Consider the following 144179-nt stretch of genomic DNA (forward strand, 5'->3'; position numbering starts at 1 on the left):
ATTTTTTTTCTTATTTTTAGGGCTACTTAGAATCTTTGTTCTACATCTCCAAAAAACAAAATCATGTTTATTGAATTTGCAAAAGCCCAATGACTTTTTCAATTACTGAACAATTTTTAACTGAGGAAAACAACTGGGTAAACTTATATTCAACGTCAGTGATTCTTTTTTAGAGAAAGAGAACACTTTTATTGTTGAATAAGCATTAAACCAGAATGTGCTGATTATTGTAGGCAATCAACTTCAACTGCAATCCATTATTCACATATCTTTAAGATAAACAAAACTGGTCCACATGTACACCCATGGCTGATTCATATGAATGTATGGCAAAAACCACCACAATATTGTAATTAGCCTCCAATTAAAATAAATTTAAGAAAAAAGAAAAAACTGGTCCTCAAGAGAACTTGACAACACCATTTGTCACACACAATTCATCCTAATTTTACCTGGAAATTGGGGTGGCCATCTATATTATCTGAAGGCCTTTTTTTCAAAGGAAAAACTAACTTCTCACCTCTTTGTGATAAAGAGGTAGTTTTGTAACTTGGAGCAAGATAACCACTGAAATTAGGCTCATGTCTTCTAACAGAAGGTAGGAGATGGGCTGCTAACTCTTTTGATGCTAAAGTGTGTCTCTCAGACTAGAAGCCTCAGCATCAGTACCTCCTGGATTCTTGTTAGAGATGAGCTCTGTATCCAACTCCAGACCAGCTGAATCAGAAACTTGAGTCTGTTTTAACCTACCCACATGCCAGTTGATTCTGATTCACACTGATGTTTGAGATTCATCTCCTTGCTCCACATATGATTTGTGAAATCCCAATCCACTCCTCTCTTCAGGACAGACTTTTACTCTAAGGTATATATATATTAGTAAAGAATTAGTATATATTAGTATATATATATTAGTAAAGAATCAGCCCTGGAAACTGTGTAACCACTGAGAGTGGTAACACAGTTTCTCCCTATGGAGTTACTAAATGCTTAGCAAGTGTAATTGAAGAGACATGAACAATGTTTAATAGCTCTAAAAGACTTCACTGAAGACATTGACTCTAAAATCAAAGGTGTTTAATTGATAGAAAAAATATAGATATGTTTCTTCTTTCCAGTCTGTTAGTCTGACAATTTACAGCCTTACAGATTTATTTTTCAAATGAACGTCCAAGAAGTAAATGTGTTAAACGTTAACATCTGTTCTGAAATGATTCATCAGTGTTGCCATACACAGATGAGGTGAAACTTTCTTAAATGCCTGTTTAAGCCACCCAAGTTTGCATGTCTTAGCAAAAAATACTAAGTATTTTATTTCTAAAATCCCAGCTAATATAGTGGTATATCAGATCTTTATAGTTATTAATAAACAAAGTTATGTAATACCAAAAGGCAATAAAATTGTAGGAGAGGATTAGTTTCTATCTGTACTGAAAGGAGAAATAAATAACATCAAAGTCTCAGCTGGCTGATTGTAGCTTATCTAGGTGGCCTAAATACCACAGTGGCTATTTTTGTCACTTAAAATTTTAAGTAAAAAATAATAGCGCATATAATGTTGCTTAAAATGTTAAATTTTTAAAATTATATGTTGTTGAGTTACAGTGTTTTGTTAGTTTTATTTGTACAGCAAAATGATCCAGTTAGTCAATCCTAAACCAAATCAACCTTGAATATTCATTGGAAGGACTGATACTGAAGCTGAAGCTCCAATACTTTGGTCACCTGATGCGAAGAGCCTGATCATTGGAAAAGATCCTGATGCTGCGAAAGATTGAAGGTGGGAGGAGAACCTCTTCTCCTGAACAGAGAGTGAGATGATTGGATGACATCACCAACTCAACAGATGTGAAGTTGAACAAACTCCAGGAGATAGTAAAGGACAGGGAAGACTGGCATACTACAGTTCATAGGGTCACAAAAATCAGACATGACTTAAGAACTGAATATATATATACATATATATATATGAATATATATATTCATGTATTTGATTCTTTTCCATTATAGTTTATTGTAATGTATTGAATATGCTTCCCTATACTGTTCAGTAGATCTTTGTTGTCTAGCAATTTTATACATAGCAATATCTGTTAATCACATACTCCCAATTTATCCATTCTCCTTTTCTTGAGACAGTTGTTTGTTTGCTATGTTTGAATCTGTTGCCTGTTTTGTAAATAAATTCGTTTGTACTATTTTTTAGATTTTGCATATAAGTGATATGATGTAATATTTGTCTTTCTCTGTTGGACTTACTTAGTATGATAATCTCTATGCCCATCCATGTCACTGCAAATGGTATTATTTCATTATTTTCTATAGCTGAGTAATTTTCCATTGTGTGTATGTGTGTGTGTGTGCATGTGTGAGTGTGTGTGTGTGTATACACATACCACATCTGCTTTAGCCATTCTCCTGTTGCTGGACATTTATATTGTTTACAGTTCCTTGCTATTGAAATAGCAGTGCTATGGACATTGGGGTATAAGTGTCTTTTGTGTCACAGCTTTTGTCTTTTCTGTATGTATGCCAGAAAGTGATTGCTGGATCATATGGTAACTCTATTTTTAGTTTTTAAGGAGCCTTCATACTGTTTTCCATAATGGGCACAAGATGTTGCATTTTTGAGACTTCCCTTATGTAATAATATAATTTGTATTTTTCTTCACTTCAGAAACATTTTTCCCTCTTGTGTCTCATAAAATTTGTCTTAATTCTGGTTCCAGAGTTCTTTCCTTGGAAAATTGAGGGGGGTAGCAATAGTGATTGATAGTTAAAGTCTTAAGTGTTTTAAAAGCTGTGATGAGGTGACAGAATTGTGGACATGTAGAAGTTATCTATACCAAGACTTTAGTGAAGCAAAGAGAACTTGAGTGGAGAGTAGAAATAGTCCACTCTAGGAAGAGTGAGATCCCATGGGTATGGAATTGGAGATGTTCTCTGTGTATGATACAGACAAAGTCCCCATCAGAAGGTATGAATGGTATCCAAGCTCGTTGAGGGAGAACAGTAGAGGCTGTACACTGTGTTTTGCCAAACTAAAGAACAGACTGAAAGGTCAACGTGTGCAAATTTGTGGAAGCAGAGTGTGACTGACATCTGTCAAACATACCTGGTTCTCTTCCTAAGTACAGGGTGGGGTTTTATTTTGCTGCTCTTTGAGATTTAACTATGCCCTTATGACTTGCTTTGACCAACGTTAAATAAAGTAACATGCCACTTTTTGTTAGACACTCTAAAAGTTAAGTAGGGACCCATGATGATTTTTTCTTTCCCTCTCCCATGGTGCACCAAAACCATCTATTTTCTTGGGTCCCAAAATGTTCACAATGCAGAACAGAGGCATCCAGCTGAACAGGAATGAACATGTAACAAGCAAGACACAGATATAAAGAATGGACTTGTAGATGCAATGGGGAGAGGAAGGAGTGGGACAAATGGAGAAAGTAACATGAACATATAAACACTATCTTGCATAAAATAAATAGCTGGTGAGAAGGTACTGTGTGACACAGGGAGAAACTTGACACTCTAATGACCTAGAGGGGTGGGATGCGGGGAGGGGAGGGAGGTTCAAGAGGGAGGGGATATATGTGTAATTGTGGCTAATTCACATTGTTGTGTGGCAGGGTCAGCACAACATTGTAAAGAGCTTCTGCACAACAAAGGAAACTATAAGCAAGGTGAAAAGACAGCCTTCTGAATGGGAGAAAATAATAGCAAATGAAGCAACTGACAAACAACTAATCTCAAAAATATACAAGCAATTTATGCAGCTCAATTCCAGAAAAATAAATGACCCAATCAAAAAATGGGCCAAAGAACTAAATAGACATTTCTCCAAAGAAGACATACAGATGGCTAACAAACACATGAAAAGATGCTCAACATCACTCGTTATTAGAGAAATGCAAATCAAGACCACAATGAGGTACCACTTCACACCAGTCAGAATGGCTGTGATCCAAAAGTCTGCAAGCAATAAATGCTGGAGAGGGTGTGGAGAAAAGGGAACGTTCTTACACTGTTGGTGGGAATGCAAACTAGTACAGCCACTATGGAGAACAGTGTGGCGATTCCTTAAAATACTGGAAACTGAACTGCCTTATGACCCAGCAATCCCACTTCTGGGCATACACACGGAGGAAACCAGAACTGAAAGAGACACATGTGCCCTAATATTCATGGTAGCACTGTTTATAATAGCCAGGATATGGAAACAACCTAGATGTCCATCAGCAGATGAATGGATAAGAAAGCTGTGGTACATATACACAATGGAGTATTACTCAACCATTAAAAAGAATACATTTGAATCTGTTCTAATGAGATGGATAAAGCTGGAGCCGATTATACAAAGTGAAGTAAGCCAGAAAGAAAAACACCAATACAGTATATTAACACATATATACGGAATTTAGAAAGATGGTAATGATAACCCTGTATGCGAGACAGCAAAAGAGACACAGATGTGTAGAGCGGACTTTTGGACTCTGAGGGAGAGGGAGAGGGTGGGATGATTTGGGAGAATGGCACTGAAACATGTATACTATCATGTAAGAAACGAATCGCCAGTCTATGTTTGATACAGGATACAGGATGCTTGGGGCTGGTGCACTGGGATGATCCAGAGAGATGATATGGGGTGGGAGGTGGGAGGGAAGTTCAGGATTGGGAACTCATGTACACCCTTGGCGGATTCATGTCAATGTATGGCAAAACCAATAGAGTATTGTAAAGTAAAATAAAGTAAAAATTAAAAAAAAATATAAATTTAGTAACAGTAATAGAAAAAATTACTTGAAAAGAAAAAACAAACAAAATAAAAGACCCTGGCACTTTCCTCAGATTTTTGGTGACCTATGGGACACTATGAAGGAGAGGAAGCCCCAAAGGTACTTCAGGCTTATATTCTCACATCAAGAGAGGATTTGATGCAGTTTTTGAACTGTGGTGTTGGAGAAGACTCTTGAGAGCCCCTTGGACTGCAAGGAGATCCAACCAGTCCATTCTGAAGGAGATCAGCCCTGGGATTTCTTTGGAAGGAATGATGCTAAAGCTGAAACTCCAGTGCTTTGGCCACCTCATGAGAAGAGTTGACTCATTGGAAAAGACTCTGATGCTGGGAGGGATGGGGGACAGGAGGAGAAGGGGACGACCCAGGATGAGATGGCTGGATGGCATCACTGACTCGAAGGATGTGAATCTGAGTGAACTCTGGGAGTTGGTGATGGACAGGGAGGCCTGGCATGCTGCGATTCATGGGGTCGCAAAGAGTGGGACACAACTGATCGAATGAACTGAACTGAACTGACTATGAAATGTATGTTGGGTTTTGTGCACTAAAATTGCCACCTGCTACATACATTTTGTGAGTGGAAATTTTTGCAATCCAGCGGGTCTAACCTGCTCCATCAGCAGGTAACATTTAACCCTGACTTCGAAGACCAAAACATGAACTAATGCTCCATGCCCCACTTCTCAAGAGAGCAATTAACATTGATTTCACAAGTAAATTTAACATCATTAATAATAATGTCACTCACTTGTTAAAGGCTTAAAATGTGTCAAGCCATCTGTTAAGCAGCTTACATGGAATGTCACATTTTTCCCTTTCAACATATCTATGAAAGAGTTGTTACCCTTATTTACCATCTAAGGAACTAAGAAATTGGAAAGGCTAAAAAACATCCACCAGTCACACAGCTAGGGGGTGGCAGAGCCAGAATAGCAGTTCAGGTCTGCTGGAAGCCAATGCCATTGCCTGTGGAGCTACCATTAATCACCTCTCACCTGGATTATTGGAACAATGGTCTGTCTCTGCTTCTTGTCTGGTTCTCTCCATTACCCCTCTTCCATTCTATGTTCAGTATGAGTAAGTAATGCACATCTGACCTTGGAAATTATTAAAATGGTGCTGACTCCCAATACTTCTTATATAATATATAAAATCTAAACTCCTCATTGTGTCAAAGGAGGGCTTCACAGACAAGATCCCAGGCTAGTTCTTTACATAATTTGCCGCCACTCCTATTTTTCTACTCTTTGATCTTCTAATATTATCATTTCTCTGTTGATTCTGCTAACGGTCATTTTGCCATGTACTGTCTCTTCTACTAGTAATGCCCTGCAGAGGAAGACCCTTGCACTCTTCCAGCTAAATCTCTTAGTTAGTAAGACAGTGTAAGTATAACCTGTTCTGTGGGGACTTTTGAAGTATTCCAGTCTGGATTAGACATTCCTATTCTCCCATAGTACATTGTATAGCCCATTACTGTATAGATAATATGATACTTCAAGGACATCAATCCTGGAGTCAGAAAATCAGGTGTTTGAATATCAACTCTGTCACTCTCTAAATATGCTTTGGCAAGTCATAGAACCCCACAAAATGTCAGCCTCAGAGTTGGAGGAAATAATATAAACATAGAATTTTCTTGGACAGAATTTTTGCCATGGTCTGTTTTAAAATTATGTTAAATAGTGAGTTTAATACCATGCTTGTCTATAGTCAGAGTTCAATACTTGCTAGTATGCTTATTTCCCTTATCACACAGTAGAATGATTATCTAAATAGCAGTTTGTGAACTCCTTAATGTCTCATTTTTTTCTTTAGACCCACTGCCTAATATAGTAGATCCTGAATAAATATTTGCTAACTGAATGAATGGGAGATTAAAAAAAATAGGAGGATGCCATTTAAAATGCTTGAATTCAAAGGGATTAGAATGCATTCAGGGTTCTTCAGGATACCCCAAAAATGGCATCAAAAATACAGTTCTATATTTTGGGCAATCCCATTCCATTATTTTCTGAGACTGTATGGAAGACTGATGAAAAATTTAGGAGGACTGAGAGAACAAAGGGCTCCTTCTGAATTATGTCAAAATGCTCAGTGAAGTAAGAGCTCTGATCTCACTGATATTTAGGAAAAACTGGAAGCCTATGAGCTGAAGAGACTTGAAATATTTCTGAGAGAAATGAGCCAAGCAGTCAATGAGGGAGAAATATCAGGCGTGCTGGGATGTGGTCAGAGCCAGGATGCAGCTGGTGGGTATAAACACTGAGGAGGCCGGGTCTGCTTGGCTGTCGTTCTTCCTCCAGCACGGATAGGATGCAAGCGTAAAGAAAGCGTCCTCATGCTGGATCCCATGGGAGGATCAAGGGCAGCACAAAGGTTCCATAAGCAGAGCACAGAACTCTACTAGAATCTTCTTCAGTGTACCAGTTGGGTCCAAAAGGGTTAGCACATAGGAAAGGAAAACAAAGTGAAGTTGCTCAGTTGTGTCTGACTCTTTGCGACCCCATGGACTGTAGCCTAACCAGGCTCCTTCATCCATGGAATTTTCCAAGCAAGAGTACTGGAGTGGGTTGCCATTTCCTTCTCCAGAGGATCTTCTTGACCCAGGGATCGAACCCAGGTCTCCTGTGTTGCAGGCAGACACTTTACCTTCTGAGCCACCAGGGAAGCTGGTAGCACATATGAAGTTTTTAATAAATATTTATTAAAAACTTTAAAAGATATGAATGACCAGCTATTTCATTTCTGGGGCTTATGTATATGGATAAAGTTCAAAAGAAACAACAGTTTTACTTTCAAAGTATAATACTCCTCCTATAGAGCAGGTATTCTGTGTTTGAGATACAAAATTCTAGATTTCACTTTCCAAAGTATACTCAAAATAAGATGAGCAGAAATAAGTAAATGTTTCTACAAATAATGTCAAAGAGACTTCCTTTGCTTGATGGTTGAGAGGATTAAATTTAGAGGGTAGAGAATAGCTCATGATGAAATGAATCATTGCTTGAATTTTCCTTTAGAATCACAGTAAGCACAAAAGAGATAAACTGAACTCAGTTTGAAGAATGAACCTATATAAATGTAATCAATTTTGATATGATTAAAATGAGAAACTCTACAATAAATTAATGTAGACATAACTTTTTTCTTGACTTCAGTTTTACTTGAATATGCCTTTGGTAGCATGATGGGAAAAAAAGTGACAAGGAGATGATTAAGAAAAGGGATTATTGGAAGCATTATAAGTAAAATTTTGGATTTGGAGCATTAATATTTAGAGATGGAAGGAGAGAATGAACTGTTTCTTTTGGACTGTTTATTTAGAGTCTTCCAAACTCATTAACATCTCTAGAATCACCTTTAGTGATACTGTAGGGCAGTATGACAGATAGACCACGAAATAAATAACAGGGTGAGTAGGTGACCAGTCTTGGGGAATTAGACACCTTTTCAAAAGCATTTAACTCTTCCTCTACTTGAATTTTCACACACAAGAGAAGTAATTTTAATTCCCACATGGCTGCAGAACTTTAAGTGCATTAGAAATTACAGACCTTTTTGGTTTCAATAACATAACTATAAATATGTAGGGAGTTTTGGTGCCCATAAAATACAGCTTGTTTCATATTCCAGCATTTAATACAAAAGTGAGGCCTGATTTTTTCCCACAATAAGAAAAGTTACCAAGGGGAGAACTGCTGCCCTCACAGGGCTCAACCTTGACTCTGCCTCCCCAGTGCACCAAGAAGCAAGTATAACCATTTTTCTAAGCACTATTGTACCTAATACACCAGGGAAGAAGAGCATGAGGAACAGTACAGGGAATCTCAGCATTTTAGGGGAAAAGGACATCTACTTTCCAGAGTAATCAAAGGTAAGGAATCAAATGATTGCATCTAAGTCATTTATTTGTGTCAAGTGAGGGAGAAGTGGATCAAGCTACTTGTAATGGTTCTGGAAGGACCTGCCTCTACACCTTGTCACACCTCTGCAGGCTTTCACCAATCTTTCCATAGCCCCTCCCACCCTGCCCATTTGGCACATTTTTACCATCAAGCTGAGCAGCTGCACTCCACTCCCAATGCAGAATGCATGTGATTCTTTGTGGCTTGCATTTCTGGTAGCTGTGGACTCAGGAAGATTTTAGTAGAGATCTTCCTTTTCCCAGGAAAATAGATTGTGCTCTGGCATAAACAATGTTTTAGAGTTTCTGAAGGCAAAGGAAGAGCTGCACTAAGAGTATCCATGAGACAGACTCATCTATTCTGAGGTGTCAGGGATAATTTACTGAAAACATTTTGTTGAGCTGAGATGTGAGAATAATGCTACAACCACGGCAGATGATGAGGAGAAAGGGATAGTCAGAAGGGAGAAAGTAGGAGCATATTAAATAGTATTTACTTTCCATTCATGGTGCTGTTCAAATATCATATCTCTTTAACTGAGATGTACAGAGGTTTTACAATAGTTATTTGTTGGACATCACTGTATATTGATACAAAAAGAATATTCTGAGAATTTTCATATTATTGCCTTTTAACAAATATTTCATGTCTTGGGAATTTATACTAAAATTTGATTTTGCCTTTCTTCCAGACAAGTATAATTTAGGAATAGTAAATAGGTATTAAAGAAATATGAAATGTTCTAAGATATAACAAAGAAAATATTTTCTTGCATAAACTGAGGAGGAATTAAATAATGATGATAAATAAGTTGGTCTTGAATTATAACATACTTCCCAAAAGGGGTTGAATATTATAGTGGATATAATTATATTTGTATTTGATAATATAGTACTGGTTATATTTGGTTTGGCTGAGAGGGGGTAGCAAGGATATGTACTAAAATCCATGTGCAACATGATAGAATAGAGTAGTGAGGGGCACTCTTCATTGTAACTATTTTAGTCGGGTGAATTGTAGTATAAAGTACCAAAATGGAGGACTCACAGCCCTTTTACCTAAGTATCGGATGCACACATGCACACACACACACACACACACACACACACACACACACACACACGCAAGTTACCCAATAATGCTATGTGATTCTGGGAAGGAATTATCCATGCTTCAGCTGGCTCAAAGGGAAGAAAATTGGAAAGTCCAATCAGGTAGCAAGTCCCTGCTTTGGACTGCTATTGTTCCTGGTTTGGTAACAGAGTATTATTTTGTTTAGTCCTGTGAGCCCTGTTGCAAACTCAGTTTCTGTAACATGGCCTGGATAGCTCAGATCCCTATCCAGACCATTCATGGAAGGGCAGTCCTACTTGTCTTTCTCCTACTATATTCACTCAGCTCTGCATAATATGGTGGACTGTAAAAACAGGGTACTTTCAAACCACCAAAAAATTGCATGTATACTGCAGGAGATGTTTAATATATTATCTACTCCCTTATAATTGGTCAAATACTCTTCATTTCCACCCTGAAAAATAGCTTTCATACGTGACCTATTTTCTGGATGCAGGTCTTATCATACTGCAGGTACTGTCTTCAGGATAATTGCTTCGAAACTTCTTTAGTACTATCATTAAAAGTATAAATGAAATGGCATCTTTTGTTTGAAGGCTACCAGGTAGACTTTTTGAACAGTTAAGGTTTCAACATGTGTCCTCATTGAGAGATTCTACTGGGGCAGATTATGCTGCCAACCTCACTCATGTTGTACTCTGTATTCATTTCCTTGTGGTTGTAGACTGAGGATATCATTTCTTCCTGCCTGTTGGCCAGAGTTGCCCGTCAGCTCCTATAGGCCATGCCCAGCTTTCTGACAGGGAGTATCTACACTATGGCTCCTTACTTCCCCAAAGCTCACAAGGAGTATTTCCAAAGTACATCCAGGAGCAACATTATATACCATAATCAAAGCAGCGACATCTTGTCACCTTTGCCATATTTTATTGTTTAGAGAAAGTTACAAGTCCCACCCAAACCCCAAGGGAAGGAAATGATATAGAGTCATGAAGACTAGAAGTCAGGGATTGTAACGGTTCATGCTTGAATAATCTGTTCACCATGGTGCAAAGTGGATGGTTCTCTAATGACAATAGTGTGCAGATGAACCAACCCTGAAATCATCTACGTCAGTGCTTTCTCTTACATGACAATAACAGCTCTTACACTTCAAATTCACTTTTGATAAGAAGTTGTGCTACTTTCCTCAAAATATCCAAGGAACAAGAAACATTAAGAACTTCTTAGTTTAATCCTCTATTTTCTCTTTGAAGTAGAGGGGATGATGTGTTTGTATGTCTTTATGAATGAAGGTTGAATATGGCACCTATAGTGAGTTGAAAACGAGTTGTCTAGCATCATACATAGGAAACCTGGGCAGTTTTTAGAGACCAGATAAGATCTGGTCCAGATAAGATCAGATAAGACCAGAAAGTCTGAGTTTTTAATCACGAATTATTGCAAACTGTGAGTTTTCCCCCTCTCTGTTCAACAACATAAATATGAGTGGAGAAAGCAGTTAGTTAACTAGCCAGATAAGAGCTGTGAAGAAAGAAGACTTAGGATATGAGATGGCTGACAGGAGAATGAATGAGTAGATGGATCAGGATCAAGCTGGGAAAAAAATAAGATAGTCAAACATAGGCTTTCTCAACATAGTCAAAAAAAAGATATTAGAGTGAGCAACTTCAAAAAATAGAAAATAGAATATCAGACTCCAGAAGCAAAAATGTTATCACAAAAACCCACTTCAGTCTGTGAAAGTTGAGAAATGACTGGTGTGGAAAAGGAAAAAAAAAAAAATTTGAATATTGGAGGCGAAAAAGAAAAAAAAAAGAGAGAGAGAATCAGAATGTTCTAAGATTGCCCATGGAAAGACCAGAATGATGTCAAGGCTTAAGGCACAGGGTAAAACTGTTAACTAAAGACTTGGAGAGGATGGTCCTAGGCATAGGCTACTGACAAGTGGTGGGTAGATGACAGAGGTGAGAAGGCCCCATAAAGCCTGGTGTAAGCATCAAAGCAGAGCCTGCCTATTTATACACGCTTTGGGTTGTAAAGGTTTAGAAACAGCAAGAATGTAGCCTCCACATCCTTCATTATAAAAACCCTAAAACAAATGAAAGTACAACCAACTTCTTAGGAAAGATCTAGTTGCTAGTGAAAGCCAACAAAGAAGACAGTAGCTTGATGAGGGGTTTGTGTACATGAGAGTAGGGCTCCTGGATGGAGACACACAGGTCTTAGTGTGGCTGGAGGATGGGTCTTGTGGAAGAGCACTGACTTGTGGGGATGCAGTATTGAAGATAACGCATTATCTACCACTACTGAGTTATCAGATTTGTTGCTTTTAGCACAATAAGACTTCCAGCAGATGTCAAGACATTTGAAGTCCTACATTATTGCTGTATCTTCCTTCTGTGACAGCTTCACAACTGGTATTTTAGGACTATTTGCAGGGCTGAGAACTTTCATCTTCTTCTACAGCAACATCAGTTATGATCATCTTTCCATTTATTCAAATGTTCTGTCCTGAGATCCAGCCTCAGATTCATGGATTCCCATGAGCTGCACACCTCCTTGGCATAAAGAAATACTCCTCCATATGTATACTCCATCTCTTTTTATTAAGAAAACAATCTAAGCATTCCAGTTCTAGGCTCCTTCCTTAGAAAGTTTCTATAATACATATGAGGTGATATTAGCTGACATACTTAAGTGTCTCTTTCATATTATATATTATGTGTTTTCAGTATTTTTATGTCCATGTATAAGGCCCTTAGTATATCTTTGCCAACAAAGGTTCATCTAGTCAAGGCTATGGTTTTTCCAGTAATCAAGTATGGATGTGACAGTTGGATTATAAAGAAAGCTGAACACTGAAGAATTGATGCTTTTGAACTGTGATGTTGGAGAAGACTCTTGAGAATCTCTTGGACTGCAAGGAGATCCAACCAGTCCATCCCAAAGGAAATCAGTCCTGAATATTCATTGGAAGAACTGATGCTGAAGGTGAAACTCCAATACTCTGGCCACCTGATGTAAAGAACTGACTCATTGGAAAAGACCCTGATGCTGGGAAAGATTGAATACACGAGGAGAAGGGGATGACATAGGATGAGATGTTTGGATGGCATCACCGACTCAATGGACATGACTTTGAGCAAGCTCCGGGTGTTGGTGATGGACAGAGAAGCCAGGGGCGCTGCAGTCCATGGGGTCACAAAGGGTCGGACACGACTGAGCAATTGAACTGAACTAGTATATCTACTGGGTACCTTTTCAGTTACTTTACATGATGCATTGGAATTTAGCTCCTATAACAGTGTTTTCTTTATTTCTCTATTTCTTGTTTTTTAATTGAAATACAGTTTACATATCCACTCTTGCCTTTTACTTTCTATAATATTCCACTTTCAATCATTTTTAAAGAGCAGCAACCATTCAATAAATTTAAGTGACTTTTGTATAGATTGGATTAACTTCTGACAAAATTTATTTGCAGTTGCCCTCTCTTATGCATCCAATAATACTGTTATTAAAGGTGTTTTACTCAAATCCCCTTTAGCATAAACTGGAGTAGAGTTTATATATAATAACAGAGCCAAAAATGACTTTGATCATAGGAACTAGAGTGATGGGTCCTGGGCTCCTAAAAAATCTTCCCACTATGGATGTGGTCCCAAACACCTGGGCCTGCCCCCTGCACATGACAGAGTCAAACCATTGGAGCTAGATTCAAAATGGGCAGTCAGATTTACTCCCAGCCAGAAATGTTGATCATAGACAGAGAGATACAGGCTGGGATCTCAGGAGAGAGGAGGCAACCTGATGGCAATGCTTTGGTTAAAGCATGTTCCTTGTCCCTGAAGCTGTTTTAGTACCTGCCTTTGCAGAGGTTTTGATTCCCTGCTTTTTCATTGCCTTTTGAGCACCATGCAAACTCATAATAAATTTCCTTGTACTTAATTAAGTAGGCCAAGGTCTACTGCTTTCTATTGCATGTGCTCAAAATAGCCTTAACAGATACAGTAAACTTGTTAGTGCTACACTGAGAAATGTTCTATGTCCAAGGACAGTACATTTAAATTTAACCAAATCTTTAAAAATGTGAGCTATGGAGAAAAGTTAAATCTGGAACAAAAAAATATAGGTGAATCAGTGAAAATCTAGTATCTTTTTTTGGAAAATTAAAAGACCATGTATAAATTATTCTAATAGTGGATATAACATAAAAGCATACTTCAGGTATATTATATGTTCATGTTTTGATTATAAAGACTTATGCCTCAATTTTTAAATGTATCATAGGAATGATTTTATTAATATATGACAAATGTTTATCATTTATAAACAAAAATTTTGTATCCTGAATTTCTGTAACAATTCCCTTTTTGTATAATTTCTTAAGAAAAAATAAAGGGAGAATGAAGAAAGATAAGATTAATCCATCCCTTATACGTACTCCAGTTCACTCTGTAAAGTAAAATGAAGGTAGCTGGAGAAGGCAATTATGAGATTTAGGTTTCTCTCTAAGAAGCTCAGAGTACTTACCTGTCATTATTCAATTGATTTTGTAGTATCCCCTAGAGAGTCGTGGGAAACAGCTATTTTATAACCAGAGAAATTAATGCAAAAATGCCACATGCTGTGTTAACTGTAAGAGCAGGATTAAGAATCACAACCTTGGAGTTTATAAAATATTGTTACCCCATTGAATTATGCTGTGTCTGTCTTACTGCTTGTACAGTCCCCTCATCCTAACTGTGCTTTGAATGCAACCATGAGCTAAATGGCTAAACATTTTATGAACCTTCTGGTTTACGGTGAAAGAAATCATTTAGTGTCAATTAACTTCATTCATGGATCGACCCCTGCCTTTACAGTTGTCTATGATGACATCTGCATCACTATTAAAATGTCACATGCATCTTGATTTGTCAAAACCGTTTTAGAAGTCAAAGTCACACTTTCAGTTTTCTATGAGTTATCTGAGCCCATATTCCGTATATTTTCTATCTTATCTTCCAGTGCCGTCTACTTTTGGTTGTCCACACTTACCATCCAACTTACCATCCATGTCTGCCCCCATGACGTGGGCATTGTTCTTTCCTACTTCTTGTCTTTTGTATTCTTATTACATCTTTCAGTAGATATTTCTCCTGAGAAGTCTATATCCTAATTCCTGCTTGTTCCACCTTCGCCATGGAGTTTTACATGGAAATTAAAATTAAGCTATCCTCTCCATTTCAAATTCAGGTCATATTTCTGTCTTTATTGTAAGGATGCTGATATTCTTTACTTCAGTGCTCTCTCCTTTCTTAAACATGTACTTGGTTACTTCCTGAAATTATATCCCTTCTTCACAAAGAGATTAAAATCTTCTAAGGACAGGAATGACAACTTACCCTAACTCAGATGACATCAAGCACATTCTTACACTTATTATTAATAGGTGTTTAACAAATGGAGCACATAGTGCTGATTAATTTGCTAGCATGATTAAGGGAATTTGAAATTAGCTTTGGAAAGCAGAGAAAACGTTTAAATTCTTAATATCTATGTATTAATAATAGAAGGGAGAATTAAATACTCCTATATTCACGAAATAAAGCAGAGTTCACAAAACATAATTTTAGTTTGTAATTTCCTTATGCTGAATAATGGGCCATTCGGTAGCAATTTAGTCTACATATGGTAAGCTAAACAGCACAATCAAGAAACCCCTTTAGGTTAGTATTAATCTTGATTGTTCAATCATCTAAAGTGAAGTATCATTTTTGTTTATTGGGCTTTTCATTCTGTCGTCTATTCAGGCAGTCATTGGCTTCTGCACAAATAGCCAAGGGCTATCCCAAACCTATCTTAAACTATTGTAGTCTTCTTGCATTTTTGACACACCTATCTACAATGGTAATAATCTTTCCCTCTGCATAATTGTGTAGTTGATAGCTGATCAAATTCATATGTTTTAACTTCTGTGTAAAAATACTTACTCTAGAGAACCCTGTACATGCTACGTCACTTCAGCCCTGTCCGATTCTGTGACACTATGAACAGAAGCCTACCAGGATCATCTCTACATGGGATTTTTCAGGCAAGAATACTGGAGTAGGTTGCCATGCCCTCCTCCAGGGGATCATCCCAATCCAGAGATTGAACTTGCATCTCCTGCACTGCAGGCAGATTCTTTACCAGGGAAGCCCACATTGCAGCCGGGTTCTTTACCATAAGAGCCACAAAGGAGGCAATTTCTAAGACGATGAGTATGTATTTTAGCAGAAACTTTGCACACCACAAAGGAATGTCACAATATATTTAAACTGATGGGGGAAAATCTACAACCAAGAATGCACTACCCCGGAAGGCTATTATTCAGATTTGAGAGAGAGAGAGTTCTACAGAAAAGGAAAAGCCCAAAGAATTCAACACCACTAAACTGACTTTGTACTATAAAGAAAGCTGAGCACTGAAGAATTGATGTTTTTGAACTGTGGTGTTGGAGAAGACTTTTGAGAGTCCCTTGGACTGCAAGGAGATCCAACCAGTCCATCCTAAAGGAGACCAGTCCTGGGTGTTCATTGGAAGGACTGATGCTAAAGCTGAAAGTCCAATACTTTGGCCACCTCATGCAAAGAACTGAATGACTCATTGGAAAAGACCCTGATGCTGGGAAAGATTGAAGGCAGGAGGAGAAAAGGACGATAAGATGAGATGGTTGGATGGCATCACCGACTCAATGGACATGAGTTTGGGTATACTCCGGGAGTTGGTGATGGACAGGGAGGCCTGGCGTGCTGCAGTTCATGGGATCCAAAGAGTCGGACACTACTGAGCAACTGAACTGAACTGAACTGAAACTGAGTTTGCAAAAAATAACAAAAAGGCTTAGCTAAGTGGGAAGAAAGAGGTTGTGTCTCTTCCTACCCTAGAAACCTACCCTAGACCACCAAGTTTCTCTGAGCTCCTTCTGCATCTCATCCTATTATTTTCCTCAGAAACCTACACATTCAATTAAATATCTCTTGTATCCATATTAGCAACAAGGTATTGGACTAGCTCTTGCCAATGAATTTCCTGCTGTGTCAAAATATTTAAGAAGTTATGGAATGTTAATTATGTGATCAAGGAATTCGATTCTAGATTTTATCCTCAGGAAGCAATCAGAATTAGGCAACAATGTTCATGTACAAAGATGTTCATTATACCATTAATTGAAATGTCAAAATATTTGAAATCAAAGCAAGGAATATATTAAATTTTCATAAACAGGAAACAACTTATCACAATTAAAGAATATTTGAAAATAATATTTAATGACAAACATAAATACCACATATTGTGATATTATATTATTCATTAAATCACTTATTCATGCATATTTATGATCATATGCAATATGTCACACATAATTCAAGGCTCTGGTTACATAGCTATGAACAAATAAGCAAGCCCATATCCATGTGAAGCTCATATTCTCGTGGTAAAAGTAAATAGCATAAAGATAGGCAAATATGTACATTATAGAGTCAGATAGTGATGAATAGAATAATGGAAAGCATGATTAAAGTATTGCTTTTAAGGACTGTCAAGGAAGATAAAATCAACCAAGTGGATATCTGAGAAAGAGAATTTCATACAAAGCAAATATTAAAGTCTTGTTACTGGAGTGAGTTTAATGTTGAAGGTCATTGTCATTTAAGATGAATAAATGAATGAAAGGAAATGGAAACCCTCGTGCACTTTTCATAGGATATAAATTGGTACAGCCACAGTGAGATAAAGTATAGAAGTTCTTCAAAAAATTAAAACAGAACTACCACATAATCCAACAATTCTACTTTTGGACATTTATATGAAGAAAACAAAATCACAAATTCAAAATGGTATATGCATCCTAGTGTTCATTGCAGCATTACCTACAGTAGCCTAGATGTGGAAGCAACCTAAGTGTCCATTTAATAGATGAATGAACAAAGAAGATGTTATGTGTGTGTGTGTGTGTATATATATATATATATATATATATATATATATATATATAAAACAAAGTTAATCAGCCATTAAAAAGGAATGAAAAAGGCTGAAATCTTGCCATTTGTGACAAAATGTATGAACTTGGAGGGTATTATACTAAATGATGTAACTCAGAGAGGGGCAGACAAATGCCATGTAATTTCCTTTATATGTAAAATCTGAAAGAGAAAATTTAAAACAAAAAAAGAAATAGAAAAAGAACAAATTTGTGGTTACCATCAGCAGGGGTTAGGGACAAGGGAAATTCAAAGAAAGGTAGAAATTTCCATTTATCAGTACTGGGGGTGTAATGCACAGCATGATGACTATAGTTAACACCATATGATATATACAAGTATTGTTAAGAAAATAAATCCTGAGTCCTCATCCCAAAGGGAAAAAAAAAATCTCTTTTTGCTGTTTCTTTGTATTTTATGAAATACTGTATGCTAACTAAACTTATAGCAGTAATAATTTCAAAATATGTATGTCAATCCATTATGCTGTACACCTTAATCAGATATATGTACACACACACACACACACACACACATATATACATATATATACACACACATAGGTATATGTCAACTATATTTCAATGAAACTAAATAAAAGTGAAAGATAAGCTTAAATTTTTTTTTTTTTTTAAATTTAGAAGTAGAAAGCAATTCTTTCTACCTAACTTGTTTTCCAGCTACCCAGGTCCTTTACTTAAAGGCAACCACTGTTACTGAGTTTTTAAATATCTTCCTAATGAAAAGTCCATGTGTGATGCCTCATATATGACTTTTGATTTAAATATGTTAGTTTATTTAATCATCATAAATACTCATGATATGACTATGCATTACTCTCATTTTAGAGCAGAAGAGACAGAAATTCATAATGACTTAACACCTTGTCAGAGTAGTGCCACAATTAGATAAAATCTCAAACAGACTTCAAATATAAACAAACAAGGAACTTCTGATTATTAAAAATGTGTCAACACAGTTTTATCAATTTTATGTCATATTTTTGTATGTCAAATAATTAAAGAAAAAACTCATTATGTACGTTTGATGACACGTATATAGCACAACAGAAATATTCACAGGTCCAAATATTCTCTTAAGTCCATTTTTAATGAATCACATTTCAATTTGTTGACAAATGTATTTAGTATTTTCAGGGGAAAAAAGTACTGCTGTCATCCTTGCAGATAATCAAACTGGAAATAGCTCTCTGAAAGTGAGATCAAAATATAATAATAGCAATTATATTTCCTTCTGTGTTAAATATGCCAGATTTTTGTAAGCACTTTACTTTTTTTAAAAAATTGCATCTTACGTATGCTTCTGTGGTACGAAATATGATTATTCCCATTTAACAGATGAAAATAAAAAGCTGGACAATTAAGCACCACATATAATGAGAGCAAAAGCTGCTTTTTAATACCATGTCTCCACACCAACACTTTTCTTGTCTTTTTGGTAATAAGTATTCAGGGCTGTGTGAGGATACCTCACTGCAGTTTTGATTTTATTTCCCTGATGATTAGTGATTTTGAGCATCTTTACATGTGCCTGGTAGCCATCTGTATGTCTTCTTTGGTAAAATTTCTACTCAGTTTCTCTGCCTATTTTTAAAACAGATTCTTTGTTTATTGATATTGAGATGTATGAATTATTTATATATTTTGGATATAAACCCCTTATAAAATATCATTTGAAAATATTTTCTCCCATTCAGTTCCTTTCCATTTTGTGGATGATTTCCTTTCCTGTGCAAGAGTTCTTTTTTTTTTTTAATTTGATGTGATCCCATAAGTATATGTTTGCTTGTCTTGCCCTTGTACTTGGCGTGATAAATTGATTGAGTTTCATTGAGTCATGTGTAGCTGTCCAGTTTTCCCAACACTGTTTACTGAAGAGATTGTCTTTACCCCATCGCAATATTCTTGCCTCCTTTATCATAGACTGACCATATAAGTGTGGGTTTATTTCTGTTCCCTTGATCTATGTATTTATTTTTGTGCCAATATCATATTGCTGTGATTACTATAATTTTATAGTATAATTGGAATCAGGCCATGTAAAACCTCCAGCTTTATTCTTCTTTCTCAAAATTATTTCAGATATTGAGGGTCTTGTGTTTTCACACAAATTTTAAAGTTGTTTGTTCTAGTTCTGTGTGAAATGACATTATTACTTTGATAGGAATTTCACTGAATCTGTAGATTGCCTTGAGTAGTATGATCATTTAAAAATATCCTTCCAATTCATGAGCACAGTATATTTTTTCCATTTATTTGTATCAATTCAGTGACTTTCATAAATATATACTATTCAGAGCACAGGTGTTTTACCTTCTTGTTTAGCTTTGTGTGTGTGTTAGTCACTCATTTGTGTTTGACTCTTTGTGACCCCATGGACTGCAGCCCAAGAGACTCATCTTTCCAAGGATTATCCAGGCAAGATTACTGGAGTTGATTGCCATTCCCTTTGTTAATTTTATTTGTAGGTATTTTACTCTTTTGATGCAATTTTAAATGAGATTTTTTTCTTAATTATCTTTGTGATAGTTTGTTTTTAGTGTATAGAAACACAACATAATTTTTATATTAATTTTGTATCCTGAAACTTTAATGAGATCATTTGTTACTTCTGATAGCCTTTTAGTGGAATCCTTGGGATATCTATATATAGAATCATGTTATTTGCAAAAAATGATAGTTTTACTTCTTCCTTTCTAATTTAGATTAATTTTGTTTCATATTCTTCTCTGATTGTTGTGGTTAGGTCTTCCAATAACACCTTTAATGAAGGTGGCAAGAAGGAACAACTTTATCTTGTTCTTGATTTTAGAGGAAATATTTTCCTCTTTTCCTTACTAAGTGTGATATTAGCTATGATTTTGTCATATATGACCTTTACTATGTTGAGTTATACTTCTTTTATACCCACTTTGCTGAGGGCTTTTATCATAAACTTATGATGAATTATTTGCAATACCATTCCTTCATCATTAAGATGATCATGTGATTTTTTTTTTTATCCTTTGTTTTGTTATTTTGTTTATGGTATGTCACATTCATTGATTTGCAAATGTTGAACCATCCTTTAATCCCTAGGATAAATCCTACTTGATCATGGTGCAAGATCTTTTAAAGGTACCCTTAGATTCAGTTTGCTAATATTTTCTTGAGGATTCTTACATCTACGTTCATCATGAATATTGGCCTATAAGTTTTATTATTAATTTTGTAGTGGTTTTGTTTGGTTTGGAAGCATTTCTTTCTCTTCAGTTTTTTTAATAGTTTGAGAATAAAAGCTCTATTAACTCTTCTGTAAATATTTGGTAGAATGCACCTGTAGAGCTCTATGGTCTTGGACTTTTGTTTGTTGGGAGATATTTTTAACTACAGATATAACTTCATTACTCTAAATCAGTCTGCTCAAATTTTCTACATCTTGCTGATTCAATCTTAAAAGATTATAAGTTTCTACTAATTTGACCACTTTCTCTAGATTATCTGATTTGTTGATATGTAATTGTTTGTAGTAGTTTATTATGACTGTTTATCTCTAATATCGGTTGTAACTCCTATTCCCTTTGTAATTTTATTTATTTGGGTCCTCTTTTCCTTGATAAGTCTGCTTAATGGTCATCTTTTTTTTTTTTTTTTTTCGTAGAGAACCATCTCAGTATAACTGATAGTCTCAGGTGTTTTTTTTTTTTAATTTTTATTTTTACTTAATTTTACTTTACAATACTGTATTGGTTTTGCCATACATTGACATGAATCCACCACTGGTGTACATGCAATCCAAAACATGAATCCCTCTCCCACCTCCCTCCCCATAACATCTCTCTGGGTCATCACCGTGCACCAGCCCCAAGCATGCTGTATCCTGCGTCAGACATAGACTGGCGATTTGATTCTTACATGATAGTATACATGTTACAATGCCATTCTCCCAAATCATCCCACCCTCTCCCTCTCCCTCTCCCTCTGAGTCCAAAAGTCCGTTATACACATCTGTGTCTTTTTTCCTGTCTTGCATACAGGGTCGTCATTGCCATCTTTCTAAATTCCATATATATGTGTTAGTATACTGTATTGGTGTTTTTCTTTCTGGCTTATCCCACTGCTGGGCATACACACCAAGGAAACCAGAATTGAAAGAGACACATGTACCCCAGTGTTCATCGCAGCACTGTTTATAATAGCTAGGACATGGAAACAACCTAGATGTCCACCAGCAGATGAATGGATAAGAAAGCTGTGGTACATATACACAATGGAGTATTACTCAGCCATTAAAAAGAATACATTTGAATCAGTTCTGATGAGATGGATGAAACTGGAGCCGATTATTCAGGTTTTTTTAATATCTATTCTATTTCTTTATCCTCTGATGTTTATGATTTCTTTCCTTCTACCAAAAGGGCTTGTTTATTTTTTTTTTTCAGTTCTATTTAGATGTAATGTTAAGCTGTTTACTTGAGATTTTTCCTCTTTCTTGAGGTAAGTTTGCATCACTATGAACTTCCCTCTTAAAAATGTTTTTTCTGCATCTCACAGATATTTGGAAAGTTGTGTTTTCATTCTGGTGGCTCAGATAGTAAAGAATTCTTCAATGCAGAAGACCTGGGTTCAATCCTGGGTTGGGAAGATCCCTTGGAGAAGAGAATGGCTACCCACTCCAGTATTCTGCCCTGGAGAATTCCAGGAACAGAGGAGCCTGGCAGTTTACAGTCCATGGGATTGCAAAGAGTCAGAAACAACTGAGCAACTAACATTTTCACTTTCTTTCAACATATTTTTATTCAATTATGTATGACTGTGCTGGGTCTTTGTTGCTGCATGGGCTTTTCTCTAGTTGTGGTAAGCAGGGCGCTATCCTCTAATTGTAGCACATGGACTTATTGTCATGGCTTCTCTTGTTGTGGAGCACAGGCGCTAGAGCACGCAGGCTTCAATAGCTGCAGCCTGTGGGCTTAGTTGGAGTTCCTGGGCTCAAAAGCACAGGCACAGTAATTGTGATGCATAGGCTCAGTTGCCCTGTGGCACGGGGAATCTTTCAGGACCAGGGATATAACCTGTGTCTCATGCATTGGCAGGCAGATTGTTTACCACTGAACCACCAGGAAAGTCCCTCATCTCAACTTTTTTTTTTTCATTTTGTCTAAAGATATTTTTTAAATTTTCTCTCACTGCCCATTTATTGTTAAGCAACATGCTGCTTAATCTCCTCTTGTTCATGTCTTTTTTCATTTTTTTTTCCAGTAATTGATTTCTAGTTTCCTACCACTGTGGTCAGAAAATGTGCTTGATATGACTTCCATCTTCTTAAAATTATTTCACTTGTTTTAAGGGGTAGCATCACAGATGCAACAAACATGAACTTGGGCAAACTCTGAGAGATGACAAGGGATGGGGAGTCCTGGCATGCTGCAGTCCATGGGGTCGCAAAGAGTCAGACATGGCTGGGAGACTAAACAGCAACATCAAGGGATAGCATGTGAACTACCCTGACAAATGTTCCATGTGCACTTGAGAAGAATGTGTATTCTGCTACTAATTGATGGAATTTTCAATATATATCTAATAGGATCCTTGGATAAATTGTCATTTAAGGCAGGGGGCCCTAACCCCTGGGCCACTGATCAGTACTAGTCCGTGGCCTGTTAGGAACCAGGCCACTCAGCAGGAAGTGAGTGGTGAATAAGTGACTGAAGCTTCATCTGTATTTACAACCACTCTCCATTGGTCACATTACTGTTGAGCTCTGCCTCCTGTCAGATCAGCGGCAACATTAGATTCTCAAAGGAATATGAAACCTACTATAAACGGTGCATGTGAGGGATTTAGGTCTCACACTTCTTATGAGAATCTAATGCCTGATGATCTGAGGTGGTGCTGAGGCAATGATGTGAGTGTTGGGGAGTGGCTGCAAATACAGATTATCTTTAGCAGACTGGTTTGACAGCACAGAAACCATAATAAATCAATTGCTTGCAGACTCATATCAAATCACTATCATTGAGTGGCAAGTGAAAATTAAGCTGCATCTGGTGGCAGGCTTTATATAGGCAAGTGAGTTGATGTACTGCAATTGTAGAGTTGCTTCTAATGGCAGGCTTTAAGTCAGAAACCAACACTTATTTTAGTCCATGCATGGCCTACCCATTATTTTATTTACCACTTCTATCCATGCCTCTTTCCCACATGGCACAATCGTCTCAGCCACGGTTTTGGTAAACCCACAACATGACCGTTTTCAAAATGAGTAAATGGCAAAACCAATACAATATTGTAAAGTAAGATAAATAATTAATTAATTAAAAAGATTGCTTGAGAGCTTATTTGAAAAGAGGGAAAGACCCAGTGATGAGACAGCAGAAGACTCTAACATTGCCAAAAAAAAAAAAAAAAAAAAAAAACAGGATGCACTTAAAATACCAGGACTCCTGTTTAAATCACAGGTTCATTTCAACAGATGATTCACATTCTCAAAGCCTCCTTTGTATTTATAATATGAGATAACTGGCTACCCAATTAAGTGGTGAAACCTTAGCAACTGCTTGGCCAAGCGCCCTGCATTAAACGACAAGCCTTTAGAGTTTTCAAAAGGAAAACACTGTGAGCGTGAAGAACAGAAGCAATTATTGAAGGACACCTCTTCATCAAATGTGTCTGTACTGGGTGCACGATTCTTAGTGTGTAACTGCATTGCTGAAGCTAAGAAGCCCTTTACTATTGGTGAAAAGTTGGTCTTGCCTGCTGCTAAGGACATTTACCATGAACTTTTGGGAGAGGCTACAGTTCGAAAGATAGCATGTGCTCCTATGTCAATTAGCACCGTAACAAGAAGAATTGATGAAATAAGAGGATCCTGAGGCACAATTGTTAGAGAGGATTGATGAATCACCATGGTACTCAATCCAGATTGGCAAGTTTACCAATATTGGCAACAGGGCAACAGTGCTTGTTTTGGGGCCATTAATTTTCCAGGAGGATGTGCTTGAGGATATGTTGTATGCACTTTGTTGCCAACCAACACTGCAGCTACAGAAACTGTCGAGTCTTTGAATGATTACATATCAGGAAAACTGAACTGGTCTTTTTGTGTTGGTATATGCACAGATGGAGTGGCTGCATGACTGGATGTCTTTCTGGTTATACTACTCAGGTCAAAGAGATTGCTTCTGAATGTGAGTCTACCTACTATGCCATCCACAGAGACATGCTGACCAGCCAAAAATTGTCACCCGAGCTTACCAAAGTTTTCCAGGACGTAATTAAAATTATCAACTTCATTAAAGTGCATGTCTTTAACTCATGTCTGTTCATGCAGCTCTGTGAGGAGATGATACAGGGCATACATGTCTTCTCTTATACACAGAAGTAAGATGCCCTTCTAAAGGTAGATCACTGGCCAGTTTTTGAGTTAATGAGAGCCACTCCAGAGATCTGTCTTAGAAAAACAATCACCACTGGTAGCAAGTTTCAGTGACACAGAATGGATCACAAACTTGCTTACTTGTGTGATGCATTCAACCTGCTCAATGAACTCAATCTGTAACTTCAAAGGAGAATGATAAATGTGTTCAAGTTGGCAGATAAAGTGGTTATATTCAAAACCAACCTGGAATTATGGGACAATGAGTGAACATGGGTATTTTTGACATGTTTCAAAGATTAGCAGAGATTTTGAAGGAGACTAAGCCAGGCCCTTCTTACTCCCAGCTGACACATGATCACTTATCTCAGCTTTCAAAAGACTGAGCATTACTTCTCAGGCACAAAAAAGTCCTTAAACTGGGAAGGAATGGATCCAAGACCATTTGTGAATAAGCAAGATGAATCAACTTTGTCCATGCTAGAAGAGGATCAACTGCCCAGATCACAAATGATGGTGGTCGTAAAAGCATGTTTGAGACAACTTCAAATTTCCATATGGTCTGGATTAAAGTCAAGCTGGAATATACTGAGATTGCCACAAAAGCAATGCAAAGCCTGCTTCTATTTCCAACATCCTATCTTTGTGAAGGATTTTTATGCAGTGAGAGCAACCAAAATGAGATTACAGAGTAGACTGGACATAAGCAATACACTCCCAATGGGACCCTTTAGTTGCAGGAATACAGACCCAGGGCTCTCACTGATTCTTCATTAAAATATGTTTAAATCATCCCAAAACCATCCACTACTCCTAGTCTGTGGGAAATTGTCTTCCACAAAACTGGTCCCTGGTGCCAAAAATGTTGGGGACTGCAGATTTAAAGCTAATATTTCCTTACTGACTTTCTGTCTTAATGATATATCCATTGATGTGAGGTGTTAATGTCCCCCAATATTATTGATGCTGGGAAAGATTAAAGGCAAAAGAGAAGGGGACAACAGAGGTCGAGATGGTTGGATGGCAGTACCAACTCAATGAACATGAGTTTGAGCAAGCTTTGGGGGATGTTGATGAACAGGCAAGCCTGGTGTGCTGCAGTCCATGGAGCCACGAAGAATTGGACACAACTGAGTGACTGAAGAACAACAACAAATATTACTGTATTTCTGTTATTTTCTCCCTTATGTCTGTTAATATTTGCTCTAGTTAAGTGTAGGGTACACAAATATTTATGAATGTTCTATTTTCTTCTTTGATTAACCATTTGTCATTTGGGGCTGGAGTTGGAGCTGGAGTGGACATGGGCCAGGCCTTTTTTTCCAGTGCACACCAGTGGCAACCATCTTGGCAACAGGGCTGTAGCCAACACTTGGCATGAACTAGACTTTTTCCCAGGGCAAGCCAGTGATTACTTCTTTGGTCAGGGGAGACTTAGCTGGAGCCCAGTGTTGACTGAGGTTTTACCAAGGATGCAACAGGATGCAAAAGCTACATCGTAGGACTGGAGACTGGTACATGCTAGACTTCCCCAAGAAAATGCCAGGGCTGCCACCCTGGTAGACTGTCCTTTTGTTTAGTCCTGTGTGTCCTGTGTGACCCTCAAGAGTCTTCTCTAGCGCCAAAATTGGAAAGAATAAATTCTTTGGTGCTCAGCCTTCTTTATGGCCCAACTCTTATATCCATACAGACCTATTGGAAAAATCATAGCATTGACTATATGCACTTTGTCAGCAAAATAATGTCTCTGCTTTTTAATATACTGTCTAGGTAGTATTGTTTCCTACTTCTTATAGTCTTTTCTTTTTCTCTTAGAGCAGTTCCTTTTACAATTCCTGTAGAAATTCTTTGTTACTGATGTGTCTAGTGTTTGCCTTTCTGAGAATTTTATCTTTCCTTCAACTCTGAATAATAACTTCATTGGGTGGAAAACCTAGGTTGTAGATTTTCCCCTTTAAGCACATTGGATTTATCTTGCTACTCCATTTTGGCCTGCAATGAGCTGATAACCTTATGTTGCTTTTCCTATATGTGACTCTCTTTCATGCTTCTTGACATTAGAATGCTTTCTTTATGTTTAACTTTCAATATCTTAATTATTATATGTCTTGGTGTACATCGCTTTGGGTTCATTTTATTTTGGACTCTTTCTGCTTTCTGATCTGGATATCTATTTCTTTCTTCAGGGTTAGGAAGTTTTCAGTCATAAATTCTTCAAATACATTTTGTCCACTTTCTTTTTCTTAATCCCTATAATGTTAATAATGTTAGTAAGTGTGAAGTTGTGCCAAAGGACTTTTCTTTTGAACTGTTCTCAATTTTAATTTTTTTCTTTATCCTTTTCTGATTGTGTGACTTCTGTTATTTTATCTTCCAGGTCACTTATGTATCCTTCTGTATTACCTAGTATGCTGTTCACTCCTCAAGTGTGTTTTTCATTTCAATTGCATTCTTCATCTCTGAGTCATTCTTTTTTACCTATTCCAATACTTGCTAAATTTAAGTGTTTCTCTGTTCTTCTCCTAGTTTAGTAATCATTCTTGTTTCTATTTCTTTCAACTATTTATCTGGTTAATTTTTTATCTGTTTCTGTAGTTATTTTCAGAGAATTTTCTTTTTTACTTTTCTTTCATTTGAAATAAATTCCTCTCTTTTAATTGTTTTAACTTCCTCTATCTCTATGAAATTAAGTGAAATAGTTACCTATCCTGTCTTTATGTAGGAGTGTCTTTACATAGGAGCATCACTGTGCAGTCTATATGGGTCCAGTAGCATTTGTGGGAGAGCTGGATCTGAAGTGAACATGTATCACGGTTTTCTCCCAGAAGTTGTTGCAAATATCACTTTGGTTGGAGGAGGGGCTGGAGATGGAAGGCCTAGAGCCATTTTAAGAGCTTCTATGCTCAATGGAAATCACCATTTTATTGGGACCAGCTGTGGCCTCCACTGTACTCTAGCAGAAGCCCTGCAATTTGGGTCTGGGCTGGTTTCATGACCTCTAAATGTGTGATGTACTCCATCTCAGAACCAGCACCTTCAGCTCACAGAGGAGCATCACTGAAACAAGAGGTACCAGATTGTTCCTCTGGTGCTGGCTAGGGCATGGGCTAATATGGTCTTTGAATGCCAGTCAGAATTCATAGTTCCCAATCAAACACCTCCGTGAGCACCAGCAGTGGCTGCCCTCACCTTGATCAGATGCAGTGCTGGGTCCAAGCCAGGTCAGTGCCCTCTAAGTGTGCACTCTTCTAGTAAACATCAGCATTTATCCTGGTGGGGAGTTGTGCCAGAGCTAGAAGGGCTAAAGCAAGCACTTGGCATGCATTGGGGCAAATGATTGAATACTTGTGGAAAACCAGACAGAACCCCAGGCAGTTGCAATTGTTTTCCTCTGCCTTGCTCCTAGGAGTAAGCTAGCATATGTACATTCTTCACTAGCAGAGTCCACTTTACATTTCTCCTTTAAGCCTCACTGGTCTCAAATCAGCTAAGGGAACTCATCTCCCTGATTTCAGATCCCAAGACTTGGGTTCTCAATGTGTAGTTTGAGGCTCTCTGATCTAGTAACTTCACCTCCTTCTATGTCCTCTCTAAAGAGCCTGACCTGATTGACCTTTCTACCCAACTCCAAGTGGATCTTTCTTTGCAGAAGTTGCATAAGAGTCTTTCTGACAGGCTTCAGTTCACTTCCAGTGATAATTGCCTTATATACAGATATATTTTTTATGTGTTTGCTGTGGAAGGTTATCCTACTGCACAGGCTTAATCTTTCCCTCACCAATTTTTTTTTTAACTTTTAAATTAGACTTGTAAGTGCATTATACACTACCAATATAACATTACAGAATCTAATTTTGACTGTATATTTGCTATTACCAGTGAGTCTTGGACTACCTTCTTATGTTGTTATGACGTTGATTAGCATCCTTTTATTTCTAATCAAAGAACTCCCTTTAGTATTTATTATAAGAAACGGCAATGAATTCCCTCAATCTTCATCTTTTTTTATTTCTTAAAAGACAGCTTTGCTTTGTATAATATCCTTGATTGATATTTATTCTTTCAATATTTTGAATATGTCATCCCATTTTCTCCTGGCCTGAAAAATTCCTGTTGAGAAATCCATTGATAGTTTTAAGTAGGTTCTTTTCTATATAACTTCTCTTTTCTCTTGCTGCTTCCATAATTCTTTGTCCTTGATTCTGAAAATTTATTCATAGTTTGTCTTGGTGTACCCTACTTGTTCAACTTACTTGGGCACTTTGGGGTTTCTTGGGTCTGAATGTATATTTCTCTCCCAGGTGTGGGAACTTTTCAAACATTATTACTTTAAATGTATTTCCTGTCCTTTTCATTTTCTTTTTCTTTTTTCGTTCTGGAATTCCTATAATGCAATTTTCAAATTTATGTACCATCAGTCCTATAGGCTTTCTTTTTTCTCTTTGCTCCTCTGACTGAATAATTTCAAATGTCCTATAATCTAGTTCACTGATTCTTTCTTCTGCATGTTTGAGTCTGCTTTAGATGCTCTATAATGAATTTTTCTATTTGTTTCTTGTATTTTTCATCTCTCCATTTTCCTTTTGTTTTTATCATTTTTATTTATTTTTTTAACTTTTCATTTTGTTTATGCACTGTTTTTCTAATTTTGTTCTGTTGTTCGTGTAACCTTATAGTTAACTAAACTTCTTTAAGAGAAATATTTTGAATTCTTGTTCTGACTGTTCCTAGAACTTCATTTCTTTTGCCTCAATTATTGTAGCTTTATTAGTTACCTTTGGTTGTGTCATATTTATGTGAATTTTTTTATGACACATCATTCCTTAGACTTCTATCTACACATCTGAGTGAAAAGTCTTCCATACTTTATTACTTTTACAGAGACAGTCCTTCCCCAGTCTACTCAGTTTGGATTTCTATACTTGTCTGCTGGTAACATCTTTGGCAGGATATTCAAGCTCTATGATTTGGGATGAGTGGGTCTGCCTCGGAATGAGAACAATTGGATAGGATTGCTGACTTGATTTCATGCCCAAGTGAGGGGAGAGCAGTGTTCCAACATTGACTGGCCTCCCTGACCAGGCTTACTAGATTGTCAGGACTTTGGACTCTACTTAGCAGTACATGGGCTATAGATTAGCTTCCCTGCCATGACAGAGCAGGAGGACAGGCAAAGGGCCTTCACAGATGATTGTTTGGAGACCTGAATTGGGCAAGAGTGCTTACTGAATAGTCTGGTCAGGAGAGGCCATCAGTTTTGCTCTTCAGTAGGTTACAGCCATGAACTTCGCTCTCTATTCAAGTGTCACTGTAAGCAGGGCTACTGGGTGGGCTAAGAAACTCTGCATGTGTTCTAGTAAAGCTCTGCCAACCCATCTCTTGACTTAAGTGATGCTGGGTTAGAGTTTTCAGGTATTCTCCCAGCCCCTCTCAGATGGGTTCACAAGCCACATTCTGCAGTGAGAATGGTTGCTACTTTGCTCTCCTGGGCAGGACAAGGAAGACCACTTTAAGAAACTCCCAAAAATTCCCAAACAGTCTTTCTGGCCAGAGGAGATCAGGAATCAAGCTTACTCTACAGTGGGTGAAGCTTTGAGTTAGTTTTTCTCCCTGTGTGTAAGCATACCAGGTTCCAGGCCTTTCCTACTCTGCGTTTCTGAGAACCCAAATCAGGTAGACTTGTACCTGCTGAGTATCCTGGTCAGATTTAACCATCAACTTTACTGTGTAGATGAACAAATTTGCTGGTATATGCTACCACTTGGCCTTTGCAAATAGGAACTCAGTCTGTCAAGATTCACATGCTGACTTTTAGAAGACCCTCCTTCCTTCTGTCATAATCAGATTCCTAGTGGGTGAATCCCAAAGGTTCCCCTGTGATTTCTGGCAGTGAAACCAGAATCAGGACTCCCACTGTGACCCACAATTCAAGGTGGGGTTAGATATCACTCAAAGCTCTCTTTTCCCACTGGAGAAATTTTGGGCTCAGGGGAGATCTCTCGGTATGGTGCTTCACCAGCCAGGAGAAATGTAGTTTGATCAGTGTGTAGCCCTTCCTTGACTACTATTTTTAACTTTTTAATTTATTTATTTTAATTGGAAGATAATTACTTAATGTTCTGATGGTTTTTTGCCATACATCTATATGAATCAGCCACAGGTATATGTGTGCCCCCTATCCTGAGCCCCCCACCCACCTTCCTCCCCATCCCATCCCTCTGGGTCACCAAAGAGCACTGGCTTTAGGTGCTCTGCTTCATGCCCTGTAGTATCTATTTTATATATGGTATTGTATATGTTTCAATGCTATTCTGTCAAGTCATCCCACTCTCATGAACTCACATTGAGTCCAAAACTCTGTTCTTTATGTCTGTCTTTTGCTGTCTTTCAGGAAGATCAGTTACCGTCTTTCTAAACTCTATATGCTCACATACATATACAGTATTTGTCTTTTTCGTTCTGACTTACATCACTCTATAAAATAGGCTCCAGTTTCATCCACCTCGTTAGAACTGACTCAAATAAGTCAGTTATTCACATCAGGTGGCCAAAGTAGTGGAGTTTCAGTTTCAGCATCAGTCCTTCCAGTGAACACCTAGGACTGACCTCATTTAGGATGGACTGGTTGGATCTCCTTGCAGTCCAAGGGACTCGCAAGAGTCTTCTCCAACACCGCAGTTCAAAAGCATCAATTCTTCTGTGCTCAGTTTTCCTTATTGTCCAACTCTTACATCCATACATGACCCCTGGAAAAACCATAGCCTTGGCTAGACGCATCTTTGTTGACAAAGTAATGTCTCTACTTTTTAATATGCTATCTAGATTGGTCCTAACTTTCCTTCCAAGGAGTAAGCTTTTAATTTCATGGCTACAATCATTGTCTGCAGTAATTTTGCAGCCCAGAAAAATAAAGCCAGCCACTGTTTCCACTCTTTCCTCATCTATTTCCCATGAAGTGATGGGACCAGATGGCATTATCTTAGTGTTTTGAATGTTGAGCTTTAAGCCAACTTTTTCACTCTCCTCTTTCACTTTCATCAAGAGGCTCTTTAGTTCTTTATTTTCTGCCATAAGGGTGGTGTCATCTGCATATCTGAGGTTATTGATATTTCTCCCAGCAATCTTGATCCCAGCTTGTGCTTCTTCCAGCCCAGCATTTCTCATGACGTACTCTGCATATAAGTTAAATAAGCAGGCTGACAATATACAGCCTTGACGTACTCCTTTTCCTATTTGGAACCAGTCTGTTGTTCCATGTCCAGTTCTAACTGTTGCTTCCTGACCTGCATACAGATTTCTCAAGAGGCAGGTTAGGTGGTCTGGTATTCCTATCTCTTTCAGAATTTTCCACAGTTTACTGTGGTCCACACAGTCAAATGCTTTGGCATAGTCAATAAAGCAGAAATAGATGATTTTTTTCTGGACCTTTCTTGCTTTTTCGATGATCCAGCGGATGTTGGCAATTTGATCTCTGGGTCCTCTGCCTTTTTTAAAACCAGCTTGAACATCTGGAATTTCACAGTTCATGTATTGCTGAAGCCTATCTTGGAGAATTTTTTTCTTTTTTTTTTAATTTAATTTTTTTATTATTAATATTTTACTAGTGTGTGAGATGAGTGCAATTGTGCAGTAGTTTGAGCATTTCTTGGCATTGCCTTTCTTTGGGATTGGAATGAAGACTGATCTTTTCCAGTCCTGTGGCCACTGCTGAGTTTTCCAGATTTGCTGGCATATTGAGTGCAGCACTTTCACAGCATCATCTTTCAGGATTTGAAATAGCTCAACTGGAATTCCATCACCTCCACTAGCTTTGTTCGTAGTGATGCTTTCTAAGGCCCACTTGACTTCACATTCCAGGATGTCTGGCTCTAGGTAAGTGATTGCACCATCGTGGTTATCTGGGTCATGAAGATCTTTTTTGTACAGTTCTGTGTATTTTTGCCACCTCTCCTTAATATCTTCTGCTTCTGTTAGGTCCATACCATTTCTGTCCTTTATTGAGCCCATCTTTGCAAGAAATGTTCCCTTGATATCTCTAATTTTCTTGAAAAGATCTCTATTCTTTCCCATTCTATTGTTTTCCTATATTTCTTTGCATTGGTCATGGAGGGAGGCTTTCTTATCTCTCCTTGCTATTCTTTGGAACTCTGCATTCAAATGGATATATCTTTTCTTTTCTCCTTTGCTTTTTGCTTCTCTTCTTTTCACAGCTATTTGTAAGGCCTCCTCAAACAGCCATTTCTTTTTCTTGGGGATGGTCTTGATTCTTGTCTCCTGCACAATGTCACAAATCTCCATCCATAGTTCATCAGGCACTCTGTCAATTGGATTTAGTCCCTTAAATCTATTCTCACTTCCACTGTGTATTCATAAGGGATTTGATTTAGGTCATATCTGAATGGTCTAGTGGTTTTCTCCACTTTATTCAATTTCATTTTGAATTTGGCAATAAATGTAAGAGGGTTCCCTTTTCTCCACACCTTCTCCAGCATTTTTTGTTTGCAGACTTTTTAACAATAGCCATTCTGACTGGTGTGAGAGGATATCTCATTGTGTTTATCTATATTTCTGTCTTTGTGCCAGTACCATACTGTCTTGATGACTGTAGCTTTGTAGTATAGTCTGAAGTCAGGCAAGTTGATTCCTCCAGTTCCATTCTTCTTTCTCAAAATTGCTTTGGCTATTCGAGGTTTTTTGCATTCCCATACAAACTGTGATAATTTGTCCTAGTTCTGTGAAAAATACTGGTGGTAGATTGATAGGGATTGCATTGCATCTATAGATTGCTTTGGGTAATATACTCATTTTCACTATATTGATCTTCTGATCCATGAACACAGTGTATTTCTCCATCTATTTGTGTCATCTTTTATTTCATGCATCAGTGTTTTATAATATTCTATATATAGGTCTCTTGTTTCTTTAGGTAGATTTATTCCTAAGTATTTTATTCTTTTTATTGTAATGGTGAATGGGATTGTTTCCTTAAGTTATCATTCTTTTTTCTCATTGCTAGTGTATAGAAATGAAAGGGAATTCTGTGTATTAATTTTATATCCTGCAACTCTACTACATTCATTGATTAGCTCTAGTAATTTTCTGGTGGTGTCTTTAGGGTTTTCTATGTAGAGGATCATGTCATCTGAAAACTGAGAATTTTACTTCTTTTCCTATCTGGGTTCCTTTTATTCATTTTCCTTCTCTGATTGTTGTGGCTAAAACTTTCAAAACTATGTTGAATTGTAGTGATGAGAGGGGCACCCTTGTCTTGTGCCTGACTTTGGTGGAAATGCTTTCAATTTTTCACCAATGAGGATAATGTTTGCTGTGGGCTTATCATATATGGCTTTTATTATGTTGATGCATGTTCCTTCTGTGCCTGCTTTCTGAAGGATTTTTATCATAGATGGGTTTTGAATTTTGTCAAAGGCTTTCTCTGTATCTTTTGAGATAATCATATGATTTTTATCTTTAAATTTTTTAATGTGGTGTATCACATTGGTTGATTTGTGAATATTGAAGTATCCTTGGATTCCTGGAATGAAGCCTGGGGAACTGCTCTGGAAGTGACAGGTGCAACTGTTTAAAACCCTGTAGTTAACATTGACTAAGCATTGGAGGGGGCCTATAGATCTTGTGAACAGAAATGGCCAGAAAAAGGAACTATCTGAAACTGAACTGACCCCATGTGTCCACAATAGCCCACAGGGAAATTTCTAGATACATTTTTACTATTATTAATTTTTAATTTTTTTAATTTAAGTTCTTTATTACTCCTTTAATTTTCAATTTTATAACCTACTATTACCTTGAAAAAAAAAGCAAATTTCATATCTGTATTTTTGTGATTGATTTTGTTTTTTTATTTTTAATATTGTATTTTTAAGAGTTTAACCTTTACTCTAGATTTTTAATCTTGCTTTTTAGTATTTGTTATCAGTTTTGTACCTTTAAGAATCTAATTTCAGTATCCATTTTCACTTAGGGGTGTGATTACTGACTTGATTGCTCTCTCCCCTTTTGACTCTCCCTTTTTTCCCCCAGGTCACCTCTATCTCCTCCCTCCCCCTTCTTTTCTCTAATTAACTCTGTGAATCTCTGGGTGTTCCAGGCTGTGAAGAACACTTATGGAATTGACCACTGGCTAGTTTTGTCTCTCCCCTTTAGATTTCCCCCTCTTCTCTTCCTGGTCACCTGTATCTCCCCCCTCCCTCTTCTCTTCTCTATGTAACTCTGTGAATCTCTGGGTGTTCAAGACTGTGGAGAGCACATAGGGAATTGATTCCTGGCTAGCTTGCTCTCTCCCCTTTTGATTCACCCTCTTCTCCTCCTGCTCACCTCTATCTCCTCCTCCCTCTTCTCTTCTTCATGTAACTCTGTGAAACTGTGTGTGTCCCTTGCTATGAAGAGTTATCTCACCATTAACCTAGATGTTTTATCTTCTGTGCTGTATGGATGGAGAAGTCTTGAGGCTACTGTAAGAATAAGACTGAAAGCCACAGGCAGGAGGTTTAACTCCAAAACTTGAGAACATCAGAGAACTCCTGAATCCAGGGAACATTAATCAACAAGAGCTCATCCAAAAGCCTCCATACCTACACTGAATCTGAGCTCCACCCAAGAGCCAAGAAGTTCCAGTGCAAGACATACCATGCTAATCCTCCAGCAAGGCAGGAATATAGCCATGAGAATTAAAAGACAGGCTGCCCAAAACCATACCAAACCCATAGGCACACCAAAACTCAGTACTGGACACTTCATTGCACTACAGAGAGAAGAGATCCAGCTCCAAGCAATAGAATACAGATGCAAGCTCCCCTAACCAAGGAACCTTGGCAAACCACTAGTCCAACCCAAGATCTCACTTACCGGATAAAGCAGAATGTACTGCTGCTAACACTGTGAGGTGGATTTTGTTGGCTGCCTTGAAGGCAAATATGGAGAGTTCTCTTGTGATGCTGTGGAAGTGTGCAAACTGCAGAGATGGGCAGAGAAACTAGAACAACAGGTACAGACACTATAGCAAGAGTTGCATGGCCTTGGGGGCCATGGTGTTGCAGACTATGAGGTAATGAAAGATGAGGAGCCTGTGGGTCCTTGCTTGTCAGTGAGATCTGTTGTACAGAAAAAGGTGAAGCATGAGCAGCCATGGCCCAGGGGAGGCATCCCCAGGGGCCCCCCAGTGTGACTGAATTCACAACATATCAGCCATTAACTCAGGCAGAGTGGGTTGACTTGGGCAAGCAGATCCAGCAGGGACATGAGGAAACCTTGGCAACATGGGTTCTATGACTACGGGACACAGGAGTGGATGGCATTATTTGTGCTAGGGATGAGGTAGAATGGCTGGCATCCCTGACCACACACCCTTCATTGAGACAGAGATTGCAAAATGCAAGGCGGCTCATACCAGACACACATCCTGACGGAATGGGTCAATACTGCCATCTGCACCATGTGGACGAATGCAGGGGAGCTGCCAAGGAGTGTGAGTAAATGGCATACCTATGCCGAGTTGACCCAAGTGGTGAGAAAATTGGGCATGAGACAAGTGATGTTTAACCTGAATGCCCAGAGCCCAGACAATGGCCCTTTCACTGGTATGTGAGATGTTCTTTTAAACATTGCTCCATCTGCCTGTTTTGGATATTCACTTGCTATGCTTACAACCCATGTGGTGCACCCTATGTACAAGGTGACCTCAGGGATGGCTAGTTTGGGAGACTCTGAAGGGCAACAGCAGGCTAAAGGGCTTAGTACTCTGAGAGCCCTGAAGGGCAGCTGAGTTGACAAAGGCCCCACCTGGATGACACGGGCACAAAGGTGGGCTAATTTAATAACAACAGGGCTTGACAAGAATAAAATTGATAAGCAGCCTAATGCTGTACTCCTAGAACAATGGAAGCAATTGAGCCCAGAGCAACAGTTTACTAAATGTGAAAAGCACCCACAGCATGAGGTACGGGCAGTTCAGATAAAAGACTTTATGCCAACTGGAGATGTCTCTGCTGATGCCGTGTTCCATTTTGAACAGAGGCTGCATGTGGAGCTTGCAGTTCACTGGTAACTGACCAGTGGACAAAGAGTAGTAGCCCTGGCTGATCCTGGTGCTAAATGCAGTCTGGTAATAGCAAACCAGAAGTTTCCTGGCCTCAGTGCATGTACTGATGGCTGTAGTAGGCAAAGCATTGCAGTAAAGGCTGTGCCCTTACCATTGGAAATTGGGCAGCTTCCTGTGTGAGTGTACCCTGTGTATGTTTCCCCAATTCCAAAATATATTTTGGGGACAGACATCTTGCAAGGTCTTGTGTTTCAGACCTCTGGGGGAATTCCATCTCGAAGCACATGTTGTGAAGGCAGTTGTGAGGGGATGCACAAAGCATCCCCCACAGGTATTGGCAACACCCCAGAGGGCAGTGACTATGAGACAATATCGCCTACCAAGTGGCCACAAAGAAATAGGTGCCACCATTGCTGAGAGGTAAAAGTGGACATTGTATGTATTGCACAGTCCATTCAGCTCTTCTGTCTGGGCTGTCTGAAAGCCTGATGGTTCTTGGTGGATGACTGTGGACTACAAACTAGATAAAGTGATGCCGCCTATGCATGCTGCTGTGCTATCAATCTGCGACACGATAGACCAGTTAACTATAGTGCTGGGCACTTAACACTATGTGGTGGACTTAGCTAATGCTTTTTGCTCCATAGCTATAGCTGCTGAGAGTCAAGATCAGTTTGCCTTCGCTTGGGAAGGACATCAGTGGATGTTCCAAGACCTCCCCGAAGGATATCTGTATAGCCCAACAACATGTCATGGGCTAGTTGCAGGGGATTTGGAAAAATGGCCTCACCCTAAATCAGTGCAACTGTTTCATTATATTGATAATGTATTACTAACCTCTGATTCCTTTGCAGATTTAGAACAGTGTGCACCAGAGCTTATGCAGCACTTGGAATCATGTGGGTGGGCAGTAAAAGCCACAAAAATCCAAGGGCCTATATTGTCTGTCAAATTCTTGCAAAATATCTGGTCAGATAAGATAAAAGTTATACCAGAAACAGTGGTGGATAAAATACAAATGTTCCCATGGCCCACAACAGTGACCCAGTTACAGATCTATGGTGGCCTCTTTGGCTATGGGAGGATGTTCATACCTCACCTAGCATAGTCCAACTGGCACGACCCTTGTACTCACTGATAAGAAATGGGGTGACTTGAGACTGGTCAGATAATATGGAACAGGCGTTCTGAGCCACTAAGCAACCAGTGCAGCAGGCACAAACATTTTATGAATCCCACAAAACCTTTTAAATTAGATGTACGTGCTATCCAGGAAGGGTTTAGATGGGGCTTGTGGCAATGACAGGAGCAACTTCATGCTCCTTTAGGCTTTTGGTCCCAGTTGTGGAAGGGGGCAAAAACAAGATACTCTCTGGTAGAGAAACAACTGGCAGCTCTGCGCACTGCTTTGTTGTCCACAAAGGTGATCATGGGGAAGGCCTGGTGTTGTTAAGACAACACATCCCATAGCGGATTGGCTACAGTCTTGGCTACAGTCCCAAGCTAGGAATGACACAGACCCCAACTTTGGCTAAGTGGGAGACATCCTTAGAGCAAAGGAGTTCCCTGTCTGCCAGCCCATTGTCTCCAAAGTTACTGCACATTTTGGGACTGGTGACAATTACAGTGCACACATGGGGAGACAGCATGATTATGGAGCCAGAACCCTCACCATTCAAGGAAGGTAAACCCCTGATAAAAGTCCAGGCTTGGTATACTGATGGGTTCAGATGGGGCCAAACCTCCTTCTGCACTGCCCTAGCCATCCAGCCTGCTACAGACATCATGTGGTTTTTCTCTGCAGTTGGTCAAAGCAGCCAAGTGGGCTGAGTTACATGCTGTCTGGATAGTGGCCAAACATGAAGCAGCATCCCTTGCTATCTATACAGATAGTTTGGAAGTTTATAAGGGCCTAACTTCATAGATTACTACCTAGAAAACACACCAGTGGCTAGTAGACCACAGACCCCTGTGGGGACAAGCCATGTGACAAGATCTATGGAACTTAGGACATGAACAGGACATATCAGTGATACAGGTAACTGGGCACCTACTTGTAGTGAGCCCAGGGAATGATAAAGCTGACACATTCGCATGAGTCAAATGGGTGAACCAAGCCCCTCCTAATGAGGTAGCAGCTTGGCTACCATAGTGCTTGCATGATGCAGGGACAAAAACCATGTGGACAATCGCCAAAAGGTGGAATCTTCCTATTTCTTGGAGAGAAATAGCAGATGCCTGCCATGTATGTTCCACATGTGCCCAGGAAGCTCTTTACTCCCGCAGTCTGGCAGCCACTGATAGACAGGTGGTGAGGGGAAGACTTCCTTTAACTTGGTGGCAAGTGGATTTGCAGGGCCTCTGCCACTAACGGAGAAGGCCAGCGTCACTTTAACAGCTGTAGATACAGCTACAGGTTCACTGTTTGCCTGGCCATGTAAGGCTGCTGACCAACTCTGTACACTTAAGGTGCATGACTGCCTGAAAGCCATGTACGGTCATCCTCTGATTATAGAAAGGGACCAGGGTACCCATTTCACCAGAAGGGAATTTAAGAACTGGGCAAAGTGGCTGGGAATTCAATGGTTATTCCATGTCCCATATTACCCACAGGCAGTGGATATGACTGAGTGATATAATGGTTTGTTAAAACAAGGCTTGCGGCTATCTATTGATCCACCTTCTTGAACCTATGCCTATGGGGGGTCTTACAGGTTCTCAGTGTAAAACCACACAGGGGTGGAGTCACCCCTGTGGAGGCTCTTCTGCATCATGCTGCTGCACTGAATAACCACAGATAGCAACAACAGATATTCTCCTAAAGCCCGGCTGTAGAACCCAAGGTAATATCCTGTTGGCAGCCCCAGTAGAGATTGCACAAAGACAGATGGTGGACTGGACTCAGCCATGGAAGATAAAGGCACCGCACATGCAGTGGTTAGCTCTTCTAGTCCCATGGGGTCAAGGGCTATAACAGGACTCTCAGGTTGTCCCCTGGGTGACAAGCACCTGGTCCCCTCATGTGAGTGTCACCTGGCCAGGACCACAGGGAGCTGCCTCGGTGTTGAAAGGTGCATTTGTACTCTCCCTGTGGTCAATCATGACTTCCCCTGTTATGCTGCATGTGGAGCCACAGGATGTGAGAAATCCATGATGTGCAATGCCTTACCAGGGACCCACTGCAGGAGGAATGGGCCAGCCTGTCCTGTACCAGGCATTGGGTTTTGATTTGTGTTGGATGTGTAGCCCACACTCTAGTGGTTTGTTGTTATAGCCTTTACTGTTGTGGTGGAATATGGATGCAAGCAGCAGTAGTGTACACCAGAAAAAGCCAGAGAGAGCTGAGTCTGTGCAAATAGTGAGACAGAAGACCCTGAGGGGTGGATGGATTGTGGGGAAATTAACTGACAGCACGGTGTCAGTCAGGCTCTGCTGGCCCACTCTCTCATGGCCTCATACTCTAGGTTATGTAAACAAAGATATTGCTGACCTTGTTAGCATTGGGCCTGCATCCCCACCTGGCCATAGGCCACTTTTGTCTGTCTCAGTATATCAGTAGTCTTTGAAAACTTGATGCTGCTGCTGCTGCTGCCTGGAGAGAATAAATGTGTCTGCAGTCCCCACAGCCGCTAGAGCCTTCCATCTTCCCTGGTTGCACCGTATCTACCCAGGTTCAGTGAACAGTGTTAGCAACAAGACAACAGAGCATGGGGCTGTCTATCAATTTTACTTCTGTCAACTCACTGTTAGCAAATCACCCCATACTTGCTTTCTCATCACCCGGATGGGGCCTTTACCAGCTCAGGCCCCCTTCAGGGTCTTTACACTTCTAACCCCCTTTGTCTGCCACTGTCCCTCTATTTCTCCCATGCTAGCCACCACTGAGGTCTCCTCATAGATGGGATGCCACAGTAGGGCACAAGAATACTAGCCAGGGATCCTAAAGTGGTAGACAGGGCATTGTTCAAAATGGCTTCTCGAATGCCAGTAAAACAATCATCATCTGGGCCTCAGGTATGTGGGCTAAATATCTACTGCTTCATGCCCAGTTCTCTCACCACTTAGGTCAGCTTGGCATTGACATGCCATTTACTCACAGCATCTGGGATCCCTCCTGCATTCGACCACATGATATGGATGGCAGCATTAATCCGTTCCATGAGGGTGTGCATTTGGTTAGGTGCTGTTTGCATGAATCGCCTAGCCTTTGTCTCATCAAGGGGTGCATGGTTATAGATGCCAACCATTCTATCTTGTCCCTGAAATAAGTGAAACCATCCACTCCTGTGTCCCAAAGTGGCAAGAGTCATGCTGCCAAGAGTTCCCCTTGTTTTTGATGAAATTGTGTGCCCGAGTCAATAAATTCCACTGGAGTATGTGGTCAGTATGTTGTGAACACAGTCACATTGGGGGCCCCTCCAGGAGGGCCCCCACTGGGCCCATTGTAATCTCATGCTTACAATAGGCCTTGCTGCCAAGTGGGGACCCACAGTTTCATAGTGTTCAAGCTCACCATCACCTACTGCCTCACTGTCAGAGATGCTGGGGTCTTCAGGGCCATGGAGTTCTTGCTTTAATGCCAATACACATTCTTCCAAGCCTCTCTGCACATTGCGCACCAGTGCAGCACTGCAGGGGGCACTATCCAAATTTGCCCTCAGGGCAGTCAAGAAAATCCACCCCACGGTGCCAGCAGAAGTCCATGATGCCTTGTTTGGCAAATGGTAACTCACCATCTGTAGTGCCTTTTCAATGCTATCTGGTGAAATGATCACTGCTTCTCAGTCTTCCACTGGAGCCCAAGCTGACAGAATCATGGCCACATGGTACCACATGCTACCACAACCTATATGGTGACCACTGGCTCCTTCCATCCAGTGGAGCCTCAGGCCACCCTACCTGCTGGGTATCCTGCCGACTACACCAATTGTATCGCTGATCTTGTTTTTGACACCAGCTGTCTTGCTGTTCACACTGTTTGCTTAACCAAGGGTAGGCAAGGCTTGAGCTAAGAGGCTGGAAGGTGACTCAAGGAGCCCTAAGAACTGAAGCCACATTTCTTCTCTCCTCTCATGGCTGACCCAGTGGATACAACTGTGACACCACAGTAATGCTGCCGTTTTTTTAGGTGAAGTTCATATAGCCGATAGCAACCCACGATGAAGTGAGTACCTCATGACACACGTGCACAGTGCTCTAAGTGATCTCAGCTGTTACATAAACATCGTTTACAAACTGTCGGGCAAGAGCTGAGAAGCCATGGGGGTGAGAGAGCCTGACCATGCCATCCTGGCTAATGTGCTCTTTCCCTATTTACACCAAGACCTGGAAAGATGAGAGAAAAATTTTGTGTAAGGCCATCTCTGGAGAAGCTACGGCTAACCTCAAGAAATGCAACAAAGCTGTATTAGCTTTGCAAGGAGGTTACCAGGATGATAGGTAACCTGACTTTAAACTCCTTTACCACCTCAAATATCCTGGGACTCTCCATTAGTTAAAGCCAAATGGAAGCCCAAGGACATGAAGTTGTGCTCAGTTCACTTCAGTCGCTCAGTCGTGCCCAACTCTTTGCAACCCCATAAATCACAGCACGCCAGGCCTACCTGTCCATCACCAACTCCCGGAGTTCACTCAGACTCATGTTCATCGAGACAGTGATGCCATCCAGCCATCTCATCCTCTGTCGTCCCCTTCTTCTCCCGCCCCCAAATCCCTCCCAGCATCAAAGACTTTTCCAATGAGTCAACTCTTCGCATGAGGTGGCCAAAGTACTGGAGTTTCAACTTTAGCATCATTCCTTACAAAGAAATTCCAGGGTTGATCTCCTTCAGAATGAACGGGTTGGATCTCCTTGCAGTCCAAGGGACTCTCAAGAGTCTTCTCCAACACCACAGTTCAAAAGCATCAATTCTTCCGTGCTCAGCCTTCTTCACAGTCCAACTCTCACATCCATACGTGACTACTGGAAAAACCATAACCTAGACTAGATGGACCTTAGTCAGCAAAGTAATGTCTCTGCTTTTGAATATACTATCTAGGTTGGTCATAACTTTTCTTCCAAGGAGTAAGCATCTTTTAATTTCATGGCTGCAGTCACCATCTGCAGTGATTTTGGAGCCCCCCAAAATAAAGTCTGACATTGTTTCCACTGTTCCCCCATCTATTTCCCATGGAGTGATGGGACTGGATGCCATGATCTTCGTCTAAATCAAGCTAACAACTCAGGCATAAAGCACAGTCCAGAAGGGCAGAGAGCAAATGAGAAAGGGAAAACAAATATTAACCAGATTTCACCACCCACCAGCCAAATTTAAGAACCAGAGAAACATCAGTCAGTAGTCATGGAGTCCCCAGGAAACTAGGCTACATGATATTGACATAATGGGCAAGGGTTAATCAATACAATAATCGTGTTTTCCTAGCTGGTGAAACTAAGGCAAATCATTCAATATCACAGTAATCCAAGTCTATACCCCAACCAGTAATGCTGAAGAAGCTGAAGTTGAACGGTTCTATGAAGACCATAAGACCTTTTAGAACTAACACCCAAAAAGGATGTCCTTTTCATTATAGGGGACTGGAATGCAAAAGTAGGAAGTCAAGAAACACCTGGAGTAACAGGCAAATTTGGCCTTGGAATACAGAATGAAGCAGGGCAAAGACTAATGGAGTTTTGCCAAGAAAATGCACTGGTCATAGCAAACACCCTCTTCCAACAACACAAGAGAAGACTCTACACATGGACATCACCAGATGGTCAACACCGAAATCAGATTGATTATATCCTTTGCAGCCAAAGATGGAGAAGCTCTATACAGTCAACCAAAACAAGACCAGGAGCTAACTGTGGCTCAGATCATGAACTCCTTATTGCCAAATTCAGACTGAAATTGAAGAAAGTAGGGAAAACCACTAAACCATTCAGGTATGACCTAAATCAAATCCCTTATGATTATACAGTGGAAGTGAGAAATAGATTTAAGGGACTAGACCTCATAGATAGAGTGCCTGATGAACTATGGCCTGAGGTTCGTGACATTGTACAGGAGACAGGGATCAAGACCATCCCCATGGAAAAGAAATGCAAAAAAAGCAAAATGGCTCTCTGAGGAGGCCTTACAAATAGCTGTGAAAGAAGAGAAGTGAAAAGCAAAGGAGAAAAGGAAAGATACAAGCATCTGAATGCAGAGTTCCAAAGAATAGCAAGAAGAGATAAGAAAGCCTTCTTCAGCGATCAATGCAAAGAAATAGAGGAAAAGAACAGAATGGGAAAGACTAGAGATCTCTTCAAGAAAATTAGAGACACCAAGGAAATATTTTATGCAAAGATGGGCTCGATAAAGGACAGAAATGGTCTGGACCTAACAGAAGCAGAAGATATTAAGAAGAGATGGCAAGAATACACAGAAGAACTGTACAAAAAAGATCTTCACGACCCAGATAATCACAATGGTGTGATCACTCACCTAGAGCCACACATCCTGGAATGTGAAGTCAAGTGGGCCTTAGAAAGCATCACTGTGAACAAAGCTAGTGGAGGTGATGGAATTGCAGTTGAGCTGTTTCAAATCCTGAAGATAATGCTGTGAAAGTGCTGCACTCAATATGCCAGCAAATTTGGAAAACTCAGCAGTGGCCACAGGACTGGAAAAGGTCAGTTTTCATTCCGCTCTCAAAGAAAGGCAATGCCAAGGAGTGCTCAAACTACCGCACAATTGCACTCTGTTATGCCCAGTGTCCGAGTCCCCAAAACTGAGAGAATAAGACGTCCACAGCAGTGCAAAAGCATAAAGGGGTTTATTGCTAGCACGAGCTAGGGCTCAAGTCTCATCCAGCGCAGTGGAGTCTTGACAAGAGCCCCGAGCTCTGAATCACAGCTGCTTATATACAGGAGGTCTTTTTTCTCAGCAATAGTGTAGTTGGCGTGTGGTGATTGACTTAACCTTGGGTCATCGTGGTGATTGACTTAACCTTGGCATCATCGGGGGGACCTTGGTGTCATCGGGGACCTGGGTGTCATCGGGGACCCTGGTGAGGCTTCCTAGAATTATGACTCATGCTTACAAGAACCTGAGGCCTAGGCCTAGCGTGGCCCGTCCAGCCTGTCATGGCTCAGGTCAGGTCCCAACACACTCATCTCACACGCTAGTAAAGCTAAAAATTCTCTAAGCCAGGCTTCAGCAATATGAGAACTGTCAGCTTCCAGATGTTCAAGCTGGTTTTAGAAAAGGCAGAGGAACCAGAGATCAAATTGCCAACATCCGCTGGATCATCGAAAAAGCAAGAGAGTTCCAGAAAAACATCTTTTTCTGCTTTATTGACTATGCCAAATCCTTTGACTGTGTGGATCACAATAAACTGTGGAAAATTCTGAAAGAGATGGGAATACCAGACCACTTGACCTGCCTCTTGAGAAACCTATATGCACGTCAGGAAGCAACAGTTAGAACTGGACATGGAACAACAGACTGGTTCCAAAGAGGAAAAAGAGTACGTCAAGGCTGTATATTGTCACCCTGCTTATTTAACTTATATGCAGAGTACATCATGAGAAACGCTGGGCTGGAAGAAGCACAAGCTGGAATCAAGATTGCCAGGAGAAATATCAATAACCTCAGATATGCAGATGACACCACCCTTATGGCAGAAACTGAAGAGGAGCTAAAGAGCCTCTTGTTGAAAGTGAAAGAGTAGAGTGAAAACGTTGGTTTAAAGCTTAACATTCAGAAAACCAAGATCATGTCATCTGGTACCATCACTTCATGGAAAATAGATGGGGAAACAGGGGAAACAGTGTCAGACTTTATTTTTGGGGGCTCCAAAATCACTGCAGATTGTGATTGCAGCCATGAAATTAAAAGACGCTTACTCCTTGGAAGAAAAGTTATGACCAACCTAGACAGCATATTGAAAAGTAGAGACATTACTTTTCCAACAAAGGTCCATCTAGTCAAGGCTATGGTTTTTCCACTGGTCATGTATTGATGTGAGAATTGGACCTTGAAGAAAGCTGAGCACCAAAGAATTGATGCTTTTGAACTGTGGTGTTGGAGAAGACGCTTGAGAGTCCCTTGGACTGCAAGGAGATCCAACCAGTCCATTCTGAACATCAGCCCTCATATTTCTTTGGAGGGAGTGATGCTAAAGCTGAAACTCCAGTACTTTGGCCACCTCATGCGAAGCGTTGACTCATTGGAAAAGACTCTGATGCTGGGAGGGATTGGGGGCAGGAGGAGAAGGGGACGACTGAGGATGAGATGGCTGGATGGCATTACTGACTCGATGGCCATGAGTCTGCGTGAACTCTGGGAGTTGGTGATGGACAGGGAGGCCTGATGTGCTGCAATTCATGGGGTCGCAAAGAGTCGGACATGACAGATAGACTGAACTGAACTGAACTGAACTGAAAACTAACGAAGAACTTGTCCTTTTTTTTTTTTCTTCTCACAATCAATATATATTCTAAAAAGTACATGAGTCCCCACCCTTCTTTATAAATAGTTATGGTAGTTTTCTACTATGGATTTATCCACTATTTCAGCAAACCTATTCCCTAAAAGGCAAAGATGTATGTTCCTGTGCTCATATACATTTATATTGAAGAGAGTTGCTCTGATGTGTGCAAGTTAGCTATTTTTATGCTTAGAAAATAAAACAGTGAGGATTAATGGATTTGTACAAGTGATTTGAAATATTCATTAATATTCTTAAGGATTTACATTTATATAATAACCCAATGTCTAGGTATGTGAAACAATTGTTTCTTTTTTACATGCCTTAAATTTCTCTTAAAGATACATTTTTGTGGGTGGAAGCCAAACTATGTCACTATATCATTAATTATCAAAGGCAGAGTTCCTGCTGTTGAGACTATTATCAAGCTAATATTAATTTTACCTTATTTATTAAGAATGTACATGCCATATATTTCAAACAGAATGGAAGGAAACAAAATAAGATTGAACTTGATGGAAAATATGGGCATTTGGGATATGTAACAATCATGTGAGCAGAGAAAGTAGGTATTATTAGGTACCTGGGCTGTGCTTATTGAACTCAGAATTTAATTCTAAACTTGTGAAAATATATACTTAAAATTTAAAGGTATATGTTACACATTTACATTCTAAAATACATGCACTATGCACATACAAACTAAACTAAGGGGGAAAATATTTCTCCTAGATTTTAGTGAGACTTAAGATTTATATTTTTGTATTGTAATGGTCAACACTATAGACAATGTATTCAGCATCATTTTCTAAAACATGCAAAAAATACTGCTAGAATAGCAAAGTGTTTTGTGAGGTTTAAATTAATTCATGTAAAAATTTTTCACCTGGGCCAAGCACACGTTGAATCTTCTATAAATAGTATACAATTATCATTATGAATATTAAGGGAGTGATATTAAATAATGAAAGTATTAATTCAGAAAATATGTCTAGTTACTTGATTTCTGGTGATATATCTTAGTACTGGGATGGAACTTACAGACGTTAGAAGAACAGATAGTTACTACATCTGTTGAACTCTATTTCTCTGAAATCTCACGAGTCTTGAGCCAAACCTTGGCAGTTTTTAGATTTTAGTCAATTAGTACTGAAACGTTTAAAGATGAATTCTAATGTAAAATTCTCTGTTGCTGGTTAAATTGCCACCCATACACTTTAAATACTAAATGTGAGAAGGGAAAAGTTATATCTGTTTTGAAATTATAAGAGTTGTCTTTGAGTCTCATTCATATGGATGCTAATACATTTCAGTGTATTCATGGCAATAGGACTGCCTAAAGATATAATGCATGTTATTCTCAAAAATATGTTTGATTTTAATGCAATCTAATTATTTTGCTATATCATCATGTATGGAGTAACTGGCTTCCAACCAAGTCATATACCAGAATCTCCAAATTAAGAAAGACTTGACAAGAGCATATTATTAAATAAAATAACTGTGAATTAATCTTTGGGAATTTGAACATGAATAATCTTCTTGCAAAGTATGAAAGACATTTTCTCTTTATTGTTTCACAACTACTCTCAATTCTCCTTGAAAGATTATTCTATTGGGTGTGTCTTTCAAGAGGCTACTTTGCCCTTTGGCTTTTAGTTGGATGTGGTCAATATGAGCAGAAAGAGAAATCAGAGGGAGGAAGATATGCAAATTCAGAGTACTCATTTCCCAGTTCTTTCCTTCATGGTTTGGACTGGCTGCTGCCTCACTCAACAGAACATCATCTCTTTTGACAAGCTGCACTCTGCACTGGCTCTTTCTCACCATAAATCCCAGTACTGCCCTCTTCCCTTGATGGATTCTTCTCACAGTTGCTCAAGTAGCCATCAGACACAGCATGGTTGGAGTGCAAACAAGGCAAGAATATTAGGCGAGCTGGTGGATTTGGCACTCAATCATTATGGTGACAAGAATGCAAGGTTCACTTGCTCCCATGATTCTAAACACTTTAGATAAGGAAAAGGAAAGATTTAAAGCTGTGTATGTCCAAAGGAAAGTGTGAAAAATCAGACAACTTTGACAGCAGCTCTGAAAGAGCTTCCATCTCCTATAATTGTAGTTCAGAGATACCTAGTGGACAAAAGACTTACACAAATGAAATACTAAATAAATATTAAAACTAACTGATCTGTCTCTATATAAATGGCAATGGAAGAAAGTACTTAGGTTAGTAATATGAATTAGGCATTAGCTAACAGATTTGAACTCTTAAGTCTCCTTGAATTGTCCTTGTCAAAAAAGGTAACCCTCGCTCTTTTCTTCACTTCCCAAATCACTGTGAGATTCAGGGCCACCTGCCTAGATATAAGCCTGTTGGTAGATCTGGATTCCTTTGAATGAGAGTATGATAAAAGTAATTTATGATTGTGGATAGAAGTGATGCACAATGGTCATATCAGGGTCAAAATACCAATTTATATCTGATAGAGCTGAACCAGGAAATATGGCTTGCACCTGAAGTTGAATTGGACTTCCAGAGCTTTTTATTTTTTAATCATTTTTATTGGAATATAGGTGATTTACAATGTTGTATTAGTTTCAAGTGTACATCAAAGTGGTTCGTTTATACATATACATGTATCCATTAATTTTTAGGTTATTTTTCCATATAGATTATTACAGAATATTGAGTAGAGTTATCTGTGCTATACAGTAAGTCCTTGTTTATCTATTTTATGTATAGTAGTATGTATATGTTATGTCCAAAGTCATAATTTATCCCTCCTCTACCTTTCCCCTTTTGTAGCCCTAAATTTATTTTCTATGTAAGTCTGTTTATGTTTTGTAAATTAGTTGATTTGTATCTTTTCTAGATTCCACATCGTATGATATAAGTGACATCACAAGATATTTGTCTTTCTCTCTATGACTTACTTCCCTTTGGTATGATAATCTCTTTGCTCACCCATGTTGCTGCAAATGGCATTATTCCATTATTTTTTAAGATTGAGTAGTATTCCATTGTATATATGTACCACATCTTCTTTATCCATTCATCTGTCGATGGACATTTCAGTTCAGTTCAGTCGCTCAGTCTTGTCCAGCTCTTTGCTACCCCATGAATCACCGCACACCAGGCCTCCCTGTCCATCACCAACTCCCGGAGTTCACTCAAACTCATGGCCATCGAGTCAGTGATGCCATCCAGCCATCTCATCCTTGGTCGTCCCCTTCTCCTCCTGCCCCCAATCCCTCCCAGCATCAGAGTCTTTTACAATGAGTCAACTCTTTGCCTGAGGTGGCCAAAGTACTGGAGTTTCAGCTTCAGCATCATTCCCTCCAAAGAAATCATTTAAGTTTCTGCAATTTCTTGGCTGTTGTGAATAGTGTCACAATGAATATTTAGGTCACTTGTGTTTTCCCAAACTAATCTGAATTTAATTTGAAAATCTAGTTGTAGGTTGAACAGCGAGATAGGTGTCAATTTCCTTATAAAGACACAGGTCCACTTTCACTCATTTTTCTAGATTGATGACAGTAGAATACATCCAGATTATTATCCTCCTCCAAAGAGAACCCAAAATTAGCTGAACTATACCTGCTCAACCCAGAAACCCCTATATCTCCAACCAAAATGACAATACTCTTCTACTAGAAAAAGTAGGACTTAGAAACACAAGTGCTGATCTTTCAGTGCTTATAGGATATATAGTTACCTTTGTTAAGGGATTAACTACAACAGTGAAAAAGGGTAGAATAGTTATCTCTATAGCTATTCCTCTTTTGTATTTATGCTGCAATTTGTGAATTTTCTTTCTCCTTGATCATATTTTAAGGCTTATCTTATTAATCTTCTTAAACTTCTTCTTTTTTTTTTTTTTATACTAACAGTGACCCATATGATATCCTACTTAAGAATTTGAAAACTTCTCAGAGTACCACAGGTTCTGCATTTATAAACATACCATATTTTGGAAAGAATGTGTATTTTCCATTTTCAGATTTGTGTATATTTCTAAATTATCTAGAAAGTTGTTTTCTTTCAAATTTTTCATGTCTCCACTTACATTTTGTTACTGAATCTGGTTTTCAAAAGAATTAACATAACTCTTACATTTTGATGATCAATTCATCAATTTTTCTTTGCTCTTTTACCACATTTGCTGTATATTATTTGAAATATTATTAGGAGCACAAAGTATTTTGAATGTCATATGTTCTTTAGAATCAATATTATCCCTCTTTGCTTATTTGGATGTTTTTCACATGATTAAATCTTTTTTAAAATCTGTTCACGATGGGTCTAAGGTATTTTTTAAATCCTTGTAATTGCTTTATTTTGTTATGATGATTAATTATAAAAATCAATGTTAAATGCAAAACAGTCTTTGCATTTCTAGAATAAACTCAACTTATCCTTGATATAACTATTTAGTTTTTCTAATATTCAACTTAAAGTATTTCTAATAGTTTTTGATAGGAATCAGTTCAGTTCAGTCGCTCAGTCATGTCCGACTCTTGGCAACACCATGAATCGCAGCACACCAGGCCTCCCTGTCCATCACCAACTCCCGGAGTTCACTCAGACTCATGTCCATCGAGTCAGTGATGCTATCCAGCCATCTCATCCTCAGTCGTCCCCTTCTCCTCCTGCCCCCAATTCCTCCCAGCATCAGAGTCTTTTCCAATGAGTTAACTCTTCCCGTAAGGTGTCCAAAGTACTGGACTTTCAGCTTCAGCATCATTCCCTCCAAAGAAATCCCAGGGCTAATCTCGTTCAGAATGGACTGGTTGGAGGTCCTTGCAGTCCAAGGGACTCTCAAGAGTTTTCTCCAACACCACAGTTCAAAAGCATCAATTCTTCCGTGCTCAGCCTTCTTCACAGTCCAACTCTCACATCAATACATGACCACTGGAAAAACCATAGACTTGACTAGACGGACCTTAGTCGGCAAAGTAATAACTCTGCTTTTGAATATGCTATCTAGGTTGGTCATAACTTTTCTTCCAAGGAGTAAGTGTCTTTAATTTCATGGCTGCAGTCACCATCTGCAGTGATTTTGGAGCCCAAAAAAGTAAAGTCTGACACTGTTTCCACTGTTTCCACTGTTTCCCCATCTATTTCACATGAAGTGATGGGACCGGATGCCATGATCTTAGTTTTCTGAATGTTGAGCTTTAAGCCACCTTTTTCACTCTCCTCTTTCACTTTCATCAAGAGGCTTTTTAGTTCCTCTTCACTTTCTGCCATAAAGATGGTTACATATAATAACCCTATCTCATAATAGCCTTTTCAATTACAATTCTCTGATTGCAGTCCTCATAAAATGTGCTGAAAACACATCTTCTTTTGCTATTTCTAGAATAGTTTCCATTTAAAATATTTCATCTTCAGTGATTTTTAGAATTTGGTTCTAAAAGTATCTGAGTCTACATCAAACCTAGACTGGCAATTCGTTTCTTATATGATATTATACATGTTTCAATGCCATTCTCCGAAATCATCCCACCTTCTCCCTCTCCCACAGAGTCCAAAAGACTGTTCTATACATCTGTGTCTCTTTTGCTGTCTTGCATACAGGGTTATCATTGCTATCTTTCTAAATTCTGTATATATGCATTAATATACTGTATTGGTGGTTTTCTTTCTGGCTTACTTAACTCTGTATAATAGGCTTCAGTTTCATCCACCTCATTAGAACTGATTCAAATCTATTCTTTTTAATGGCTGAGTAATACTCAGTTGTGTATATGTACCACAGCTTTCTGATACAGGATGCTTGGGGCTGGTGCACTGGGATGACCCAGAGGGATGATACAGGGAGGGACGTGGGAGTGGGGTTCAGGATGGGGAACATGTGGATACCTGTGGTGGATTCATGCTGATGTATGGCAAAACCAATACAATAATGTAAAGTAATTAGCCTCCAATTAAAATAAATAAATTTAAAAAATAAATAAATAAAAGTATCTGAGTCTGGTGACTTGTTGGTTGATAGATATTTGAGAAGGATGTCATTATAATGTTTAAGTTTTTGTATTGTGTTACATTTTTAATATTTTTATTTTCTTCATTCTTAATTTCTATTTTTATTTTTTACCTGTGGTAAAACATGTAAAATTTACCAATTTGGACCATTTTTTAGCAAACAGTTTAGTGGTGTTCAGCACATTCACATTTTGTGCAGCCAATCTTCAGAACTCTTTTTATTAATTAAAATATAGTTGCTGTACAAGATTACATAAATTGCAGGTGTACAATATAGTAAGTCACAATTTTAAAGGTTATGCTCTGTTCATAGTTATTATCCATATTCCCCATGTTGCACAATATATATAAAACTCATACCACTCCATACCAAAACAAATAACCTAACTAAAATATAGTCAGAAAATATCAACAGACATTTTTCCAAAGAGGACATTCTGATGGCCAACAGGCACATGAGAAGATGCTGAACATCAGGACTCATCAGGGAAATGCAGATCTTAAGGTCTTTTGTATTTATAGCTATGCTCACATTTTGCATATTTTTTCTAAAGTTTTACCTTCTGTAATTTTTCTTTATTTATTTCACCAAAGGTTTGCTTATTTTGTTCCAAATTTTAATGAAATTTTTGGTCTTGCTAATCTTCTCAGCTATATCTTTAATTTTTAATCCTTAACTTTTCCTCTTCATCATTTCATTTCTTCTACTTTCTGTTTAATCTGTGCCCCTTTTCCTAGATTTTTACATCATTTTTATCTTGTTACCTATTTGTGTTTTTCAAATATTAACACAATCATGTATGAAAGTAAAATATTTAAGTACTGCCATAACTGTCATCCATGTGTGTGTCTCATAATTTTAGTAAAATTCAATTTTCATTTTATTGCTGTGAAAGACTGAGGTTTTAAGATATATGGTCTTTAAAAGTTCTTGAGGTTTTCTATACAGACTACCCACCATATAGGCACATTTTATAATTGTTCATTATATTTTCCTAAATGTTATATATTAATCACTTTATTCATGAGCTCAAACACTAATTTTGCAAAAAAGTGTTCTCTGGTTTCATTAACTCTTTAAGTCCATTGGTAAATTCCTAAAAATGTGTTTGAATTTTCTTTTATGATCTGGATTTTTCAAATAGCACCTGTAATTCTATTTATGGATCTATGATACTTTACTTAATTTAATTTTACTTTATTATAATCGACTTACAGTATTTTATTAGTTTGAAGTAAACAACATAGTGATTCAATATTTATATAGATTATACTCATTTTAAAGCTATTACAAAATAATGATTATATCCCACTGAGCTATTCAGTCTTATTTATTTTGTGTCTCATAGTCTGCACCTCTTAATTCCATACCTTAATTACCCCCCTTTCCCTCTCCTGAACATTAATCACAAGTTTGTTCTCTATATCTGTCTCTTTATGTTTTATTATGTACATTTATTACTTGCATTTTTAAAATTTCATATGTAAGTGATATCATAGAATAGTTTGTTTTCTCTGAATTTATTCATATGCATAACATCTCTGAGGTCCATCTATATTGCTATAAATGACAGGATTGTATGTTTTATGATTGAATAGTATTCCCATAGAATACTACTTATACATCACATCCTCTTTATCCATTCATTTACTAACGAACACTTTGATCGCTTCTCTATTTTGACTTTAACAGTGTTGCTATGAACACTGAGTTTTCAAATTAATGTTTTATATATATATATATATATATATATATATATATATATATATATATATACACACACCTAGCAGTGGAATGGCTGGATCATATGGTGGTACTATTTTTATACTATTTTCCATAATGTTTTCCAAACTGTTTTCCATCATGGCTGCACCAATTTACAATCCCATCAACAGTAAGTAGCATTCCTTTCCCCTACATCCTTGACAACATTTGGTTTTTGCAGACTTTTGATATTATCTATTTAAACAGGTGTGAGATAATAGCTCATCATTGTTTTGATATATATTTCTCTGACTGTAAGTGAAACTGAGCATTTTTTCATTGGGTGTCCATCTGTATGTCTTCCTTGGAAAAATACCTATTCAGTCTTCTTAGCTTTTTTAAATTGGTTTCTTGTGAGGGTTTGATATCAAGGTATACAGACTGTTTATAAATTTTGGATATTCACCCCTGCTGATCATGTCATTTTCAAATATTTTCTCCCATTCAGTATGTTAATTTTTCATTCTGTCAATGGTTTATTTTGTTTCACAAAATCATTTAAGTTTAATTATGTCCAATGTGTTTGTTTTTGCTTTATTTCCTTCCCTTTAGGAGACAGGAGATGGATACAAAAGAATGCTGTTATGATTTATGTCAAAGAGTGTTCTGTCTATATTTTCTTCTAGTTTTATAGTTTCAGCTCTTATATTTAGGACTTTATTTCCATTGTGAATTCATTCTATATGATGTGAGATAATGTTCTTATCCTATTCTTTAGATATATCTTTCCAGTTTTTTCAGCACCATTTATTGAAGAGGTATATTCTTGCCTTCTTTGTTTTAGATTAGTTGACCACAGATGTGTGAGCTTATTTCTGGGCTTTCTATTCTATTTCATTGAATTCTGTGTCTATTTTGTTCCAGTGCCATGCTGTTTTGGATACTGTCACTTTGCAATATAGTCTAAAGCCAGGAAACATAATACCTATAGCTTTGTTTTCACTTTTCAAGATTGCATTGTCAATTTAGGCTTTTTAGGGTTTCATATAAATTTGATGATTATTTGTTCTACTTTTGTAAAAATCATCTTGGGAATTTTGATGTGGATTGCATTAAATCTGTATATTTGATATTATAACCACTTCAGTGATTAATTCTTCTAACTCATTAACACACAATATCTTTTCTGTCTTTTCTTTTTTGTATAATCAAAAAATAAATAATATCCTTCACCAATGTGTTATAATTTTCAGATTTTAGGTTTTTCACCTCCTTGGTTAAATTTATTCCTGGTTATTTTATTCTTTGGATACTATCTTAAATGTGATTACTTTCTTGTTTTCTCTTTCTGATAGCTTGTTAGTGAATAGAAAGCAATGATAATCTTGCATTCTGAAATTTTACTGAATTCATTGACTGAATTCCTAATAGTTTTGAATGAAACATTAGGGTGACTGAGCAACTAAGCACACACTGAAAATGAAGTGAAAGTACTAGTCACTCACTTGTTTCTGACTCTTTGCCACCCCATGGACCCCCACAAAGCTCCTCTGTCCATGAGCTTCTCTATGCAAGAATACTGAAGTGGGTTGCTAATTCATGACACATGAAGGTTTTCTCTATATAGTATCATGTCATCTGCAAACTGTTGCTATTTACTCACTAAGTCATGTCTGACTCTTTTGTGATCCTTTGAACTGTAACCCTCCAGACTCCTCAATCCATGTGATTTCCCAGGCAACAATGCCATTTTCTTCTTCAGGGGATCTTTCCAGCTCAGGGATCCAACCCACATCTCTTGCTTTGGCAGGCAGATTCTTTACCACTGAGTCACGTGGGAAACCTCCTTCTGCAAACAGGACAGTTTAATCTTCCCTTCCAATTAAGATGACAATTTTTTGGTCTGATTGCTTTGACTAGGACTTACAATACTGTGTTAAATAAAAGTGGTAAATGTAGAATCCTTGGGTTGTTCCTGCTTTCAGGTTTTCTCCATTGAGTATGATGTTATCTGTGAATTTGATATAAATGGCTTATTATTATAGTATGATAGGACCTCTCTATACCAACCTAAATGGAATTTTTATATGAATGAATGTTGAATTTTTTTCTGTGTCTATTGAGATGATCACGTTTTTTATCCTTTCTTTTGTTAATGTGGTGTATGACATTGATTGATTTTTGAATACTGAACCATCTTTTCATCCCTAGAATAAATCCTCCTGATCATTGCATATGCCCTTTTTATATATTGTTATATTTGGCTTGCTAATATTTTGTTTAGGATTTTTGCATCTATATTCATCAGAGGTATGGACCTGTATATTTTTGTTCTGTTTTGGTATTAAGGAAATGAAGACATCATAGAATGAATTTCAGAGTCTTATTCTTCATTAAAAAGAAAAGTTTGAAAAAGATAGGTATTAGCTTTCCATTATATGTTTGATACAATTTCCCTGTGAAGCTATCCGGTCTAAGACTTTAGTTTCCTGGGAATTTCATTATAAATTATAAATTCATTTTGACTGAAACAGAGATCAAATTGCCAACATTCGCTGGATCATCAAAAAAGCAAGAGAGTTCCAAAAAAACATCTATTTCTGCTTTATTAATTATGCCAAAGCCTTTGATTGTGTGGATCACAATAAACTCTGGAAAATTCTGAAGAGAAGGGAATACTAGACCACCTGACCTGCCTCTTGAGAAACCTATATGCAGGTTAGGAAGCAACAGTTAGAACTGGACATGGAACAACAGATTGGTTCCAAATAGGAAAAGGAGTATGTCAAGGTTGTATATTGTCACCCTGCTTATTTAACTTCTATGCAGAGTACATCATGAGAAATGCTGGACTGGAAGAAACACAAGCTGGAATCAAGATTGCTAGGAGAAATATCAATAACCTCAGATATGCAGATGACATCACCATTAAGGCAGAAAGTGAAGAAGAACTAAAGAACCTCTTGATGAAAGTGAAAGAGGAGAATGAAAGAGTTGGCTTAAAGCTCAACATTCAGAAAACTAAGATCATGGCATATGGTCCAATCACTTCATGGCAAATAGATGGGGAAAGAGTGGAAACAGTGACTGGCTGACTTTATTTTTTTTGGGGGGGGGTGGATTGGGCTCCAAAATCACTACCCAAATCAGATGGTGATTGCATCAATGAAATTAAAAGATGCTTACTGCTTGGAAGGAAAGTTATAACCAACCTAGATAGCATATTCAAAAGCAGAGACGTTATTTTGCCAACAAAGGTCCATCTAATCAAGGATATGATTTTTCCAGTGGTCATGTATGGATGTGAGAGTTGGACTATAAGGAAAGCTGAGCACAGAAGAATTGATGCTTTTGAACTGTGGTGTTGGAGAAGACTCTTGAGAGTCCCTTGGACTGCAAGGAGATCCAGCCAGTCCATCCTAAAGGAAATCAATCCTGTGTGTTCATTGAAAAGACTGATGCTAAAGCCGAAACTCCAATACTTTGGCCACCTGATGCAAAGAACTGACTCATTTGAAAAGACACTGATGTTGGGAAAGATTGAAGGCAGGAGGAGAAGGGGACGACAGAGGATGACATGCTTGGATGGCATCACCAACTCAATGGACATGAGTTTAGATAATCTCCAGAAGTTGGTGATGGACACAGAGGCCTGGCGTGCTATGGTTCATGGGGTCGCAAAGAGTCAAGCATGACTTAGCTACTCAACTAAACATGATTACTAGTGAATGTATTGCTCACATTATCTATTTCTTCCTGATTCAGTATTGGAATGCTTATGTTACTAGAAATTTGTGCATTTTCCAAAGCTATCCAAATCATTAACATCTAAACATCTATCAGTTCAGTTCAGTTCAGTCGCTCAGTCGTGTCCAACTCTTTGCGACCCCATGAATCGCAGCATGACAGGCCTCCCTATCCATCACCAACTCCCGGAGTTCACTCAGACTCATGTTTATCTAGTCAGTGATGCCATCCAGCCATCTCATCCTTGGTCGTCCCCTTCTCCTCCTGCCCCAAATCCCTCCCAGCATCAGAGTCTTTTCCAACGAGTCAACTCTTCGCATGAGGTGGCCAAAGTACTGGAGTTTCAGCTTCAGCATCATTCCTTCCAAAGAAATCCCAGGGCTAATCTCCTTCAGAATGGACCGGTTGGATGTCCTTGCAGTCCAAGGGACCCTCAAGAGTTTTCTCCAACACCACAGTTCAAAAGCATCAATTCTTAGTCACTCTGCCTTCTTCACGGTCCAACTCTCACATCCATACATGACCACAGGAAAAACCATAGCCTTGACTAGACGGACCTTAGTCAGCAAAGTAAACACCCATAGTATTTGCTTATAATTTTTTTTTTTTATGTATCTGTGGCATTGTTTGGTATTTCTCCTTTTAAATTTTTATTTTATTATTGCCCTTGTTGTTTTCTTCTTAATGAGCCTAGCTTAGTTTATAAATTTTATCTTATGAAGAATCAGTTATTGGAATCATTGATTTCTATTGTCCTCTTGGTCACTATTTTATTTGCCCCTATATTATGTCTCTTTGTGTCATATTTTAATTTTCATGGTTTCCCCTTTACTGATTATTATAGTTACACTTGACTTCATAATTTTTTATATCTTTTCATCTTTATACTAACTTTTTAAGTGGTTGATCCTCAGCCTTTACTATATGTTTGCCCATACTAATGGGATTTTCCCTTTCTTATTGATATTTACACCTAATAGCTTTTACTTTTTCTTTTAGAGAAGACACTATAACCTTTCTTTTAAGGATAATTTAGTATTAATTAACTCATAGTTCTTTCTTATCTTAGAAGGGCTTCATTTGCTCAATTCTCAATGACAATATAGCTCGGTAGAATACACTAGGCTGAAAGTATTTTACATTTCAGCACTTTGAATATATCATGTTACTCCCTTTTGGCCTATAAAGTTTCTGAAAAAAAGAAGATGATAACCTATGGGAATTCCCTTTCATGTGACTCACTGTTTTTATCTTGCTTCTTTTAAAATTCTTTCTTTAACTTTTGCCATTTTAATTGAAATATGTCTTGACATGTGTATATTTGGGTTCATCTTAATTGGGACATTCTGTGCTTCCAGTACCTGGATATCAATTTCCTTCTTTAGGTTTTGGATGTGTCCAACCATAAATCAATTAAACACACTTGGACCCCCTTCTCTCAGTCCTTCTTGTGACCTCTCTAAAGTTAAAGTTTGTATACTTATAATCACAGATCCTTAAACTGTTGTGTTTTTTAATACTATTTTCTTTTTGCTGTTGTGATAATAGTGTTTTTTACTATTCTATCTTCTAGATTACTATGGTTTCTTCTGTTTTATCTAGTCTGCTGCTTATTCATTCTGCTGCATTTTTTGTTATTTTAATTATTATATTCTTCAATTCTGATTGCTTATTTTCTATATTTTCTATTTGTTTGTTAAAATTTGTACTGTGTTCATCTGCTCTTTCCTTAAATTCAACTAGCATTCTTATTACTAATGCTTTGAGTTCTTTATATGATAAATTGTTTCTCTTTTATTATTCTTTTCAGAGATTTTTCTCTTGCTCTTTCTATTGAAACCAATTCCTCAGTCTTCCCATTTTGCTTATATTTCTCTGTCTCTATGAAACTAGGTGAAACAGTTCCATATTGCAGTTTTGAAGGGAGTCCTTAATTTGGAACATCATAGAATAGTTGCACATTCCAAATTTCTTTGCTGGGAAAGCTGAATTGACATAAACACAAGGCTGGAAATAGAGAGGATAGGGCAAGAGACAGATATCAAGCAGGTCTTCCCTTTCTCTTTAGCCATCACTACCCTTTCGGGGTGGGTTCAGATCTCAAGTTACTTCAGAATTTGAGTCTGAGCTGGCTTAATTCTCTTTAAGTGTGTGTTCTTCCCCTCCCTGTGGAGCAAGAGAAGCCTGTTGTGATGATCCAAGTACAGGCTGTAGCAGTCTGGCTATGGTCAGAGATCCTGCTTTTTCCCAAAGAGTCTAATGTGCCACCTCTACAATCTCCAGTATTGGCTGCCTGCTTTTAAGCTGCCACAGTTTTTCTCAGCCAACATTTTCACTCAGTCAAGCCTTTGCTCAAGTGAATAGCTGCAGCATGAGGTGCTAGCAAGTGGTGCTAGAGAATCCACAAGTTTCAGGCTGGGTTCCACACCAGAGTTGTCACAGAAAACCAGTCAGACAGCCACACAGATTCAATCTGCCCTGTGTGCCTGAAGGAGTAAGAGTACACTCGTGTGATATTCGCAAGTGGTGTAGAGGCTTCCCCACAGCCCTACTACTGTAAGTCCCACTAGCTTTCCAACAGCTAAAGGAGCTTGTCTTTCTCTTTGCCAGACACCAGAACTGGTGTACTCAATCAATCCACACTCTTCCTGAGGGAGGGCCTCTGCCAGTGTAATCTTCCTTTTTTTTTTCTGAGTCCCCTCTCAGAACACAGGTGACAAATTGATAGCTTCTCTATCTTTCCTAACTTATTCTGGGTGAAACTTTCTTACAGCTTGGTTGTCAAGGATTATTTCTGCCTGTCTCCAGTTTTCAGTGAGAACGTTTCCACATATGATGTATATCGATGTGTGTATGAGAGGAACTGAGTCCCATATCCTCCTACACTATCTTGATTCAACTTCCTCAATCTTGACTATTTTAGTTCAGATTGTTATATTTCTTGTTTTTCATAAAGAAAACTTACACTTTGTACCATAAGTATAAAAGAAGAGATAGCTATATGGACAATTTCTCATTATATTACTCTTATTTAATGTCATAACAAACTGCAAGTTTTTTGTTTCTTTCTTGTATCATTATATAATGATTGCTTTCATTGCCAATATTGCCTTTTATATAATTATAGTTTTGTCTGATCAGTATATTTCTCCACATTGCTTTAAGGTATAATTCCTCATCCTGTTTGAATTTAAATGTTTCTGTGTTCTTGTATTTTAGTTATGATCTTTGTAAATATGTTGATTTCATTTCTAGATCCAACTTGACAAACTTGTATCTTACTAGTGATTTAGTGCACTTGAATACATATTAACATATTCATGTTTGTTTCTTTCTACTTCCCAACATTTTACTATGTTTTTCTGTTCTTTTTTAAATTTTTATGCCTTTTCCAGGATAGTTAAGTTTTTTAAATTGTTTTTTTTTGCAACTATTACTCTATAATCTATGTATTCAATTTCTACTCTTTTACAGAGGATAAAATATAGTTGTAGCTCCATTTCTTTTGCCAAATAATTCAAGGATCTCAAGATGTTTAAATTCTATCCACTGGGGGGAGAGGGAAAGATGGCGGAGGAATAGGACGGGAAGACCACTTTCTCCCTCACAAATTCCTCAAAAGAACATTTCAACGCTGAGCAAACTTCACAAAACAACTTCTGTAGGCTGGCAGAGGACATCAGGCAACCAGAAAAGCAGATCATTGTCTTCAAAAACAGATTTTTAATCTTTGCTCTTAGGTTTTTGTGGTCAATTTTGTACATTTAAAAACCCAAACTTCACTATCCCAGTTTACCTGAGAGCGAGATTACTGGCTTGACCACTCTCTCCTCCTCTGGACTCTCCTTTTTCTCCACCAGGTGGCCTCTGTCTCTTTTCTCCCCCATCTCTCCTCTATCCAACTCTGTGAATCTCTGTGTGTTCCAGACGGTGGAGAACACCTAAGGACCAGGTTACTGGCAGGATTTGTCTCTCTCCTACTCATTCCTCTCTCTGATCCTCCTGGTCACCTCTGTCTACTTCCTCCCTCTCCTCTTCCCCGTATAACTCTGTAAATACCTCTGAGTGGTCCAGACTATAGAGCGCACATAAGGAAGTGACTACTGGCTAGCTTGCTCTCTTCTCTTTTGATCTCACCGCATCTCATTCCAGTTACCTCTAACTACCCCCTCCATCTTCTCTTCTCCTTATAACACAGTGAAACTCTCTGAGTGTCCCTCAGTGTGGAGAAACTTTTCATCTTTAACCTAGATGTTTTATCATCGGTGCTGTATAGATGGAGAAGTCTAGAGGCTACTGTAAAAATAAAACTGAAAACCAGAAGCAGGAGGCTTAAATCCAAAGCCTGAAAACATTAGAGAACTCTTGAATTCAGGGATCATTAAGCAATAGGAGCCCATCTAATGCCTTCATACCTACACCAAAACCAAGGGCCAACAAATTCCAAAACAAGACATACCATGCAAATTCTCCAGCAACACAGGAACACTCCCCTGAGCTTCAATATACAGGCAGCTCAAAATTATCCCAAAACCTTTGATGTCTTGTAACCCATTACGGGTCACTCCATTGCACTCCAGAGAGAAGAAACCCAGCTCCACCCACCAAAACTCCAACACAAGCCTCCCTAACCAGGAAACCTTGACAAGCCACTGATAGAACCCCACCCAAAGTGAGGAAGCTCCATAATAAAGAGAACTCCACAAATTCCCAGAATATAAAAAGGCCACCCCAAACACAGCAATATAACCAAGATGAAGAGACAGAGGAATACACAGCAGGTAAAGGAACAGGAGAGTTGCCCACCAAACCAAACAAAAGTGGAAGAAGTAGGGAATCTACCAGAGAAGGAATTCCGAATATTGATAGTGAAAATGATCCAAAATCTTGAAATCAAAATGGAATCACAGATAAATAGGCTAGAGGCAAGGATTGAGAAGATGCAAGAAAGGTTTAACAAGGACCTAGAAGAAATAAAAAAGAGTCAAAATATAATGAATAATGCAATAAATGAGATCAGAAACACTCTGGAGGCAACAAATAGTAGAATAACGGAGGCAGAAGATAGGATTAGTGAAATAGAAGATAGAATGGTAGAAATAAATGAATCAGAGAGGAAACAAGAAAAACGAATTAAAAGAAATGAGGACAATCTCAGAGACCTCCAGGACAATATGAAACGCTCCAACATTTGAATTATAGGAGTCCCAGAAGAAGAAGACAGAAAGAAAGATCATGAGAAAATCCTTGAGGAGATAATAGTTGAAAACTTCCCTAAAATGGGGAAGGAAATAATCACCCAAGTCCAAGAAACACAGAGAGTTCCAAATAGGATAAACCCAAGGCAAAACACCCCAAGACACATATTAATCAAATTAACAAAGATCAAACACAAAGAACAAATATTAAAAGCAGCAAAGGAAAAACAACAAATAACACACAAGGGGATTCCCATTAGGATAAAAGTTGATCTTTCAATAGAAACTCTTCAGGCCAGGAGGGAATGGCAAGACATAATTAAAGTGATGAAAGACAATAACCTACAGCCCAGAATACTGTACCCAGCAAGGATCTCATTCGAATACGAAGGAGAAATCAAAAGCTTTACAGACAAGCAAAAGCTGAGAGAATTCAGCACCACCAAACCAGCTCTCCAACAAATTCTAAAGGATATTCTCTAGACAGGAAACACGAAAAGGGTGTATAAACCCGAACCCAAAACAATAAAGTAAATGGTAACGGGATCACACTTATCAATAATTACCTTAAACGTAAATGGGTTGAACGCCCCAACCAAAAGACAAAGACTGGCCGAATGGATACAAAAACAAGACCCCTCTATATGCTGCTTACAAGAGACCCACCTCAAAACAAGGGACACATACAGACTGAAAGTGAAGGGCTGGAAAAAGATATACCACGCAAATAGAGACCAAAAGAAAGCAGGAGTGGCAATACTCATATCCAATAAAATAGACTTTAAAACAAAGGCTGTGAAAAGAGACAAAGAAGGCCACTACATAATGATCAAAGGAACAATCCAAGAAGAAGATATAACAATTATAAATATATATGCCCCCAATATAGGAGCACCGCAATATGTAAGACAAATGCTAACAAGTATGAAAGGGGAAATCAACAATAACACAATAATAGTGGGAGACTTTAATACCCCACTCACACCTATGGACAGATCAACTAAACAGAAAATTAACAAAGAAACGCAAACTTTAAATGATACATTAGATCAGTTAGACCTAATTGATATCTATAGGACATTTCACCCCAAAACAATGAATTTCACTTTTGTTTCAAGTGCTCATGGAACCTTCTCCAGGATAGATCACATCCTGGGCCATAAATCTAAACTTGATAAATTCAAAAAAATCGAAATCATTCCAAGCATCTTTTCTGACCATAATGCATTAAGATTAGATCTCAATTACAGGAGAAAAACTATTAAAAATTCCAACATATGGAGGTTGAACAACACACTTCTGAATAACCAACAAATCACAGAAGAAATCAAAAAAGAAATCAAAATATGCATAGAAACTAATGAAAATGAAAACACAACAACCCAAAACCTGTGGGACACTATAAAAGCAGTGCTAAGAGGAAAGTTCATAGCAATACAGGCATACCTCAAGAAACAAGAAAAAAGTCAAATAAATAACCTAACTCTGCAACTAAAGCAACTAGAAAAGGAAGAGTTGGAGAACCCCAGAGTTAGCAGAAGGAAAGAAATCTTAAAAATTAGGGCAGAAATAAATGCAAAAGAAACAAAAGAGACCATAGCAAAAATCAACAGAGCCAAAAGCTGGTTCTTTGAAAGGATAAATAAAATTGACAAACCATTAGCCAGACTCATCAAGAAGCAAAGAGAGAAAAATCAAATCAATAAAATTAGAAATGAAAATGGAGAGATCACAACAGACAACACAGAAATACAAAGGATCATAAGAGACTACTATCAGCAGTTGTATGCCAATAAAATGGACAACGTGGAAGAAATGGACAAATTCTTAGAAAAGTACAATTTTCCAAAACTGAACCAGGAAGAAATAGAAAATCTTAACAGACCCATCACAAGCACGGAAATTGAAACTGTAATCAGAAATCTTCCAGCAAACAAAAGCCCAGGTCCAGACAGCTTCACAGCTGAATTCTGCCAAAAATTTCGAGAAGAGCTAACACCTATCCTACTCAAACTCTTCCAGAAAATTGCAGAGGAAGGTAAACTTCCAAACTCATTCTATGAGGCCACCATCACCCTAATACCAAAACCTGACAAAGATGTCACAAAAAAGGAAAACTACAGGCCAATATCACTGATGAACATAGATGCAAAAATCCTCAACAAAATTCTAGCAATCAGAATCCAACAACACATTAAAAAGATCATACACCATGACCAAATGGGCTTTATCCCAGGGATGCAAGGATTCTTCAATATCCGCAAATCAATCAATGTAATTCACCACATTAACAAATTGAAAAATAAAAACCATATGATTATCTCAATAGATGCAGAGAAGGCCTTTGACAAAATTCAACATCCATTTATGATAAAAACTCTCCAGAAAGCAGGAATAGAAGGAACATACCTCAACATAATAAAAGCTATCTATGACAAACCCACAGCAAACATTATCCTCAATGGTGAAAAATTGAAAGCATTTCCGCTAAAGTCAGGAACAAGACAAGGGTGTCCACTTTCACCGCTACTATTCAACATAGTTCTGGAAGTTTTGGCCACAGCAATCAGAGCAGAAAAAGAAATAAAAGGAATCCAAATTGGAAAAGAAGAAGTAAAACTCTCACTGTTTGCAGATGACATGATCCTCTACTTGGAAAACCCTAAAGACTCCACCAGAAAATTACTAGAGCTAATCAATGAATATAGTAAAGTTGCAGGATATAAAATCAACACACAGAAATCCCTTGCATTCCTATACACGAATAATGAGAAAGTAGAAAAAGAAATTAAGGAAACAATTCCATTCACCATTGCAACAAAAAGAATAAAATACTTAGGAATATATCTACCTAAAGAAACTAAAGACCTATATATAGAAAACTATAAAACACTGATGAAAGAAATCAAAGAGGACACTAATAGATGGAGAAATATACCATGTTCATGGATCGGAAGAATCAATATAGTGAAAATGAGTATACTACCCAAAGCAATTTACAAATTCAATGCAATCCCTGTCAAGCTACCAGCCACATTTTTCACAGAACTAGAACAAATAATTTCAAGATTTGTATGGAAATACAAAAAACCTTGAATAGCCAAAGCAATCTTGAGAAAGAAGAATGGAACTGGAGGAATCAACTTGCCTGACTTCAGGCTCTACTACAAAGCCACAGTCATCAAGACAGTATGGTACTGGCACAAAGACAGACATATAGATCAATGGAACAAAATAGAAAGCCCAGAGATAAATCCACACACATATGGACACCTTATCTTTGACAAAGGAGGCAAGAATATGCAATGGAGTAAAGACAATCTCTTTAACAAGTGGTGCTGGGAAAACTGGGTCAACCACTTGTAAAAGAATGAAACTAGATCACTTTCTAACACCGCACACAAAAATAAACTCAAAATGGATTAAAGATCTAAATGTAAGATCAGAAACTATAAAACTCCTAGAGGAGAACATAGGCAAAACACTCTCAGACATAAATCACAGCAGGATCCTCTATGATCCACCTCCCAGAATTCTGGAAATAAAAGAAAAAATAAACAAATGGGATCTAATTAAAATTAAAAGCTTCTGCACAACAAAGGAAAATATAAGCAAGGTGAAAAGACAGCCTTCTGAATGGGAGAAAATAATAGCAAATGAAGCAACTGACAAACAACTAATCTCAAAAATATACAAGCAACTTCTGCAGCTCAATTCCAGAAAAATAAACGACCCAATCAAAAAATGGGCCAAAGAACTAAATAGACATTTCTCCAAAGAAGACATACGGATGGCTAACAAACACATGAAAAGATGCTCAATATCACTCATTATTAGAGAAATGCAAATCAAAACTACAATGAGGTACCACTTCACACCAGTCAGAATGGCTGCAATCCAAAAATCTGCAAGCAATAAATGCTGGAGAGGGTGTGGAGAAAAGGGAACCCTCCTACACTGTTGGTGGGAATGCAAACTAGTACAGCCACTATGGAGAACAGTGTGGAGATTCCTTAAAAAATTGCAAATAGAACTACCGTATGACCCAGCAATCCCACTGCTGGGCATACACACTGAGGAAACCAGAATTGAAAGAGACACATGTACCCCAATGTTCATCGCAGCACTGTTTATAATAGCCAGGACATGGAAACAACCTAGATGTCCATCAGCAGGTGAATGGATAAGAAAGCTGTGGTACATATACACAATGGAGTATTACTCAGCCGTTAAAAAGAATTCATTTGAATCAGTTCTGATGAGATGGATGAAGCTGGAGCCAATTATACAGAGTGAAGTAAGCCAGAAAGAAAAACACCAATACAGTATACTAACACATATATATGGAATTTAGGAAGATGGCAATGACGACCCTGTATGCAAGACAGGAAAAAAGACACAGTGTGTATAACGGACTTTTGGACTCAGAGGGAGAGGGAGAGGGTGGGATGATTTGGGAGAATGGGAATTCTAACATGTATACTGTCATGTAAGAATTGAATCGCCAGTCCATGTCTGACGTAGGGTGCAGCTTGCTTGGGGCTGGTGCATGGGGATGACCCAGAGAGATGTTGTGGGGAGGGAGGTGGGAGGGGGGTTCATGTTTGGGAACGCATGTAAGAATTAAAGATTTTAAAATTTAAAAAAAATAAAAAATAAAAATAAATTCTATCCACTACCCTTCATTTAGTAAATGTTACAGGTTAGTGTGTTTCTTGTGCTTTTGTTGCTGCTGTTCAGTCACTAGTTGTGTCCAACTTTTTGCAATCCCATGGTCAGCAGCATGCCAGGCTTCCCTGTCCTTCACCATCACCTGAAGCTTGCTCAAACCCATGTCCAATGAGGCTGTGAAGCCATCCAACCATCTCATCCTCAGTCATACTCTTCTCCTGCCCCCAATCCCTCCCAGCATCAGTCTTTTCCAATGAGTCAACTCTTCACATGAGGCAGACAAAGTACTGGAGTTTCAGCTTTAGCATCATTCCTTTCAAAGAAATCCCAGGGCTAATCTCCTTTGGAATGGACTGGTTGGATCTCCTTGCAGTCCAAGGGACTCTCAAGAGTCTTCTCCAACACCACAGTTCAAAAGCATCAATTCTTCAGCGCTCAGCCTTCTTCACAGTCCAACTCTCACATCCATACATGACTACTGGAGAAACCATAGCCTTGGCTAGATGGACCTTGGTCAGCAAAGTAATGTCTCTAGAGGGAACTTACCTCAACATAATAAAGGTCATATATGAGAAACTCAAAGCAAACTTAATTCTCAAAGGTGAAAACCTGATGCATTTCCCCTAAGATCAGGAGCAAGACAAGGATATTAACTCTCATTACTTTTATTCAACATAGTTTTGGAACTCCGCACCATAACAATAAGAGAAGAAAAGGAACTAAAGAAATCCAAATTGGAAAAGAAGAAGTAAACTGTAGCTCCTTGCGACATATTACTATACACAGAAAATCCTAAAACTCCACCAGGAAATGACAGGACCTACTCAATGAAGTTGGTGAATTTGAAAGATACTAAATTAATACACAAGAATCTCTTACATTCTTACATACTAACAACAAAAGAGCAGAAAGAGAAAGGAATGAGGCAATCTCATTGACCATTACAAAAAAAAAAAATCTGCGAAGAACTTAGGAATAAACCTAAATAAAGAGAGGAAAGACCTGTACTCAGAAAATTATAAAACACTGAAAAAACAATCAAATAGAACACAAAGAGATGGAGAAATATACCATATACTTGGATGGGAAGAATCAACATAATGAAAATGAATATACTACACAAATCAATCTACAGCATCAATGCAATCCCTTTACAATTACCAATGACATTCTTCAAACAATTGGAACAAAAATTTTTACAATTTGTATGTAAACAGAGAAGATCCTGAATAGCCAAAGTAATCTTGAGAAAGAAAAATGGAACTGGAGGAATCAGGCTCCTTGATTTCAAACTATACCACAAAACTACAGAAATCAAGACAGTATGATACTGGCACAAAATCATAAATATTTACCAGTGGTAAATGATAGAAAGCCCAGAGATAGACCCACACTCTTATGATCACCTAATCTATGACAAAGAAGGCAAGAATATATGATGAAGAAAAGCTTATCTCTTCAATGAATGGTGCTGAGAAAACTGGACATATAAAATAATGAAATTAGAACAGTACCTAACACCATACACAAGATACACTCAAAATGGATTAAAGACCTAAATGTAAAATTGGACATTATAAGACTCTTAGAGGAAGCTATACGTAATGCACACTGTGACATAAATCACAGCAAAATCTTTTTTGAGCCACCTCTGATGATAATGAAAATAAAAACAAAGATAAACAATGGGATATAATTAATTTAAAAGTTTTTGCACAGCAAAGGAAACCATAAGTAAGATGCAAAAGTAGCCCTCAGAATGGAAGGAAATATTTGCAAACTAAGCAAAAGACATTAATTTCCAAAATATACACACAGTTCATGGAAATAAGATGATTAATAAACAACCCAATCAAAAAGCACGCTGAAGAACTAAACAGATATTTCTCCAAAGAAGACATACAAATGGCCAATAGGCACATAAAAAGGTGCTCTGCATCACTAATTATTAGAGAAATGCAAGTCAAAACTTCAATGAGAGATCACCTCACACTGGTCAGAATGGCCATGATATTTAAAAAACATATATATATATATATATATATATATATATATATATCCAGAAACAATAAGTGTTGGAGTGGGTGTGGAGAAGAGGAAAGCTCCTTATATTGATGGTGAGAATATAAATTGATACAGCTAATACGGAGAACAGTATGGACTTTTCTTTGAAAACTAAACATAGAACTACCACATGACCCAGCAATCCAACTACTGAGCATATACCCTGAGAAAACCATAACTCAGAAAGACATATATAACCAAGTATTCTTTGTGCCACTGTTTGTATTAGCCAGGACATGATGTTCTGGAAAGGAACAAAATGTTCAGGAACTAGATGTTCATTGAAAAACAAATGGATAAAGAAGATGTGGTACAGGTATACAGTGGGATGTCACTCAGTCTTCTAAAGAAATGAAATTGAGTCAGTGGTAGTGATATGAATGAACCTAGAGGCTGTCATACAGAGTGAAGTAAATCAGAAATAGAAAAACAAATATCCTATATTAATGCATATATATGGAATCTAGAAAAATGGTACAGATGAGCTTATTTGCAAGGCAGGAATAGAAAGGAAGACAAAGAGAATGGACTTGTGAACACAGAACTGGAATGAGAAGGTGGGGCAAATTGAGAGAGGAGAGTTGACAGATATACATTACCATGCATGAAATAGACAGCTAGTGGGAATCTGCTGTATAGCACAGGCAACTCTAGTCAAAGCCCTGTGACGATATAGCAGTGTGGGGTGAGAGAGTGGCAGGGAAGCTCATGGGGGAGCGGATATATGTATACATATGGCTGATTTGCATTGTTGAACAGCAGAAATACAACATTGGAAAGCAATTATATTCCAATACAAAATAAAATAAAGTAAAATAAAATTTTAAAAGAAAATTACATTTTAGCCTGAAAGCCTCTTTAATTTTCAGGAACTACAACTTCTCCTATAGGGATTTTGTCTCCAAACAGTGACAGCTTTTGGTCATTATGAGATAAACCAATACAATATTGTAAAGTAATTAACCTCCAATTAAAATAAATTTATATTTAAAATATATATATATATACATATATATTTTATGGAGGAGGCTGGTAAGTCTAAATAACGTGGGCACAGAAATCTAGACTTCCTTGTGCGGGTCTCAGCTGTTTTCCATGTTGTACTTTTTGACTTAGTAATTTCTATTTTTCATTACCTTTTAGAATGATAAACCCTGTATGGGTTTTGGAAGTTTAAGCAAGAGATAATAACATATCATCATAGAATAATGTTGCTAAAATGGCAATGTAAGATATTCCAGGATCCATTCAATCCCTCCCCTAAAATTAACAACTAAATAGCTATATGCAAAGAAAAATCTGCTCTGAGAGAGCTCTGGAGCCTACTTAAATAAATTATACTCACACAGTGAAACAACCAAACAAAAAATCTAAGAATAATCATTCAGTACAAGAAAATACCTCACCTAGAAAGAAGTCACCTCACCAGGAAAAAATACACCATTTTCACTAGCCTTCAGGGCACTTCACAACTGTCCATTTTGGTTTAACTTCACTCACATCAGCAAAGTTGAGTTGTAAAGTGATGCTTTGAACCAAGTAAAAGCAGGGGCTACCATAGCAGTCGTGCAGAAGGAGTAGTTTTTGTTGCCAGTGACTTTCTCTGCAGACAAATCTAGCAATTTTTTTTTTTTCCACTGAAGTGACTAAGGACCGGAGTCACTAACATAGACTCTCTATAGATTTCTTGAGCTTTTGCCCCTTAGGTATTTGCATTCACTGATACAGCCACCTAAGGCATTAGTGGCTATATGACTACAACAAGCTGTACAACTATGGTTAGCCATCACTACTATGGTGGTGCAGAGCTATCCTCTGCAGCATCCTCATGCAATGTCCAAAGCTTCCACTGCTGTAAGCACTTCCAGAAAGAGACTGTGAAGCAACAAGAGAACACAATGACAGCTGGGGCCCCCAGTTCTATTGATGAATCCATAGTTAGCAACATTTCTATCTGCTTTCTGTGGCCCAAAAAACTAAGTGTGTAGCTGCAAATGGCCCCAACCACTAGTTCCAGGGAAACATGAATCCACCAAAGGAACACAGTAAATCTCCAGTAACTGGCCTTAAAGAAATGGAGATTTAAGAATTGACTGATAAATAATTCAAAGTGATTATTTAATGGAAATGTTTAACAGAGATAACATTAAATAAGAACAAATTTTGCAATTGAAATATGTGGTAATTGAACTGAACATTTCAGTAGAAGATTTCAAAGGCAGACTTGACCACACAGAAGAAAAGATCAGTGACCTAGAAGACACACCAATTGAGTTATCTAATATGGGGGGAAAAAAGAATGGAAAGGAGAGAAGCCTGAAGGACTAATGGGACATCACTAAGAGAAGCAATGTACACATGTTTAGAGTCCCAAAAGGAGAATAAAGGGAGATGGAGCAGCTGATATTGGTGTTCTGTCACTAAGTCATGTCCTGTTCTTTGAGACACCACGGACTGCAGCTTTCCAGGTTTCCCTGTCCTTCACTCTCTCCTAGAATTTGCTCAGACTCGTGTCCATTGAGTCAGTGATACTATTTAACCATCTTATCCCTTGTCACCATCTTCTCCTTTTGCCTTCATTCTTTCCCAGCATCAGGGTCTTTTCGAATGAGTTGTCTCTTCACATCAGGTGGTCAAAGGAATCAAGCTTCAGATTCAGCATCAGTCCTTCCAATGAATATTTGGGATTAATTTCCTGTAGGATTGATTGGTTTGATCTCTTTAAGATGGAATAGAAAGCTTATTAAGATAAAAAATGGCTGAGAGCTTCCTAAATATGGGATGCGGGGGGAGATTTCTACAGACAATTTCTTGAACCCAATATTCAACCACAAAATATCAATCCCAATGATTTCATTAAGACACATAATAATAAAACTGTCTAAAATCAGACAAAATGAGAATTTTAAATGTGGCAAATAAAAAAAAATATCTCATGACAGGAAACCACCCCTCATAAACCTATTAGCAAAATTTTCAAGCTGAAAACTTGCAGGCCAGAAGAGAATTGAATGACACATAAAAAGCATCAAAGGAGAAAGACTGCCAACTCAGAATGCTTTACCCAGCAGAACTGTCCTAAATAAATGAAGGCAAAGACTTTCCCTAACAACAAACACTCAGAAAGTCAATCTCCCCTAAAATTGCCTTAAAGAAATACTGAAAAGAGTTGTTCACACTGAAATGAAAGGATATTAATTAGTGACTTGAAAATATGTTAAATTATACAATGCAGTTTTGTAAAGATAAATAAACTATGAGATTCAAAATACTCCAATATTGTAATATGTGAAAAGTGAATGTGTTAGTCACTAATTCGTGTCTAACTTCTTTGCAATGCCATGGACTGTAGCCCGTCAGGCTCCTCTGTCCATGGAATCCTCTAGGCAAGAAAAACGGGTTGCCATTCCCTTCTCCAGGGGATCTTCCTGACCCAGGAACAAAACCAGGGTCTTTAATATGAGGAAATATTACCCAGGTGGTGCTAGTACTAAAGAACCCACCAAACAATGCAGGAGACATAAGAGATGCTGGTTCAATCCCTCGGTCAGGAAGATTTCCTGGAGGAGGGCATGGCAACCCACTCCAGTATTCTTGCCTGGAGAAAAGAGTCGGAAATGACTGAAGTGACTTAGCCTTCATGCACATTAACTATCTAACTCTAGTATAATTTTAAAGGATGTAGTATAACATTAGCTGCAGCTATAATAATTTGTTATGCATATACAGTATAAAAAACGTTAAACGTGACATCAAAAACATAAAACAAGAAACAAATGTTAAAGTGTTATCAGCATAAAATGGACTGCTGTATCATCATATCATATATCAAAGTTATTTTACATAAATTTTATGATAAACACAAATCAATAACTTAGATACACAAAAGATAAACAGAAGGAAACTGAAGCTTACTATATGGAAAATCAATTCACAAAGGAAGGAAGCAAAAGACGTAGAAAGGAAAAACAGGGCAATGAGAAGTATTAAGATAGCATTAGTAAGTCCTCACCTATTAATAATTACACTAACTATAAGTGGATTGAATTCTCTAATTAAAGGACATAAAGTGACTTGAAGGAAAAACAAATAAACAAACAAAACATACCAATAACAAAAGAGATTAAATCAGAAATCATAAACTTCCCAACTCAGAAAAACACAGGACCAAAAGGCTTCTCTGGTAAATTCTACCAAATATTTAAAGAATTTATTCCAATTCTTCTCGAAAACTTCCCAAAGATTGAAGAAGAGGAAACAGTTCCAAACTGATTTTACAACACCAGCATTACCTTGATACCAAAACCAGATAACAGTACTACAAAATAAGAAAATTATGGATCATATCACCAATGAATATGCAAAATTTTTAGCAAAACATTAGCGAACTGAATTTAACAACACATTTAAAAGGTTATACATCATGACCAAATAGGGTTTATCCATGGGATGCAAGGCCATTTCAACATTTGCAAATCAATAAATTTGATATACCGTGTTAATTTAATTAAATCTGAAAATTCTTTGATAATCTCAATAAATGCAGAAAATACATTTCAAAAACTACAACATCCTTTATGTGATTAAAATGCCCCCATCAAAATGGATATAAAAGAAAATTAATTAACAAAATAAAGGCTATATACAAAATGCACAGCTAACATCACAATCAATGATTAAGCATTGAAAGATTTTTTTCTTAGATCAGAAATAAGACAAGAGTGCCCACTCTCATGATTCTTTCAACATGGTACTTGAAGTTCTAGTTAGAGCAATTAGATAAGACAAAAGAATAAAATATCCCAAATCAGAAATGAAGAATTGAAATTGTTGTTATTTGCAGTTGATATAATAATATAAATAGAAAACCCTAGACTCAACCAAAAGACTGTAGGCACTAACCCACAAATTCAGTAAAGTTACAGTAAAGCTGATATAAAAGCAACACACAGAAGTCAGTTATGTTTTTATAGAGCAACAATAGAACATTTGATAAAGAATAAGGCTATCTAATTCACAATAATGTTAAATACAATAAAATACTTCAGAAATAATTTTACATAATTTAAAACAAATTTTAAATAGAGAGAAAAATAAATAATTATAATCAAGGAAGTAAAATATTTTTAAAATGAAAAATCCAACACTTTGATGAAAGAAATTGATAACGCAAATGAAAATATATCTGGATTAGAAGGATTAATATTACTAAAACTATCCAAACTCATCAGTAGATTTGATGTAATCCTTACTAAAATTACAATGGCATTTTTTGCCAAAAATAAAAGAAACACTTGTAAAACTTGTATCACACAGACCTTGATAAACCAAAGGAATCTTAAGACAATAGAACACTGAAGGCATTACATCCTGATCTCAAACTATACCACAAAGATACAACAATTAATACAGTATATTACTGGTATAAAAATAAGCACATAGATCAATGGAAGAGAATAGAAATCCAAGAATAAAGCTCTGCATTTATGGTCAACTAACATTTGACAGGGAGTCAGAAATATCCAGTGGGGAAAGGAGAGTCTCCTCAACAAATGCTCTTGGGTAAACTGGAAAACCACATGCAGAAACATGAAATTGAATGACTATCTTACATGTTTTGCAAAAGTTAACTTCAAATGGACTCAAGACTTAAGGATAAGACCTATAAAACACAATAAATAAGTCATTAACACTGGTCTTGGTGATAATTTTTTAGATATGACATTAAAAATATAAGCAACAGAAGAAGCAAAAACCATTAGATGGACTACTTCTGCATCAGTTCAGTTCAGTTCAGTCACTCAGTCGTGTCCGACTCCTTGCGACCCCATGAACTGCAGCATGCCAGGCCTCCCTGTCCACCACCATCTCCCAGAGTTCACTCAGACTCCCAGCCATCTCATCCTCTGTCGTCCCCTTCTCCTTCTGCCCCCAATCCCTCCTAGCATCAGAGTCTTTTCCAATGAGTCAACTCTTCACATGAGGTGGCCAAAGTAATGGAGTTTCAGCTTTGGCATCATTCCTTCCAAAGAAATCCCAGGGATTTCTTGATCTCCTTCAGAATGGACTGGTTGGATCTCCTTGCAGTCCAAGGGACTCTCAAGAGTCTTCTCCAACACCACAGTTCAAAAGCATCAATTCTTCAGTGCTCAGCTTTCTTCACAGTCCAACTATCACATCCATACATGACTACTGGAAACACCATAGCCTTGACTAGACAGACCTTTGTTGGCAAAGTAATATCTCTGCTAATCATCAGGGAAATGCAAATCGACAATGAGATATCACCTCATTTTTTTTAGAATAGTTATTATCAAGAAGACAAGCAATAAAAAGGGTAGACAATGTTGGGGGAGAAGAAGAAAGCCTCACCCACTGTTGTTGGGAATGCAGATTGATTCAGCCACTATGTAACACAGTAGCAGGTTCCTCAAAGAAGTAAAAATAGAACTCTCATATAATCCAGAAACTCTCCTCCAGGGTATTAATCTAAAGGAAATGAAAATAAGATATTAAAGAGATATGCACTTCTATGTTTAATGCAACCTTATTCACAATAGCCAAGATATGGAACAATCTGTCAATTGATCAAAGAATAAAGAAGGTGATATAAATATATATACAGTATATAAAATATATTATATAAATTTTGTATATTTAGAAATATATATATAATATTATTCATCCAAGAAGAAATTGAAAGCTCTGCCATTTGTGACAACATGGCTGACATTGAGGGCATTATTCTAAGTGAGATGTCTGACAAATAAATACAAATATCATATGATATTATTTATATAAGAAATCTTATATAAATTAGACTTTAAAAGTCTATCATGTTGCTGCTGCTAAGTCGCTTCAGTCGTGTCCGACTCTGTGCGACCCCATAGACGGCAGCCTGCCAGACTCCCCCATCCCTGGGATTCTCCAGGCAAGAACACTGGAGTGGGTTCCCATTTCCTTCTCCAATGCATGAAAGTGAAAAGTGAAATTGAAGTCGCTCAGTCGTGTTCGACCCTCAACAACCCCATGGAGTGCAGCCTTCCAGGCTCCTCCGTCCATGGCATTTTCCAGGCAAGAGTATTGGAGTGGGGTGCCATTGCCTTCTCCAAAAAGTCTATCATAAAAGACAGCGAAAGAGACACAGGTGTAAAGAACAGGCTTTTGGACTCTGTGGGAAAAGGTGAGGGGGGGTTGACTTGAGAGAATAGCACTGAAACATGTATTACCATAAGTGAAATAGATTGCCAGTCCAGGTTAAATGCATTAGACAGGGTGCTCAGGGCTGGTGCACTGGGATGACCCTGAGAGATGGGATGGGGAGAGAGGTGGGAGGGAAGCTCAGAATGGGGAACACATGCACACCCATGGCTGATTCATGTCAGTGTATGGCAAAAACCACTACAGTATTGTAAAGTAATTAGCCTCCAATTTAAAAAAATAAATTAAATTTTTTTAAAACTATAAAAATTAGAAAAAAATTAAAACGTAGAGCGTAGAATGGTGATTTCTAGGGGCTGGGGTGCAGGAATTTGGGTGTTGCTGTTTAAGGATACATATTTACAACCAATAAAAAGTACTAAAGATCTGAAATACAGCGTAGTGATTATAGACAGTAATACTCCAAGCTTACTAACTGACTAGCTTTTAATCATTATCACTACAAAAAAGAAATGATAATTATATGGCATGAGAGAGATGTTAGCTAAATCTAAGGAGATTATATTGCAAAATAAAAACATCAAATAAACACATTGCACACTTTAAATTTATACACAGATATATATCAAATTGAATCTCAATAACAATAAAATTTAAAAGCAAAACTGAAAATATCTTTGATAGTGATTAAACTTTATGTATCAGACAATTCTTAGAAAAATTCTACACATACTTATGTAGATGATAATCTATGAAAATTTTAATTATGTTAAAATTGTCTTTTAGTAGTTATTCTACAATGGGTTTTATGTTGGATACCAATTCAAAGAAGGTAAAAATTATATATGCTTTAAAACAATGTAACATAACCATTTATTTTTGATAGTCTGAATAGGAGCTAATCCTTACCATGGTAAAAGAGGAAAATGTGCATTAAAAATTCTTTTAACTGCTCAAATTCTCAATTATCTTAACCTAGAACCTACAATGTGAGTACTAAAAGTTTAATATGCTGAAGAATGAAAATTTTTCAGTACACTTAAATAGGTTATGTTGCACCTACTATAGACTATATTTTATGGTAGACATTTTAACAGCATCATAATATCTATCTATGTCAAGGGCTTTAATTGTAGTACCTAAGCTCCAAAAGAGGAAGAAAATTAATTTTCACTGGCACTACTACATTCCATCTAGGTAAACTTATATGGGTGAAGACAGGGAGTACTTCAAGCAAATTTGGAAACTTCAGGCATTACAGGCTTCCTTAATTATTTGTGTCACAGTTCTGTTCAGCATTTTATCATCCCTTCAATGTGAGTTTATCAATAGATAATAAATCAAGGAAAATAAAAGACTAACATTTATTTTTTAATCAAAGGAACATTAAAAACACTTCTAGCTAAATATAAATAAAAGCTATTATATCATAAATATTTTGCAAGTATTATTGCATATATTTGTGATTTGTGTGACCACTTAATTTCCTAATCTATAAACTTCTGGAGGAGGAAATGGCAACTCACTCCAGTATTCTTGCCTGGAAACTTCCATGGACAGAGGAGCCTGATGAGCTGAAGTCCATGGAGTCACAAAGAATAGGACATGACAGGGAATGAGCACAGACACACACAAATTTCTGAATGCCGTTAACTATTTTCTTTGCTTTACTTATTAAAGTAAATATATTTAAAGTGAAAAAGTAAATATATATAAAGTGAAAATATATTAACAGAAAATAAGATTGCCTTTATAAAAATATTTTTATTAATAGAGGTATTATTTAAATTATTTACATCTATATTAATCATTCCTTTTCATGGATCAGTTTTCCAAATTATATAGGTCCATTCACTTGTTCAGTTCAGTTCAGCCGCTCAGTCAGTCGTGTTTGACTCTTTGCGACGCCATGAATCGCAGCACTGGAGTTTCAGCTTTAGCATCATTCCTTCCAAAGAAATCCCAGGGTTGATCTCCTTCAATTTGGACTGGTTGGATCTCCTTGAAGTCCAAGGGACTCTCAAGCGTCTTCTCCAACACCACAGTTCAAAATCATCAATTCTTCGGCGCTCAGCTTTTTTCACAGTCCAACTCTCACATCCATACATGACCACAGGAAAAACCATAGCCTTGACTAGACGGACCTTAGTCAGCAAAGTAATGTCTCTGCTTTTGAATATGCCATCTAGTTTGGTTATAGCTTTTCTTCCAAGGAGTAACCGTCTTTTAATTTCATGGCTGCAGTCACCATCTGCAGTGATTTTGGAGCCCAAAAAAGTAAAGTCTAACAGTTTCCCCATTAATTTCCCATGAAGTGATGGGACTGGATGCCATGATCTTTGTTTTCTAAATGTTGGGCTTTAAGCCAACTTTTTCGCTCTCCTCTTTCACTTTCATCAAGAGGCTTTTTAGTTCCTCTTCACTTTCTGCCATAAGGGTGGTGTCATCTGCATATCTGAGGTTATTGATATTTCTCCCAGCTATCTTGATTCCAGCTTGTGTTTCTTCCAGTCCAGCGTTTCTCGTGATGTACGCTGCATACAAGTTAAATAAGCAGGGTGACAATATACAGCCTTGGCGTACTCCTTTTCCTGTTTGGAACCAGTCTGTTATTCCATGTCCAGTTCTAACTGTTGCTTCCTGACCTACATACAGATTTCTCAAGAGGCAGGTCAGGTGGTCTGGTATTCCCATCTCTCTCAGAATTTTCCACAGTTTCTTGTGATCCACACAGTCAAAGGCTTTGGCATAGTCAATGTTGTCTCTGGGGTCACACTGAGTCAGACACGACTGAAGCGACTTAGCAGCAGCAGCAGCAGCAGCAGCAGCATGCTAAATCTCCTTATTCATATAGATTTTACATACATAAAATGATATGCATATATGAAAAAATATATATAGTAACTATTATATATACACAAGCACTATATATACACATTATATGAACACATACAAGGTAAACATATATTTAAGAAAAAGCAACATGCCATGCACTGCCACAGACAGTAGAAAGAAACCACACATATGGTCATCTGTGTCATCAAGACTTTTGTAAATTTATGGAGCTAAATCTTTGAGAGTGGTCATATCTACCCATCATATTATCTGACTATTTAAGTTCTCTGGAATTCTATTCCCTTTGGAGTAAAAATGTGATAAATATTAAGAGAAGCTGTCAAAAATGACAGTATTTTTTAACTTCCATATCATAGATTAGGTGTTGTAGAATTAAACATAGTTATATTATCCAAAAATTCTATGAAGTATCTATGAAGTATAAATATGAAAGTAACAGACCTGGAATGTGACCCCTGGAAAATGAGTATCTCAATAAGGTAGGCCACATGTAGCTGAATGCTGCCCAAAGATACATGGGCTATTGGTGCCTGACTTGAATGTGAGTGTAGGTAAAATTGAGGGTAACTAGGTCCTTCTCAATCAGAGGACAGAAAGACTAAAAAACCACAATCACAGAAAACTAATCAATCTGATCACATGGACCACAGCCTTGTCTAACTCAATGAAACTATGAGCTATGCCGTGTAGGGCCACCGATGACAGATGCATCATGGTGGAGAGTTCTAGCAAAACGTGGACCACTGGAGAAGGGAAAGGCAAACTACTTCAGGATTTCTGCCTTGAGAACCCCATGAATAGTAGAAAAGGCAAAAAGATAGTATGCTGAAAGATGAATTCCCCAGGTCGGTGGGTGCCCAATATGCTACTGGAGACAGTGGAGAACTAACTTCAGAAAGAATTAAGAGAGGGAACCAAAGCAAAAACAACACCCAGTTGTGGACTGGTAATGGAAGTAAAATCTGATGCTGTAAGAGTAATAGTGCATAGGAACCTGGAATGTTAGGTCCATGAATCAGGCAAATTGCAAGTGGTCAAACAAGAGATAGTAAGAGTGAATGCTGACATTTTAGGAATAAGCAAACTAAAATGAACTGGAGTGGGTGAATTAGACTCAGATGACCATTATATATACTACTGTGGGCAAGAATCCCTTAGAAGAAATGGAGTAGCCTTCATAGTCAACAAAAGAGTCCAAAATACATGGATGCAGTACTTGGATGCAATATCAAAAATCACAGAATGATTTCTGTTAATTTCCAAGGAAATCTATTCAATATCACAGTAATTCAAGTCTATGTCCTGACCAGTAATGCTGAAGAGGCTGAAACTGAATGGCTCTATGAAGACCTACAAGACCTTCTAGAACTATCACGCAAAAAAGATGTCCTTATCATTATAGGGGAGTGGAATGCAAAAGTAGAAGTCAAGAAACACCTAGAGTAACAAGCAAATTTGGCCTTGGAGGACAAAATGAAGCAGAGCAAAGGCTAACAGAGTTTTGCTTAGAGAATGCACTGATCATAGCAACAGCCTCTTCCAACAACACAAGAGAAAACTCCACACATGGACATCAACAGATGGTCAATACAAAAATAAGATTGATTATATTCTTTGCAACCAAAGATGGAGAAGCTCTTTACAGTCAACAAAAATAAGACTGGGGGCTGACTGTGACTCAGATCATGAAGTCCTTATTGCCAAATTCAGACTTAAATTGAAGAAAGTAGGGAAAACCACTAGACAATTCAGGTATGACCTAAGTCAAATCCCTTCAGTTCAGTTCAGTTCAGTCGCTTAGTCGTGTCCAACTCTTTGCCACCCCAGGAATCGTAGCATGTCATGCCTCACTGTCCATCACCAACTCCCAGAGTTCACTGTCTCACATCCATCGAGTCCATGATGCCATCCAGCCATCTCATCCTCTGTCGTCCTCTTTTCCTCCTGCCCCCAATCCCTCCCAGCATCAGAGTCTTTTCCAATGAGTCAACTCTTCTCATGAGGTAGCCAAAGTACAGGAGTTTCAGCTTTAGCATCATTCCTTCCAAAGAAATCCCAGGGTTAATCTCCTTCAGAATGGACTGGATGGATCTCCTTGCAGTCCAAGGGACTCGCAAAAGTCTTCTCCAACACCACAGTTCAAAAACATCAATTCTTCAGCACTCAGCCTTCTTCACAGTCCAACTCTCACATCCATACATGACCACAGGAAAAACCATAGCCTTGACTAGACGGACCTTAGTTGGCAAAGTAATGTCTCTGCTTTTGAATTATGCAATGGAAATGACAAATAGATTCAAAGGATTAGAGCTGATAGACACAGTGCCTGAAGAACTATGGACAAAGGTTGGTGACATTGTCCAGGAGGCAGTGATCAAGACCATCCCCAAGGCGGGGGGGATGCATAAGGCAAAATGGTTGTCTGAGGAAGCCTTACACATAGCTTTGAAAAGAAGAGACTTGAAAGGCAAAGGAGAAAAGGAAAGATACACCCATTTGAATGCAGAGTTCCAAAGAATAACAAGGAGAGATAAGAAAGCCTTCCTCAGCAATCAATGCAAACAAATTAATGAAAGTAGTATGGGGAAAACTAGAGATCTCTTCAAGGAAATTAGAGATACCAAGGGAACATTTCATGCAAAAATGGGCAAAATAAACGACAGAAATGGTATGGACCTAAACGAAGCATCAGATATCAAGAAGAGGTGGCAAGAATACATAGAAGAACTATACAAAAAAGATCTTCACCACCCAGATAATCAAGATGATGTGCTTACCCAACTAGAGCCAGACATCCTAGAATGGAAAGTCAAAAGGGGCTTAGGAGGCATGACTACGAACAAAGCTAGTGGTGGTGATGGAATTCCAGTTGAGCTGTTTCCAGTCCTAAAAGATGATGCTGTGAAAGTGCTGTACTCAATATGTCAGCAAATTTGGAAAATTCAGCAGTGGCCACAGGACTGGAAAAGTCAGTTTTCTTTCCAATCCTAAAGAAAGACAATGCCAAAGAATGTTCAAACTACAGCACAACTGCACCCATCTCACACGTTAGTAAAGTAATGCTCAAAATTCTCCAAGCCAGGCTTCAACAGTACATGAACCATGACTTCCAGATGTCAAGCTGGATTTACAAAAGGCAGAGGAACCAGCAATCAAATTTCCAGCATCCACTGGATCATCGAAAAAGCAAGAGAGTTCCAGAAAAATATCTGCTCTGCTTTATTGGTGATGCCAAAGCCTTTGATTGTGTGGATCATAACAAATTCTGGAAAATTCTTGAAGAGATGGGAGTACTAGATCACCTGATATGCCTCTTGAGAAATCTGTATGCAGGTCAGCAAGCAACAGCTAGAACTGGATATGGAACAACAGACTGGTTACAAATCAGGAAAGGATAACGTTAATGCTGAATATTGTCACCCTGCTTATTTAACTTATATGCAGAGTACATCATGAGAAATGCTGGACTGGATGAAGCACAAGCTGGAATCATGATTGCCAGGAGAAATATCAGTAACCTCAAATATGCAGATGACACCAACCTAATGGCAGAAATTGTAGAACTAAAGAGCCTCTTGATGAAAGTGAAAGAGGAGAGTGAAAAAGTTGGCTTAAAGCTCGACATTCAGAAAATGAAGACCATGGCATCTGGTCCCACCACTTCATGGAAAATAGATGGGGAAACAGTGACAGACTTTTATTTGGGGGGGGGGGGCTCCAAAATCACTGCACATGGTGACTGTAGCCATGAAATTAAAAGACTCTTGCTCCTGGAAGAAAAGTTATGACCAACCTAGCAGCATATTAAAAAGCAGAGACATTACTTTGCCATAAAGGTCCATCTAGTCAAAGCTATGGTTTTTGTTTGTTTGTTTGTTTTTTCAGTAGTCATGTATGGATATGAAAGTTGGACTATAAAGAAAGATGAGGACTGAAGTATTGAAGATTTTGGACTGTGGAGTTGGAGAAGACACTTGAGAGTCCCTTGGACAGTAAGGAGATCCAACTAGTCCATACTAAAGGAAATAAATCCTGAATATTCATTAGAAGGACTGATGCTGAAGCTGAAACTCCAATACTTTGGCAACCTGATGCAAAGAACTGACTCATTTGAAAAGATCCTGATGCTGGTCAAGATTGAAGGTAGGAAGAGAAGGGGATGACAGAGGATGAGATGGTTGAATGGCATTACTGACTCAATGGACATGAATTTGAGTAAACTCCTGGAATTGATGATGGACAGGGAGGCCTGATATGCTGCAGTCCATGGGGCTGCAAAAAGTTAGACATAACGACTGAACTGAAGATTGAGGGCAACTGTAAAGGTAGTTAAACTTCCCCAGGTGGCTCAGTGGAAAAGAATCCACCTGCCAGTACAGGAGATGGAAGAGACCCAGTTTTGATCCCTGAGTTGGGAAGATCCCCTGGAGTAGGAAATCGAAACCACACCAGTTATCCTTTCCTAGAAAATTCCATGAACAGAGCAACTTGGCAGTCTACTGTCCATAGGGTATCAAAGAATAAGAGATGACTGAGGCAAGGGCAATGCCTGATGATTCACAGTAGCACTGAAATATTTTATTTGCTTTACTGAGAATTTCAAATTTTTCCTTATCCAAAAGTTTGATAAATTTACTATTTATAGGAGGATTTAGGAATTTAGCTAACTCATAAATTTTCAAAAATAGTAAGTATAATTTTAATTTGCAAGCTTATAGGCTCTACCTTTGAATAATTTATAATCACATTGATTTTGAAAATGAAATGTTTAACTGCAAAGTTAATTATGTTTTTGTGAATGAAGATACGTAATAATGAGTTATAATGTCAAGGAAAATCATGATTAGCTTACAGATATTCAAAATAGCTCTTAGAATTCCTAATAGTTCATAAATTTACCCATAAATATATATTAAGTAGATCCACACCATCTTAAATTCCCCTTTATGACATTTCAGTATTTAAAGGTATGATTATTATAATTTGTTCCTTTAAGAGGAATAGAGTCTTAGAATAAATAGGTATATATTCATTTGTAAAACAGAAAATAGAATTGTAAGTGGATATATTTATTATGAATAAAATACAACTATTTTAAACATTAAATTTAAAACCAAAGAAACCAAGGTAGTTAATCCCTTAGACGTTATCTTTATGAGATTTTCCACTTAATGAATGAGAATCACACATTTAAGTAAAGGTTGATTCTCAGTTGTTTAGAAAATTGTTACTTGCACAAGGTTATGTATCTAATTGTATGACACAATTAACTTTGTATATTAAAAAAAAATCATCAACAACAACAAAGCTGTTCTACCAACACAAATCATACCATGAAGTTCGGTCAGCCATTCCAGGAAAGCAAGACAATGGCCCCAATGGGATGGGTACAACATATTTTCTCTCCTGAAAGAACAATTAAATACACATTTCCAGCTGTTGTCAGTTCAGCAAAAGCATCTTAATTTAGGAAGACATCTTTGAAATAGAGGTAGCTAAGGGAGAATAAACTGTGATGAAACAGCAGGCACAGAAGGCAAATTGAACTTCACTAAAAGGTACAGGGTCATAAGGGTCCATCTCTTAAAAACCTCAAGACATGTGTAAGTTTTGGACTTCAAGTCAATCATAGCTTTGTTGCCTCTCAGCAGCCTTTTAGAATTCAGAAAGCATTGAGTCATTTCATTCGTGCAGATAGTAGCAAGCAAACCAAGTAAGCAAACCAGGAAATACCAGTGTTTATTTGTAATAGTAGGTACACCAAGAGTTTTATTAGTAAGTGGGTATTTCACTAGTTTTCTAATTCCCCATCTGTGTTTACTTTTATCTGTCCATACACATCTATTTCCCCACCCTTGCTTTATACCTGAAAGACTGACCCCTATGAACTGTGTCACTCAAGTTCTTTTTCCGACTAGCTTCCATTTGCTTATGGCAAATGGATGACACAAGATCAAAAGCAGATGGAGAGTTGGGGTTTAGGAATTTTGCTATTCCCTATGTGCTCTGAATCATGAAATATATATGAATAACAAGCATGCTTGAAACACCTTGAATATTGCCTTTGCAAGTGACTCTCAGAGATCAGACCCATAATTTCAGTAAACATACTCAATTTCCCTTCTATCATGTCAAGCACATTCTCTGCCTGTTCTTGCCTTCAGTTTTCAGGATAGGTCCATTCATGTTTGCTTGTTTGTTCGTTTTTTCTCCATGCTATAATTGACCTGTGTTTCTCTTGGCAAAGCTCTATTAGCCTTTGTCCTACTTCATTTTGTACTCCAAAACCAAACTTGCCTGTTACTCCAGGTATCTCTTGACATCCTACTTTTGCACTCCAGTCCCCTATAATGTAAAAGACAGAACTTCTTTGTTGTTAGTTCTAGAATATCTTGTAGGTCTTTTTTTTAATTTATTTAATTGGAAACTAATTACTTTACAAAATGTGGTGGGTTTTGCCATACATTGACATGAATCAGCCATGGGTGTACATGTGTCTCCCATCCTGAACACCCCTCCCAGCTTCCTCCCCAACCTATCCCTATGAGCTGTCCCAGTATACCAGTTTTGAGTGTCCCTGCTTCATGCATCAAACTTGGACTGGTCACCTATTTCACATTGGTAATATATATGTATCAATACTATTCTCACAAATCAACCCACCGTCGCCTTCTCCCACAGAGTCCAAAAGTCTGTTCTTTGCATCTGTGTCGCTTTTGCCCTCTTGCATATTGGATCATTGTTACCATCTTTATAAATTATATATATATGCATTCAGTTCAGTTCAGGCTCTCAGTCATGTCCAATTCTTTGCAACCCCATGAATTGTAGCACATCAGGCCTCCCTGTCCATCACCAACTCCCGAAGTTGACTCAAACTCACATCCATCGAGTCAGTGATGCCATCCAGCCATCTCATCCTCTGTCATCCCCTTCTCCTCCTGCCCCCAATCCCTCCCAGCATCAGGGTCTTTTCCAATGAGTCAACTCTTCGCATGAGGTAGCCAAAGTATTAGAGTTTCAGCTTTAGCATCAGTACTTCCAATGAACACCCAGGACTGATCTTTTAGAAGTGCATTAATATACTGTAATTGTGTTTTTCTTTCTGACTTACTTGACTCTGTGTAACAGGCTCCAGTTTCATCAACCTCATTAGAACTGACTCTAATCCAATCTTTTTTTATAGCTGAGTAATATTCCAATGTGTATATATACCATGACTTTCTTTTCCATTCATCTGACAGTGGACATCTAGGTTGTTTCCATGTCCTAGCTATTGTAAACAGTGCTTCAGTGAACATTGGGGTACACTTGTCTCTTTCAATTCTGGTTTCCTCAGTGTGCATGCCCAGTAGTGGCAATGCTGGGTCGTATGACAGTTCTATTTCCAGTTTTTCAAGGAATCTCCACATTGTTCTCCATATTGGCACCTGGCTGCAACTCTTGCATTCCCCACCAACAGTGTAAGAGGGTTCCCTTTTCTCCACACCCTCTCCAGCATTTATTGTTTGTAGACATTTTGATGGCAGCCATTCTGACCTGCGTGAGGTGGTACCATATTGTGGTTTTGATTTGCATTTCTCTGATAATGAGTGATGTTGTTAGCCATCTGTGTGTCTTCTTTGGAGACATGTCTGTTTAGTTCTTTGGCCAGTTTTCTGATTGGGTCCTTTAACTTTCTGGTATTGAGCTACATGGGCTGCTTGTATATTTTGGAGATTAATTCTTTGTCAGGTTTTTTTTGGTTGCTATTATTTTCTCTCATTCTAAAGGCTGTCTTTTCACATTGCTTATAGTTTCCTTCTTTGTGCAAAAACTTTTAAGTTTAATTAGGTCCCATTTGTTTATTTTTGCTTTTATTTCCATTACTCTGGGAGGTGGATCATAGGGAATCATGCCGTGATTTATGTCAAAGAGTGTTCTGTCTATGTTTTCCTGTAGGTGTTGTATACTTTCTGGTCTTACATTTAGGTATTTAATCCATTTTGAGTTTATCTTTGTGTATGATGTTAGAAAGTGTCCCAGTTTCATTCTTTTACAGCTGGTTGACCAGTTTTCCCAGCATCACTTGTTAGATTGTCTTTTTTCCATTGTGTATTTTGGCCTCCTTTGCCAAAGATAAGGTGTCCATAGTTGCATCGATGTATTTCTGGGATTTCTATTTTGTTCCATTGATCTATGCTTCTGTCTTTGACCAGTACCATACTGTATTGATGACTGTAGATTTGCAGCATAGTCTGAAGTCAGGCAAGTTGATTCATCCATTTCCATTCTTCTTTCTCAAGACTGTTTTGGCTATTTGAGGTTTTTTGTGTTTCCATACAAATTGTGAAATTGTGTGTCTAGTTCTGTGAAAAATACCATTTTAGCTTAACAAGGATTACACTGAATCTATAGCTTGTTTTGTGTAGTATATTAATTTTCCCAATATTGATTCTTCCTATCCATGAACATGGTATATTTCTCCATCTATTTGTGTCCTCTTTGATTTCTTTCATAGGTGTTTTAATAGTTTTCTGTATATAAGTCATTTGTTTCTTTAGGTAATTTATTCCTAGGTATTACATTCTCCAAGTTGCAATGGTGAATGGGGTTGTTTATTAACTTTATATTTCTGTCTTCTCATTGTTACCATATAGGAATGCAAAGAACTTCTGTGCATTAATTTTATATTCTGAAACTTTGCTATATTCATTGATTAGCTCCAGTAATTTTCTGTTGTTGTCTTTAGGGTTCTCTATGTTGAGGATCATGTCATCTGCAAACAGTGAGAGTTTTACTTCTTCTTTTCCAAGCTGGACTTCTTTTATTTTTCTTCTTTGATTCCTGTGGCTAGGACTTCCAAAACTATATTGAATAGTAGTCACGAGAGTGTGCACCCTGTCTTGTTCCTGACTTTAGAGGAAATGCTTTCAATTTTTCACCATGAGGGTAATGTTTGCTGTGGATTTCTCATAGATTGCTTTATTATGTTGAGATAAGTTCCTTTCATGCCTGCTTTCTGGAGAGTTTTTATCATAAATATGTCGTGAATTTTGTCAAAGACTTTCTCTGCATCTATTGAGTTAATTATGTGATTTTTATGTAGGTCCTCTTAGAACCATTCAACTTCAGCTTCTTTGGCATTAGTGTTTGGGTCATAGACTTGGATTACTGTGATAGTGAATGGTTTGCCTTGGAAATGAACAGAGATCATTCTGTCCTTTTTGAGACTGCACCCAAGTACTGCATTTTGGACTCTTTGTTGACTATGAGAGCTACACCCCTTCTTCTAAGGTATTCTTGCCCACAGGAATATATATAATGGTCATCTGAATTAAATTTGCCCATTCTGGTCCATTTTAGTTCACCTGTTCCTAAGGTGCTGATGTTCACTCTTTCCAACTCCTGTTTGACCACTTCTAATTTACCTTGACTCATGGACCTAAAATTCCAGGATCCTATGCAATATTGTTCTTTACAGAACCATACTTGACTTCCATCACCAGTTACATCCACAACCAGGCATTGTTTTCACTTTGGCTCTGTCTCTTCATTATTTTTGGAGTTATTTCTCCACTCTTCTCCAGTAGCAAATTGGGCACCTACTGACTAGGGAGTTTATCTTTCAGTGTCATATCTTTATGCCTTTTCATACTCTCCATGAAGTTCTCAAGGCAAAAATACTGAAGTAGTTTGCCATTCCCTCTCCAGTGGACCACTTTTTGTCAGAATTCTCCACCATGACCCGCCCATCCTGAGTTGCCCTACATGGCATGGATCATAGTTTTATTGAGTTAGACAAGACTGTCATCCATGTGATCAGTTTGATTAGTTTTCTCTGGTTGTGGTTTTCATTCTGACTGTTCTCTGATGCATAATGAAAAGAGGCTTATGGAAGCTTCCTGATGGGAGAGACTGACTGATGATATTCAGTAAATCTTTAGTCCAGTTTTCTGTTGATGGGCGACCTCCTACAAATGACTTACACCCACAAAGTTGTATTCAGTACCCCTAACCCTGCAGCAGGCCACTGTCGACCCACACTTTGGCCAGAGTCTCCTGGAAAGCTACTGGCAAGTCTGTCTCTGTCTCTTGTGGGGACAATGCTCTTTTCTCCTGGGTCCTGGTGTGCGAAAGATTTTGACTGTGCCCTCCAAGAGTCTGTTTCCCCAGTCCTGTGGAAGTTTTGTAATCAAATCTCACTGGCCTCCAAAGTATAATTCCCTGGGGTTTCTCAGTGCCTTTGCTGGGTCCCCATGTTGGGAAATCTGTTGTTAGTCCTAGAACTTTCTTAATAGTGAGAGAATTTCTTTGGCCTAATTGTTCTGCAGTTTGTGGGTCATCTGCTCAGAGGCTCTATGGTGGGGCTAATGGTGACTTCCACCAAGAGGGTATATGCCACATGCCTTAAGTCCCAGATCTGCTGCAGGCAGAGCCCCTGTCCCCATGGCAGGCCACAGTTTGCACATGCCTCTGCAGGAGACTCCCAGACACTCCAAGGCAGTTCTGGATCAGTCTCTGGGGTCTTTGGGTCCTGTTGCACACAAGGTTTTGTTTGAGCCCTCTGAGCATCATTGGTGGGTATTAGGTTTGATTCTAAACATGATTTCGTCCCTCCTACCATCTTGTTAGGACTTCTCCTTTGACCTTGAACATGGCATACCTTTCTTGGTGGGATTCAACATTCTCCTATTGATGGTGGTTCAGCACCAAATTGTAACTTTTAGAGTTCTCACAGAAGATGAGCACACATCTATTTAATCATATATATATATATATATATATATATATATATATATATATCTTTAATGCATTTATTTAACTTATCTTATACATTTATTTAACTTATTGAAGATTATATCATTTGAAATGCTGGGCTGGATGAAGCACAAGCTTGAATGAAGATTGCCACGAGAAATATTAATAACCTCAGATTTGCAGATGACAGCACTCTTATGACAAAAAAGCTAAGAGGAACTAGAGAGCCCCTTGATGAAAGTGAAAGAGGAGAGTGAAAAAGCTGGCTGAAAACTCTACATTCAAAAACTGAAGATCATAGCATCCAACCCATCACTTCATGGCAAATAGATGAGGAAACAGTGGAAATGGTGAGAGACTTTATTTTTTAGGGCTCCAAAATCCCTGCAGATGGTGACTGAAACCATGAAATTAACAGACATTTGCTCCTTGGAAGAAAAGCTATGACCAACCTATTTACAATATATTACAAAAGCAGAGACATTGCTTTGCCAACAAAGGTCTGTCTAGTCAAAGATATTGTTTTTTCAGTAATCATCTATGGATATGAAAGTTGGACTATAAAGAAGCTGAGCACTGAAGAATTGATGCTTTTGAACTGTGGTGTTGGAGAAGGCTCTTGAGAGTCCCTTGGACTGCAAGAAGATCCAACCAGTCCATCCTAAGGGAAATCAGTTCTGAATATTTATTGGAAGGACTGATGCTGAAGCTGAAGGTCCAGTACTTTGGCCACCTGATGAGAAGAACTGACTCATTGGAAAAGACCCTGATGCTGGAAAAGATTGAAGGCAGGAGGAGAAGGTGACTACAAAGGATGAGATGGTTGAATGGCATGACTGACTCATTGGACATGAGTTTGAATAAACTCCAGGAGTTGGTGATGGACAGCAAAGCCTGACATGCTGCAGTCCATGGGGTCGCAAAAAGTTGGACACGACTGAGCAACTGAACTGAACTGATCTGACAATATTCCTTATGCTGTATATGACACATGCATGCATGGTGAGTCATGTCTGACTCTTTGTAACCCTATGGACGATATCCTGCCAGGCTCCACTGTCCCTGAGATTCTCCAGGCAAGAATACTGGAGTCAGTTGCCATGCCCTCCTCAAGGGGATCTTCCTTACCCAGGGATTGAACCCGCATGTCCTGCGGCTCCTGCACTGCTGGCATATTCTTTATCACTGAGCCCTGGGGAAGCCCCTGTCTATGACACCCCTGTGGCTTCTTTATTTATATCTTGAGATGTCTGTACCTCTTAATTTCCTTCACCTATTTCACTCAACCCTCTTCCTTCTGGCAACCATCTGTTCCTTCTCTGAATCTATGAATCTGTTTTACTTTTATATATAAGTGAGATCATAATTTATTTGTCTTCTCAGTTTGGCATATTTCAGGTAGCATAGTAACCTGTAGGTCCATCCATGTTGTTTCAAATGGCAGGATATTGTGTTTTTAATGACTGATAATGCTTCATTCCATATATAACACATCTTCTTCATTCATTCATTTATAGATGGATACTTAGGCTACTTCCATACCTTGGTTATTTTAAATAATGCTGAAATGAACATTGCTTATGCATATGGGGTGCGTATATATTTGAAAACTGTTGTTTTTATTTTCTTCCCATAAAAACCCAGAAGAAAAATTGCTAGATCGTAAGCCAGGATTATACCTTGAGTAACAGGCAAGTTTGGCCTTGGAGTACAAAATGAAGCAGGGCAAAAGCTAACAGAGTTTTGCCAGGAGAATACACTGGTCAGAGCAAATACCCTCTTCCAACGAGACAAGAGAAGATTCTACACATGAACATCACCAAATAGTCAATACTGAAATCAGATTGATTATATTCTTTACAGCCAAAGATGGAGAAGCTCTATACATTTAGCAAAAACAAGACCAGGAGCACACTGTGGCTCAGATCATGAACTCTTTATTGCTAAATTCAGACTTAAATTGAAGAAAATAGGGAAAACCACTACAGCATTCAGATATGACCTAAATCAAATTCCTTATGATTACACAGTGGAATTGACAAATCGATTCAAGTGATTAGACCTGATAGACAGAGTGCCTGAAGACCTATGGATTGAGGTTCATGACATTGTACATGAGGCAAGGATCAAGACCATCCCCAAGAAAAAGAAATGCAAAAATGCAAGATGATTGTTGGAGAAGGCCTCACAAATAGCTGAGAAAAGAAAAGAAGCGAAAGGCAAAGAAGAAAAGGAAAAGTATACCCATTTGAATGCAGAGCTCCATGGAAGAACAAGGACAGATAAGAAAGACTGCTTCAGTGATCAATGTAGAGAAATAGAGGAAAACAATAGAATGGGAAAGACTATAGATTTCTTCAAGAATATTAGAGATACCAAGGGAAAATTCCAAGCAAAGATGGGCATAATGAAGGACAGAAATGGTCTGGACCTAATAGAAGCAGAAGATATTAAGAAGAGGTGGCAAGAATAAACAGAAGAACTGTACAAAAAAGATCTTCATGACCCAGATAACCACGATGGTGAATCACTCACCCAGAGCCAAACATCCTGGACTGTGAAGTCAAGTGGGCCTTAGGAAGCATCACTACAAACAAAGCTAGGCTGCAGTCCATAGGGTTGCACAGAGTTGGACACAACTGAAGTGGCTTAGCACCCACACACACGTGTGTGTGTATATATATATATATATATATATATAATATATGTACATAATCTGTTAGTTTTGAACAAATTCTAACAACCCTAAAACCCCACCATATTTTCTTCCTTCTGTTAGATGTTTTTGACATTTTAGTTACTGTATTCTTCAGTTCTGCTTAGTTCTTCTTTATATCCTGTGTTTAAATTCCCACTGTATTCATCCATTATTCTCTGAGTTAAGTCTAAGCAGCATGGTACCAGAGAATCACTAGGTCAACTAAAAATCAAATAAGGAATAAAAATATACTTTGAGACAAATGAAAATAGAAAAACAGTGATCTTAAATCTACGAGATGCACCAAAATGCAGTTCTCAGAGGAAAGTTCATAGTGATACAATTCTAATCCAGAAACAAAAAGAGTATAATGAAGAATTTAACCTTACATTTAAAACAGCCAGGAAAAAGAGAAATAAGAAACTCAATAGAAGTAACTAACTTTATTGAATTGATTGTTTATCTTCACTTTTGTCATTTTTGTGTGTGTTTTTTTTTCTTAATCCTTTGTTTTGAACACACTTATTTATTTATCTTACAATTTTGCTTCATTTGGTACTGATTTCTCCATGTTAGGTAGGTTGTTCATGTTTCCTAAACTTGGTGAAGTGGTCTTATGTAGATGTTGTATGGGATCCAGAATCACCACCCTTCTCCTACCAGATCTATATACTCTAGAGGTGTCCCCTTTGTGGGCTGTGTGCCTCTTCTGTTGTGGTAGTACTGACTACTGGGGTGTCCTGGTAGGCAGAGCTGACCACTGGCCCAGTTGTCTTCGAGACCCTGCTTTTTACAATCACTCCATGACTACTGAAATGGGGGTATTTTTCCTTCAATATTGGCTTTTGTGTCTTGGGAGACAGGACTACTCCTGACCTCCATGTATGTGGAGCCACGTCCCACTATAGAGACTGTGTGACTCAGGGGGTGAGAAGCTGGTGCTGGCCCACTAGGGGGCAGATAAGTTCCCAGTCCTAATAAGCTTGATGGAGGGGGGTTCCAAGATGAGACTTACCAGCACCTGTATCATTGTAAGAATTAGCTCTAAAAAATTGCTGCTACCAAGGTCTCTATTCCCAGGGGAAAGCCCAGTTGCCTCCTTCCTCTCTGGGAGGCTCTTCAAGATCAGCAAGTAGTATGATGTAGGTTTCCTTCAAATTACTGCCTCTGCACTGGGACTCACAGCGTGTATCACTTTGTGTTTTTTCTTTAAAGTCCTATAGCTCTCCAGCTCTCCCATATGTAAGTTCCACTGGTTTTCCAAGTCAGCTGTTCTGGAGACTTGTCTTTATGGTGCAACATCCAAGACTGGAAAGCCCAGTGTGGGATTCAGACTCCTTTATTCTTGGGGAAGACCTCTTTCACTGTTATATTTGTCTCATTTTTGGCTAACCAACCTGGGATATGGATCCTAACTGTAACATGTTTTTACCACTCCTACCAAACCCATTTGGAGAAGGCATTGACAACTCACTCCAGTACTCTTGCCTGGAAAATCCCATGGATGGAGGAGCCTGGTGGGCTGCCATCTATGGGGTCACACAGAGTCAGACTCGATTGAAGAGATGCAGCAGCAGCAGCAGCAACCATCCCCACTGTGGTCCTTTCTTTATATCTTTGCTTGTGAAAAACCTTTTCTGCTAGCCTTAATGTCATCCTCATAGATAGTTTGCTCAGAAAGTTAGTTATAATTTTGATGTACCTATGGGAGAAGGTGAGTTGAGGTTCTTCCTACCCTTGATTTCAGCCTGTAACTGCATTAATTTTTGCAAAGTGAAGACATCCATGTAACCATTCCCCAGAACAAGAAATGGAATATCCCTCAGCATCACAGAGGGCTCCTTCGGTCCCCGTTATGTCACTACACCCTCGAGTAGAAAATATCTAACACCAGATTGACTTTATTTTTTTCAGTTCGTTCAGTTCAGTTGCTCAGTCGTGTCCAACTTTTTATGACCCCATGGACTGCAGCATGCCAAGCTTCCCTGTCCATCACCAATTCCCGGAGCCTACTCAAACCCATGTCCATTGAGTCAGTGATGCCATCCAACCATCTCATCCTCTGTCATCCCCTTCTCCTCCCACTTTCAATCTTTCCCAGCATCAGGGTCTTTTCCAATGTGTCAGTCAGTTCTTTGCATGAGGTGGCCAAAGTATTGGAGTTTCAGCTTTAGCATCAGTCCTTCCAATGAATACCCAGGACTGGTCTCCTTTAGGAGGGACTGGTTGGATCTCCTTGCAGTCCAAGGGACTCACAAAAGTCTTCTCCAGCACCACAGTTCAAAAGCATCAATTCTTCAGTGCTCAGCTTTCTTCACAGTCCAACTCTTACATCCATACCTGACTACTGGGAAAACCATAGATTTAACTAGACAGATCTTTGTTGGCAAAGTTGTATCATGAAATATGTATTGTATCTGGCTTCTTGCACTCAATTTTCATACCCCTCCCCTCCCCTCATCCTGTTTCATGTCTTCTTCCGTTGTAAAAACATTTTTAACATAATTAAAAATCTATAGGTTTTTTTTTAATACTCTCTGTCCTAGACAGTCACAAGTACTCTTGCTTGTTAGATTTTTGTTAACGTCTTTTCCAAAACTTATAACCAGTCACTTGCAGACACAGACACCCATTCTTGTTTCACTCTAAATACTACCTCAAATCAACTTAAGATAAGCGGTGAATCTTATCTGAGCCATTAATCGTTATATCATTTCCAGAGGATGTTCAGTGCAGAGTTCAAAATTTTCCTCCTAGGCACAAGTTTTGTATTTCTCACTCAACTCCATTTTTAAAATGTGACATTTTAACATTTTTCTGCATCAAGTAGAAGTTAAATTTTCCTCTCTATTACTTTTCACAGGCTTTCAATCCAGAGTCCCAGTGTGGTGCTCTGCCTGGGTCCTTATACCATGTCTGTCATACTGAACATTTTTATTCATGTTTCAGAAATGTTACAAATTCCTACAAAAATCCGTTATTTATAGTATGTGAATCACTCTCCATTGGATCATTATTTCAAAACATTTGCTGCATTGATCAGCATTTATAAAAAAAAACCTAACATTAGAATATAGCTCTGGATTTTTATTGAACTATCCATGCTTCAACTTTATGCTACCTGGAGACTCTGGTGCTAGTACAGCACTAGTCATCACTTCATCCCTCTCCACTATTACTGCTCATGTGAAAGTCTGGCCCATTTTTCACACCACAGTTGTGCTCTCCCAGTCAAAGTGTAATTCATATTGATACAGGAAAGAATAAGACTGCAGTTAAATTTTTCCACACTAAAGTTTCCATTCCTCATGAAATCCTTTAAGGAAACACTAGGATATGATTCCTTATAATAGAATGAGGTTTGCCATTAGGATAAAGAGTATTATGATGATCTAAATTATTAATCATAAAGTCTGTTATGAGGCCACTTGAAGCACAGCTCAAACTAGTATTTAGATTTTCCCTTATTTTTCCAATACACCTCCTCTTTTCTCATATCTTCATATAACCTCTATCTTTACCTTCAGTATTCTGCACATAGTCTTAGGTATAACTTGGTCTTTTAATCAGTTCCTATGTATTCCATTTACTTTCCAAGTCCATAAAATGAATTATCAACTTCCTAATTTGAATACTGCAAAAGACCCATTATAATCTTCAGAAAGAATCATATGTAACAAAAAATGTATCTTTTGGTAACTTCAGTTGCCTCTCCTGTTATAAAACTCTTGATTTATTATGCTAACAAAGTTTCTGTTTCTTTGCTGAGTTCAGCTAAGAATAAGGAGAAGTGAAAAAGACAAAATGTGATCCTGCCATATCTATAGGCAAGAAATAAGATAGAATGTTTTTTAAAATATGACATTTAATAGTCACAATGCTTTTCAGACCAAATTTTCAGAATGAAAATTTTAAGATTTTTCTTTAATGTTTTTCACTTGCCAGTTTATAGTGCTAGTTATTAAATAACAGTAAAATTAGATGAGTCAGTTAAGAGTTGATAAGAGGAAGATGAGTATGGTTGTGTGAATTATTAGAACTTACCAATAGTCCAAAGGAGTTACAACAATAACTTCTTATTTAATAATATTGTCAAACATATTTGCTCTGCTTTTCAGACCAAAGTAAACAACATAATTAAGGATAGCTCCATTCTGGACAAATTAAAGTATTATAAATAATATTGTGTAATTTTTGTTTTATATAATTCATGAAGGAACTGTGGTCAAATTGTGAAGGGTCATGAAGAGCAGTTTAGAGTGAAGTTGTGAGAGGAATAAGAAGGACCAACACATAGAGTGGATGATAAGAATGCAAAGAGAAAGCAATAAAAATAACAGTCAAGTGCATGGTTGTATTTGAAAAGGTGTTTGTGTTTATTTCAATATTTAATCTCTAGACATATATAAAATATGTGAAAAATAATTTCCTAACAACAACATGAAAAAAATGTAGAGCTAGAAGACTTCTGCTTAGAATAGACACATTTATTAAGAAGGGTTTTTAAGGTAAAATGACCCCATGTATCATGAAAACACTATTATTTGATTTGAAAATCCATTCCATGTGTTTAAATGGAAATACCTGGATGTATCCCCATCTCCTCTCAAGTAGCATTCATTTATTATTTTTAAAACTTATATAGCAGTAAGAGGAAAACTTCCATGCTTTGTCAGGCCAGTGAAAAATCCATAGTGAGCTCAGTGGTATTACAATTAGAAGTTAAATGTATGCATATATATTTTCTGGCTATGCAATTCTTCCAAATGCTACACTCCATGTCCCCACATTTCAATCACTACCAAACTAAGTGTTATTTTTAAACACTGTTAAAGAAACAGCACTACTAACCTTACAAAATTAAAAAGTCTTATAAAGGAAGTACCATAAACAAATGTATGGAAACAAATTAGAAACAGAAAAAAAAACGGACAAACTCCTGGCAGGATTCAAGCTATACCACAACTAGCAGAAGTAGAAATAAAAAATCCGACTAGACTTATAAAAAATAAAAAAATTCTAATAATTTTTTTTTAATTTCAAATGGACGAAAAAGCTCAAAGTCAGATGGTATCACTGGCCAAAATTTAAAGAATGATTGATGTCATTTAAAAAAAAAAATACAAAGTCCCAAGAAAATGGAAGAAGGAACACTTTTTACTCATTCTATGATGGCAGTGTTATGATAATACGGAAGCCAGACCAATCGTCACAGGAAAACTGCAGGCTGATATCTCTTCTGAATATAGATACAAAAATCATCAACAAAACACTGCTAAACTGAATACAGCAAAATAGTAAAAGGATTACACACCATAATCAAATGGGATTTATCTCAGAAATGTAAGCTTGGTTTAACATCCAAAAATGAATTCATGTCATAAGACATGTTAAGAGAAAACAGACCAAAAGCCACATGATTATCTGTATATATACATTAAAAGAAGTTGACAAAATCTAACATTCCTTCATAATAAAAACACTCAAACCAGAAATGGAAAGGAATTCCTTCAACCTGGTAAAGGACATCTATTAAAACCTCATGAATAGGTATTTCCCTAATGGTACAGTGGCTAAGACTCTGCACTCCAAGTTCAGAGGGCCTGAGCTTGATCCCTGGTCAGAGAACTAGATCCTGCATGTCACAACTAAAGAACCCACATGCTGAAACAAAGATTGAAGAATCCCACATACTGCAACCCAAAAAAAAAAAAAAAATCCATCATGCCACAAGGATCAAAGATTCCACATGCCAAAACTAGGGTGCAGCACAGCCAAATAAATTAAAAACCCATGGCTAATATTATACTCACTGTGTGTAAATTAGTAACTTTCTTCCAAGATCAGAAAAAAAGATATTGTTTGTTTTTTAATTCCCTCCTTTGTACTGGAGGTTTTAATCATAGTAACTAGGCAGGTCAATCATCATACCAATATCTCTGAAAAAGATGGAGTTGTACTAGAATAAACATGTTTAGAATGAAGGAAATTGCACTTCCCAAAAGAAGACAGGGAAGGAAGAGAAAATGAGTTAGAGGCAACTCAGAAGCTCAGATGGTAAAGCGTCGGTCTACAATGCAGGAGACCCGGCTTCGATCCCTGGGTCGGAAAGATCCCCTTGAGAAGGAAATGGCAATCCACTTCAGTACTATTGCCTGGAAAATCCTATTGACAGAGGAGCCTGGTAGGCTACAGTCCATGGGGTCACAAAAAGTCGGACACGACTAAGAGACTTCCGTTTCACTTTCACTTTCAGAAGCATCTACTGTTTGTATATGTACATGGGGGCAAGGAAGTAACATATCTGAGATATTACTTTGTAATAGAGGAAAAACATTAATGTTAGCACAAGTGCATATATTCCAAACAAAGTTTGGGAATATTGTATGATGACAAAATGGCAAATAAAGACAGGAAAGGAGAGACTGAAGAAATAATATTAGCAAAAATTATATTCTGATGGCTAATCTATGAGGGCCTAACCTAAGGCAAAGTCAGTAAGAATATAAAGAAAGCTAAAATAAAGGCTTATTTTGAAAGAAGAATCAATAAAAAATTGACGGATGATTGATTCAAATTCGTGAAAATGATTTCAAATCTTACATCAAATATATTTGTAGTACTGACCCAAAGGGGCTTCCCAGATGGCACTACTAGCAAAGAGCTTGCCTGCCAATTCTGAACACTTAAGAGACTTAGGTTTGATCCCTGGGTCTATAAGATCTCCTGGAGGAGGACATAGAAACCCACTCCAGTATTCCGGTCTAGAGAATCCCATGGATGGAAAAGCCTGGTGGGCCATGGTCCATAGGGTTTCAAAGAGTCAGAAAAGACTGAAGCGGCTTAGCACGCATGCATGCACTGGCCCACAGTCTCTAATAGAAATAGGGAATTTATTTGTGTATATGTATGTTTGGGAGGGTCCATCTGATGAAAATGAGGGAAACAAGGGAAAAGTGTATTTTTAATGAATTTCTCAAGAATTTATAATATATTAATAAAAATTTCCCTTTGTTTACTTTTGTACTCGCTTATACTTTTGGATGCGAGAGTTGGACTGTGAAGAAAGCTGAGTGCCAAAGAATTGATGCTTTTAAACTGTGGTGTTGGAGAAGACTCTTGAGAGTCCCTTGGACTGCAAGGAGATCCAACCAGTCCATTCTAAAGGAGATCAGCCCTGGGTGTTCTTTGGAAGGAATGATGCTAAAGCTGAAACTCCAGTACTTTGGCCACCTCATGCGAAGAGTTGACTCATTGGAAAAGACTGTGATGCTGGGAGGGATTGGGGGCAGGAGGAAAAGGGGACGACAGAGGATGAGATGGCTGGATGGCATCACTGACTCGATGGGCATGAGTCTGAGTGAACTCCGGGAGTTGGTGATGGACAGGGAGGCCTGGTGTGCTGCAATTCATGGGGTCACAAGGAGTTGGACATGACTGAGCAACTGAACTGAACTGATACTTTTCCAAAAATATGTAAATGGAAATATCAATAGATGAATGAATATATAAATATATAGAAACATTTCTATTTAACTGACTGACATATTATACATCAAGTGAATATAACCTATAATTTGGAAAATGTTGGCCTAGTGCAACAAAATATACTTGAAATAGAAAGCATTCATTCTGCCACTGAGCAAGCTGCTACCTGAAAGCAAATTAAACACTTTTTGATATTGCCTCAAACAATAATTTAAGGCCATGGGAGCGAAGTAATGCTTCTGATGCTAAATGTATTCTCACATTCTATAAGAATTGATTTAGCTTTCAAAAGCAGCTGACACCTTGGAAGTGGTTTACTTCCTGTAAAAATCTGTTCTGAGTGTATCTCCATACTTTCTACTTTCCATTCAAGATCCCTAACTTCTTTGATATTCTTATTAGCACTGTTTATAAACCTCACCTAGTGGTAAAAAGTTACCAGTGGAATTCATCAATTCATAATCCTGGCCTAAATATGAGAAAACATCAATCCCAAGTTGAGATACATTCTGCAAAGTGCTTGATCAGTACCCTTCAAAAGCACAAAGGTCTTGATAAACAAGGAAAAACTGAAAAAAAAAAATTACAGACTATAAAAATTAAGGTTTATGATGACTAAATGCAACATGCCTTTCTGGATGGGATCCTGGAACATAAAAAGAATATTAGTGGGAAATTTTGTAAATCTGAGTAACTATAGCTTAGTTAATAGTATTGTGCCAATTTTGTTTTCTTAGTTTTGAAAAAATATGAACGGGTCCTACAGGATAATAGTTTTGGGGGAATCTGGGGTGAAGCTTATAGAAGAACTTTCTTCATCATCTTTGCATCTCTCTGCAAATCTAAAATTATTAAATAATAAAAAGCTGTTTATGCTAAAATAATTTTAATATTATTTTTAAATTTTATTTATATCAGAAGTTGAATGAATAAATTATTATACTGTGTGTATCCCCTTATGGATCACAGCCCTGCTGTGTTGAAGGGATTTTTGTAACTCAGTGAAGCTATGGGCCATGTCATGCAGGGCCACCCAAGATGGACAGATCATAGTGAAGAGTTCTGATAAAACATGGTCCGCCAGGGCAGGAAATGGCAACCCACCCCAGTATTCTTGCCATGAGAGCCCATGCACAGTATAACAGCAAAATGATGTGACACCAAAATATATGCTCCCTAGAGTTGGAAGGTGTTCAATATGCTATGGGAGAAGACCAGAAGACAATTACTAATAGCTTCAGAAAGAGTGAAGTGGCTAGGCCAAAGTGGAAATGATGCTCTAATATGGATGTGTCTGGTGGTGAAAGTAAAGTCTGATATTGAAAAATATATATATTGCATAAAAACCTGGATATTAGGCCAATGCATGCGTGCCAAGACGTTTCAGTTGTGTCCAACTCTTTTCAACCCAGTGGACTGTAGCCCACCAAACTTCTCTGTCCATGGGATTCTCTAAACAAGAATACTTGAGTGGGTTGCCATTTCCTCCTCCAGGGGTTCCTTCCAACCCAGAAATTAGGCCTATGTTTCATATGTCTCTTCCATTGGCAAGTAAGTCTTTTACCTCTAGCACCACTTGGGAAGACTGGAGTGAAAGTGTTAGTCACTCAGTCATGGCCAGCTCTTTGCAACTCCATGGACTGTAGCCTGCCAGTCTCCTATGTTAGGCCCATAAATCAAAGTAAATTGGATCTGGTCAATCAGAACACTGCAAGAGTGAACATTGACATCTTAGGAATCAGTAAACTAAAATGGACATTAATGGGCAAATATAATTCAGAGGACCATTAAATCTACTACTGCGGGTAAGAAACCCTTTTGAAGAAATGGAATAGCCCTCATAGTCAACAAAAGTGTTGACTTCTGAAATGCAGTACTTGGGTGCAATCTCAAAAATGACAAAATGATCTTGGATCGTTTCCAATGCAAACCATTCAACATCAAGGTAGTCAAAGTATATGCCCCAACCACTGACACTGAAGATGCTGAAGTTGACCAATTCTATGAAGACCTACAAGACCTTCTATAACTAACATCAAATAAAATGTCCTTTTCATCATAGGGGTTTGGAACACGAAAGTATGCAGTCAAAAGATACCTGGAGTAACAGAAAAGTTTGCCCTTGGGATACAAAATGAAGCAGGGCAAAGGTTAACAGAGTTTTGTCAAAATTACATTCTGGTTATGTTAAACACTCTTGTCCAACAACCCAAGAGACGACTCTACACATGAACATCACCAGATGGTCAATAACAAAATAAAACTGATAATATTCTTTACAACCTACAGAAAAGCCCTATATACTCAGCAAAAACAAGACCTGGAGATGACTGTGGCTCAGATCATCAGCTCCTTATTACAAAATTCAGGCTTAAATTGAAGAAAGTAGAGAAAACTGCTAGACCACTCAGATATGACCTAAATCACTTCCCTTATGATTACACAGTGGAGGTGAAAAATAGATTCAAGGGATTAGATCTGGTAGACAGCATGTGAAGAACTGTGGATGGAGGTTCATAACATTGAAGCCACTAGAGGCAGTGAACAAAACCATCCCAAAAATAAAGTACTGCACAAAAGCAAAGTGGTTATCTGAGGAGGCTTTACAAATATCTGAGAAAAGAAAAGAAGTGAAAGGCAAGGGAGAATAGGAAAGATTTACCCAACTGAATACAGAGGTCCAGAGAATAGCAAGGAGAGTTTAGAATCCTTCTTAAATGAATAATGCAGGGAATTAAAGGAAAACAAAAATGAGAAAGACTACAATCCTCTTCAAGAAAAGTGGAGATATCAAAAGAACATTTCATGCAAGGATGGGCATGATAGAAGATAGAAATGGTAAACCTGACAAGAGTAGAAGATATTAAGAAGAGGTAGCAGGAATACCAAAAAGAACCATAGAAAAAAGGTCTTAGTGACCCAAATAATCATGGTGGTGTGGTCACTCACATAGAGTCTGACATCCTGGAATGTGAAGTCAAGTGGAACTTAGGAAACATTTCTACCAAAAAAAAGAAAAGAAAAGAAAAGAAAAACTAGTGGAGGTGATAGAATTCCAGCTGAGCTATTTCAAATCCTAAAAGATGATGCTGTCAAAGTGCTACTCTCAATAGGTCAGCAAATTTGGAAAACTTATCAGTGGTTACAAGACTGAAAAAGGTCAGTTTTCATTTCAATCCCAAAGAAAGGCAATACCAAAAATGTTCAAAGTACTACACAATTATGCAGATTTCACATGCTAGCAACTTTACGGTCAAAATCCTTTAAGTTAGGCCTCAGCAGTATGTGAACAGAGAACTTCTAGATTTACAAACTGGGTTCAGGGAAGGCAGAGAAGCTAGAGATCAAATTGCCAACATTTGTTGTATCATAAAGAAAGCAAGGGAATTCCAGGAAAACCTCTACTTCTGCTTCACTAACTATGCTAAAGCCTTTGACTGTGTGAATCACAACAAGGTGTGAAAAATTAGTAAACAGATGGGAGTACGAGACTACCTTAGCTGTCTCCTGAGGAATCGTATGCAGGTCAAAAAGCAACATTTGCAACAGGATATGGAAAAATAGACCGATTCCATATTGGGAAAGGAGTACTACAAGGATGTATAGCCTCACCCTGATTTTTAACTTATATGCAGATTATATTATGTGAAATTTCACGCTGGATATTCACAAGCTGGAATCAAGAATTCTGGAGGAAATATCAACAACCTCAGATATGTAGATGATACCACTCTAATGGCAGAAAGTAAAGAGAAACTGCCACTGGCCTCGGATGCGGGGTAGCTCCTCTCGGCCGAAGGTAAGAGAAACCCAAGTAAGATGGTAGGTGTTGCAAGAGGGCATCAGAGGGCAGACACACTGAAACAATACTCAAAGAAAACTAGTCAATCTAGTCACACTAGGACCACAGCCTTGTCTAACTCAATGAACCAAGCCATGCCTGCGGGGCAACCGAAGATGGGCGGGTCATGGTGGAGAGGTCTGACAGAATGTGGTCCACTGGAGAAGGGAATGGCAAGCCACTTCAGTATTCTTGCCTTGAGAACCCCATGAACAGTATGAAAAGGCAAAATGATAGGATACCAAAAGAGGAACTCCCCAGGTCGGTAGGTGCCCAATATGATACTAGAGATCAGTGGAGAAATAACTCCAGAAAGAATGAAGCAATGGAGCCAAAGCAAAAACAATACCCAGTTGTGGATGTGACTGGTGATAGAAGCAAGGTCCAATGCTATAAAGAGCAATATTGCATAGGAACCTGGAATGTCAGGTCCATGAATCGAGGCAAATTGAAAGTGGTCGAACAAGAGATGGCAAGGGTGAATGTTGACATTCTAGGAATCAGTGAACTAAAATGGACTGGAATGGTGAATTTAACTCAGATGACCATTATATCTACTACTGTGGGCAGGAATCCCTCAGAAGAAATGAAGTAGCCATCATGGTCAGCAAAACAGTCCGAAATGCAGTACTTGGATGCAATCTCAAAAATGACAGAATGATCTCTGTTCGTCTCCAAGGCAAACCATTCAATATCACAGTTATCCAAGTCTATGCCCCAACCAGTAACGTTGAAGAAACTGAAGTTGAACGGTTTTATGAAGACCTACAAGACTTTTTAGAACTAACACCCAAAAAAGATGTCCTTTGCATTCTAGGGGACTGGAATGCAAAAGTAGGCAGTCAAGAAACACCTGGAGTAACAGGCAAATTTGGCCTTGGGATATGGAATGAAGCAGGGCAAAGACTAATAGAGTTTTGCCAAGAAAATTTACTGGTCATAGCAAACATCCTCTTCGAACAGCACAAGAGAAGTCTCTACACATGGACATCACCAGATGGTCAACACCAAAATCAGACTGATTATATTCTTTCCAGCCAAAAATGGAGAAGTTATATACAGTCAACAAAAACAAGACCAGGAGCTGACTGCAGCTCAGATCATGTACTCCTTATTACCAAATTCAGACTCAAATTGAAGAAAGTAGGGAAAACCACTAGACCACTCAGGTATGACCTAAATCAAATCCCTTATGATTATACAGTGGAAGTGAGAAATAGATTTAAGGGCCTAGATCTGATAGATAGAATGCCTAATGAACTATGGAATGAGGTTCGTGACATTGTACAGGAGACAGGGATCAAGATCATCCCCATGGAAAAGAAATGCAAAAAAACAAAATGGCTGTCTGGGGAGGCCTTACAAATAGCTGTGAAAAGAAGAGAGGTGAAAAGCAAAGGAGAAAAGGAAAGATATAAGCATCTGAATGCAGAGTTCCAAAGAATAGCAGGAAGAGATAAGAAAGACTTCTTCAGTGATCAATGCAAAGAAATAGAGGAAAAGAACAGAATGGGAAAGACTAGAGACCTCTTCAAGAAAATTAGAGATACCAAGGGAATATTTTATGCAAAGATGGGCTTGATAAAGGACAGAAATGGGATGGACCTAACAGAAGCAGAAGATATTAAGAAGAAGTGGCAAGAATACATGGAAGAACTGTACAAAAAAGATCTACACGACCCAGATAATCATGATGATGTGATCACTAATCTAGAGCCAGATACCTTGGAATGTGAAGTCAAGTGGGCCTTAGAAAGCATCACTATGAACAAAGCTAGTGGAGGTAATAGAATTCCAGTGGAGCTGGTTCAAATCCTGAAAGATGATGCTGTGAAGGTGCTGCAATCAATATGCCAGCAAATTTGGAAAACTCAACAATGGCCACAGGACTGGAAAAGGTCAGTTTTCATTCCAATTCCAAAGAAAGGAAATGCCAAAGAATGCTCAAACTACCCCACAATTACACTCATCTCACATGCTAGTAAAGTAATGCTCAAAATTCTCCAAGCCAGGCTTCAGTAATACATGAACCGTGAACTCCCTGATGTTCAATCTGGTTTTAGAAAAGGCAGAGGAACCAGAGATCAAATTGCCAACATCCGCTGGATCATGGAAAAAGCTAGAGAGTTCCAGAAAATTATCTATTTCTGCTTTATTGACTATGCCAAAGCCTTTGACTGTGTGGATCACAATAAACTGGGAAAATTCTGAAAGATATGGGAATACCAGACCACCTGACCTGCCTCTTGAGAAATCTGTATGCAGGTCAGGAAGCAACAGGTAGAACTGGACATGGAACAACAGACTGGTTCCAAATAGGAAAAGGAGTACGTCAAGGCTGTATATTGTCACCCTGCTCATTTAACTTATACGCAGAGTACATCATGAGAAACACTGGGCTGGAAGAAACACAAGGTGGAATCAAGATTGCCAGGAGAAATATCAATAACCTCAGAAATACAGATGACACCACCCTGATGGCAGAAAGTGAAGAGGAACTAAAAAGCCTCTTGATGAAAGTGAAAGAGGAGAGTGAAAAAGTTGGCTTAAAGCTCAACATTCAGAAAACGAAGATCATGGCATCTGGTCCCATCACTTTGGGAAATAGATGGGGAAACAGTGGAAACAGTGTCAGACTTTATTTTTTTGGGCTCCAAAATCACTGCAGATGGTGACTGCAGCCATGAAATTAAAAGATGCTTACTCCTTGGAAGAAAAGTTATAACCAACCTAGATGGCATATTCAAAAGCAGAGACATTACTTTGCCGACTAAGTTCCATCTAGTCAAGTCTATGGTTTTTCCTGTGGTCATGTATGGATGTAAGAGTTGGACTGTGAAGAAGGCTGAGTGCCGAAGAATTGCTGCTTTTGAGCTGTGGTGTTGGAGAAGACTCTTGAGAGTCCCTTGGACTGCAAGGACATCCAACCTGTCCATTCTGAAGGAGATCAACCCTGGGATTGCTTTGGAAGGAATGATGCTAAAGCAGAAGCTCCAGTACTTTGGCCACCTCATGCGAAGAGTTGACTCATTGGAAAAGACCCATGCTGGGAGGGATTGGGGGCAGGAGGAGAAGGGGATGACCGAGGATGAGATGGTTGGATGGCATCACGGACTCGATGGACGTGAGTCTGAGTGAACTCTGGGAGATGGTGATGGACAGGGAGGCCTGGCGTGCTGCGATTCATGGGGTCACAAAGAGTCAGACACGACTGAGCGACTGAACTGAACTGAAAGAACCTCTTGGTGAAGAACCTCTTGGTGAAACCTCAACACTGAAAAAGGTAAGATCACAGCATCTAGTGTCACCACTTCGTGGCAAACAGAAATGTGAAAATATGGAAGCAGTGATGGATTTTGTTTTCTTATGCTCCAAAAACACTGTGGATAGTGATTGCAGCTATGAAATTAAACAATGTCTGTTCCTTGGAAGGAAAGCTATGACAAACATAAACAGTATATTAATAAGCAGAGACATCACTTTGGAACAAAAGTCCATATTGTCAAAGCTATGGTTTTTCCAGTAGTCTTGTACAGACATGAGAGTTGGACCCTAAAGAAGGCTGAGCACTGAAGAATTGATGCTTTTGAACTGTGGTGCTAAGGACGACTCTCGAAAGTCCCTTGGAACACAGGGGTATCAAGCCAGTCAATCCTAAAAGAAATCAACCCTGAATATTTATTGTAAGGACTGATGGTGAAGGTCCAACAGTTTGGCCACCTGATATGAAGAGCCAACTCATTGGAAAATACCCTGATGCTGGAAAAAATTGAAGGTAACAGGAGAAGGGGCAGCAGAGAATTAGTGCTTAGCTAGCATCACTGACTCAATGGATATGAAATTGAACAAAATCCCGGAGACAGTGAAGGACAGGGGAGCCTGGCATGCTGCAGTCCATTAGGTCACAAAGAGTTGGACACGACTTAGCAACTGAAGACCAATATTCATCTAAAATTATGATTAGCTGGGTTCTTTTCTACCCTATTGTGAGCTACTGAATATACTAGGGTGAATCCATCATCTTACATAAGACTGTTATTGAATAAAGCTTAAATGCAGCAAGAATTTAGACAGATCTGTTGAAGGAACAATCTATCCACTCACAGACATTAGTTTACACTGTACTCCTATAAAATGTTTTGTAAAAATGATTTTGTGGAAATTAAAAGGAAGAAATGTCCAGAATGATGTTTGATGGGTATTGCATAAATAATCATAAATTGGATATAATTTGGGTGAAATTTCAATTTACTTTTTAATGCAGGGACCTCTGAAATCAGAGGAGAGATCTGTCAAACCTATGGGAAAGCTACTTTCTTCCCTATAAAGATATCAAAGGATAGTTCCTTTGCCTGTTTATGGCCAGATGACCAACTTGGAAACTGTTGCAACCATCCTGTCATCTGTTTTGAGGCAGAAGAATGAGAAAGTAGCACCACCTTTTGAATTAAAAGCCAATTCTAAATTATGGTTTACTGTTGCTTGCAGTCAAATGCTTCTTATCTGAAGCACTTAATTCATTTAGGGAAAACTCAACTGTCAGAATAATTTGGCTTGTACTGCTTATTTGTAGTAAAGTGGGCACAGTTTTTATAGTGCATAAGAACTACAAATAATCCAAAAATCATGGCATTATTTGGCCTTGTATGCTTAACACATTGAAATTAGAACAAACAATAACCAAAATTATTTTTATGAAATTACCTATAAATGATTGCCTCAAAGAAAGACTGATCTAACATGTGTGTCTCCAAAGAATTTTTACCTTTGCTTAGAACTGCTCTGAGGATTAAATAATGGGCAAAATCCTCAGTGCACAGCTTAGCATGTAATTTGTTCAATACATTTCATTCAGCTCATTTCTACCCATCCTGTGAATATTAATGATATTCAATCTCATTCTTTTTACTTTCTAAGAAGACACATTCAAGAAAGATATATTTTAAGTTATTAATGGAAAGTTTAATTATGTGGTTTTTGATGATGTTGTTCTTATCAATGAAAAAAATGTATTGTGAGTTTTATATATTATAGCAATAACTCAAGGGTACAAATATTAATGAAATTTACAAATAAACATTGCTGTACCCCGAAGGGGAAATCGCAAAATTTTCTTTGCTGAGAAAAAGGACTTATGTGCATAACCATTGTTATTATTTACAGAATTTGCAGACTGAATTCTTTGTTCAATGGTATGAAAATAAGTTCTACACTCTGAATCTCATAAACTGATAAAACAAATTATAATTTATTGATGGTAGGAAGACTTACATTGTGTGAAGAACATAAGGGAAACAAATATTTTTCTAACTTAATCAACTGGACCTCCACTTGTGCAGACTCCATTACATAAGGACAAACCATTAGTGTTCTAAACCTCATTTTATTCTTTAAAATTGCATATTTTAAGTGTTTCTCTATTAGAAAACATTACATGGATGATAAATCAAGTTCTTAAGGAAAGAAAGAGACAACAAAATATCTCACATAAACATAAATGTAACTTCTATTGAGTCACACATTTTTGTAATTTTTTAAAATTATTCTTTTTTAATTTAAATTTATTTATTTTAATTGGAGGCTAATTACTTTGCAATATTGTATTGGTTTTATTGTTTAATTGGAGGAAAATTGCTTTACAATATATATTGGTTTCCTCTATGTAACAATGCAAACCAGCCACAAATATATATATGTATATATATGCCCTCCCTCTTCAGCACCCTTCCCTCTCATCTCACCCCTCCAGGTCATTGCAGACTGTCAGACTAGGTTCCCTGTGTTACAGAGCAACTTCCAACTAGCTATGTATCTCACACATGATAATGTATATATGTCAGTGCTACTTTCTCAATTTTTCCCACCCTCTCCTTGCCCTCCTGTGTCCACGGGTCTGTCTTCTAGATCTCCATTTCCATTCCTTCCCTGCAAACAGCTTCATCAGTATCATTTTTCTAGACTCCACATATATGCATTAATATATGGTATTTGTTTTTCTCTTTCTGACTTACTTCACTCTGTACAACAGGACATTGTTTAACATGCAGGAGCTGTCATTAACTTAGGTAAAACAGAAATATATTGAAAGCTGCTGATGCATTCTTAGAATCTATGGGAAAGTTAGAGAAAAGGAGCAAAACTTTAGGAAATAGAAGCTACGAAATTGGCATACATGCAAGAATAGCTTGCCAAAACTATTACTCAGACAAACTCCAATGTTCTTTACATTCTTCCTTCTGAGAATGTAAAAAAAAACAGTACCAGCCATTTGCAGTTTGCTCTGATAAGTGCCCCGAAGCATACAGAGAACAATTATAAGACACAGACCTTACTCTCAAAACACTAACAAAGACTATTTCTGACATAGGAAATAGTGAAGAGTTAACATCAGCCACATATACTAAACCCATATTTTATCATTTACTTGGTCTTTTTATTGATTGATTTTTTTTTAAATTCACCACCTACATTTTCTATTAACATCTTATGATACACATCTATTCATCTCAACATTTTATTATCATATGTCCCTCTGTTTATTGACATTCCTCTAATTTATTAATCCATCTTGGTTTTGATGCATTTTAATGTAAATTAATTACTAGGGCTTATGGAAAGTAAGGAATGAAGAGTTATGGCTACAGAGCTTCCGTTTGGGGTGATGAAAAAGTTTTAGGAACAAACAGTGGTGATGATTGGAGAATACTTTCAATGTAATTAATGCCATTGAACTGCACATGCAAAATTATAATAGTAAATTTTATTATATACACACACATATGCATATATTCATGTACATTTTTGATCCATAAAATATTTGTAAAAGTTGTATTTAATGATGTATTATCCCATGAGCCTGGATAGCATGTATATATGTTTTCTTGCCCTTTATATTGTAATATATGTTATAGATATTGCTGGTAGAAAGATTTTTTAAAAGAATGAACAGTGTTCTCTACCTTCAGGAAAGTACTGAACAAGTTCCTTATATCAGCAATGCCTACACTCTTTCTGTACTTTCAGAAATTCTACCTCTCTTTACAAATCACTTTACATTTACTGAGGAGTCTCTCCTTTGGTGTTGCACTCATCATTAATCTCTCCTTTTTTTGAACTTGCTTAATATTTCTGCCATTCTTTATAGCCCCCAACTAAATACTATTTTATTTCATAGTTCTTTTCACTTCAGGTAGAGAGAGAGGATGCTTGCTCTAGCCTCAGACTCATCCCCATTGTTCCCATGCCCTGCTTTCTCGGGCTCTCTTAGCTGTTAATAGGTTAGAGCAATGGGAAACAACATTCAAAGACTGGCTTGAGAGCAAAGAAGATTTCCCTGCTTACTGTGCAATCTGTCAAGGTCTCCTCCCTTCCTAGCCCAAGCTCTCTCTTCAGCAGTTCATCCTGTGGTAGAGTTCCTCTGCCTGACAGCCCAAGCTTCTGTATTTTGGCACTAGTGGTAAGGAATCCACCTGCCAAAGCAGGAGACTTTAAGAGATGTGTTTTTGATCCCTGGGTCAGGAAGATCCTTTGGAGGATGGCATGGCAAACCACTCCAGTATTCTTGCCTGGGGAATTCCACGGACAGAGCTCTGGCGAGCTATAATCCATAAGGTCATAAAGAGTCAGATACAACTGAAGTGACTTTGCCTGCACACATGCAATGCCATTTTATCCCCATGTCAGCCAGCTCCAGGCTAGCAACTTCCCAATTTTGCTAAATCTCTTGGTTGCTTCACTATTCCCTAATTGTATTCTTTATTCTCCCATTCATCTGTGTAACTAAACCTCTATAAATCATGTTCCTTCTTCTAGGAACATACCTCAACATAATAAAAGCCACATATGATAAACCCACAGCAAACATTATCCTCAGTGGTGAAAAACTGAAAGCATTTACCCTAAAGTCAGGCACAAGACAAGGGTGCCCACTCTCACCACTACTATTCAGTATTGTTTTGGAAGTTTTAACCACATCAATCATAGAAGAAAAAAAAATAAAAGGAATCAAGATTGGAAAAGAAGAAGTAAAATTCTCAGTGTTCCAGGCAAGAGTACTGGAGTGGGGTGCCATTGCCTTCTCCAGATCCTCTACATAGAAAACCCTAAAGACTCCACCAGAAAATTACTAGAGCTAGTCAATGAATATAGTAAAGTTTCAGGATAGAAAATTAACACACAAATCCCTTGTATTCCTATACACTAACAATGAGAAAACAGAAAGAGAAATTAAGGAAACCACTCTATTCACCATTGCAATGAAAATAATAAAATACTTAGGAATAAATATATCTTTTAAAAAAAGACCTATATATAAAATACTATAAAACACTGATGAAAGAAATCAAAGAGGACACAAATAGATGGAGAAATATACCATGTTCATGGATTCAAAGAATCAATATAGTGAAAGTGAGTACACTACCCAAAGCAATCTATAGATTCAATGCAATCGTTATAAAGCAGCTGCTGCTGCTGTGAAGTCGATTCAGTCGTGTCCGACTCTGTGTGACCCCATAGACAGCAGCCCACCAGGCTCCCCCGTCCCTGGGACTCTCCAGGCAAGAACACTGGAGTGGGTTGCCATTTCCTTCTCTAATGCATGAAAGTGAAAAGTGAAAGTGAAGTCACTCAGTCGTGTCTGACTCTTCACGACCCCATGGACTGCAGCCTACCAGGCTTCTCTGCCGATGGGATTTTCCAGGCAAGAGTACTGGAGTGGGGTGCCGTTGCCTTCTCCGCCTTATAAAGCTAACAACAGTATTTTTCAGAGAAATGGAACAACAAACTTCACAATTTGTATGGAAATAATAATAATAAAAAAACCTCAAATAGCCAAAGCAATCTTGAGAAAGAACAATGAAATTGGAGGAATTAACCTGCCTGACTTCAGTCTATACTACAAAGCTACAGTCATCAAGACAGTATGGTACTGGCACAAAGACAGAAAAACAGACTGATGGAACAAAATAGAAAGCCCAGAGATAAATCCACACACCTATGGACACCTTATCTTTGACAAAGGAAGCAAGAATATACAATGAATTAAAGACAATCTCTTTAACAAGTGGTGTTTGGAAAACTGGTCAACCACTTATAAAAGAATGAAACTGGAACACTTTCTAACACCATACACAAAAATAAACTCAAAATGGATTAAAGATCTAAATGTAAGACCAGAAACTATAAAACTCCTAGAGGAAAACATAGGCAAACACTCTTTGATGTAAATCATAGCAGGATCTCTATGACCCACTTCCCAGAGTAAGGGAAATAAAAGGAAAAATAAACAAATGGGGCCTAATTAATCTTAAAAGCTTTTGTGCAATGAAGGAAATTATAAGCAAGGTGAAAAGACAACCTTCAGAATAGGAGAAAATAATAGCAAATTAAGCAACTGACAAGGAATTAATCGCAAAAATATACAAGCAACTCTTGCAGCTCAATTCCAGAAAAATAAGTGACCCAATCAAAAAATGGGCCAAAGAACTGAACAGACATGTCTCCAAATAAGGTATACAGATGGCTAACAAACACATGAAAAGATGCTCAACACCACTCATGATCAGAGAAATGCAAATCAAAACCACATTGAGGTACCAACTCATGCTGGTCAGAATGGCTGCTATCAAAAAGTCTACAAACAATAAATGCTGGAGAGGGTGTGGCGAGAAAGGTACCTTCTTACACTGTTGGTGGGATTGCAAACTAGTGCAGCCACTATGGAGAACAGTGTGGAGATTCCTTTAAAAAACTAGAAATAGAACTGCCATACGACCCAGCAATCCCGCTGCTGGGCATACAAACCCAGGAAAGCAGAATGAAAGAGACCCGTGTACCCCAATGTTTATCACAGCACTGTTTACAGTAGCCAGGACATGGAAGCAACCTAGATGTCCATCAGCAGATGAATGGATAAGAAAGCTGTGTTATATATACACAATGGAATGCTACTCAGCTATTAAAAAGAATGCATTTGAATAAGTTCTAATGAGGTGGATGAAACTGGAGCCTATTATACAGAGCGAAGTAAGTCAGAAAGAAAAACATTACTACAGTATATTAATGCATATGTATGGAATTTAGAAAGATGGTAATGATGATCTTATAATGAGAGACAGAAAAAGAGACACGGATGTAAAGAACAGACTTTTGGACTCTGTGGGAGAAGGCAAGGGTGGGATGATTTGAGAGAATATCATTGAAACATATATATTATCATATATGAAATAGATCGCCAGTCCAGGTTCGATGCATAAGACAGGGTGCTCAGTGCTGGTGCACTGGGATGACCCTGAGGGATGGGATGGGGAGGGATGTGGGAGGAAGATTCAGGATGGAGAACACATGTACACGCATGGCTGATTCATGTGAATCTATGGCAAAACCCAACACAATATTGTATAGTAATTAGCCTCTAATTAAAATTTAAAAGAAATAAAAAGGGTCTTCTCCAACCAAAGTATATAGATAGATAGATAGATAGATAGATAGATATTCCTTCTTCTGAAAGTCTTGTTCATTTTCCAATCTAGATCCCAATAGGCATTCAGTTCAGTTCAGTTCAGTTGCTCTGTCGTGTCTGACTCTCTGCTACCCCATGAATCACAGCACGCCAGGCCTCCCTGTCCATCACCAACTCCCAGAGTTCACTCAGACTCACATCCATCGAGTCAGTGATGCTATCCAACCATCTCATCCTCTGTCGTCCCCTTCTTTTCCTGCCCCCAATCCCTCCCAGCATCAAAGTCTTTTCCAATGAGTCAACTCTTCCCATGAGGTGACCAAAATAGTGGAGTTTCAGTCTCTGCTTTGGAATATACTATCTAGGTTGCTCATAACTTTTCTTCCAAGGAGTAAGGATCTTTTAATTTCATGGCTTCAATCACCATCTTCAGTGATTTTGGAGCCCCCAAAATAAATTCTGACACTGTTTCCGCTTTTTCCCCATCTATTTCCCATGAAGTGATGGGACCAGATGCCATGATCTTCGTTTTCTAAATGTTGAGCTTTAAGCCAAGTTTTTCACTCTTCTCTTTCACTTTCATCAAGTGGCTTTTTAGCTCCTCTTCAATCTCTGCCATAAGGGTGGTGTAATCTGCATTTCTGAGGTTATTGATATTTCTCCCAGCAATCTTGATTCCAGCTTGTGCTTCTTCCAGTCCAGCGTTTCTCATGATGTACTCTGCATAGAAGTTAAATAAGCAAAGTGACAATATACAGCCTTGATATACTCCTTTTCCTATTTGGAACCAGTCTGTTGTTAGATATCCAGTTCTAACTGTTGCTTCCTGGCCTGCATACAGATTTCTCAAGGGGCAGGTCAGGCAGTCTGGTATTCCCATTTCTTTCAGAATTTCCCACAGTTTATTGTGTTCCACACAGTCAAAGGCTTTGGCATAGTCAGTAAAGTAGAAATAGATGTTTTTTCTGGAACTCTCTTGCTTTTTCCATGATCCAGCAGATGTTGGCAATTTGATCTCTGGTTCCTCTGCCTTTTCTAAAACCAGCTTGAACATGAGGAAGTTCACGGTTCATGTATTGCTGAAGCCTGGCTTGGAGAATTTTGAGCATTACTTTACTAGCGTGTGAGATGACTGCAATTGTGGGGTGGTTTGAGCATTCTTTGGCATTGCCTTTCTTTGGGATTGGAATGAAAACTGACCTTTTCCAGTCCTGTGGCCACTGCCGAGTTTTCCAAATTTGTTGGCATATTGAGTGCAGCACTTTCACAGCATCACCTTTCAGGATTTGAAACAGCTCAACTGGAATTCCATCACCCCCACTAGCTTTGTTCATAGTGATGCTTCCTAAGGCCCACTTGACTTCACATTCCAGAATGTCTGGCCCTAGATGAGTGATCACACCATCATGATTATCCAGGTCGTGAAGATGGGCATAAGGTGTAGTAAAAAAGAATAGAGACTTGGAAACTGGAGAAATGTGAGTTTATTTGTTCTACTTTTAAATTTAGTGGAAATGCAATGTTATATTAGTATCAAGCATACCACATGATTCTATATTTTTTATATTATGAAATCATCACTGTGGTATAGTTACCATGCCACCTAAGTTATTACAATATTATTTACTATATCCCCTGTGCTGTACATTATGTCCCCATTACTTATTTTATAATTGGAAATCTGTACCTCTTAATCCCCTTCACCTATTTCCTCCACCCAGCTGCCACCACCCTGTTGCAATGGTCTATTTTTCTCTGTATCTATGAGTCTTTTTATGTTTTGTCATGTTTGTACAAGTGCTCTTGTTTTTCAGTTTTCACATATAAGTGATAACAGACATTGTTTATCTTTCTCTGTTTGCCTTATATCATTTAGCATAATACTCTTAGATCTATTCATGTTGTCTGATATAGCAACATTTCATTCCCTTTACAGCTAAGAAATATTCCACTGTACATATAAATTACATATTACTTTCTAATCATCTGTTGGACACTTATGCTGCTTTCATATCTTGGTTACTGTAAATAATGCTGCTATGAACATAGGAGTGTATATATCTTACTGATTTAGCGTTTTTGCTTTCTTTGGAAAAAAAAAAAAGTGGGCTTTCTGAATTATATGGTAGTTCAATTCTTACATTTTAAGGAGTTCCCATAGTGGCTGCACCCAGTGGCACGCACAACAACAGATTCCCTTTTCTTCACCAAGTCAGCATATTTGTTATTTCTTATCTTTTTGATAATAACCATTTCTACAAATGTGAGATGATATCTCATTCCTATTTTGTTTTGCTTTCACCTGATGATTAGTGATGTTGAGAATATTATCATGTGTCCGTTAGCCATCTGTATGTTTCAATTAGAAATATATCTGTTCATATCCTCTGCCCACTCTTTAATTAGGTGTTTTTTTGGTTTTGTTTTGTTTTTATTTTTGATGTAGAATTGCATGAGGTTTTATTTTTTTCTGTATTTCAGATATTAAACCCTTGAACAAATAATGTACAAATGTACTTCTCCCATTCAGTAGAATGCATTTTATTTTGTTCATGGTTTCCCTTGCTATGCAAAGGTTTCATTGTTTAATGTAGTACATTTATTTAATTTTTACTTTTGTTGTCCTGAGGTGCATGTGATCAGTTGCTTCAGTCATGTCCGACTCTTTGTAACCGTATGGACTGAAGCCCACCAGGCTCCTCTGTCCAGAGGATTCTCCAAGCAATAATACTAGAGTGGATTGCCATGCCTTCCTCCAGGGACCTTCCCCACCCAGGAATTGAACCTGCTGCAACAACTGCATTGCAGGCAGATTCTTTACCTACTGAGCCACCTGGGAAGCCCTTGTCCTGAAGAGATAGATCATATATATATATATATATATATATATATATATATATATATATATATATATACACACACACACACACACACACACACACATAAACATATATATAACAAAGATAGATGCCAAAGTGCTCATTGCCTATGTTTGCTTCTAAGATTGTATGGTTTTGGTTTCAAATTCATTTATTGAATCAGTTTCAAGGTTTGTGTGTGTGTGAGTATGTTTACGTGTGTCCACATGTGTGTATGTGGTGCAAAAAAAATGGCCTACTGTGATTTTTTTTCCATATAGCTGTCCAGTTTTCCTAGCATCATTTGTTGAAAAGTATATCCTTTTCCGATATATTCTTGGCTCTTTTGTTGTAGGTAAATTGACAGTATATGTGTGGATTTACTTGTGGACTCTATTCTGTTCTATTGAACAGAATATGCATCTGATTTTGTGCTAGGATCATCCTATTTTGATTACTATATCTTTGAATCATAGTTTAAAATTAAAAAGCATGATACTTCCAGCTTTTTTTCTCAATATTATTTTTCGTCTCAATCTTTTCTGCTTCCATACGAATTTTCAAGTTATATATTTTATTTCTGTGGAGGAAAAAAAGGCCATTGGAGTTCTTACAAGGATTAGAGTATATCTGTATATTGCTTTAAGCAGTATAGATATTTTAATAATATTCTTAAAATCTTATGGGTACAGAGTATCTTTTCATTTATTTGTAATGTCTTCCATTTCTTTCATTTCTCAAAAACGACAGAATGATCTCTGTTGGTTCCCAGGGCAAATCATTCAATATCACGGTAATCCAAGTCTATGCCCAGACTAGTAACACTGAAGAAGCTGAAGTTGAACTGTTCATTGAAGACCTACAATACCGTCTAGAACTAACACTCCAAAAGATGTTCTTTCATTGCATTCCAGGAAACTGGAATGCAAAAGTAGGAAGTAGGAAACACATGGAGTAACAGGCAAATTTGGCTTTGGAGTACAGAATGAAGCAGGGCAATGGCTAATAGAATTCTGTCGAGAGAACGCGCTGGTCATAACAAACAACCTCTTCCAACACAAGAAAAGACTCTACACATGGACATCATCAAATAGTCAACACCGAAATCAGATTGATTATATTCTTTACAGCCAAAGATGGAGAATCTCTATACAGTCAGCAAAAACAAGACCAGGAGCTGACTGTGGCTCAGATCATGAACTCCTTATTGCCAAATTCAGACTTAAAATGAAGAAAGTAGGGAAAATCACTACACGATTCAGGTACGACGTAAATCAAATCCCTTATGAATATACAGTGGAAGTGAGAAATAGATTTAAGGGACTAGATCTAATAGACAGAGTGACTGAAAAACTATGGATGGAGTTTCATGACATTGTACAGGAGACAGGAATCAAGACCATCCCCAAGAAAAGAAATGCAAAAGAGCAAAACGGCTGTCTGAGGAGGCATTACAAATAGCTGTGAAAAGTAAAGGAGAAAAGGAAAGATAGACCTATTTGAATGCAGAGTATCAAAGAATAGCTAGGACAGATAAGAAAGCTTTCTTCAGCAATAAATGCAAAGAAATAAGGAAAACAATAGAATGGGAAAGACTAGAGATGTCTTCAAGAGAATTAAAGATATCAAGGGAATATTTCATGCAAAGATGGGCTCAATAAAGGACAGAAATGGCATAGACCTAACAGAAGCAGAAGAAGAGTTGGCAAGAATACACAGAAGAACTGTACAAAAAAAGATCTTCACGACCCAGAAAATCACTATGTTGTGGTCACTCACCTAGAGCCAGACATCCTGGAATGTGAAGTCAAGTGGGCCTTAGGAAGCATCACTATGAACAACGCTAGTGGAGGTAATGGAATTCCAGTGGAGCCATTTCAAATCCTGAAAGCTGATGCTGTGAAGGTGCTGCACTCAAAATGGCAGCAAATTTGGAAAACTCAGCAGTGGCCACAGGACTGGAAAAGGTCAGTTTTCATCCCAACCAGAAAGAAAGGCAATGCCAAAGAACGTTCACACTACCCCACAATTGCACTCATCTCACACGCTAGTAAAGTAGTGCTCAAAATTCTCCAAGCCAGGCTTCAGCAATACATGAACCGTGAAATTCCTGATGTTCAAGCTGGTTTTAGAAAAGGCAGAGGAACCAGAGATCAAATTGCCAACATCCACTGGAACATTGAAAAAGCAAGAGAGTTCCAGAAAAACATCAATTTCTGCTTTATTGACTATGCCAAAGCCTTTGACTGTGTGGAACACAAGAAACTGTGGGAAATTCTGAAGGAGATGGGAATACCAGACCACCTGACCTGCCTCTTGAGAAACCTGTATGCAGGTCAAGAAGCAACAGTTAGAACTGGCCATGGAACAACAGACTGGTTCCAAATAGGAAAAGGAGTATATCGAGGCTGTATATTGTCACCCTGCTTATTTAAATTATATGACGAGTACATCATGAGAATCACTGGGCTGGAGGAAGCACAATGGAATCAAGATTGCCAGGAGAAATATCAATAACCTCATATATGCAGATGACACCACCCTTATGGCAGAAAGTGAAGAAGAACTAAAGAGCCTCTTGATGAAAGTGAAAGAGGAGAGTGAGAAAGTTGGCTTTTTCCAGTAGTCATGTATAGATGTGAGATTTGCACAATAAAGAAAGCTGAGAGCTGAAGAATTTATGCTTTTGAACTGTGGTGTTGGAGAAGACTCTTGTGAGTCCCTTGGACTGCAAGAAGATCCAACCAGTCCATCCAAAAGGAAATCAGTCCTGGGTGTTCTTTGGAAGGACTGATGCTGAAGCTGAAACTCCAATACTTTGGCCACCTCATGCAAAGAGGTGACTCATTGGAAAAGACCCTGATGCTGGGAGGGATTGCAGGCAGGGGGAGAAAGAGAAGACAGAGGATGAGATGGCTGGATGGCATCACCAACTCGATGGACATGAATTTGAGTAAACTCCGGCAGTTGGTGTTGGACAGGAAGGCCTGGGGTGTGCTGTAATTCATGGGGTCGCAAAGAGTTGGACACAACTGAGCGACTGAACTGAACTGAACTGAATAATTGATTTGAAATATTCTTTTTAGTTGTATTACATAGGATTCAATGTTTTTATATATTATATTCCATTTAAAGTAATTACAAAATAATGGCTATATTCCTTGTGCTATACAATATATCCTTGTTGCTTATTTATTTTGTATATGGTAGTTTATAACTCTTAGTCTCATACCCAGTCCCCTTCCCTGCTGTTAACAACTAGTTAATTCTCTTTATTGATACATCCCTTTTTTTGTTGTTGTTATATATATTAGTCTGTTTTATTTTTCCTATTCCACATATGAATGATAACATGAGACATTTGTCTTTTTCTGCCTGACTTATTTCACTAAAAGCATAATACTCTCTAAGCCCTTCCACTTTGTTGCAAATGGCAAATTTTCATTTTTTAATAATAGAGTAGTACTCCATTTCATATATATCACATCTTCTTTATTCATGCATCTGTTGGAGAACACAAATTTTTCATATCTTGGCTATTGTACATAATGTTATGAACATTAAAGTGCACATATCTTTTCAGATTGGTGACTTATTTTTTCCTAAATATATACCCAACAGTGGAGTTGTTGGATCACTCTTCTTAGATTTTTGTTGAACTTCCATACTGTTTTCCATAGTGGCTGCACCAGTTTACATTTCCACAAACAGTGTACTGAGATTCCAACATTCTCACCAATATTTGTTATTTGTAGACATGTTTTGATAGCCATTCTGACAGTTGTGAGGTGATACTTTATTGCAGTATGGATTTACATTTCTCTGATGATTATTCATATTGAGCATTTTTTCATGTGCCTCTTGGCTTTCTGTACATCTTTGAAAAAAATGTCTATTCATGTCTTCTTTTCATGTTTTAATAATATTTTTTATATTGAGCAGTATGTACTGTTTATATTACATATATATTTTTATACTATATATTTTTAACATTATATATTTGGTCATATCATTTGCAAATATTATCTCTCTTTTTTTTCATTTTCCAATGGTTTCCTTTTCTGCACAAAAAAATATTTGTTTGATTAGGTTCCAAGTGTTTAATTTTGCTTTTATTCTTTTTGACTCAAGAAAATGATCCAAAAATATTGCTATGATTTAAGTTGAAGAATCTTCTACTGATGTACTCTTTCAGGAGTTTTATGTTTTCAGGTCTAATGTTTAAGTCTTTAATCCATTTTGAGTTTATTTTTGTACAAGATGTGAGGGAATGTTTTCAACTCATTTTTTACATGTAGCTATCCAGTTTTTTAGCACCACCTATTGAGACTTTCTTTTCCTCACTGTATATTCTTGCTTTCTTTGTCATATATTAACTGACCATACATGCATTGATTTATTTAGGAGTGCTCTATTTTGCTCCATGTATCTATAAGTATACTTTTGTACCAGCACAATGTTGTTTTAATTACTAAAATTTTGTAATACAGTCTGAAACCTAGGAGATCGATACTCCCTTCTTTGTTCTTTTTACTCAATATTGCTTTGGTGATTTGGGGTCTTTCTTCAGCGCCTATAAATTTTAGGATTATTTGTTCTAGTTTTGTGAAAAACATTGTGGGTAATTTGATAGGTCATTTAATTTGTATATTGCTTTTTGTAGTATGGCTATTTAAAAATAGTCATTCTTCAAATCCAAGAGCACCAGATAGTTCCCATTTTTTCTATTATTTTCAAATTAACTTGTAACTGTTTTATAGATTTAACAGTATAACCTTTCACCTTCTTGGCTATATTTATTCCTAGGTATTATTTTTTTTTTATATTTTTCCAGTAGTTATGTATGGATGTGAGAGTTGGAGTATAAGGAAAGTTGAGTGCCATAGAACTGATGTTTCTGAACTGTGGTGTTGGAGAAGACTCTTGAGAGTCCTTTGTACTACAAGGAAATTCAACCAGTCCATCCTAAATGAGATCAGTCCTGAATATTCATTGGAGGGACTGATGTTGAAGCTGAAACTCCAATACTTTGGCCACCTACTCTGAAGAACTAACTCATCTGAAAAGACCCTAATGGTGGGAAAGATTGAAGCTGGAGCAGAAGGGGGTGACGGAGGATGAGATGTTTGGAAGGTATCACCGACTTAATGGACATGAGTTTGAGTAAGCTCCGGGAGATGGCATGCTGGAGTCCATGGGGGTCACAAAGAATTGGACATGACTGAGCAACTGAAGGAGATTAGCCCTGGGATTTCTTTGGAAAGAATGATGTTAAAGCTGAAACTCCAGTACTTTGGCCACCTCATGCAAAGAGTTGACTCATTGGAAAAGACCCTGATGTTGGGAGGGATTGGGGGCAGGAGGAGAAGGGGACGACGGAGGATGAGATGGCTGGATGGCATCACTGACTCGATGGACGTGAGTCTGAGTGAACTCCGGGAGTTGGTGATGGACAGGGAGGCCTGGCGTGCTGTGATTCATGGGGTCGCAGAGAGTCGGACACGACCGAGCGACTGAACTGAACTGAACTGAGCAACTGAACTGAACGGATTATTTTTTGATACAATGGGATTGGTTTTGCTTTTTATTTCTGACAGTTTATTATTAGTACATGGAAAAGAAACAGATTTCCCTATATTAGTCTGTATCCTAAAACTTTACTGAATCCACTTGGTAGTTCCAATAGCTTTTTGATGGAGACATTTGGATTTTCTATGTTGAGTACCGTGTCACTTGCAAATAGTGAGTTTTATTTCTTCTTTCAATTTGAATGGATGTTATCTTCCTCTTGTCTTACTGTTGTGGCTAGGACCTCCAATGTTTCATTAAGTAGAAGTAGCTAGAGTGAGTATCCTTGTCTTCTTGGTTTTAGAGAAAAGGCTGTCTGGTTTTTCACCATTATGTATAATATCACTGTGTATCATAAATGGCCTTTATTATGATGAGAGATATTCCATTTATATAAATGTTGACTAGCCTTTTTTTGATGACTGGACATTGAATTTTTCAAAGTGCTTTTTCTGTGTTTATTAAAATAGTCATTTCAGCTAGATCCTTCCATTCATTAATATGATGTATCACATTGATTGATTTGTGAATATTCAAAGTATTTTCATCATTGTAATAAATCCCACTTGATCATAGTGTATAATATTTGGGGGATCCACACATATTGTTAAATTCAATTTCTAACATTTTATTTAGCATTTTTCTATCTATATTCATCAGTGATACTTGTTTTATGTGGTATATTTATTTGATCTTGGTATCAGGTTAACGGTGGCTTCATAGAATTAATTCGCGTTTCATTCTCATTTTTTAAAAATAGCTTGAGAATGATAAGTATTAACTCTTCTTTGTTTTGTATAACTCCTCTGTGAAGCTGTCTGGTACTGGAAAAAAATTTTGCTTGGATTTTTTGAAATTATAAATTCAATTTTTTTTTTTACTTTTAAAAATTATTTATTTGGCTATGCGGGATATTTTTTTTTTTAACTTTACAATACTGTATTGGTTTTGCCATACATTGACATGAATCCGCCACGGGTGTACATGAGTTCCCAATCCTGAACCCCCCTCCCACCACCCTCCCCATATCATCTCTCTGGGTCATCCCAGTGCATCAGCCCCAAGCATCCTGTATCCTGTATCAAACCTAGACTGGCTATTCGTTTCTTACATGATAGTATACATGTTTCAATGCCATTCTCCCAAATCATCCCACCCTCTCCCTCTCCCACAGAATGCAAAAGTCTGTTCTATACATCTGTGTCTCTTTTGCTATTTAAAAGTGAAAAAAAAATTAAAATAAAAAGGAGTAGAGCAACTTTCTTAAACTCTATAAAATAGATGCAAGAATCTCATATCCCACTATTACAACTATTTTTCATTTTTATAGCATTTTATATGTATGCTTTACATTGTTACCATCATGGTAAATAAAAATATTATGGTTAGAGTGTTTTTACATAATATTAAAACACTGTTCTTCTTTCTAAAAAAAAAAGAAATTCAATTTGACTATTTTTTTTTTTTTCAGACATGGACTGGCGATTCAATTCTTACATGACAGTATACATGTTAGAATTCCCATTCTCCCAAATCGTCCCACCCTCTCCCTCTCCCTCTGAGTCCAAAAGTCTGTTATACACATCTGTGTCTTTTTTCCTGTCTTGCATACAGGGTCGTCATTGCCATCTTCCTAAATTCCATATATATGTGTTAGTATACTGTATTGGTGTTTTTCTTTCTGGCTTACTTCACTCTGTATAATTGGCTCCAGTTTCATCCATCTCATCAGAACTGATTCAAATGAATTCTTTTTAACGGCTGAGTAATACTCCATTGTGTATATGTACCACAGCTTTCTTATCCATTCATCTGCTGATGGACATCTAGGTTGTTTCCATGTCCTGGCTATTATAAACAGTGCTGCGATGAACATTGGGGTACATGTGTCTCTTTCAATTCTGGTTTCCTCCGTGTGTATGCCCAGAAGTGGGATTGCTGGGTCATAAGGTAGTTCTATTTGCAATTTTTTAAGGAATCTCCACACTGTTCTCCATAGTGGTTGTACTAGTTTGCATTCCCACCAACAGTGTAGGAGGGTTCCCTTTTCTCCACACCCTCTCCAGCATTTATTGCTTGCAGATTTTTGGATCGCAGCCATTCTGACTGGTGTGAAGTGGTACCTCATTGTGGTTTTGATTTGCATTTCTCTAATAATGAGTGATATTGAGCATCTTTTCATGTGTTTGTTAGCCATCCATATGTCTTCTTTGGAGAAATGTCTATTTAGTTCTTTGGCCCATTTTTTGATTGGGTCGTTTATTTTTCTGGAATTGAGCTGCAGAAGTTGCTTGTATATTTTTGAGATTAGTTGTTTGTCAGTTGTTTCATTTGCTATTATTTTCTCCCATTCAGAAGGCTGTCTTTTCACCTTGCTTATATTTTCCTTTGTTGTACAGAAGCTTTTAATTATGATTGATCTTAAAATATTTCTTCCTGATTCAGTCTTCAGTCAGTTCAGTTCAGTCGCTCAGTCATGTCCAACTCCTTGCTACCCCATGAATCGCAGCACGCCAGGCCTCCCTGTCCATCACCAACTCCCAGAGTTCACTCAGACTCACGTCCATAGAGTCAGTGATGCCATCCAGCCATCCCATTCTCCGTCGTCCCCTTCTCCTCCTGCCCCCAATCCCTCCCGGCATCAGAGTCTTTTCCAATGAGTCAACTCTTCGCATGAAGTGGCCAAAGTACTGGAGTTTCAGCTTTAGCATCATTCCTTCCAAAGAAATCCCAGGGCTGATCTCCTTCAGAATGGACGGGTTGGATCTCCTTGCAGTCCAAGGGACTCTCAAGAGTCTTCTCCAACACCACACTTCAAAAGTAACAAAGTCTTTGGTGTTCAGCCTTCTTCACAGTCCAACTTTCACATCCATACATGACCACAGAAAAAATCATAACCTTGACTAGACGGACCTTAGTCGGCAAAGTAATGTCTCTGCTTTTGAATATGCCATATAGGTTGGTCATAACTTTTCTTCCAAGGAGCAAGCGTCTTTTAATTTCATGGCTACAGTCACCATCTGCAGTGATTTTGGAGCCCCCCCAAAAATAAAGTCTGACATTGTTCCACTGTTTCCCCATCTATTTCCCATGAAGTGATGGGACCAGATGCCATGATCTTCGTTTTTTGAATGTTGTGCTTTAAAGCCAACTTTTTCACTCTCCACTTTCACTTTCATCAAGTGGCTTTTTAGTTCCGCTTCACTTTCTGCCATAAGGGTGATATCATCTGCATATCTGAGGTTATTGATATTTCTCCTAGCAATCTTGATTCCAGCTTATGTTTCTTCCAGTCCAGCGTTTCTCATGATGTACTCTACATCAGTCTTAGAAGGTTGCATATTTCTAAAAAACTGTCCATTTCTTCTACGATGTTCAACTTGTTAGCATATAACTGTTGTAATATTCTCTTATAATTTTCTTCTATTTCTGTCATACTGGTTGCTATTTCTCTTTCATTTCTTATTTTTATTGGTTTGAGATCTTTTTCTTGTTTCTTGATGATACTGGCTAAAAGTTTTTCTATTATGTTTATATTTTTTAAAAATTATCATTATTTCATTGACATTTTTATTGTTTTTCCCTCAATTTTATTTTTTTTTTTCATCTGTGATCATTGTTGTTTCCTTTGTTCTGATGCATTTGGACTTCATTTTTCTTCTTTTCCATTTCCTTTACATGGTAGCTTAGGTTATTTTAATTTTTTTTTTATTTTTTTGCTTCTTGATATGCCTCCACTACTATAAAACTTGCCTTTATCAATCACTTTTATATTTCCCTTAGATTTTTTAAAAGTTATGTTTCCATTTTCCTTTGACTTTAAATACTTTCTGATTTGCTCTTTGATATCTTCTTTGATCCATTGATTTTTGTGATACCATTTCTTTAGTCTCCAAGTGTTTTTACTTTCCCCATTTTTTTTTCATTGTTTTCTAGTTTCACAGTGTTGTGTTTGTTAAAATTGTTTGATACAATTCCTATATACTTAAATTTGTTAAGATTTTTTTGTGGCCTTACATGTGATCTATCCTGGATGATGTTCCATATGCATGTGAAAAGAATGTGTGTTATGCTGTTTGGGGATGGAATGGCCAATTAAGTCCAACTGATCTAATGTGTTATTGAAAAACAACATTTCTTTATTGATTTCTGTCTGGATAATCTGGCCATTTATGTAATTGTGATGTTAAACATCCATACTAATATTGTATTAATGTCAGTTCCACTCTTTTGTCTGTTAATATTTGCTTTATATATTTAGGTCTTTTGTATTACATGCATATATGTTAATCAGTGTTACAAACTTTTCTTATTTTGATCCCATTATTATTATATATTTGCTTTATTTGTTTTTTGTTACAGAATTTGTTTTAAATCTTGATATGACTTCACTAGACCTATTTTACCGTTGCTTCAGTTGCATAAACTTTCTTTGATCCCCATGCTTTCAGTGTGTGTATGTATCTTTAGCTCTGGAGTCTATTATATGATATATATAGATGAGTTTTGGCTTTTTTATTGAATCAACCACCCTATGTCTTGGAATTTATTTCACAGCCAGACACATCCAAAACTGAGTGTCATTTCTGCTTTGGCCCAGCCTTTTCATTCTTTCTGGTGCTATTTCTGTACTATTCCCCAGTAGCATATTGGACACCTTCCAACCTGAGGGGCTCATCTTCCAGTGTTATGTCTTTTTGCATTTTCATGCTGTTTATGGAGTTCTCAAGCCAAGAGTATTGGAATTGTTCGCCATTCCTTCCTCCAGGGGACCAAGTTTGGTCAGAATTCACTATAACTCACCCATCATGGGTGGACCTGCACAACATGACTCATAGCTTCATTGAGTTATGCAAGCCTCTTTGCCATGACAAGGCTATGATGCATGAAAGAAATCTTGATGCTGTAAAGAACAATACTGTATAGGTATCTAGAATGTTAGGTCCATGAATCAAGGTAAATTGGAGTAGTCAAAAAGGAGATGGCAAAAGTGGAGTCTGGCATCTTAGGAATCAGTAAACTAAAATGGATGGGAAGGGCCAAATCTAGTTCAGAATATCATTATATCTACTACTGTGGAAAGTAATCCCTTAAGAGAAATATAATAACCCTCATAGTCAACAAAAGAGCCTGAAATGCACTATTTGTGTGCGTTCTCAAAAACAACAGAATGACCTCGGTTCATATCCAAGGGAAACCATTCATCATCATAGTGATCAAGCAAATGCCACAACCACTAATCCTGAAGAAGCTGTGTTGAATTGTTCTATGAAGACCTCCAAGACCTTCTAGAACTAACTCCAAAAATGATGTCATTTCATCACAGGGTATTGGAATTCAAAAGTAGGAAGTCAAGAGATACCTGTACTAATAGGCAAATTTGGCCTTAGTACAAAATGAAGAAGGGAAAAGACTAACAGAGTTTTTTCAAGAGAACACACTGGTCACAGCAAACACCCCTTCTAATAACACAAGACGCAACTCTACACATCTACATTACCAGATGGTCAATATTGAAATCAGATTGCTTATATCCTATGACCAACCTAGACAGCATATTAAAAAGCAGAGACATTACTTTGCCAACAAATATCTGTCTAGCCAAAGTTATGTTTTTTCCAGCAGTCATTATGGATGTGAGTTGGACTATAAAGAAAGCTAAGTGCCAAAGAATCGATGCTTTTGAATGGTGGTGTTGGAAAAGACTCCTGAGAGTCCCTTGGACTGCAGGGAGATCAAACCAGTCAATCCTAAGGAAATAAGTCCTGAATATTCATTGAAAGGATTCATGCTGAAGCTAAAACTCCAATACTATGGCCACCTGATGCAAAGAACTGACACCTTGGAAAAGACCCTGATACTGGAAAAGATTGAAGGCAGGAGGAGACAGGGATGACAGAGAATGAGATGGTTGGATGGCATCACCGACCCAAAGGACATGAGTTTGAGCAAACTATGGGAGTTGATGATGAGCAGAGAGCCTTGACATGCTGAAACCCGCAGAGTGGCAAATAGACAGACACGACTGAGTAACAAGCTAACTAACTATATCCTTTGCAGCTGAAGATAGAGAAGCTCTGTATAGCCAGCAAAAACAAGACCAGGAGCTAACTGTGGCTCATATCATGAGCTCTTTATTGAAAAACTCAGGCTTAAATTGAAGAATATAGGGGAAACCACTAGGCCATTCAGCAGCGACTTAAATAAACTCCCTTATGATTATACAGTGGAAGTGATGAATAGATTCAAGGGATTAGATCTGGTAGACAAAGTGTGTGAAGAACAATGGGCAGAGGTTCATAACATTGCACAGGAGATGGTGACAAAAATCATCTCAAAGAAAAAGAAATACAAGAAGTCCAAGTGGTTGTCTGAGGAGGCTTTACAAATAGCTAAGAAATTAAGAGAAGCAAAAGGCAAGTGAAAAAGGAAATGATGTACCCAACTGAATGCAGTATTCCAGAAAATAGCAAGGAGACATAAGAAAGCCTTGTTAAGTAACAATGCAGGGAAATAGAGGAAAACAATATAATGGGAAAGATGAGAGATTACTTTAACAAAATTGGAAGTACAAGGGGATATTTCATTCAAGGATGGGCATGATAACGCACAGAAACATTAAGGGTCTAACAGAAGCTGAAGAGGTAGCAAGAAATACAGATCAACTATTTTTTTTTTTTAAAAAGGTCTTAATGGCACAGATAACTACAATGGTGTGGTCACTCACCAGGAGCCAGATAGCTTAGAGTATGAAGTTAAGTGGACTTGAGGAAGAATTACTACAACAAAACTATTGGAGGTTATGGAATTGCAGTTGTGCTATTTAAAATCCTAAAATATGATGCTGTTAAAGTGCTGCAGTAAATATGTCAGCACATTTGGAAAACTCAGCAACGGCCACAGGACTGGAAAATCTCAGGCTTCATTTCACCTCAAAGAAGGGCAATGCCAAAGAATGTTCATGCTATTGTACAATTGCCCTCATTTCACGTCTAGCAATATAATGCTCAAAATCCTTCAAACTAGGCTTCAGCAGTACTTGAACCAAGAAACTTCAAATGTACTAGTTAGATATAGAAAAGACAGAGGAACTAGAAATCAATTTGGCAACATCAGTTGAATCATAGAAAAAGCAAGGGAATTCCAGGAAAAAAAGAAAAAAAACTACTTCTGCTTCATTGACTACCCATAAGTCTTTGACTGTGTGGATCACAACAAATTGTGGACAATTCTTAAAGAAATGGTAGTAACAGACCACCTCACTTGTCTCCTGAGAAACCTGTATGCAGGTCAAGAGGCAACAGTGAGAACTGGACTGGGAACAACGTACTAGTTGTACATTGGGAAAGGAGTATGATAAGGGTATATATTGTCATCCTGTTTATTTAACTTACATGCAGAATAAATCATGAGAAATGTGAGGCTGGATGAAACACAAGCTAGAATCAAGATTTCTGGGAAGAATATCAACAGCTTCAGACATGCAGATGGCAGAGAGTAAAGGTAAACTAAAGAGACACTTGATGAGGGTGAAAGAATGAAAAAAAAAATGGCTTAAAACTCAACATTAAAAAAGTAAGATCATTGTCTCAATTCCCATCACTTCAAGGTAAATAGAAGGGGAAAGGTTGGAAACAGTGTTAGATTTTATTCTCTTGGGATCCAAAATGACTAGTTACTGATTATAGCTATATAATAAGACATTTACTGCTTGACAAACTAAGTCTAAGTATTAAAAAGCAAAAACATCAGTTTGCTGAAAGGTCCATATATTCAAAGCTATGTTTTCCAGTTGCTGCTGCTGCTCAGTCGCTTCAGTCGTGTCCAACTCTGTGCGACCCCAGAGACGGCAGCCAATGAGGCTCCCCCGTCCCTTGGATTCTCCAGGCAAGAACACTGGAGTGGGTTGCCATTTCATTCTCCAATGCAGGAAAGTGAAAAGTGAAAGTGAACTCGCTCAGTCGTGTCCGACTTTTAGCAATCCCATGGACTGCAGCTTACCAGGCTCCTCCATCCATGGGATTTTCCAGGCAGGAGTACTGGAGTAGGGTGCTGTTGCCTTCTCCATTACTTATGTACAAATATGAGAATTGGACTATAAAGAAGGCTGACTGTAGAAGAATTGATGCTTTAGAATTGTGGTGCTGGAGAAGACCATTGGGAGTCCCATAGATTGCAGGATTATCAAATCAGTCCGTCCTAAAGGAAACCGATATTCATCCAATGAATATTCATTGGATTATCATCAGGACTGATGCTGAAGGTGAAGCTCCAATAATTTGGCTACCTGAAAGACCCTGATCCTGAAAAACACTGAGTGCAGAAGAAGGGGTAAAAGGATGAGATGGTTGAATAGCATTACAAACTCAATGGACACAAGTTAGATTGGATGTCAGTGGTAATATTAGATGCCAACTACAGAAAGAAAAAAAAAACTATTAAAAATACAAACATATGGAGGCCAAATAACACGCTTCTGAATAACCAACAGATCATGGAAGAAATCAAAAAGGAAATCAAAATATGCATAGAAACAAACGAAAACATGACAACACAAAATCTATGGGATTCAGTAAGTGCAGTGCCAAGAAGAAGGTTCATAGCAATACAAGCTTACCTCAAGCTTACCTCAACAAGAGAAACATCAAATTAATAACAGAACTTTACACCTAAAGCAAATAGGAAAGGAAGAAATGAAGAACCCAAAAGTTAGTAAAGGGAAAGAAATCATAAAAATCAGAGAGGAAATAAATGAAAAAGCAACAAAGGAGACTGTAGCAAAAATCAGTAAAACTAAAAGCTGATTCTTTGAGAAGGTAAATGAGATAGACAAACCATTAGCCTGACTCATCAAGCGAAAAAAAAAAAAGGAAGAAGAATCAAATCAATAAAATTAGAAATGAAAATGGAGAAATCACGACAGTCAAAAAAGAAATACAAAGGATCATAAGAGACTACTATCAGCAACTATATGCCAATAAAATGGACACCTTGGAAGAAATCAAAAAACTTTTTGAAAACCAACAAAACTGAACCAGGAAGAAATAGAAAATTTTAACAGACCATCACAAGAACGGAATCAAAACTCTAATAAAAAATGTTCCAACAAACAAAAGCCCAGGATCAGATGGCCTCACAGGTGAATTTTACCAAAAATTTAGAGAACAGCTAAAACCTATCCTACTCAAACTCTTCTAGAAGACTGCAGAGGAAGATAAACACCCAACTTATTCTATGAGGCCACCATTCACCTGATATCAAAACCAGAGAAAGATGCCACAAAAAAGAAAGCTACAGGCCAATATCACCAGTGAACATAGATGCAAAAGTCTTCAACAAATTCTAGCAAACAGAATCCAACAGCATATTAAAAAGATCATGCATCATGACCAAGTGGGTTTTATCCCAGGGATGCACAAATTTTTCAATATTCACAAATCAATCAATGTAATACACTATATTAACAAATTAAACACAAAAACCATATGGTTATCTCAATAGATGCAGAGAAAACCTTTGACAAAATTCAACACATCTATGATTTTTAAAAACTCTCTAGAAAGTAGGCATAGAAGGAACATACCTCAACATAATAAAAAGCCATCTGTGAGAAACCCACAGCAAACATTATTCTCAATGATGAAAAATTGAAAGCATTTCCCATAAAATCAGGAACAAGACAAGGGTGCCTGCTTTCACCACTACTACTCAACCTAGTTTTGAAACTTTTAGCCACAGCAGTAAGAAAATAAAAAGAAATAAAAGGAATCCAGATTGGAAAAGAAGAAGTAAAACTCTCATGGTTTGTAAATGACATGATCCTCTACATAGAAAACCCTAAAGACATCACCAGAATATTACCAGACCTAATCAATGAATATAGTAAAGTTGCAGGATATAAAATTAATACACAGAAGTCCCTTGCATTCCTATACACTAACAATGAGAAAATGGAAGGAGGAATTAAGGGAACAATCCCATTCACCATTGTGATGAAAAGAATAAAATACTTAGGAATAAATTTACCTAAAGGAAAAAAAAAGGCCTATATATAGAAAACTATAGAGCACCTATGAAAGAAATCAAAGATGACAGAAATAGATGGAGAAATATATCATGTTCATGGACTGAAAGAATCAATATAGTGAAAATGAGTATGCTACCCAAAGTAATTTATAGATTCAGTGCAATCTCTGTCAAACTACCAACAGTATTTTTCAGAGAACTAGAACACATAATTTCACTATATGTATGGAAACACACACAAAAAAAAATGACTAGCAAAAGTAATCTTGAGAAAGAAGAATTTAACTGGAGGAATCAACCTGCCTGACTTCAGATGATACTACAAAGGTACAGTCATCAAGACAGTATGGTACTGGTCCAAAGACAGAAATATAGATCATTGGAACAAAATAGAAAGCCCAGAGATAAATCCACACATCTATGGACACCTTATTTTTGACGATGGAGGCAAAAATATACAATAGAGAAAAGACAATCTCTTTAACAAGTGGTGTTGGGAAATCTGGTCAACCATCTGTAAAAGAATGAAACTAGAACACTTTCTAACACCATACACAAAAATAAACTCAAAATGGATTAAAGATCTAAACATAAGACCAGAAATTATAAAACGCCTAGAGAAAAACAGGCAGAACACTCTCTGACATAAATGACAGCAAGATTCCCTATGATCCACCTCCTAGAGTAATGGAAATAAAAGTAAAAATAGACAAATGAGACTTAATTAAACTTAAAAAATTTTGCACAAAGAAGGAAACTATAAGCAAGGTGAAAAGACAGCCTTCAGAATGGGAGAAAATAATAGCAAATTAAGCAACTGACAAAGAATTAATTGCAAAAATATGCAAGCGATTCCTGCAGCTCAATTTCAGAAAAATAAGTGACCCAATTAAAAAATGGGCCAAAGAACTGAACAAAAATGTCTCCAAATAAGGCATACAGATGGCTAACAAATACATGAAAAGATACTCAACATCACTCATGATCAGAGAAATGCAAATCAAAACCACAATGAGGTACCATGTCACGCCCATCAGAATGGCTGCCATTAAAAGGTTTAAAACAATAAATGCTGGATAGGGTGTGGAGAAAACATCTTACATTGTTGGGGAGAATGCAAACTCATACAGCTATTAAGGAGAACAGTGTGGGGATTCCTTAAAAACTGGAATTTGAACTGCAAAACTCAAACTAGAATTGCCATGAGACCCAGCAATCCCACTGTGGGGCATACACACTAAGGAAACCAGAATTAGAAGAGACACGTGCATCACCATGTTCATCGCAACACTGTTTACAGTAGCTAGGACATGGGAGCAACCTAGATGTCCATCGGCAGATGAATGGATAAGAAAGTCATGGTACCTATACACAATGGAACATTACTCAGCTATTAAAAAGAATACATTTGAGTCAGTTCTAGTGAGGTGGATGAAATTGGAGCCTATTATACAGAGTGAAGTAAGTCAGAAAGAAAAGTGCCAGTACAATATATTAACGAATATGTATGGGATTTAGAAAGATGTAACCAAAAAAAAAAAAAAAAGAAAGAAAGAAAGATGTAACGACATCTATGGGATAATGACAACCTTATTTGCAATACAGCAAAAGAGACACAGATATAAAGAACATAATTTTGGACTCTGTGGGAGAAGGCAAGGGTGGGATGATTTGAGAGACTAGCAGTGAAACATGTATATTACCATATGTGAAATAGATGTCCAGTCCAAGTTTGATGCATGAAACAGGGCACTCAAAGCCAATGCACTGGGATAACCCAGAGGGATGGGATGGGGACAGAGTTGAGAGGGGCTTCAGGATGTAGGGACACATGAACACCCATGGCTGATTCATATCACTGTAATGCAATACTGTAGATAATTAACCTCTAATTACAAAAAAAAAAAAAAAACCTCCTGGAGATAATGAAGGATAGCACAGCCTGGAGCACTGAAGACCATGAGGTCACAAAGAGTCAGACATGACTTAATGACTGAACAACAAAAACAACCTATGTCTTTGCCTGGAGCATTTAATCTACTGACATTAATAAGCAAGGTGAAAAGACAGCCTTCAGAATGGGAGAAAATAATATCAAAGGAGGCAACTGACAAAGAATTAATCTCAAAAATATACAAGCAGCTCATGCAGCTCAATACCAGAAAAATAAATGACTCAATCAAAAAATGGGCCAAAGAACTAAACAGATATTTCTCCAAAGAAGACATACAGATGGCTAACAAATACATGAAAAGATGCTCAACATCATTCATTATCAGAGAAATGCAAACCAAAACTACAATGAGATACAATTTCATGCTGGTCAGAATGGCTGTTATCCAAAAATCTACAAACACTAAATGCTAGAGAGGGTGTGGAGAAAAGGAAACCCTCTTACAATGTTGGTGGGAATGCAAACTAGTACAGCCACTATGGAGAACAGTGTGGAAATACCTTTAAAAAACTGGAAATAGAACTGCCATATGACCCAGCAATCCCACTGCTGGGCATACACACCAAGGAAACCAGAATTGAAAGAGACACATTACCCCAATGTTCATTGCAGGACTGTTTATAATAGCCACGACATGGAAGCAACCTAGATGTCCATCAGCAGATGAATGGATAACAAAGCTGTGGTACACAATGGAATATTACTCAGCTATTAGAAAGAACACATTTGAATCAGTTCTAATGAAGTGGATGCTCAAAATTCTCCAAGACAGGCTTCAGCAATACATGAACCCTGAAATTCTAAATGTCCAAGCTGGTTTTAGAAAAGGTAGAGAAACCAGAGAACAAATTGCCAACATCCCCTGGATCATTGAAAAAGCAAGAGTGTTCCAGAAAAACATCTATTTCTGCTTTACTGATTATGCCAAAGCCATTGACTGTGTGGATCACAATAAACTGGAAAATTCTGAAAGAGATGGGAATAACAGACCACCTGACTTGCCTCTTGAGAAACCTATATGCAGGTCAGGAAGCAACAGTTAAAACTGGACATGGAACAACAGACTGGTTCCAAATAGGAAAAGGAGTACATCAAGGCTGTGTATTATCACCCTGCTTATTTAACTTCTATGCAGAGTACATCATGAGAAACGCTGGGCTGGAAGAAGCACAAGCTGGAATCAAGATTGCCAGGAGAAATATCAATAACCTCAGATATGCAGATGACACCACCCTTATGGCAGAATGTGAAGAGGAACTAAAAAGCCTCTTGAAGAAAGTGAGAGAGGAGAGTGAGAAAATTGGCTTAAAGTTCAACATTCAGAAAACTTAGATCATGGCATCTGGTCCCATCACTTAATGAATAATAGATGGGGAAACAGTGGAAACAGTGTCAGATTTTATTTTGGGAGGCTCCAAAATCACTGCAGATGGTGACTGCAGCCATGAAATTAAAAGATACTTACTCCTTGGAAGGAAAGTTATGACCAACCTCTGTGTTTGTGAGTGTGTGTGAGTGTGTGTGTGTGTGTGTGTTAGTCGCTCAGTCATGTCTGACTCTTTGTGACCCCATGGACTGTAGCCCACCAGGATCCTTTGTCCGTGGGATTCTCCAGGCAAGACTACTGGAGTGGGTTGCCGTTTCCTTGACCACTTGCTGCTAAGTCACTTCAGTCGTGTCCAACTTTGTGCGACCCCATAGATGGCAGCCCACCTGGCTCTGCCATCCCTAGGATTCTCCAGGCAAGACTACTGGAGTGGGTTGCCATTTCCTTCTCCAATGCATGAAAGTGAAATGAGAAAGTCAAGTCACTCAGTTGTGTCCGACTCTTAGATAGCATATTAAAAACCAGAGACATTACTTTGCCAACAAAGTTCACTGTAGTCAAGGCTATGGTTTTTCCATGACTAACCTAGATAGCCTATTAAAAAGCAGAGACATTACTTTATCAACAAAGGTCCATCTAGTCAAGGCTATAGTTTTTCCAGTTGTCATGTATGGATTTAGAGTGGACTGTGAAGAAAGTTGAGCACCGAAGAATTGATGCTTTTGAACTGTGGTGTTGGAGAAGACTCTTGGGAGTCCCTTGGACTGAAAGGAGATCCAACCAGTCCATCCTAAAGGAGATCAGCTCTGGGTGTTCACTGGAAGGACTGAAGTTGAAGCGGAAGCTCCAATAATTTGGCCACCTCATGCAACGAATTGACTCATCGGAAAAGACCGTGTTGCTGGGAGGTATTGGGGGCTGGAGGAGAAGGAGACGACAGAGGATGAGATGGTTGGATGGCATCACCCATTCGATGGACGTGAGTTTGAGTGAACTCTAGGAGTTGGTGATGTACAGGGAGGCCTGGTGTGCTGCGATTTATGGGGTCTCACTCAAAGAGTTGGACACGACTGAGAGACTGAACTGAATTAAACTGAATGAGGTGGATGAAACGGAGCCTATTATACAGAGTGAAGTAAGTCAGAAAGAAAAACACCAATTCAGTATACTAATACATATATATGGAATTTAGAAAGATGGTACTGATAACCCTATATGTTAGACAGCAAAAGAGACACAGATGTATAGAACAGTCATTTGGACTCTGTGGGAGAAGGCGATGGTGGGATAATGAGAGAATAGCATTCATCATATGTGAAATGATTAGCCAGTCCAGGTCTGATGCATGAAACAGGGCACTTGGCTGGTGCACTGGGATGACCCTGAGGGATGGGATGGGGAGGGAAGTGGGAGGGGGGTTCAGGATGGGGAAAACATGTACACCAATTGCTGATTCTTGTCAATGTATGGCAAAAACCACTACAGTATTGTAACGTAATTAGCCTCCAATTAAAATAAATTTTAAAAATAAAGTGAATATGGATAGATATATACTTATTGCCAAGTTTTAAGTGTTTTTAAGTTATTCTCTAGTTCTGTGTGGTTTACTTTTTCTTTAAATTATTTCCCTTGTAGTTGAATGATTCTTTAAAGTTATAAGCTTTATTCATTTCTCTCTCTCATTTTTATATATCTATTGTAGGATTTGATTTGTGGTCTTCTTGGAGTTCATCTAGGTTTTCTTGTAACTATATCTATTTGTTTTAAACAGATAGCCTTTTAAATTCAATCACATTCTACAAGATCTAAATTTTTAAATTTCTTCCCCCATATTTTGTGTTTTTTATTTCATTTTTTAAACCATCTATTTTCTGATTACTGCATTTATATTTCATTTTACTATATTTTGTCTTTCAATCTTTCTACAAGTTTAAGTTCAATCTTTTAACCTTTCTACATGCTTATGCTAATCCTCAGTCTAAAGATTGATCCTCAGCCTTTAGTATTTAGTTGTCTTTACTAGTGTTTTGTTTTGTTTTGTTTTGTTTTCTGTAGATACTTACTTCTTGTTATTGAAATTTTATTCCATTTGGAGAAGTACATTTTAAATATTTTAAAGTTGTTTTATTACTGATGAACCCTTCTAGATTTTCTCTTTTGAAAAGTTCTTTATCCTTCAATTCTAAATGGGTAATTCTGCTGAGTAGAATATTCTAAGTTGCAGGTTTTCTCCTTTCATCAGTATGAAGGTATCACTCTCTTTTTGCTACAAAATTTTGTAGAAAAAAATTATATATTTTTAAAAATTTTATTAAAAATGAAGCTATCAGCAGATAGCTTTATGGGGGTTACCTTGAATATGACATTTTGTTTTTCTCTTTGCTGCCCTCAGAATGCTCTCTTCAGCTTTGTCTTTTGCCATGTTAATTATAATATGTCTTGATACTATTTATTTGGTTTATCTTTCTTGGTTTCCTCTGTGTTTTCTATACCACTTTGTCTTCCCTCAGGATTGGGAAGTTATCAGCCATAATTTTATCAAATATATTTTCTACTCCCTTATCTATTCTCCTTCTGTGACCCCTTTTAGGCTATACTGGTATACTTTATGTTATCTCAGGGTTCCTTAAGCTGTTTTCAATTTTTTTAATTAATCTTTTTGCTATTCTGACTGTGTGACTTTCATTATTCTGCCTTCACAAGGTCCCAAGATGGCAGAGGAATATGATGAGGAGACAACTTTTAGTTCAGTTCAGTTCAGTCACTCAGTCGTATCCAAATCTTTGCAACCCCATGAATAGTAGCACGCCAGGCCTCCCAGTTCATCACCAACTCCCAGAGTTCACTCAGACTCATGTCCATCGAGTCAGTGATGCCATCTAGCCATCTCATCCTCTGTCGTCCCCTTCTCCTCCTGCTTCCAATCCCTCCCAGCATCAAAGTCTTTTCCAATGAGTCAACTCTTCACATGAGGTGGTCAAAGTACTGGACTTTCAGCTTTAGCATCATTCCTTCCAAAGAAATCCTAGGGCTGATCTCCTTCAAAATGGACTGGTTGGATCTCCTTGCAGTCCAAGGGATCTCAAGAGTCTTCTCCAACACCACATTTCAAAAGCATCAATTCTTCGGTGTTCAGCTTTCTTCACAGTCCAACTCTCACAACTATACATGACCACTGGAAAAACCATAGCCTTGACTAGACGGACCTTAGTCAGCAAAGTAATGTCTCTGTTTTTGAATATACTATCTAGGTTGCTCATAACTTTTCTTCCAAGGAGTAAGAGTCTTTTAATTTCATGGCTGTAGTCACCATCTGCAGTGACTTTGGAGCCCCCCAAAATAAAATCTGACACTGTTTCCACTGTTTCCCTATCTATTTCCCATGAAGTGATGGGACCGGATGCCATGATCTTTGTTTTCTGAATTTTGTTCTTTAAGCCAACTTTTTCACTCTCCTCTTTCACTTTCATCAAGAGGCTTTTTAGTTCCTCTTCACTTTCTGCCATAGGGTGGTGTCCCCAACATATTTATCAAAAAATCATTTGAATGTTGAGCAACTTCCACAAAACAACTTCTGGATGCTGGTGGAGGACACCAGGCACTCAGAAAGGCAGCCCAATCTCTTCAAAAGGAGGTAGGAGAAAATGTAAAAGAAGAAAACAGAGACAAAATTTAGGGACATAGACCCATCTTGGGGAGGGAGTCATTAAAGAGGAGAAGTTTCCATATAGTAGGAAACACTCTCGCAAGTGTGTCTGTCAGAAGTTTGGAATCTCAGAGTGTACCATAACCGAGAAAAGAAAAGAAAAGAAAAAAAAAACCCGCAGAATATGTGTCTAACCACAATTACAAGTGGAGACAGAAAAGTGGCACAGACACTCACATCCACCAACAGCGAGTGGGGGCTGGGCAGGAAATTGATTGGCAGGGACCAGGGAGGTGAATAAGACACACAGCCCACCTAGGCCCACCCAGCTACCTGAGGTGCTTGGACCTGGAAGGGCACAAAATGCACAGCCCATCTCAGTCTGTGCCCCTGCAGAGCACCCAAGAACCTGAGTAGCTTAGACTTGGGAAATGCACTGGCTAGACTGCTTTCTCCCCTTTTGACTCTCCCTTTCCTCCTCCTGTCACCTCTATCTCCCTCCTCCCTCTTCTCTATATAACTTTGTGAATATCTCTGGGTGTTCCTGGCTGTGGAGAATTGTTTCACCATTAACCTAGGGGCTTTATCTTCTGTACTGTATAGATGGAGAAGTCTTGAGGGTACTGTAATAAAAGGATGAAGAGTCATAGGCAGCAGGCTTAACTCCAAAACTTTAGAACATCACAGAACTCCTGACTTCAGGGAACATTAATAGACAAGAGCTCACCCAAAAGTCTCCATACCTACACTGAAACCAAGCTTCACCCAAGAACCAACAAGTTGCAGTGCAAGACATACCATGCTAATTCTCCAGCAAAACAAGCACATAACCCTGAACATTAAAAGATGGGCTGCCCAAAGCTATGCCAAACCTGTAAACACCCCGAAACTCATGAGTGGACACTTCATTGCACTCCAGAGAGAAAATATCCAGCTCCACCCACCAGAACACAGACGCAAGATCTCCCAACAAGGAAACCTTGACAAACCACTAGTCCAACCCCACCCAGAGGGAGCAGACTCCACAAATAAGAGGAACCATGAAATTCCAGCCTGCAGAAAGGGTACCCCAAACACAGCAATGTAAACAAAATGAAAAGGCAGAGAAATATTCATCAGGTGAAGGAATATGATTAAAAACCCACTAAACCTAACAAAAAAGAAGGAGATAGGGGGTCTACCTGAAAAAGAATTCAGAATAATGGTGGTAAAGATGATCCAAAATCTTGAAAACAAAGTGAAGTTACTAAATAGACTAAAGACAATGATTAAGAAGATGCAAGAAATGTTTAATAAGGACCTAGAAGAAATAAAGTGTCAATCAATAATGAACAATGCAATAACCAAGATTAAAAGCACCCTGGAGGGAACCAACAGTAGAATAACTGAGGCAGAAGATAAGTGAGGTGGAAGATAGAATGGTGGCAATAAATGAAACAGAGAAGAAAAAAGAATTAAAAGAAATGAGGACAGCCTAAAGAAACCTCTGGGACAATGTTAAATGCCCCAACATTTGAATCATAGGTGTTACAAAGAATAAGACAAAAAGAAAGGGCATGAGAAAATACTTGAGGCAATAAGAGATGAAAACTTCACTAGGTGCTCTGTATCCCTGCAGTTCATTTGATATAATGTGCTTTTTTTTTTCTTTTCATTTCAGCTGTTGTATCTTTCATTTCATTTTCTTTTTAAAATTTATCCCAGTTACTTCTTAAATTCTCACTACATTAATCTACTCTTTCCCTTAATTCAATTAGCATTCTTCTTACTAATACTTTGAGTTCTTTATCTGGGCAATTGTATACTTCTGTTTTATTATTCATTCTTTCGGGGGGTTTCTTTTGCTCTTTCAATTGAGATTAGTTCCTCTGCCATTTTTCCTAAAGTTTCTCTGACATTTTGAAGTTAAATAAGTTCAGTTCAGTTTAGTTGCTCAGTCATGTCTGACTCTTTACGACCACATGAACGGCAGCACGCCAGGTCTCCCTCTCCATCACCAACTACCAGAGTCCATCCAAACCCATGTCCATTGAGTCGCTGATGCCATCCAACCATTTTGTATTCTATCATCCCATTCTCCCTTTGCCCTCAATCTTTCCCAGCATCAGGGTCTTTTCAAATGAGTCAGCTCTTCTCATCAGGTGGCCAAAGTATTGGAGTTTCAGCTTCAACATCAGTCCTTCCAATAAACACCTAGGACTGATCTCCTTTAGGATGGACTGGTTGGATCTCCTTACAGTCCAAGGGACTCTCAGGAGTCTTCTCCAGCACCACAGTTCAAAATCATCAATTGCTTGGCACTCAGCTTTCCTTATAGTCCAACTCTCACATCCATACATGACCACCAGAAAAACCACAGCCTTGACTAGATAGACCTTTGTTGACAAAGTGATGTCTCTGCTTTTGAATATGCTATCTAGGTTGGTCATAACTTTCCTTCTAAGGAGTAAGCATCTTTTAATTTCATGGATACAATCACCATCTGTAGTGAATTTGGAGCCCCCCAAAATAAAATCTGACACTGTTTCCCCATCTATTTCCCATGAAGTGATGGGACCAGATGCCATGACCTTAGTTTTCTAAATGTTGAGCTTTAAGCCAACTTTCTCACTCTCCTCTATCAATTTCATCAAGAGGCTCTTTAGTTCCTCTTCACTTTCTGCCACAATGGTGGTGTCATCTGCATATCCGAGGCTATTGATATATCTCCCGGCAATCTTGATTCCAGCTTGTGCTTCTTCCAGCCCAGCGTTTCTCATGACGTACTCTGCATATAAGTTAAATAAGCAGGGTGATAATACACAGCCTTGACGTACTCCTTTTCCTATTTGGAACCAATCTATTGTTCCATGTCCAGTTCTAACTGTTGCTTCCTGACCTGCATACAGGTTTCTCAAGAGGCAGGTCAGGTAGTCTGGTATTCCCGTCTCTTTCAGAATTTTCCAGTTTATTGTGATCCACACAGTCAACGGCTTTGGCATAATCAGTAAAGCAGAAATGGATGTTTTTCTGGAACTTTCTTGCTTTTGTGATGATCCAGCGGATGTTGACAAAACATTTACCTATTGTGTTATTGAAGTGGTGTCGTTATGTTGGAGCACCCCTTTATAGACTGCCCACGCACCAGTGATAGCTGCTCCTCACAGCAGTCTTACCTGGCTGCTGGTAAGACTCAGACATCTCTGGGTCTGAGTCACCTTTGTTCCTCCAACTTAGTTTTCCCCTTAACCACGGCAGACTTTGTGCCAAGGTAAAGCTGTATCCTGAAGCATGTGGGGTCAGAGTGATCACTCCTTTCAGGCTGAGGTGTGCTGGGTTGGTTGGTTGTGAGAAACAGACCAACACCTTATGCAGTTTCAACCTACCCTCTCTTCCCAAGCAGAGTCCTCAAACACAAGGTGCACCCTCTTCACAAGCAGAGTCCAGGCTTCCCAGAGCCCTCTTTGTCTTGCCAGGCCTTCCAATCAGACAAGGGGATTTATCTTCCCTAG

This window comes from Capra hircus, chromosome 14 (genome assembly GCF_001704415.2).
Source record: "Capra hircus breed San Clemente chromosome 14, ASM170441v1, whole genome shotgun sequence".
Lineage (NCBI taxonomy): Eukaryota > Metazoa > Chordata > Mammalia > Artiodactyla > Bovidae > Capra > Capra hircus.